We start from the raw sequence: 144,179 nt of genomic DNA on the forward strand, positions 1-144,179 counted from the left end.
CCAGAGCCCTCGCAATGCTTGTTTTTTATTAGACAGTCGGATTTACTCCCGCCGTTTACCCGCGCTTTTTTTAATTTCTTCACGTTGACGTTCAGAGCACTGGGCAGAAATCACATTGCGTCAGCACCGACCAGCGGCCCTCGAAATGCTTCGTTTTAATTAGACAGTCGGATTTACTCCCGCCGTTTACCCGCGCTTTTTTGAATTTCTTCACGTTGACATTCAAAGCACTGGGCAGAAATCACATTGCGTCAGCACTGACCAGTGGCCCTCGCAATGCTTGTTTTTTATTAGACAGTCGGATTTACTCCCGCCGTTTACCCGCGCATTTTTTTAATTTCTTCACGTTGACGTTCAGAGCACTGGGCAGAAATCACATTGTTTCAGCACCGACCAGAGGCCCTCGCAATGCTTTGTTTTAATTAGCAGTCGGATTTACTCCCGCCGTTGACCCGCGTTTTTTTTAGTTTCTTCACATTGACATTCAGAGCTCTGGGCAGAAATCACATTGCGTCAGCACCGACCAGCGGCCCTCGCAATGCATCGTTTTAGTTAGACAGTCGGATTTACTCCCGCCGTTTACCCGCGCTTTTTTGAATTTCTTCACGTTGACATTCAGAGCACTGGGCAGAAATCACATTGCGTCAGCACCGACCAGCGGCCCTCGCAATGCTTCGTTTCAATTAGACAGTCGGATTTACTCCCGCTGTTTACCCGAACTTTTTTGAATTTCTTCACGTTGACATTCAGAGCACTGGGCAGAAATCACAATGTTTCAGCACCGACCAGCGGCCCTCGCAATGCTTTGTTTTAATTAGACAGTCGGATTTACTCCCGCCGTTTACCCGCGTTTTTTTTTAGTTTCTTCACATTGACATTCAGAGCTGTGGGCAGAAATCACATTGCGTCAGCACCGACCAGCGGCCCTCGCAATGCTTCGTTTTAATTAGACAGTCGGATTTACTCCCGCCGTTTTCTCGCGCTTTTTTTAATTTCTTCACGTTGACATTCAGAGCACTGGGCAGAAATCACATTGCGTCAGCACCGACCAGTGGCCCTCGCAATGCTTGTTTTTTATTAGACAGTCGGATTTACTCCCGCCGTTTACCCGCGCTTTGTTTAATTTCTTCACGTTGACGTTCAGAGCACTGGGCAGAAATCACATTGCGTCAGCACCGACCAGCGGCCCTCGAAATGCTTCGTTTTAATTAGACAGTCGGATTTACTCCCGCCGTTTACCCACTCTTTTTTTAATTTCTTCACGTTGACATTCAGAGCACTGGGCAGAAATCACATTGCGTCAGCACCGACCAGCGGGCCTCGCAATGCTTCGTTTTAATAAGACAGTCGGATTTCCTCCCGCCATTCCCGTACTTTTTTGAATTTCTTCACGTTGACATTCAGAGCACTGGGCAGAAATCACATTGTTTCAGCACCGACCAGAGCCCTCGCAATGCTTCGTTTTAATTAGACAGTCGCATTTCCTCCCGCCGTTCCCGTACTTTTTTGAATTTCTTCACGTTGACATTCAGAGCACTAGGCAGAAATCACAATGTTTCAGCACCGACCAGCGGCCCTCGCAATGCTTTGTTTTAATTAGACAGTCGGATTTACTCCCGCCGTTTTCTCGCGCTTTTTTGAATTTCTTCACGTTGACATTCAGAGCACTGGGCAGAAATCACATTGCGTCAGCACCGACCAGTGGCCCTCGCAATGCTTGTTTTTTATTAGACAGTCGGATTTACTCCCGCCGTTTACCCGCGCTTTTTTTAATTTCTTCACGTTGACGTTCAGAGCACTGGGCAGAAATCACATTGCGTCAGCACCGACCAGCGGCCCTCGAAATGCTTCGTTTTAATTAGACAGTCGGATTTACTCCCGCCGTTTACCCACTCTTTTTTTAATTTCTTCACGTTGACATTCAGAGCACTGGCAAGAAATCACATTGCGTCAGCACCGACCAGCGGCCCTCGCAATGCTTCGTTTCAATTAGACAGTCGGATTTACTCCCGCTGTTTACCCGAACTTTTTTGAATTTCTTCACGTTGACATTCACAGCCCTGGGCAGAAATCACATTGCTTCAGCACCGACCAGAGCCCTCGCAATGCTTGTTTTTTATTAGACAGTCGGATTTACTCCCGCCGTTTACCCGCGCTTTTTTTAATTTCTTCACGTTGACGTTCAGAGCACTGGGCAGAAATCACATTGCGTCAGCACCGACCAGCGGCCCTCGAAATGCTTCGTTTTAATTAGACAGTCGGATTTACTCCCGCCGTTTACCCGCGCTTTTTTGAATTTCTTCACGTTGACATTCAAAGCACTGGGCAGAAATCACATTGCGTCAGCACTGACCAGTGGCCCTCGCAATGCTTGTTTTTTATTAGACAGTCGGGTTTACTCCCGCCGTTTACCCGCGCATTTTTTTAATTTCTTCACGTTGACGTTCAGAGCACTGGGCAGAAATCACATTGTTTCAGCACCGACCAGAGGCCCTCGCAATGCTTTGTTTTAATTAGCAGTCGGATTTACTCCCGCCGTTGACCCGCGTTTTTTTTAGTTTCTTCACATTGACATTCAGAGCTCTGGGCAGAAATCACATTGCGTCAGCACCGACCAGCGGCCCTCGCAATGCATCGTTTTAGTTAGACAGTCGGATTTACTCCCGCCGTTTACCCGCGCTTTTTTGAATTTCTTCACGTTGACATTCAGAGCACTGGGCAGAAATCACATTGCGTCAGCACCGACCAGCGGCCCTCGCAATGCTTCGTTTCAATTAGACAGTCGGATTTACTCCCGCTGTTTACCCGAACTTTTTTGAATTTCTTCACGTTGACATTCAGAGCACTGGGCAGAAATCACAATGTTTCAGCACCGACCAGCGGCCCTCGCAATGCTTTGTTTTAATTAGACAGTCGGATTTACTCCCGCCGTTTACCCGCGTTTTTTTTTAGTTTCTTCACATTGACATTCAGAGCTGTGGGCAGAAATCACATTGCGTCAGCACCGACCAGCAGCCCTCGCAATGCTTCGTTTTAATTAGACAGTCGGATTTACTCCCGCCGTTTTCTCGCGCTTTTTTTAATTTCTTCACGTTGACATTCAGAGCACTGGGCAGAAATCACATTGCGTCAGCACCGACCAGTGGCCCTCGCAATGCTTGTTTTTTATTAGACAGTCGGATTTACTCCCGCCGTTTACCCGCGCTTTGTTTAATTTCTTCACGTTGACGTTCAGAGCACTGGGCAGAAATCACATTGCGTCAGCACCGACCAGCGGCCCTCGAAATGCTTCGTTTTAATTAGACAGTCGGATTTACTCCCGCCGTTTACCCACTCTTTTTTTAATTTCTTCACGTTGACATTCAGAGCACTGGGCAGAAATCACATTGCGTCAGCACCGACCAGCGGGCCTCGCAATGCTTCGTTTTAATAAGACAGTCGGATTTCCTCCCGCCATTCCCGTACTTTTTTGAATTTCTTCACGTTGACATTCAGAGCACTGGGCAGAAATCACATTGTTTCAGCACCGACCAGAGCCCTCGCAATGCTTCGTTTTAATTAGACAGTCGCATTTCCTCCCGCCGTTCCCGTACTTTTTTGAATTTCTTCACGTTGACATTCAGAGCACTAGGCAGAAATCACAATGTTTCAGCACCGACCAGCGGCCCTCGCAATGCTTTGTTTTAATTAGACAGTCGGATTTACTCCCGCCGTTTTCTCGCGCTTTTTTGAATTTCTTCACGTTGACATTCAGAGCACTGGGCAGAAATCACATTGCGTCAGCACCGACCAGTGGCCCTCGCAATGCTTGTTTTTTATTAGACAGTCGGATTTACTCCCGCCGTTTACCCGCGCTTTTTTTAATTTCTTCACGTTGACGTTCAGAGCACTGGGCAGAAATCACATTGCGTCAGCACCGACCAGCGGCCCTCGAAATGCTTCGTTTTAATTAGACAGTCGGATTTACTCCCGCCGTTTACCCACTCTTTTTTTAATTTCTTCACGTTGACATTCAGAGCACTGGGCAGAAATCACATTGCGTCAGCACCGACCAGCGGGCCTCGCAATGCTTCGTTTTAATAAGACAGTCGGATTTCCTCCCGCCGTTCCCGTACTTTTTTGAATTTCTTCACGTTGACATTCAGAGCACTGGGCAGAAATCACATTGTTTCAGCACCGACCAGCGGCCCTCGCAATGCTTTGTTTTAATTAGACAGTCGGATTTACTCCCGCCGTTTACCCGCGTTTTTTTTAGTTTCTTCACATTGACATTCAGAGCTCTGGGCAGAAACCACATTGCGTCAGCACCGACCAGCGGCCCTCGCAATGCTTGTTTTTATTAGACAGTCGGATTTACTCCCGCCGTTTACCCGCGCTTTTTTTATTTCTTCACGTTGACGTTCAGAGCACTGGGCAGAAATCACAATGCGTCAGCACCGACCAGCGGCCCTCGAAATGCTTCGATTTAATTAGTCGGATTTCCTCCCGCCATTTACTCGCGCTTTTTTGAATATCTTGACATTGACATTCAGAGCACTAGATGAAATCTTAATGCGCCAGGACCGACCAGTGGCCTTCGCAATGCTTCGTTTCAATTAGACAGTAGGATTTACTCCCGCCGTTTACCCGCGCTTTTTTTAATTTCTTCACGTTGACATTCAGAGCACTGGGCAGAAATCACATTGCGTCAGCACCGATCAGCGGCCCTCGAAATGCTTCGTTTTAATTAGTCGGATTTCCTCCCGCCGTTTACTCGCGCTTTTTTGAATTTCTTGACATTGACATTCAGAGCACTGGATGAAATCTTAATGCGTCAGGACCGACCAGCGGCCCTCGCAATGCTTCGTTTTAATTAGACAGTCGGATTTACTCCCGCCGTTTACCCGCGCTTTTTTGAATTTCTTCACGTTGACATTCAGAGCACTGGGCAGAAATCACATTGTTTCAGCACCGACCAGCGGCCCTCGCAATGCTTTGTTTTAATTAGACAGTTGGATTTACTCCCGCCGTTTACCCGCGTTTTTTTTAGTTTCGCACATTGACATTCAGAGCTCTGGGCAGAAACCACATTGCGTCAGCACCGACCAGCGGCCCTCGCAATGCTTGTTTTTATTAGACAGTCGGATTTACTCCCGCCGTTTATCCGCGCTTTTTTTAATTTCTTCACGTTGACGTTCAGAGCACTGGGCAGAAATCACATTGTTTCAGCACCGACCAGCAGCCCTCGCAATGCTTTGTTTTAATTAGACAGTCGGATTTACTCCCGCCGTTTACGCGCGTTTTTTTTAGTTTCTTGACATTGACATTCAGAGCTCTGGGCAGAAATCACATTGCGTCAGCACCGACCAGCGGCCCTCGCAATGCTTCGTTTTACTTAGACAGTCGGATTTACTCCCGCCGTTTTCCCGCGCTTTTTTGAATTTCTTCACGTTGACATTCAGAGCACTGGGCAGAAATCACATTGCGTCAGCACCGACCAGTGGCCCTCGCAATGCTTGTTTGTTATTAGACAGTCGGATTTACTCCCGCCGTTTACCCGCTCTTTTTTTAATTTCTTCACATTGACATTCAGAGCACTGGGCAGAAATCACATTGCGTCAGCACCGACCAGCGGCCCTCGCAATGCTTCGTTTCAATTAGACAGTCGGATTTACTTCCGCCGTTTACCCGCGCTTTTTTTAATTTCTTCACGTTGACATTCAGAGCACTGGGCAGAAATCACATTGCGTCAGCACCGACCAGCGGCCCTCGAAATGCTTCGATTTAATTAGTCGGATTTCCTCCCGCCGTTTACTCGCGCTTTTTTGAATTTCTTGACATTGACATTCAGAGCACTGGATGAAATCTTAATGCGTCACGACCGACCAGTGGCCCTCGCAATGCTTCGTTTTAATTAGACAGTCGGATTTACTCCCGCCGTTTACCCGCGTTTTTTTTTAGTTTCTTCACATTGACATTCAGAGCGCTGGGCAGAATTCACATTGCGTCAGCACCGACCAGCGGCCCTCGCAATGCTTCGTTTTAATTACACAGTCGGATTTACTCCCGCCGTTTACCCGCACTTTTTTGAATTTCTTCACGTTGACATTCAAAGCACTGGGCAGAAATCACATTGCGTCAGCACTGACCAGAGGCCCTCGCAATGCTTTGTTTTAATTAGACAGTCGGATTTACTCCCGCCGTTTACCCGCGTTTTTTTTAGTTTCTTCACATTGATATTCAGAGCTCTGGGCAGAAATCACATTGCGTCAGCACCGACCAGCGGCCCTCGCAATGCATCGTTTTAGTTAGACAGTCGGATTTACTCCCGCCGTTTACCCGCGCTTTTTTGAATTTCTTCACGTTGACATTCAGAGCACTGGGCAGAAATCACATTGCGTCAGCACCGACCAGCGGCCCTCGCAATCCTTCGTTTCAATTAGACAGTCGGATTTACTCCTGCTGTTTACCCGAACTTTTTTGAATTTCTTCACGTTGACATTCAGAGCACTGGGCAGAAATCACATTGCTTCAGCACCGACCAGAGCCCTCGCAATGCTTCGTTTTAATTAGACAGTCGCATTTCCTCCCGCCGTTCCCGTACTTTTTTGAATTTCTTCACGTTGACATTCAGAGCACTGGGCAGAAATCACAATGTTTCAGCACCGACCAGCGGCCCTCGCAATGCTTTGTTTTAATTAGACAGTCGGATTTACTCCCGCCGTTTACCCGCGTTTTTTTTTAGTTTCTTCACATTGACATTCAGAGCTCTGGGCAGAAATCACATTGCGTCAGCACCGACCAGCGGCCCTCGCAATGCTTCGTTTTAATTAGACAGTCGGATTTACTCCCGCCGTTTTCTCGCGCTTTTTTGAATTTCTTCACGTTGACATTCAGAGCACTGGGCAGAAATCACATTGAGTCAGCACCGACCAGTGGCCCTCGCAATGCTTGTTTTTTATTAGACAGTCGGATTTACTCCCGCCGTTTACCCGCGCTTTTTTTAATTTCTTCACGTTGACGTTCAGAGCACTGGGCAAAAATCACATTGCATCAGCACCGACCAGCGGCCCTCGAAATGCTTCGTTTTAATTAGACAGTCGGATTTACTCCCGCCGTTTACCCACTCTTTTTTTAATTTCTTCACGTTGACATTCAGAGCACTGGGCAGAAATCACATTGCGTCAGCACCGACCAGCGGGCCTCGCAATGCTTCGTTTTAATAAGACAGTCGGATTTCCTCCCGCCGTTCCCGTACTTTTTTGAATTTCTTCACGTTGACATTCAGAGCACTGGGCAGAAATCACATTGTTTTAGCACCGACCAGCGGCCCTCGCAATGCTTTGTTTTAATTAGACAGTCGGATTTACTCCCGCCGTTTACCCGCGTTTTTTTTAGTTTCTTCACATTGACATTCAGAGCTCTGGGCAGAAACCACATTGCGTCAGCACTGACCAGCGGCCCTCGCAATGCTTCGTTTTAATTAGACAGTCGGATTTACTCCCGCCGTTTTCCCGCGCTTTTTTGAATTTCTTCACGTTGACATTCAGAGCACTGGGCAGAAATCACATTGCGTCAGGACCGACCAGTGGCCCTCGCAATGCTTGTTTTTTATTAGACAGTCGGATTTACTCCCGCCGTTTACCCGCGCTTTTTTTAATTTCTTCACGTTGACGTTCAGAGCACTGGGCAGAAATCACATTGCGTCAGCACCGACCAGCGGCCCTCTAAATGCTTCGTTTTAATTAGACAGTCGGATTTATTCCCGCCGTTTACCCACTCTTTTTTTAATTTCTTCACGTTGACATTCAGAGCACTGGGCAGAAATCACATTGCGTCAGCACCGACCAGCGGGCCTCGCAATGCTTCGTTTTAATTAGACAGTCGGATTTCCTCCCGCCGTTCCCGTACTTTTTGAATTTCTTCACGTTGACATTCAGAGCACTGGGCAGAAATCACATTGTTTCAGCACCGACCAGCGGCCCTCGCAATGCTTTGTTTTAATTAGACAGTCGGATTTACTCCCGCCGTTTACCCGCGTTTTTTTTAGTTTCTTCACATTGACATTCAGAGCTCTGGGCAGAAACCACATTGCGTCAGCACCGACCAGCGGCCCTCGCAATGCTTCGTTTTAATTAGACAGTCGGATTTACTCCCGCCGTTTACCCGCACTTTTTTGAATTGCTTCACGTTGACATTCAGAGCACTGGGCAGAAATCACATTGCGTCAGCACCGACCAGTGGCCCTCGCAATGCTTGTTTTTTATTAGACAGTCGGATTTACTCCCGCCGTTTACCCTCGCTTTTTTTAATTTCTTCACGTTGACGTTCAGAGCACTGGGCAGAAATCACATTGTTTCAGCACCGACCAGCAGCCCTCGCAATGCTTTGTTTTAATTAGACAGTCGGATTTACTCCCGCCGTTTACGCGCGTTTTTTTTAGTTTCTTGACATTGACATTCAGAGCTCTGGGCAGAAATCACATTGCGTCAGCACCGACCAGCGGCCCTCGCAATGCTTCGTTTTAGTTAGACAGTCGGATTTACTCCCGCCGTTTACCCGCGCTTTTTTGAATTTCTTCACGTTGACATTCAGAGCACTGGGCAGAAATCACATTGCGTCAGCACCGACCAGTGGCCCTCGCAATGCTTGTTTGTTATTAGACAGTCGGATTTACTCCCGCCGTTTACCCGCTCTTTTTTTAATTTCTTCACATTGACATTCAGAGCACTGGGCAGAAATCACATTGTGTCAGCACCGACCAGCGGCCCTCGCAATGCTTCGTTTCAATTAGACAGTCGGATTTACTCCCGCCGTTTACCCGCGCTTTTTTTAATTTCTTCACGTTGACATTCAGAGCACTGGGCAGAAATCACATTGCGTCAGCACCGACCAGCGGCCCTCGAAATGCTTCGATTTAATTAGTCGGATTTCCTCCCGCCATTTACTCGCGCTTTTTTGAATATCTTGACATTGACATTCAGAGCACTAGATGAAATCTAATGCGCCAGGACCGACCAGTGGCCCTCGCAATGCTTCGTTTCAATTAGACAGTAGGATTTACTCCCGCCGTTTACCCGCGCTTTTTTTAATTTCTTCACGTTGACATTCAGAGCACTGGGCAGAAATCACATTGCGTCAGCACCGACCAGCGGCCCTCGAAATGCTTCGTTTTAATTAGTCGGATTTCCTCCCGCCGTTTACTCGCGCTTTTTTGAATTTCTTGACATTGACATTCAGAGCACTGGATGAAATCTTAATGCGTCAGGACCGACCAGCGGCCCTCGCAATGCTTCGTTTAAATTAGACAGTCGGATTTACTCCCGCCGTTTACCCGCGCTTTTTTGAATTTCTTCACGTTGACATTCAGAGCACTGGGCAGAAATCACATTGCGTCAGAACTGAGCAGTGGCCCTCGCAATGCTTGTTTTTTATTAGACAGTCGGATTTACTCCCGCCGTTTACCCGCGCATTTTTTTAATTTCTTCACGTTGACGTTCAGAGCACTAGGCAGAAATCACATTGTTTCAGCACCGACCAGCGGCCCTCGCAATGCTTTGTTTTAATTAGACAGTCGGATTTACTCCCGCCGTTTACAAGCGTTTTTTTTAGTTTCTTCACATTGACATTCAGAGCTCTGTGCAGAAATCACATTGCGTCAGCACCGACCAGCGGCCCTCGCAATGCATCGTTTTAGTTAGACAGTCGGATTTACTCCCGCCGTTTACCCGCGCTTTTTTGAATTTCTTCACGTTGACATTCAGAGCACTGGGCAGAAATCACATTTCGTCAGCACCGACCAGCGGCCCTCGCAATGCTTCGTTTCAATTAGACAGTCGGATTTACTCCCGCTGTTTACTCGAATTTTTTGAATTTCTTCACGTTGACATTCAGAGCACTGGGCAGAAATCACATTGCTTCAGCACCGACCAGAGCCCTCGCAATGCTTCGTTTTAATTAGACAGTCGCATTTCCTCCCGCCGTTCCCGTACTTTTTTGAATTTCTTCACGTTGACATTCAGAGCACTGGGCAGAAATCACATTGTTTCAGCACCGACCAGCGGCCCTCGCAATGCTTTGTTTTAATTAGACAGTCGGATTTACTCCCGCCGTTTACCCGCGTTTTTTTGAGTTTCTTCACATTGACTTTCAGAGCTCTGGGCAGAAATCACATTGCGTCAGCACCGACCAGCGGGCCTCGCAATGCTTCGTTTTAATTAGACAGTCGGATTTCCTCCCGCCGTTCCCGTACTTTTTTGAATTTCTTCACGTTGACATTCAGAGCACTGGGCAGAAATCACATTGTTTCAGCACCGACCAGCGGCCCTCGCAATGCTTTGTTTTAATTAGACAGTCGGATTTACTCCCGCCGATTACCCGCGTTTTTTTTATTTTCTTCACATTGACATTCAGAGCTCTGGGCAGAAACCACATTGCGTCAGCACCGACCAGCGGCCCTCGCAATGCTTCGTTTTAATTAGACAGTCGGATTTACTCCCGCCGTTTACCCGCGCTTTTTTTAATTGCTTCACGTTGACATTCAGAGCACTGGGCAGAAATCACATTGCGTCAGCACCGACCAGTGGCCCTCGCAATGCTTGTTTTTTATTAGACAGTCGGATTTACTCCCGCCGTTTACCCTCGCTTTTTTTAATTTCTTCACGTTGACGTTCAGAGCACTGGGCAGAAATCACATTGTTTCAGCACCGACCAGCAGCCCTCGCAATGCTTTGTTTTAATTAGACAGTCGGATTTACTCCCGCCGTTTACGCGCGTTTTTTTTAGTTTCTTGACATTGACATTCAGAGCTCTGGGCAGAAATCACATTGCGTCAGCACCGACCAGCGGCCCTCGCAATGCTTCGTTTTAGTTAGACAGTCGGATTTACTCCCGCCGTTTACCCGCGCTTTTTTGAATTTCTTCACGTTGACATTCAGAGCACTGGGCAGAAATCACATTGCGTCAGCACCGACCAGTGGCCCTCGCAATGCTTGTTTGTTATTAGACAGTCGGATTTACTCCCGCCGTTTACCCGCTCTTTTTTTAATTTCTTCACATTGACATTCAGAGCACTGGGCAGAAATCACATTGTGTCAGCACCGACCAGCGGCCCTCGCAATGCTTCGTTTCAATTAGACAGTCGGATTTACTCCCGCCGTTTACCCGCGCTTTTTTTAATTTCTTCACGTTGACATTCAGAGCACTGGGCAGAAATCACATTGCGTCAGCACCGACCAGCGGCCCTCGAAATGCTTCGATTTAATTAGTCGGATTTCCTCCCGCCATTTACTCGCGCTTTTTTGAATATCTTGACATTGACATTCAGAGCACTAGATGAAATCTAATGCGCCAGGACCGACCAGTGGCCCTCGCAATGCTTCGTTTCAATTAGACAGTAGGATTTACTCCCGCCGTTTACCCGCGCTTTTTTTAATTTCTTCACGTTGACATTCAGAGCACTGGGCAGAAATCACATTGCGTCAGCACCGACCAGCGGCCCTCGAAATGCTTCGTTTTAATTAGTCGGATTTCCTCCCGCCGTTTACTCGCGCTTTTTTGAATTTCTTGACATTGACATTCAGAGCACTGGATGAAATCTTAATGCGTCAGGACCGACCAGCGGCCCTCGCAATGCTTCGTTTAAATTAGACAGTCGGATTTACTCCCGCCGTTTACCCGCGCTTTTTTGAATTTCTTCACGTTGACATTCAGAGCACTGGGCAGAAATCACATTGCGTCAGAACTGAGCAGTGGCCCTCGCAATGCTTGTTTTTTATTAGACAGTCGGATTTACTCCCGCCGTTTACCCGCGCATTTTTTTAATTTCTTCACGTTGACGTTCAGAGCACTAGGCAGAAATCACATTGTTTCAGCACCGACCAGCGGCCCTCGCAATGCTTTGTTTTAATTAGACAGTCGGATTTACTCCCGCCGTTTACAAGCGTTTTTTTTAGTTTCTTCACATTGACATTCAGAGCTCTGTGCAGAAATCACATTGCGTCAGCACCGACCAGCGGCCCTCGCAATGCATCGTTTTAGTTAGACAGTCGGATTTACTCCCGCCGTTTACCCGCGCTTTTTTGAATTTCTTCACGTTGACATTCAGAGCACTGGGCAGAAATCACATTTCGTCAGCACCGACCAGCGGCCCTCGCAATGCTTCGTTTCAATTAGACAGTCGGATTTACTCCCGCTGTTTACTCGAATTTTTTGAATTTCTTCACGTTGACATTCAGAGCACTGGGCAGAAATCACATTGCTTCAGCACCGACCAGAGCCCTCGCAATGCTTCGTTTTAATTAGACAGTCGCATTTCCTCCCGCCGTTCCCGTACTTTTTTGAATTTCTTCACGTTGACATTCAGAGCACTGGGCAGAAATCACATTGTTTCAGCACCGACCAGCGGCCCTCGCAATGCTTTGTTTTAATTAGACAGTCGGATTTACTCCCGCCGTTTACCCGCGTTTTTTTGAGTTTCTTCACATTGACTTTCAGAGCTCTGGGCAGAAATCACATTGCGTCAGCACCGACCAGCGGGCCTCGCAATGCTTCGTTTTAATTAGACAGTCGGATTTCCTCCCGCCGTTCCCGTACTTTTTTGAATTTCTTCACGTTGACATTCAGAGCACTGGGCAGAAATCACATTGTTTCAGCACCGACCAGCGGCCCTCGCAATGCTTTGTTTTAATTAGACAGTCGGATTTACTCCCGCCGATTACCCGCGTTTTTTTTATTTTCTTCACATTGACATTCAGAGCTCTGGGCAGAAACCACATTGCGTCAGCACCGACCAGCGGCCCTCGCAATGCTTCGTTTTAATTAGACAGTCGGATTTACTCCCGCCGTTTACCCGCGCTTTTTTTAATTGCTTCACGTTGACATTCAGAGCACTGGGCAGAAATCACATTGCGTCAGCACCGACCAGTGGCCCTCGCAATGCTTGTTTTTTATTAGACAGTCGGATTTACTCCCGCCGTTTACCCTCGCTTTTTTTAATTTCTTCACGTTGACGTTCAGAGCACTGGGCAGAAATCACATTGTTTCAGCACCGACCAGCAGCCCTCGCAATGCTTTGTTTTAATTAGACAGTCGGATTTACTCCCGCCGTCTACGCGCGTTTTTTTTAGTTTCTTGACATTGACATTCAGAGCTCTGGGCAGAAATCACATTGCGTCAGCACCGACCAGCGGCCCTCGCAATGCTTCGTTTTAGTTAGACAGTCGGATTTACTCCCGCCGTTTACCCGCGCTTTTTTGAATTTCTTCACGTTGACATTCAGAGCACTGGGCAGAAATCACATTGCGTCAGCACCGACCAGTGGCCCTCGCAATGCTTGTTTGTTATTAGACAGTCGGATTTACTCCCGCCGTTTACCCGCTCTTTTTTTAATTTCTTCACATTGACATTCAGAGCACTGGGCAGAAATCACATTGCGTCAGCACCGACCAGCAGCCCTCGCAATGCTTCGTTTCAATTAGACAGTCGGATTTACTCCCGCCGTTTACCCGCGCTTTTTTTAATTTCTTCACATTGACATTCAGAGCACTGGGCAGAAATCACATTGCGTCAGCACCGACCAGCGGCCCTCGAAATGCTTCGATTTAATTAGTCGGATTTCCTCCCGCCATTTACTCGCGCTTTTTTGAATATCTTGACATTGACATTCAGAGCACTAGATGAAATCTTAATGCGCCAGGACCGACCAGTGGCCCTCGCAATGCTTCGTTTCAATTAGACAGTAGGATTTACTCCCGCCGTTTACCCGCGCTTTTTTTAATTTCTTCACGTTGACATTCAGAGCACTGGGCAGAAATCACATTGCGTCAGCACCGACCAGCGGCCCTCGAAATGCTTCGTTTTAATTAGTCGGATTTCCTCCCGCCGTTTACTCGCGCTTTTTTGAATTTCTTGACATTGACATTCAGAGCACTGGATGAAATCTTAATGCGTCAGGACCGACCAGCGGCCCTCGCAATGCTTCGTTTTAATTAGACAGTCGGATTTACTCCCGCCGTTTACCCGCGCTTTTTTGAATTTCTTCAAGTTGACATTCAGAGCACTGGGCAGAAATCACATTGCGTCAGCACTGACCAGTGGCCCTCGCAATGCTTGTTTTTTATTAGACAGTCGGATTTACTCCCGCCGTTTACCCGCGCATTTTTTTTAATTTCTTCACGTTGACGTTCAGAGCACTGGGCAGAAATCACATTGTTTCAGCACCGACCAGCGGCCCTCGCAATGCTTTGTTTTAATTAGACAGTCGGATTTACTCCCGCCGTTTACAAGCGTTTTTTTTAGTTTCTTCACATTGACATTCAGAGCTCTGGGCAGAAATCACATTGCGTCAGCACCGACCAGCGGCCCTCGCAATGCATCGTTTTAGTTAGACAGTCGGATTTACTCCCGCCGTTTACCTGCGCTTTTTTGAATTTCTTCACGTTGACATTCAGAGCACTGAGCAGAAATCACATTTCGTCAGCACCGACCAGCGGCCCTCGCAATGCTTCGTTTCAATTACAGTCGGATTTACTCCCGCTGTTTACTCGAATTTTTTTATTTCTTCACGTTGACATTCAGAGCACTGGGCAGAAATCACATTGTTTCAGCACCGACCAGCGGCCCTCGCAATGCTTTGTTTTAATTAGACAGTCGGATTTACTCCCGCCGTTTACCCGCGTTTTTTTTAGTTTCTTCACATTGACTTTCAGAGCTCTGGGCAGAAATCACATTGCGTCAGCACCGACCAGCGGGCCTCGCAATGCTTCGTTTTAATTAGACAGTCGGATTTCCTCCCGCCGTTCCCGTACTTTTTTGAATTTCTTCACGTTGACATTCAGAGCACTGGGCAGAAATCACATTGTTTCAGCACCGACCAGCGGCCCTCGCAATGCTTTGTTTTAATTAGACAGTCGGATTTACTCCCGCCGTTTACCCGCGTTTTTTTTAGTTTCTTCACATCGACATTCCGAGCTCTGGGCAGAAACCACATTGCGTCAGCACCGACCAGCGGCCCTCGCAATGCTTCGTTTTAATTAGACAGTCGGATTTACTCCCGCCGTTTTCCCGCGCTTTTTTGAATTTCTTCACGTTGACATTCAGAGCACTGGGCAGAAATCACATTGCGTCAGCACCGACCAGTGGCCCTCGCAATGCTTGTTTTTTATTAGACAGTCGGATTTACTCCCGCCGTTTACCCTCGCTTTTTTTAATTTCTTCACGTTGACGTTCAGAGCCCTGGGCAGAAATCACATTGTTTCAGCACCGACCAGCAGCCCTCGCAATGCTTTGTTTTAATTAGACAGTCGGATTTACTCCCGCCCTTTACGCGCGTTTTTTTTAGTTTCTTCACATTGACATTCAGAGCTCTGGGCAGAAATCACATTGCGTCAGTACCGACCAGCGGCCCTCGCAATGCTTCGTTTTAGTTAGACAGTCGGATTTACTCCCGCCGTTTACCCGCGCTTTTTTGAATTTCTTCACGTTGACATTCAGAGCACTGGGCAGAAATCACATTGCGTCAGCACCGACCAGTGGCCCTCGCAATGCTTGTTTGTTATTAGACAGTCGGATTTACTCCCGCCGTTTACCCGCTCTTTTTTTAATTTCTTCACATTGACATTCAGAGCACTGGGCAGAAATCACATTGCGTCAGCACCGACCAGCGGCCCTCGCAATGCTTCGTTTCAATTAGACAGTCGGATTTACTCCCGCCGTTTACCCGCGCTTTTTTTAATTTCTTCACGTTGACATTCAGAGCACTGGGCAGAAATCACATTGCGTCAGCACCGACCAGCGGCCCTCGAAATGCTTCGATTTAATTAGTCGGATTTCCTCCCGGCATTTACTCGCGCTTTTTTGAATATCTTGACATTGACATTCAGAGCACTAGATGAAATCTTAATGCGCCAGGACCGACCAGTGGCCCTCAAAATGCTTCGTTTTAATTACACAGTCGGATTTACTCCCGCCGTTTACCCGCTCTTTTTTTAATTTCTTCACGTTGACATTCAGAGCACTGGGCAGAAATCACATTGCGTCAGCACAGACCAGCAGCCCTCGCAATGCTTCGTTTTAATTAGGCAGTCGGATTTCCTCCCGCTGTTCACCCGCCCTTTTTTGAATTTCTTCACGTTGACATTCAGAGCACTGGGCAGAAATCACATTGCTTCAGCACCGACCAGAGCCCTCGCAATGCTTCGTTTTAATTAGACAGTCGCATTTCCTCCCGCCGTTCCCGTACTTTTTTGAATTTCTTCACGTTGACATTCAGAGCACTGGGCAGAAATCACATTGTTTCAGCACCGACCAGCGGCCCTCGCAATGCTTTGTTTTAATTAGACAGTCGGATTTACTCCCGCCGTTTACCCGCGTTTTTTTTAGTTTCTTCACATTGACATTCAGAGCTCTGGGCAGAAATCACATTGCGTCAGAACCGACCAGCGGCCCTCGCAATGCTTCGTTTTAATTAGACAGTCGTGTTTACTCCCGCCGTTTACCCGCGCTTTTTTGAATTTCTTCACGTTGACAGTCAGAGCACTGGGCAGAAATCAAATTGCGTCAGCACCGACCAGTGGCTCTCGCAATTTTTTTTTTTTTTTTTAGACAGTCGGATTTACTCCCGCCGTTTACCCGCACTTTTTTTAATTTCTTCACGTTGACGTTCAGAGCACTGGGCAGAAATCACATTGCGTCAGCACCGACCAGCGGCCCTCGAAATGCTTCGTTTTAATTAGACAGTCGGATTTGCTCCCGCCGTTTACCCGCTCTTTTTTTAATTTCTTCACGTTCACATTCAGAGCACTGGGCAGAAATCACATTGCGTCAGCACCGACCAGTGGCCCTCGCAATGCTTCGTTTTACTTAGGCAGTCGGATTTCCTCCCGCCGTTTACCCGCACTTTTTTGAATTTCTTCACGTTGACATTCAGAGCACTGGGCAGAAATCACATTGCTTCAGCACCGACCAGGCCCTCGCAATGCTTCGTTTTAATTAGACAGTCGGATTTACTCCCGCCGTATACCCGCTTTTTTTTAGTTTCTTCACATTGACATTCAGAGCTCTGGGCAGAAATGACATTGCGTCAGCACCGACCAGCGGCCCTCGCAATGCTTCGTTTTAATTAGACAGTCGGATTTACTCCCGCCGTTTACCCGCGCTTTTTTGAATTTCTTCACGTTGACATTCAGAGCACTGGGCAGAAATCACATTGCGTCAGCACCGACCAGTGGCCCTCGAAATGCTTCGTTTTAATTAGACAGTCGGATTTGCTCCCGCCGTTTACCCGCTCTTTTTTTAATTTCTTCACGTTCACATTCAGAGCACTGGGCAGAAATCACATTGCGTCAGCACCGACCAGCGGCCCTCGAAATGCTTCGTTTTAATTAGTCGGATTTCCTCCCGCCGTTTACTCGCGCTTTTTTGAATTTCTTGACATTGACATTCAGAGCACTGGATGAAATCTTAATGCGTCAGGACCGACCAGCGGCCCTCGCAATGCTTCGTTTTAATTAGACAGTCGGATTTACTCCCGCCGTTTACCCGCGCTTTTTTGAATTTCTTCAAGTTGACATTCAGAGCACTGGGCAGAAATCACATTGCGTCAGCACTGACCAGTGGCCCTCGCAATGCTTGTTTTTTATTAGACAGTCGGATTTACTCCCGCCGTTTACCCGCGCATTTTTTTTAATTTCTTCACGTTGACGTTCAGAGCACTGGGCAGAAATCACATTGTTTCAGCACCGACCAGCGGCCCTCGCAATGCTTTGTTTTAATTAGACAGTCGGATTTACTCCCGCCGTTTACAAGCGTTTTTTTTAGTTTCTTCACATTGACATTCAGAGCTCTGGGCAGAAATCACATTGCGTCAGCACCGACCAGCGGCCCTCGCAATGCATCGTTTTAGTTAGACAGTCGGATTTACTCCCGCCGTTTACCTGCGCTTTTTTGAATTTCTTCACGTTGACATTCAGAGCACTGAGCAGAAATCACATTTCGTCAGCACCGACCAGCGGCCCTCGCAATGCTTCGTTTCAATTACAGTCGGATTTACTCCCGCTGTTTACTCGAATTTTTTTATTTCTTCACGTTGACATTCAGAGCACTGGGCAGAAATCACATTGTTTCAGCACCGACCAGCGGCCCTCGCAATGCTTTGTTTTAATTAGACAGTCGGATTTACTCCCGCCGTTTACCCGCGTTTTTTTTAGTTTCTTCACATTGACTTTCAGAGCTCTGGGCAGAAATCACATTGCGTCAGCACCGACCAGCGGGCCTCGCAATGCTTCGTTTTAATTAGACAGTCGGATTTCCTCCCGCCGTTCCCGTACTTTTTTGAATTTCTTCACGTTGACATTCAGAGCACTGGGCAGAAATCACATTGTTTCAGCACCGACCAGCGGCCCTCGCAATGCTTTGTTTTAATTAGACAGTCGGATTTACTCCCGCCGTTTACCCGCGTTTTTTTTAGTTTCTTCACATCGACATTCCGAGCTCTGGGCAGAAACCACATTGCGTCAGCACCGACCAGCGGCCCTCGCAATGCTTCGTTTTAATTAGACAGTCGGATTTACTCCCGCCGTTTTCCCGCGCTTTTTTGAATTTCTTCACGTTGACATTCAGAGCACTGGGCAGAAATCACATTGCGTCAGCACCGACCAGTGGCCCTCGCAATGCTTGTTTTTTATTAGACAGTCGGATTTACTCCCGCCGTTTACCCTCGCTTTTTTTAATTTCTTCACGTTGACGTTCAGAGCCCTGGGCAGAAATCACATTGTTTCAGCACCGACCAGCAGCCCTCGCAATGCTTTGTTTTAATTAGACAGTCGGATTTACTCCCGCCCTTTACGCGCGTTTTTTTTAGTTTCTTCACATTGACATTCAGAGCTCTGGGCAGAAATCACATTGCGTCAGTACCGACCAGCGGCCCTCGCAATGCTTCGTTTTAGTTAGACAGTCGGATTTACTCCCGCCGTTTACCCGCGCTTTTTTGAATTTCTTCACGTTGACATTCAGAGCACTGGGCAGAAATCACATTGCGTCAGCACCGACCAGTGGCCCTCGCAATGCTTGTTTGTTATTAGACAGTCGGATTTACTCCCGCCGTTTACCCGCTCTTTTTTTAATTTCTTCACATTGACATTCAGAGCACTGGGCAGAAATCACATTGCGTCAGCACCGACCAGCGGCCCTCGCAATGCTTCGTTTCAATTAGACAGTCGGATTTACTCCCGCCGTTTACCCGCGCTTTTTTTAATTTCTTCACGTTGACATTCAGAGCACTGGGCAGAAATCACATTGCGTCAGCACCGACCAGCGGCCCTCGAAATGCTTCGATTTAATTAGTCGGATTTCCTCCCGGCATTTACTCGCGCTTTTTTGAATATCTTGACATTGACATTCAGAGCACTAGATGAAATCTTAATGCGCCAGGACCGACCAGTGGCCCTCAAAATGCTTCGTTTTAATTACACAGTCGGATTTACTCCCGCCGTTTACCCGCTCTTTTTTTAATTTCTTCACGTTGACATTCAGAGCACTGGGCAGAAATCACATTGCGTCAGCACAGACCAGCAGCCCTCGCAATGCTTCGTTTTAATTAGGCAGTCGGATTTCCTCCCGCTGTTCACCCGCCCTTTTTTGAATTTCTTCACGTTGACATTCAGAGCACTGGGCAGAAATCACATTGCTTCAGCACCGACCAGAGCCCTCGCAATGCTTCGTTTTAATTAGACAGTCGCATTTCCTCCCGCCGTTCCCGTACTTTTTTGAATTTCTTCACGTTGACATTCAGAGCACTAGGCAGAAATCACATTGTTTCAGCACCGACCAGCGGCCCTCGCAATGCTTTGTTTTAATTAGACAGTCGGATTTACTCCCGCCGTTTACCCGCGTTTTTTTTAGTTTCTTCACATTGACATTCAGAGCTCTGGGCAGAAATCACATTGCGTCAGAACCGACCAGCGGCCCTCGCAATGCTTCGTTTTAATTAGACAGTCGTGTTTACTCCCGCCGTTTACCCGCGCTTTTTTGAATTTCTTCACGTTGACAGTCAGAGCACTGGGCAGAAATCAAATTGCGTCAGCACCGACCAGTGGCTCTCGCAATTTTTTTTTTTTTTTTAGGACAGTCGGATTTACTCCCGCCGTTTACCCGCACTTTTTTTAATTTCTTCACGTTGACGTTCAGAGCACTGGGCAGAAATCACATTGCGTCAGCACCGACCAGCGGCCCTCGAAATGCTTCGTTTTAATTAGACAGTCGGATTTGCTCCCGCCGTTTACCCGCTCTTTTTTTAATTTCTTCACGTTCACATTCAGAGCACTGGGCAGAAATCACATTGCGTCAGCACCGACCAGTGGCCCTCGCAATGCTTCGTTTTACTTAGGCAGTCGGATTTCCTCCCGCCGTTTACCCGCACTTTTTTGAATTTCTTCACGTTGACATTCAGAGCACTGGGCAGAAATCACATTGCGTCAGCACCGACCAGCGGCCCTCGAAATGCTTCGTTTTAATTAGTCGGATTTCCTCCCGCCGTTTACTCGCGCTTTTTTGAATTTCTTGACATTGACATTCAGAGCACTGGATGAAATCTTAATGCGTCAGGACCGACCAGCGGCCCTCGCAATGCTTCGTTTTAATTAGACAGTCGGATTTACTCCCGCCGTTTACCCGCGCTTTTTTGAATTTCTTCAAGTTGACATTCAGAGCACTGGGCAGAAATCACATTGCGTCAGCACTGACCAGTGGCCCTCGCAATGCTTGTTTTTTATTAGACAGTCGGATTTACTCCCGCCGTTTACCCGCGCATTTTTTTTAATTTCTTCACGTTGACGTTCAGAGCACTGGGCAGAAATCACATTGTTTCAGCACCGACCAGCGGCCCTCGCAATGCTTTGTTTTAATTAGACAGTCGGATTTACTCCCGCCGTTTACAAGCGTTTTTTTTAGTTTCTTCACATTGACATTCAGAGCTCTGGGCAGAAATCACATTGCGTCAGCACCGACCAGCGGCCCTCGCAATGCATCGTTTTAGTTAGACAGTCGGATTTACTCCCGCCGTTTACCTGCGCTTTTTTGAATTTCTTCACGTTGACATTCAGAGCACTGAGCAGAAATCACATTTCGTCAGCACCGACCAGCGGCCCTCGCAATGCTTCGTTTCAATTACAGTCGGATTTACTCCCGCTGTTTACTCGAATTTTTTTATTTCTTCACGTTGACATTCAGAGCACTGGGCAGAAATCACATTGTTTCAGCACCGACCAGCGGCCCTCGCAATGCTTTGTTTTAATTAGACAGTCGGATTTACTCCCGCCGTTTACCCGCGTTTTTTTTAGTTTCTTCACATTGACTTTCAGAGCTCTGGGCAGAAATCACATTGCGTCAGCACCGACCAGCGGGCCTCGCAATGCTTCGTTTTAATTAGACAGTCGGATTTCCTCCCGCCGTTCCCGTACTTTTTTGAATTTCTTCACGTTGACATTCAGAGCACTGGGCAGAAATCACATTGTTTCAGCACCGACCAGCGGCCCTCGCAATGCTTTGTTTTAATTAGACAGTCGGATTTACTCCCGCCGTTTACCCGCGTTTTTTTTAGTTTCTTCACATCGACATTCCGAGCTCTGGGCAGAAACCACATTGCGTCAGCACCGACCAGCGGCCCTCGCAATGCTTCGTTTTAATTAGACAGTCGGATTTACTCCCGCCGTTTTCCGGCGCTTTTTTGAATTTCTTCACGTTGACATTCAGAGCACTGGGCAGAAATCACATTGCGTCAGCACCGACCAGTGGCCCTCGCAATGCTTGTTTTTTATTAGACAGTCGGATTTACTCCCGCCGTTTACCCTCGCTTTTTTTAATTTCTTCACGTTGACGTTCAGAGCCCTGGGCAGAAATCACATTGTTTCAGCACCGACCAGCAGCCCTCGCAATGCTTTGTTTTAATTAGACAGTCGGATTTACTCCCGCCCTTTACGCGCGTTTTTTTTAGTTTCTTCACATTGACATTCAGAGCTCTGGGCAGAAATCACATTGCGTCAGTACCGACCAGCGGCCCTCGCAATGCTTCGTTTTAGTTAGACAGTCGGATTTACTCCCGCCGTTTACCCGCGCTTTTTTGAATTTCTTCACGTTGACATTCAGAGCACTGGGCAGAAATCACATTGCGTCAGCACCGACCAGTGGCCCTCGCAATGCTTGTTTGTTATTAGACAGTCGGATTTACTCCCGCCGTTTACCCGCTCTTTTTTTAATTTCTTCACATTGACATTCAGAGCACTGGGCAGAAATCACATTGCGTCAGCACCGACCAGCGGCCCTCGCAATGCTTCGTTTCAATTAGACAGTCGGATTTACTCCCGCCGTTTACCCGCGCTTTTTTTAATTTCTTCACGTTGACATTCAGAGCACTGGGCAGAAATCACATTGCGTCAGCACCGACCAGCGGCCCTCGAAATGCTTCGATTTAATTAGTCGGATTTCCTCCCGGCATTTACTCGCGCTTTTTTGAATATCTTGACATTGACATTCAGAGCACTAGATGAAATCTTAATGCGCCAGGACCGACCAGTGGCCCTCAAAATGCTTCGTTTTAATTACACAGTCGGATTTACTCCCGCCGTTTACCCGCTCTTTTTTTAATTTCTTCACGTTGACATTCAGAGCACTGGGCAGAAATCACATTGCGTCAGCACAGACCAGCAGCCCTCGCAATGCTTCGTTTTAATTAGGCAGTCGGATTTCCTCCCGCTGTTCACCCGCCCTTTTTTGAATTTCTTCACGTTGACATTCAGAGCACTGGGCAGAAATCACATTGCTTCAGCACCGACCAGAGCCCTCGCAATGCTTCGTTTTAATTAGACAGTCGCATTTCCTCCCGCCGTTCCCGTACTTTTTTGAATTTCTTCACGTTGACATTCAGAGCACTGGGCAGAAATCACATTGTTTCAGCACCGACCAGCGGCCCTCGCAATGCTTTGTTTTAATTAGACAGTCGGATTTACTCCCGCCGTTTACCCGCGTTTTTTTTAGTTTCTTCACATTGACATTCAGAGCTCTGGGCAGAAATCACATTGCGTCAGAACCGACCAGCGGCCCTCGCAATGCTTCGTTTTAATTAGACAGTCGTGTTTACTCCCGCCGTTTACCCGCGCTTTTTTGAATTTCTTCACGTTGACAGTCAGAGCACTGGGCAGAAATCAAATTGCGTCAGCACCGACCAGTGGCTCTCGCAATTTTTTTTTTTTTTTTAGACAGTCGGATTTACTCCCGCCGTTTACCCGCACTTTTTTTAATTTCTTCACGTTGACGTTCAGAGCACTGGGCAGAAATCACATTGCGTCAGCACCGACCAGCGGCCCTCGAAATGCTTCGTTTTAATTAGACAGTCGGATTTGCTCCCGCCGTTTACCCGCTCTTTTTTTAATTTCTTCACGTTCACATTCAGAGCACTGGGCAGAAATCACATTGCGTCAGCACCGACCAGTGGCCCTCGCAATGCTTCGTTTTACTTAGGCAGTCGGATTTCCTCCCGCCGTTTACCCGCACTTTTTTGAATTTCTTCACGTTGACATTCAGAGCACTGGGCAGAAATCACATTGCTTCAGCACCGACCAGGCCCTCGCAATGCTTCGTTTTAATTAGACAGTCGGATTTACTCCCGCCGTATACCCGCTTTTTTTTAGTTTCTTCACATTGACATTCAGAGCTCTGGGCAGAAATGACATTGCGTCAGCACCGACCAGCGGCCCTCGCAATGCTTCGTTTTAATTAGACAGTCGGATTTACTCCCGCCGTTTACCCGCGCTTTTTTGAATTTCTTCACGTTGACATTCAGAGCACTGGGCAGAAATCACATTGCGTCAGCACCGACCAGTGGCCCTCGAAATGCTTCGTTTTAATTAGACAGTCGGATTTGCTCCCGCCGTTTACCCGCTCTTTTTTTAATTTCTTCACGTTCACATTCAGAGCACTGGGCAGAAATCACATTGCGTCAGCACCGACCAGTGGCCCTCGCAATGCTTCGTTTTAATTAGGCAGTCGGATTTCCTCCCGCCGTTTACCCGCACTTTTTTGAATTTCTTCACGTTGACATTCAGAGCACTGGGCATAAATCACATTGCTTCAGCACCGACCAGGCCCTCGCAATGCTTCGTTTTAATTAGACAGTCGGATTTACTCCCGCCGTTTACCCGCGTTTTTTTTTAGTTTCTTCACGTTGACATTCAGAGCACTGGGCAGAAATCACATTGCGTCAGCACCGACCAGTGGCCCTCGCAATGCTTGTTTTTTATTAGACAGTCGGATTTACTCCCGCCGTTTACCCGCTCTTTTTTTAATTTCTTCACATTGACATTCAGAGCACTGGATGAAATCTTAATGCGTCAGGACCGACCAGCGGCCCTCGCAATGCTTCGTTTCAATTAGACAGTCGGATTTACTCCCTCCGTTTACCCGCGCTTTTTTTAATTTCTTCACGTTGACATTCAGAGCACTGGGCAGAAATCACATTGCGTCAGCACCGACCAGCGGCCCTCGAAATGCTTCGTCTAATTAGTCGGATTTCCTCCCGCCGTTTACTCGCGCTTTTTTGAATTTCTTGACATTGACATTCAGAGCACTGGGTGAAATCTTAATGCGTCAGGACCGACCAGTGGCCCTCGCAATGCTTCGTTTCAATTAGACAGTCGGATTTACTCCCGCCGTTTACCCGCGCTTTTTTTAATTTCTTCACGTTGACATTCAGAGCACTGGGCAGAAATCACATTGCGTCAGCACGGACAGCAATGCTTCGTTTCAATTAGACAGTCGGATTTACTACCGCCGTTTACCCGCGCTTTTTTTAATTTCTTCACGTTGACATTCAGAGCCCTGGGCAGAAATCACATTGCGTCAGCACCGACCAGCGGCCCTCGAAATGCTTCGTTTTAATTAGTCGGATTTCCTACCGCCGTTTACTCGCGCTTTTTTGAGTTTCTTGACATTGACATTCAGAGCACTGGATGAAATCTTAATGCGTCAGGACCGACCAGTGGCCCTCGCAATGCTTCGTTTCAATTAGACAGTAGGATTTACTCCCGCCGTTTACCCGCGCTTTTTTTAATTTGTTCACGTTGACATTCAGAGCACTGGGCAGAAATCACATTGCGTCAGCACCGACCAGCGGCCCTCGAAATGCTTCGTTTTCATTAGACAGTCGGATTTACTGCCGCCGTTTACCCGCTCTTTTTTTACTTTCTTCACGTTGACATTCAGAGCACTGGGCAGAAATCACATTGCGTAAGCACCGACCAGCGGCCCTCGCAATGCTTCGTCTCAATTAGACAGTCAAACTTACTCCCGCCGTTTACCCGCTCTTTTTTGAATTTCTTCGGGTTGACATTCAGAGCACTGGGCAGAAATCACATTGCGTCAGCACCGACCAGCGGCCCTCGCAATGCTTCGTTTGAATTAGACAGTCGGATTTACTCCCGCCGTTTACCTGCGCTTTTTTTAATTTCTTCACGTTGACATTCAGAGCACTGGGCAGAAATCACATTGCGTCAGCACCGACCAGCGGCCCTCAAAATGCTTCGTTTTAATTAGTCGGATTTCCTCCCGCCGTTTACTCGCGCTTTTTTAATTTCTTCACATTGACATTCAGAGCACTGGGCGGAAATCACATTGCGTCAGCACCGACCAGCGGCCCTCGCAATGCTTCGTTTGAATTAGACAGTCGGATTTACTCCCGCCATTTACCCGCGCTTTTTTTAATTTCTTCACGTTGACATTCAGAGCACTGGGCAGAAATCACATTGCGTCAGCACCGACCAGCGGCCCTCGAAATGCTTCGTTTTAATTACTCGGATTTCCTCCCGCCGTTTACTCGCGCTTTTTTGAATTTCTTGACATTGACATTCAGAGCACTGGATGAAATCTTAATGCGTCACGACCGACCAGTGGCCCTCGCAATGCTTCGTTTTAATTAGACAGTCGGATTTACTCCCGCCGTTTACCCGCGTTTTTTTTAGTTTCTTCACATTGACATTCAGAGCGCTGGGCAGAATTCACATTGCGTCAGCACCGACCAGCGGCCCTCGCAATGCTTCGTTTTAATTAGACAGTCGGATTTACTCCCGCCGTTTACCCGCGCTTTTTTGAATTTCTTCACGTTGACATTCAAAGCCCTGGGCAGAAATCACATTGCGTCAGCACTGACCAGTGGCCCTCGCAATGCTTGTTTTTTATTAGACAGTCGGATTTACTCCCGCCGTTTACCCGCCATTTTTTAATTTCTTCACGTTGACGTTCAGAGCACTGGGCAGAAATCACATTGTTTCAGCACCGACCAGAGGCCCTCGCAATGCTTTGTTTTAATTAGACAGTCGGATTTACTCCCGCCGTTTACCCGCGTTTTTTTTAGTTTCTTCACATTGACATTCAGAGCTCTGGGCAGAAATCACATTGCGTCAGCACCGACCAGCGGCCCTCGCAATGCATCGTTTTAGTTAGACAGTCGGAGTTACTCCCGCCGTTTACCCGCGCTTTTTTGAATTTCTTCACGTTGACATTCAGAGCACTGGGCAGAAATCACATTGCGTCAGCACCGACCAGCGGCCCTCGCAATGCTTCGTTTCAATTAGACAGTCGGATTTACTCCCGCTGTTTACCCGAACTTTTTTGAATTTCTTCACGTTGACATTCACAGCACTGGGCAGAAATCACATTGCTTCAGCACCGACCAGAGCCCTCGCAATGCTTGTTTTTTATTAGACAGTCGGATTTACTCCCGCCGTTTACCCGCATTTTTTTTAGTTTCTTCACATTGACATTCAGAGCTGTGGGCAGAAATCACATTGCGTCAGCACCGACCAGCGGCCCTCGCAATGCTTCGTTTTAATTAGACAGTCGGATTTACTCCCGCCGTTTTCTCGCGCTTTTTTTAATTTCTTCACGTTGACATTCAGAGCACTGGGCAGAAATCACATTGCGTCAGCACCGACCAGTGGCCCTCGCAATGCTTGTTTTTTATTAGACAGTCGGATTTACTCCCGCCGTTTACCCGCGCTTTGTTTAATTTCTTCACGTTGACGTTCAGAGCACTGGGCAGAAATCACATTGCGTCAGCACCGACCAGCGGCCCTCGAAATGCTTCGTTTTAATTAGACAGTCGGATTTACTCCCGCCGTTTACCCACTCTTTTTTTAATTTCTTCACGTTGACATTCAGAGCACTGGGCAGAAATCACATTGCGTCAGCACCGACCAGCGGGCCTCGCAATGCTTCGTTTTAATAAGACAGTCGGATTTCCTCCCGCCATTCCCGTACTTTTTTGAATTTCTTCACGTTGACATTCAGAGCACTGGGCAGAAATCACATTGTTTCAGCACCGACCAGAGCCCTCGCAATGCTTCGTTTTAATTAGACAGTCGCATTTCCTCCCGCCGTTCCCGTACTTTTTTGAATTTCTTCACGTTGACATTCAGAGCACTAGGCAGAAATCACAATGTTTCAGCACCGACCAGCGGCCCTCGCAATGCTTTGTTTTAATTAGACAGTCGGATTTACTCCCGCCGTTATCTCGCGCTTTTTTGAATTTCTTCACGTTGACATTCAGAGCACTGGGCAGAAATCACATTGCGTCAGCACCGACCAGTGGCCCTCGCAATGCTTGTTTTTTATTAGACAGTCGGATTTACTCCCGCCGTTTACCCGCGCTTTTTTTAATTTCTTCACGTTGACGTTCAGAGCACTGGGCAGAAATCACATTGCGTCAGCACCGACCAGCGGCCCTCGAAATGCTTCGTTTTAATTAGACAGTCGGATTTACTCCCGCCGTTTACCCACTCTTTTTTTAATTTCTTCACGTTGACATTCAGAGCACTGGGCAGAAATCACATTGCGTCAGCACCGACCAGCGGGCCTCGCAATGCTTCGTTTTAATAAGACAGTCGGATTTCCTCCCGCCGTTCCCGTACTTTTTTGAATTTCTTCACGTTGACATTCAGAGCACTGGGCAGAAATCACATTGTTTCAGCACCGACCAGCGGCCCTCGCAATGCTTTGTTTTAATTAGACAGTCGGATTTACTCCCGCCGTTTACCCGCGTTTTTTTTAGTTTCTTCACATTGACATTCAGAGCTCTGGGCAGAAACCACATTGCGTCAGCACCGACCAGCGGCCCTCGCAATGCTTGTTTTTATTAGACAGTCGGATTTACTCCCGCCGTTTACCCGCGCTTTTTTTAATTTCTTCACGTTGACGTTCAGAGCACTGGGCAGAAATCACATTGCGTCAGCACCGACCAGCGGCCCTCGAAATGCTTCGTTTCAATTAGACAGTCGGATTTACTCCCGCTGTTTACCCGAACTTTTTTGAATTTCTTCACGTTGACATTCAGAGCACTGGGCAGAAATCACAATGTTTCAGCACCGACCAGCGGCCCTCGCAATGCTTTGTTTTAATTAGACAGTCGGATTTACTCCCGCCGTTTACCCGCTTTTTTTTTAGTTTCTTCACATTGACATTCAGAGCTGTGGGCAGAAATCACATTGCGTCAGCACCGACCAGCGGCCCTCGCAATGCTTCGTTTTAATTAGACAGTCGGATTTACTCCCGCCGTTTTCTCGCGCTTTTTTTAATTTCTTCACGTTGACATTCAGAGCACTGGGCAGAAATCACATTGCGTCAGCACCGACCAGTGGCCCTCGCAATGCTTGGTTTTTATTAGACAGTCGGATTTACTCCCGCCGTTTACCCGCGCTTTGTTTAATTTCTTCACGTTGACGTTCAGAGCACTGGGCAGAAATCACATTGCGTCAGCACCGACCAGCGGCCCTCGAAATGCTTCGTTTTAATTAGACAGTCGGATTTACTCCCGCCGTTTACCCACTCTTTTTTTAATTTCTTCACGTTGACATTCAGAGCACTGGGCAGAAATCACATTGCGTCAGCACCGACCAGCGGGCCTCGCAATGCTTCGTTTTAATAAGACAGTCGGATTTCCTCCCGCCATTCCCGTACTTTTTTGAATTTCTTCACGTTGACATTCAGAGCACTGGGCAGAAATCACATTGTTTCAGCACCGACCAGAGCCCTCGCAATGCTTCGTTTTAATTAGACAGTCGCATTTCCTCCCGCCGTTCCCATACTTTTTTGAATTTCTTCACGTTGACATTCAGAGCACTAGGCAGAAATCACAATGTTTCAGCACCGACCAGCGGCCCTCGCAATGCTTTGTTTTAATTAGACAGTCGGATTTACTCCCGCCGTTTTCTCGCGCTTTTTTGAATTTCTTCACGTTGACATTCAGAGCACTGGGCAGAAATCACATTGCGTCAGCACCGACCAGTGGCCCTCGCAATGCTTGTTTTTTATTAGACAGTCGGATTTACTCCCGCCGTTTACCCGCGCTTTTTTTAATTTCTTCACGTTGACGTTCAGAGCACTGGGCAGAAATCACATTGCGTCAGCACCGACCAGCGGCCCTCGAAATGCTTCGTTTTAATTAGACAGTCGGATTTACTCCCGCCGTTTACCCACTCTTTTTTTAATTTCTTCACGTTGACATTCAGAGCACTGGGCAGAAATCACATTGCGTCAGCACCGACCAGCGGGCCTCGCAATGCTTCGTTTTAATAAGACAGTCGGATTTCCTCCCGCCGTTCCCGTACTTTTTTGAATTTCTTCACGTTGACATTCAGAGCACTGGGCAGAAATCACATTGTTTCAGCACCGACCAGCGGCCCTCGCAATGCTTTGTTTTAATTAGACAGTCGGATTTACTCCCGCCGTTTACCCGCGTTTTTTTTAGTTTCTTCACATTGACATTCAGAGCTCTGGGCAGAAACCACATTGCGTCAGCACCGACCAGCGGCCCTCGCAATGCTTGTTTTTATTAGACAGTCGGATTTACTCCCGCCGTTTACCCGCGCTTTTTTTAATTTCTTCACGTTGACGTTCAGAGCACTGGGCAGAAATCACATTGCGTCAGCACCGACCAGCGGCCCTCGAAATGCTTCGTTTCAATTAGACAGTCGGATTTACTCCCGCCGTTTACCCGCACTTTTTTTAATTTCTTCACGTTGACATTCAGAGCACTGGGCAGAAATCACAATGCGTCAGCACCGACCAGCGGCCCTCGAAATGCTTCGATTTAATTAGTCGGATTTCCTCCCGCCGTTTACTCGCGCTTTTTTGAATTTCTTGACATTGACATTCAGAGCACTGGATGAAATCTTAATGCGTCAGGACCGACCAGCGGCCCTCGCAATGCTTCGTTTTAATTAGACAGTCGGATTTACTCCCGCCGTTTACCCGCACTTTTTTGAATTTCTTCACGTTGACATTCAGAGCACTGGGCAGAAATCACATTGTTTCAGCACCGACCAGCGGCCCTCGCAATGCTTTGTTTTAATTAGACAGTTGGATTTACTCCCGCCGTTTACCCGCGTTTTTTTTAGTTTCTTCACATTGACATTCAGAGCTCTGGGCAGAAACCACATTGCGTCAGCACCGACCAGCGGCCCTCGCAATGCTTGTTTTTATTAGACAGTCGGATTTACTCCCGCCGTTTACCCGCACTTTTTTTAATTTCTTCACGTTGACGTTCAGAGCACTGGGCAGAAATCACATTGCGTCAACACCGACCAGCGGCCCTCGAAATGCTTCGTTTCAATTAGACAGTCGGATTTACTCCCGCCGTTTACCCGCGCTTTTTTTAATTTCTTCACGTTGACATTCAGAGCACTGGGCAGAAATCACATTGCGTCAGCACCGACCAGCGGCCCTCGAAATGCTTCGATTTAATTAGTCGGATTTCCTCCCGCCATTTACTCGCGCTTTTTTGAATATCTTGACATTGACATTCAGAGCACTAGATGAAATCTTAATGCGCCAGGACCGACCAGTGGCCTTCGGAATGCTTCGTTTCAATTAGACAGTAGGATTTACTCCCGCCGTTTACCCGCGCTTTTTTTAATTTCTTCACGTTGACATTCAGAGCACTGGGCAGAAATCACATTGCGTCAGCACCGACCAGCGGCCCTCGAAATGCTTCGTTTTAATTAGTCGGATTTCCTCCCGCCGTTTACTCGCGCTTTTTTGAATTTCTTGACATTGACATTCAGAGCACTGGATGAAATCTTAATGCGTCAGGACCGACCAGCGGCCCTCGCAATGCTTCGTTTTAATTAGACAGTCGGATTTACTCCCGCCGTTTACCCGCGCTTTTTTGAATTTCTTCACGTTGACATTCAGAGCACTGGGCAGAAATCACATTGCGTCAGCACTGACCAGTGGCCCTCGCAATGCTTGTTTTTTATTAGACAGTCGGATTTACTCCCGCCGTTTACCCGCGCATTTTTTTAATTTCTTCACGTTGACGTTCAGAGCACTGGGCAGAAATCACATTGTTTCAGCACCGACCAGCGGCCCTCGCAATGCTTTGTTTTAATTAGACAGTCTGATTTACTCCCGCCGTTTACCCGCGTTTTTTTTAGTTTCTTCACATTGACATTCAGAGCTCTGGGCAGAAATCACATTGCGTCAGCACCGACCAGCGGCCCTCGCAATGCATCGTTTTAGTTAGACAGTCGGATTTACTCCCGCCGTTTACCCGCGCTTTTTTGAATTTCTTCACGTTGACATTCAGAGCACTGGGCAGAAATCACATTTCGTCAGCACCGACCAGCGGCCCTCGCAATGCTTCGTTTCAATTAGACAGTCGGTTTTACTCCCGCTGTTTACCCGAATTTTTTGAATTTCTTCACGTTGACATTCAGAGCACTGGGCAGAAATCACATTGCTTCAGCACCGACCAGAGCCCTCGCAATGCTTCGTTTTAATTAGACAGTCGCATTTCCTCCCGCCGTTCCCGTACTTTTTTGAATTTCTTCACGTTGACATTCAGAGCACTGGGCAGAAATCACATTGTTTCAGCACCGACCAGCGGCCCTCGCAATGCTTTGTTTTAATTAGACAGTCGGATTTACTCCCGCCGTTTACCCGCGTTTTTTTTTAGTTTCTTCACATTGACATTCAGAGCTCTGGGCAGAAATCACATTGCGTCAGAACCGACCAGCGGCCCTCGCAATGCTTCGTTTTAATTAGACAGTCGTGTTTACTCCCGCCGTTTACCCGCGCTTTTTTTAATTTCTTCACGTTGACAGTCAGAGCACTGGGCAGAAATCAAATTGCGTCAGCACCGACCAGTGGCTCTCGCAATGCTTGTTTTTTATTAGACAGTCGGATTTACTCCCGCCGTTTACCCGCGCTTTTTTTAATTTCTTCACGTTGACGTTCAGAGCACTGGGCAGAAATCACATTGCGTCAGCACCGACCAGCGGCCCTCGAAATGCTTCGTTTTAATTAGACAGTCGGATTTGCTCCCGCCGTTTCCCCGCTCTTTTTTTAATTTCTTCACGTTCACATTCAGAGCACTGGGCAGAAATCACATTGCGTCAGCACCGACCAGTGGCCCTCGCAATGCTTCGTTTTAATTAGGCAGTCGGATTTCCTCCCGCCGTTTACCCGCACTTTTTTGAATTTCTTCACGTTGACATTCAGAGCACTGGGCAGAAATCACATTGCTTCAGCACCGACCAGGCCCTCGCAATGCTTCGTTTTAATTAGACAGTCGGATTTACTCCCGCCGTTTACCCGCACTGTTTTGAATTTCTTCACGTTGACATTCAGAGCACTGGGCAGAAATCACATTGCGTCAGCACCGACCAGTGGCCCTCGAAATGCTTCGTTTTAATTAGACAGTCGGATTTACTCCCGCCGTTTACCCGCGTTTTTTTTAGTTTCTTCACATTGACATTCAGAGCTCTGGGAAGAAATCACATTGCGTCAGCACCGACCAGCGGCCCTCGCAATGCTTCGTTTTAATTAGACAGTCGGATTTACTCCCGCCGTTTACCCGCGCTTTTTTGAATTTCTTCACGTTGACATTCAGAGCACTGGGCAGAAATCACATTGCGTCAGCACCGACCAGTGGCCCTCGCAATGCTTGTTTTTTATTAGACAGTCGGATTTACTCCCGCCGTTTACCCGCTCTTTTTTTAATTTCTTCACATTGACATTCAGAGCACTGGATGAAATCTTAATGCGTCAGGACCGACCAGCGGCCCTCGCAATGCTTCGTTTCAATTAGACAGTCGGATTTACTCCCTCCGTTTACCCGCACTTTTTTTAATTTCTTCACGTTGACATTCAGAGCACTGGGCAGAAATCACATTGCGTCAGCACCGACCAGCGGCCCTCGAAATGCTTCGTCTAATTAGTCGGATTTCCTCCCGCCGTTTACTCAAGCTTTTTTGAATTTCTTGACATTGACATTCAGAGCACTGGATGAAATCTTAATGCGTCAGGACCGACCAGTGGCCCTCGCAATGCTTCGTTTCAATTAGACAGTCGGATTTACTCCCGCCATTTACCCGCGCTTTTTTTAATTTCTTCACGTTGACATTCAGAGCACTGGGCAGAAATCACATTGCGTCAGCACGGACAGCAATGCTTCGTTTCAATTAGACAGTCGGATTTACTACCGCCGTTTACCCGCGCTTTTTTTAATTTCTTCACGTTGACATTCAGAGCCCTGGGCAGAAATCACATTGCGTCAGCACCGACCAGCGGCCCTCGAAATGCTTCGTTTTAATTAAGCGGATTTCCTCCCGCCGTTTACTCGCGCTTTTTTGAGTTTCTTGACATTGACAATCAGAGCACTGGATGAAATCTTAATGCGTCAGGACCGACCAGTGGCCCTCGCAATGCTTCGTTTCAATTAGACAGTAGGATTTACTCCCGCCGTTTACCCGCGCTTTTTTTAATTTGTTCACGTTGACATTCAGAGCACTGGGCAGAAATCACATTGCGTCAGCACCGACCAGCGGCCCTCGAAATGCTTCGTTTTCATTAGACAGTCGGATTTACTCCCGCCGTTTACCCGCTCTTTTTTTACTTTCTTCACGTTGACATTCAGAGCACTGGGCAGAAATCACATTGCGTAAGCACCGACCAGCGGCCCTCGCAATGCTTCGTCTCAATTAGACAGTCAAACTTACTCCCGCCGTTTACCCGCTCTTTTTTGAATTTCTTCGGGTTGACATTCAGAGCACTGGGCAGAAATCACATTGCGTCAGCACCGACCAGCGGCCCTCGCAATGCTTCGTTTGAATTAGACAGTCGGATTTACTCCCGCCGTTTACCTGCGCTTTTTTTAATTTCTTCACGTTGACATTCAGAGCACTGGGCAGAAATCACATTGCGTCAGCACCGACCAGCGGCCCTCAAAATGCTTCGTTTTAATTAGTCGGATTTCCTCCCGCCGTTTACTCGCGCTTTTTTAATTTCTTCACATTGACATTCAGAGCACTGGGCGGAAATCACATTGCGTCAGCACCGACCAGCGGCCCTCGCAATGCTTCGTTTGAATTAGACAGTCGGATTTACTCCCGCCGTTTACCCGCGCTTTTTTTAATTTCTTCACGTTGATATTCAGAGCACTGGGCAGAAATCACATTGCGTCAGCACCGACCAGCGGCCCTCGAAATGCTTCGTTTTAATTAGTCGGATTTCCTCCCGCCGTTTACTCGCGCTTTTTTGAATTTCTTGACATTGACATTCAGAGCACTGGATGAAATCTTAATGCGTCACGACCAACCAGTGGCCCTCGCAATGCTTCGTTTTAATTAGACAGTCGGATTTACTCCCGCCATTTACCCGCGTTTTTTTTAGTTTCTTCACATTGACATTCAGAGCGCTGGGCAGAATTCACATTGCGTCAGCACTGACCAGCGGCCCTCGCAATGCTTCGTTTTAATTAGACAGTCGGATTTACTCCCGCCGTTTACCTGCGCTTTTTTGAATTTCTTCACGTTGACATTCAAAGCACTGGGCAGAAATCACATTGCGTCAGCACTGACCAGTGGCCCTCGCAATGCTTGTTTTTTATTAGACAGTCGGATTTACTCCCGCCGTTTACCCGCGCATTTTTTTAATTTCTTCACGTTGACGTTCAGAGCACTGGGCAGAAATCACATTGTTTCAGCACCGACCAGAGCCCTCGCAATGCTTCGTTTTAATTAGACAGTCGCATTTCCTCCCGCCGTTCCCGTACTTTTTTGAATTTCTTCACGTTGACATTCAGAGCACTGGGCAGAAATCACAATGTTTCAGCACCGACCAGCGGCCCTCGCAATGCTTTGTTTTAATTAGACAGTCGGATTTACTCCCGCCGTTTACCCGCGTTTTTTTTTAGTTTCTTCACATTGACATTCAGAGCTCTGGGCAGAAATCACATTGCGTCAGCACCGACCAGCGGCCCTCGCAATGCTTCGTTTTAATTAGACAGTCGGATTTACTCCCGCCGTTTTCTCGCGCTTTTTTGAATTTCTTCACGTTGACATTCAGAGCACTGGGCAGAAATCACATTGAGTCAGCACCGACCAGTGACCCTCGCAATGCTTGTTTTTTATTAGACAGTCGGATTTACTCCCGCCGTTTACCCGCGCTTTTTTTAATTTCTTCACGTTGACGTTCAGAGCACTGGGCAGAAATCACATTGCGTCAGCACCGACCAGCGGCCCTCGAAATGCTTCGTTTTAATTAGACAGTCGGATTTACTCCCGCCGTTTACCCACTCTTTTTTTAATTTCTTCACGTTGACATTCAGAGCACTGGGCAGAAATCACATTGCGTCAGCACCGACCAGCGGGCCTCGCAATGCTTCGTTTTAATAAGACAGTCGGATTTCCTCCCGCTGTTCCCGTACTTTTTTGAATTTCTTCACGTTGACATTCAGAGCACTGGGCAGAAATCACATTGTTTCAGCACCGACCAGCGGCCCTCGCAATGCTTTGTTTTAATTAGACAGTCGGATTAATCCCGCCGTTTACCCGAGTTTTATTTAGTTTCTTCACATTGACATTCAGAGCTCTGGGCAGAAACCACATTGCGTCAGCACTGACCAGCGGCCCTCGCAATGCTTCGTTTTAATTAGACAGTCGGATTTACTCCCGCCGTTTTCCCGCGCTTTTTTGAATTTCTTCACGTTGACATTCAGAGCACTGGGCAGAAATCACATTGCGTCAGGACCGACCAGTGGCCCTCGCAATGCTTGTTTTTTATTAGACAGTCGGATTTACTCCCGCCGTTTACCCGCGCTTTTTTTAATTTCTTCACGTTGACGTTCAGAGCACTGGGCAGAAATCACATTGCGTCAGCACCGACCAGCGGCCCTCTAAATGCTTCGTTTTAATTAGACAGTCGGATTTACTCCCGCCGTTTACCCAATCTTTTTTTAATTTCTTCACGTTGACATTCAGAGCACTGGGCAGAAATCACATTGCGTCAGCACCGACCAGCGGGCCTCGCAATGCTTCGTTTTAATTAGACAGTCGGATTTCCTCCCGCCGTTCCCGTACTTTTTTGAATTTCTTCACGTTGACATTCAGAGCACTGGGCAGAAATCATATTGTTTCAGCACCGACCAGCGGCCCTCGCAATGCTTTGTTTTAATTAGACAGTCGGATTTACTCCCGCCGTTTACCCGCGTTTTTTTTAGTTTCTTCACATTGACATTCAGAGCTCTGGGCAGAAACCACATTGCGTCAGCACCGACCGGCGGCCCTCGCACTGCTTCGTTTTAATTAGACAGTCGAATTTACTCCCGCCGTTTACCCGCACTTTTTTGAATTGCTTCACGTTGACATTCAGAGCACTGGGCAGAAATCACATTGCGTCAGCACCGACCAGTGGCCCTCGCAATGCTTGTTTTTTATTAGACAGTCGGATTTACTCCCGCCGTTTACCCTCGCTTTTTTTAATTTCTTCACGTTGACGTTCAGAGCACTGGGCAGAAATCACATTGTTTCAGCACCGACCAGCAGCCCTCGCAATGCTTTGTTTTAATTAGACAGTCGGATTTACTCCCGCCGTTTATGCGCGTTTTTTTTAGTTTCTTGACATTGACATTCAGAGCTCTGGGCAGAAATCACATTGCGTCAGCACCGACCAGCGGCCCTCGCAATGCTTCGTTTTACTTAGACAGTCGGATTTACTCCCGCCGTTTACCCGCGCTTTTTTGAATTTCTTCACGTTGACATTCAGAGCACTGGGCAGAAATCACATTGCGTCAGCACCGACCAGTGGCCCTCGCAATGCTTGTTTGTTATTAGACAGTCGGATTTACTCCCGCCGTTTACCCGCTCTTTTTTTAATTTCTTCACATTGACATTCAGAGCACTGGGCAGAAATCACATTGCGTCAGCACCGACCAGCGGCCCTCGCAATGCTTCGTTTCAATTAGACAGTCGGATTTACTTCCGCCGTTTACCCGCGCTTTTTTTAATTTCTTCACGTTGACATTCAGAGCACTGGGCAGAAATCACATTGCGTCAGCACCGACCAGCGGCCCTCGAAATGCTTCGATTTAATTAGTCGGATTTCCTCCCGCCGTTTACTCGCGCTTTTTTGAATTTCTTGACATTGACATTCAGAGCACTGGATGAAATCTTAATGCGTCACGACCGACCAGTGGCCCTCGCAATGCTTCGTTTTAATTAGACAGTCGGATTTACTCCCGCCGTTTACCCGCGTTTTTTTTAGTTTCTTCACATTGACATTCAGAGCGCTGGGCAGAATTCACATTGCGTCAGCACCGACCAGCGGCCCTCGCAATGCTTCGTTTTAATTACACAGTCGGATTTACTCCCGCCGTTTACCCGCACTTTTTTGAATTTCTTCACGTTGACATTCAAAGCACTGGGCAGAAATCACATTGCGTCAGCACTGACCAGTGGCCCTCGCAATGCTTGTTTTTTATTAGACAGTCGGATTTACTCCCGCCGTTTACCCGCGCATTTTTTTAATTTCTTCAGGTTGACGTTCAGAGCACTGGGCAGAAATCACATTGTTTCAGCACCGACCAGAGGCCCTCGCAATGCTTTGTTTTAATTAGACAGTCGGATTTACTCCCGCCGTTTATCCGCGTTTTTTTTAGTTTCTTCACATTGATATTCAGAGCTCTGGGCAGAAATCACATTGCGTCAGCACCGACCAGCGGCCCTCGCAATGCATCGTTTTAGTTAGACAGTCGGATTTACTCCCGCCGTTTACCCGCGCTTTTTTGAATTTCTTCACGTTGACATTCAGAGCACTGGGCAGAAATCACATTGCGTCAGCACCGACCAGCGGCCCTCGCAATCCTTCGTTTCAATTAGACAGTCGGATTTACTCCTGCTGTTTACCCGAACTTTTTTGAATTTCTTCACGTTGACATTCAGAGCACTGGGCAGAAATCACATTGCTTCAGCACCGACCAGCGGCCCTCGAAATGCTTCGTTTTAATTAGTCGGATTTCCTCCCGCCGTTTACTCGCGCTTTTTTGAATTTCTTGACATTGACATTCAGAGCACTGGATGAAATCTTAATGCGTCAGGACCGACCAGCGGCCCTCGCAATGCTTCGTTTAAATTAGACAGTCGGATTTACTCCCGCCGTTTACCCGCGCTTTTTTGAATTTCTTCACGTTGACATTCAGAGCACTGGGCAGAAACACATTGCGTCAGAACTGACCAGTGGCCCTCGCGATGCTTGTTTTTTATTAGACAGTCGGATTTACTCCCGCCGTTTACCCGCGCATTTTTTTAATTTCTTCACGTTGACGTTCAGAGCACTAGGCAGAAATCACATTGTTTCAGCACCGACCAGCGGCCCTCGCAATGCTTTGTTTTAATTAGACAGTCGGATTTACTCCCGCCGTTTACAAGCGTTTTTTTTTAGTTTCTTCACATTGACATTCAGAGCTCTGGGCAGAAATCACATTGCGTCAGCACCGACCAGCGGCCCTCGCAATGCATCGTTTTAGTTAGACAGTCGGATTTACTCCCGCTGTTTACTCGAATTTTTTGAATTTCTTCACGTTGACATTCAGAGCACTGGGCAGAAATCACATTGCTTCAGCACCGACCAGAGCCCTCGCAATGCTTCGTTTTAATTAGACAGTCGCATTTCCTCCCGCCGTTCCCGTACTTTTTTGAATTTCTTCACGTTGACATTCAGAGCACTGGGCAGAAATCACATTGTTTCAGCACCGACCAGCGGCCCTCGCAATGCTTTGTTTTAATTAGACAGTCGGATTTACTCCCGCCGTTTACCCGCGTTTTTTTGAGTTTCTTCACATTGACTTTCAGAGCTCTGGGCAGAAATCACATTGCGTCAGCACCGACCAGCGGGCCTCGCAATGCTTCGTTTTAATTACACAGTCGGATTTACTCCCGCCGTTTACCCGCACTTTTTTGAATTTCTTCACGTTGACATTCAAAGCACTGGGCAGAAATCACATTGCGTCAGCACTGACCAGTGGCCCTCGCAATGCTTGTTTTTTATTAGACAGTCGGATTTACTCCCGCCGTTTACCCGCGCATTTTTTTAATTTCTTCAGGTTGACGTTCAGAGCACTGGGCAGAAATCACATTGTTTCAGCACCGACCAGAGGCCCTCGCAATGCTTTGTTTTAATTAGACAGTCGGATTTACTCCCGCCGTTTATCCGCGTTTTTTTTAGTTTCTTCACATTGATATTCAGAGCTCTGGGCAGAAATCACATTGCGTCAGCACCGACCAGCGGCCCTCGCAATGCATCGTTTTAGTTAGACAGTCGGATTTACTCCCGCCGTTTACCCGCGCTTTTTTGAATTTCTTCACGTTGACATTCAGAGCACTGGGCAGAAATCACATTGCGTCAGCACCGACCAGCGGCCCTCGCAATCCTTCGTTTCAATTAGACAGTCGGATTTACTCCTGCTGTTTACCCGAACTTTTTTGAATTTCTTCACGTTGACATTCAGAGCACTGGGCAGAAATCACATTGCTTCAGCACCGACCAGCGGCCCTCGAAATGCTTCGTTTTAATTAGTCGGATTTCCTCCCGCCGTTTACTCGCGCTTTTTTGAATTTCTTGACATTGACATTCAGAGCACTGGATGAAATCTTAATGCGTCAGGACCGACCAGCGGCCCTCGCAATGCTTCGTTTAAATTAGACAGTCGGATTTACTCCCGCCGTTTACCCGCGCTTTTTTGAATTTCTTCACGTTGACATTCAGAGCACTGGGCAGAAACACATTGCGTCAGAACTGACCAGTGGCCCTCGCAATGCTTGTTTTTTATTAGACAGTCGGATTTACTCCCGCCGTTTACCCGCGCATTTTTTTAATTTCTTCACGTTGACGTTCAGAGCACTAGGCAGAAATCACTTTGTTTCAGCACCGACCAGCGGCCCTCGCAATGCTTTGTTTTAATTAGACAGTCGGATTTACTCCCGCCGTTTACAAGCGTTTTTTTTTAGTTTCTTCACATTGACATTCAGAGCTCTGGGCAGAAATCACATTGCGTCAGCACCGACCAGCGGCCCTCGCAATGCATCGTTTTAGTTAGACAGTCGGATTTACTCCCGCTGTTTACTCGAATTTTTTGAATTTCTTCACGTTGACATTCAGAGCACTGGGCAGAAATCACATTGCTTCAGCACCGACCAGAGCCCTCGCAATGCTTCGTTTTAATTAGACAGTCGCATTTCCTCCCGCCGTTCCCGTACTTTTTTGAATTTCTTCACGTTGACATTCAGAGCACTGGGCAGAAATCACATTGTTTCAGCACCGACCAGCGGCCCTCGCAATGCTTTGTTTTAATTAGACAGTCGGATTTACTCCCGCCGTTTACCCGCATTTTTTTGAGTTTCTTCACATTGACTTTCAGAGCTCTGGGCAGAAATCACATTGCGTCAGCACCGACCAGCGGGCCTCGCAATGCTTCGTTTTAATTACACAGTCGGATTTACTCCCGCCGTTTACCCGCATTTTTTTGAATTTCTTCACGTTGACATTCAAAGCACTGGGCAGAAATCACATTGCGTCAGCACTGACCAGTGGCCCTCGCAATGCTTGTTTTTTATTAGACAGTCGGATTTACTCCCGCCGTTTACCCGCGCATTTTTTTAATTTCTTCAGGTTGACGTTCAGAGCACTGGGCAGAAATCACATTGTTTCAGCACCGACCAGAGGCCCTCGCAATGCTTTGTTTTAATTAGACAGTCGGATTTACTCCCGCCGTTTATCCGCGTTTTTTTTAGTTTCTTCACATTGATATTCAGAGCTCTGGGCAGAAATCACATTGCGTCAGCACCGACCAGCGGCCCTCGCAATGCATCGTTTTAGTTAGACAGTCGGATTTACTCCCGCCGTTTACCCGCGCTTTTTTGAATTTCTTCACGTTGACATTCAGAGCACTGGGCAGAAATCACATTGCGTCAGCACCGACCAGCGGCCCTCGCAATGCTTCGTTTCAATTAGACAGTCGGATTTACTCCCGCTGTTTACCCGAACTTTTTTGAATTTCTTCACGTTGACATTCAGAGCACTGGGCAGAAATCACAATGTTTCAGCACCGACCAGCGGCCCTCGCAATGCTTTGTTTTAATTAGACAGTCGGATTTACTCCCGCCGTTTACCCGCGTTTTTTTTTAGTTTCTTCACATTGACATTCAGAGCTGTGGGCAGAAATCACATTGCGTCAGCACCGACCAGCGGCCCTCGCAATGCTTCGTTTTAATTAGACAGTCGGATTTACTCCCGCCGTTTTCTCGCGCTTTTTTTAATTTCTTCACGTTGACATTCAGAGCACTGGGCAGAAATCACATTGCGTCAGCACCGACCAGTGGCCCTCGCAATGCTTGTTTTTTATTAGACAGTCGGATTTACTCCCGCCGTTTACCCGCGCTTTGTTTAATTTCTTCACGTTGACGTTCAGAGCACTGGGCAGAAATCACATTGCGTCAGCACCGACCAGCGGCCCTCGAAATGCTTCGTTTTAATTAGACAGTCGGATTTACTCCCGCCGTTTACCCACTCTTTTTTTAATTTCTTCACGTTGACATTCAGAGCACTGGGCAGAAATCACATTGCGTCAGCACCGACCAGCGGGCCTCGCAATGCTTCGTTTTAATAAGACAGTCGGATTTCCTCCCGCCATTCCCGTACTTTTTTGAATTTCTTCACGTTGACATTCAGAGCACTGGGCAGAAATCACATTGTTTCAGCACCGACCAGAGCCCTCGCAATGCTTCGTTTTAATTAGACAGTCGCATTTCCTCCCGCCGTTCCCGTACTTTTTTGAATTTCTTCACGTTGACATTCAGAGCACTAGGCAGAAATCACAATGTTTCAGCACCGACCAGCGGCCCTCGCAATGCTTTGTTTTAATTAGACAGTCGGATTTACTCCCGCCGTTTTCTCGCGCTTTTTTGAATTTCTTCACGTTGACATTCAGAGCACTGGGCAGAAATCACATTGCGTCAGCACCGACCAGTGGCCCTCGCAATGCTTGTTTTTTATTAGACAGTCGGATTTACTCCCGCCGTTTACCCGCGCTTTTTTTAATTTCTTCACGTTGACGTTCAGAGCACTGGGCAGAAATCACATTGCGTCAGCACCGACCAGCGGCCCTCGAAATGCTTCGTTTTAATTAGACAGTCGGATTTACTCCCGCCGTTTACCCACTCTTTTTTTAATTTCTTCACGTTGACATTCAGAGCACTGGGCAGAAATCACATTGCGTCAGCACCGACCAGCGGCCCTCGCAATGCTTCGTTTCAATTAGACAGTCGGATTTACTCCCGCTGTTTACCCGAACTTTTTTGAATTTCTTCACGTTGACATTCACAGCCCTGGGCAGAAATCACATTGCTTCAGCACCGACCAGAGCCCTCGCAATGCTTGTTTTTTATTAGACAGTCGGATTTACTCCCGCCGTTTACCCGCGCTTTTTTTAATTTCTTCACGTTGACGTTCAGAGCACTGGGCAGAAATCACATTGCGTCAGCACCGACCAGCGGCCCTCGAAATGCTTCGTTTTAATTAGACAGTCGGATTTACCCCCGCCGTTTACCCGCGCTTTTTTGAATTTCTTCACGTTGACATTCAAAGCACTGGGCAGAAATCACATTGCGTCAGCACTGACCAGTGGCCCTCGCAATGCTTGTTTTTTATTAGACAGTCGGATTTACTCCCGCCGTTTACCCGCGCATTTTTTTAATTTCTTCACGTTGACGTTCAGAGCACTGGGCAGAAATCACATTGTTTCAGCACCGACCAGAGGCCCTCGCAATGCTTTGTTTTAATTAGCAGTCGGATTTACTCCCGCCGTTGACCCGCGTTTTTTTTAGTTTCTTCACATTGACATTCAGAGCTCTGGGCAGAAATCACATTGCGTCAGCACCGACCAGCGGCCCTCGCAATGCATCGTTTTAGTTAGACAGTCGGATTTACTCCCGCCGTTTACCCGCGCTTTTTTGAATTTCTTCACGTTGACATTCAGAGCACTGGGCAGAAATCACATTGCGTCAGCACCGACCAGCGGCCCTCGCAATGCTTCGTTTCAATTAGACAGTCGGATTTACTCCCGCTGTTTACCCGAACTTTTTTGAATTTCTTCACGTTGACATTCAGAGCACTGGGCAGAAATCACAATGTTTCAGCACCGACCAGCGGCCCTCGCAATGCTTTGTTTTAATTAGACAGTCGGATTTACTCCCGCCGTTTACCCGCGTTTTTTTTTAGTTTCTTCACATTGACATTCAGAGCTGTGGGCAGAAATCACATTGCGTCAGCACCGACCAGCAGCCCTCGCAATGCTTCGTTTTAATTAGACAGTCGGATTTACTCCCGCCGTTTTCTCGCGCTTTTTTTAATTTCTTCACGTTGACATTCAGAGCACTGGGCAGAAATCACATTGCGTCAGCACCGACCAGTGGCCCTCGCAATGCTTGTTTTTTATTAGACAGTCGGATTTACTCCCGCCGTTTACCCGCGCTTTGTTTAATTTCTTCACGTTGACGTTCAGAGCACTGGGCAGAAATCACATTGCGTCAGCACCGACCAGCGGCCCTCGAAATGCTTCGTTTTAATTAGACAGTCAGATTTACTCCCGCCGTTTACCCACTCTTTTTTTAATTTCTTCACGTTGACATTCAGAGCACTGGGCAGAAATCACATTGCGTCAGCACCGACCAGCGGGCCTCGCAATGCTTCGTTTTAATAAGACAGTCGGATTTCCTCCCGCCATTCCCGTACTTTTTTGAATTTCTTCACGTTGACATTCAGAGCACTGGGCAGAAATCACATTGTTTCAGCACCGACCAGAGCCCTCGCAATGCTTCGTTTTAATTAGACAGTCGCATTTCCTCCCGCCGTTCCCGTACTTTTTTGAATTTCTTCACGTTGACATTCAGAGCACTAGGCAGAAATCACAATGTTTCAGCACCGACCAGCGGCCCTCGCAATGCTTTGTTTTAATTAGACAGTCGGATTTACTCCCGCCGTTTTCTCGCGCTTTTTTGAATTTCTTCACGTTGACATTCAGAGCACTGGGCAGAAATCACATTGCGTCAGCACCGACCAGTGGCCCTCGCAATGCTTGTTTTTTATTAGACAGTCGGATTTACTCCCGCCGTTTACCCGCGCTTTTTTTAATTTCTTCACGTTGACGTTCAGAGCACTGGGCAGAAATCACATTGCGTCAGCACCGACCAGCGGCCCTCGAAATGCTTCGTTTTAATTAGACAGTCGGATTTACTCCCGCCGTTTACCCACTCTTTTTTTAATTTCTTCACGTTGACATTCAGAGCACTGGGCAGAAATCACATTGCGTCAGCACCGACCAGCGGGCCTCGCAATGCTTCGTTTTAATAAGACAGTCGGATTTCCTCCCGCCGTTCCCGTACTTTTTTGAATTTCTTCACGTTGACATTCAGAGCACTGGGCAGAAATCACATTGTTTCAGCACCGACCAGCGGCCCTCGCAATGCTTTGTTTTAATTAGACAGTCGGATTTACTCCCGCCGTTTACCCGCGTTTTTTTTAGTTTCTTCACATTGACATTCAGAGCTCTGGGCAGAAACCACATTGCGTCAGCACCGACCAGCGGCCCTCGCAATGCTTGTTTTTATTAGACAGTCGGATTTACTCCCGCCGTTTACCCGCGCTTTTTTTATTTCTTCACGTTGACGTTCAGAGCACTGGGCAGAAATCACATTGCGTCAGCACCGACCAGCGGCCCTCGAAATGCTTCGTTTCAATTAAACAGTCGGATTTACTCCCGCCGTTTACCCGCGCTTTTTTTAATTTCTTCACGTTGACATTCAGAGCACTGGGCAGAAATCACAATGCGTCAGCACCGACCAGCGGCCCTCGAAATGCTTCGATTTAATTAGTCGGATTTCCTCCCGCCATTTACTCGCGCTTTTTTGAATATCTTGACATTGACATTCAGAGCACTAGATGAAATCTTAATGCGCCAGGACCGACCAGTGGCCTTCGCAATGCTTCGTTTCAATTAGACAGTAGGATTTACTCCCGCCGTTTACCCGCGCTTTTTTTAATTTCTTCACGTTGACATTCAGAGCACTGGGCAGAAATCACATTGCGTCAGCACCGATCAGCGGCCCTCGAAATGCTTCGTTTTAATTAGTCGGATTTCCTCCCGCCGTTTACTCGCGCTTTTTTGAATTTCTTGACATTGACATTCAGAGCACTGGATGAAATCTTAATGCGTCAGGACCGACCAGCGGCCCTCGCAATGCTTCGTTTTAATTAGACAGTCGGATTTACTCCCGCCGTTTACCCGCGCTTTTTTGAATTTCTTCACGTTGACATTCAGAGCACTGGGCAGAAATCACATTGTTTCAGCACCGACCAGCGGCCCTCGCAATGCTTTGTTTTAATTAGACAGTTGGATTTACTCCCGCCGTTTACCCGCGTTTTTTTTAGTTTCGCACATTGACATTCAGAGCTCTGGGCAGAAACCACATTGCGTCAGCACCGACCAGCGGCCCTCGCAATGCTTGTTTTTATTAGACAGTCGGATTTACTCCCGCCGTTTATCCGCGCTTTTTTTAATTTCTTCACGTTGACGTTCAGAGCACTGGGCAGAAATCACATTGTTTCAGCACCGACCAGCAGCCCTCGCAATGCTTTGTTTTAATTAGACAGTCGGATTTACTCCCGCCGTTTACGCGCGTTTTTTTTAGTTTCTTGACATTGACATTCAGAGCTCTGGGCAGAAATCACATTGCGTCAGCACCGACCAGCGGCCCTCGCAATGCTTCGTTTTACTTAGACAGTCGGATTTACTCCCGCCGTTTTCCCGCGCTTTTTTGAATTTCTTCACGTTGACATTCAGAGCACTGGGCAGAAATCACATTGCGTCAGCACCGACCAGTGGCCCTCGCAATGCTTGTTTGTTATTAGACAGTCGGATTTACTCCCGCCGTTTACCCGCTCTTTTTTTAATTTCTTCACATTGACATTCAGAGCACTGGGCAGAAATCACATTGCGTCAGCACCGACCAGCGGCCCTCGCAATGCTTCGTTTCAATTAGACAGTCGGATTTACTTCCGCCGTTTACCCGCGCTTTTTTTAATTTCTTCACGTTGACATTCAGAGCACTGGGCAGAAATCACATTGCGTCAGCACCGACCAGCGGCCCTCGAAATGCTTCGATTTAATTAGTCGGATTTCCTCCCGCCGTTTACTCGCGCTTTTTTGAATTTCTTGACATTGACATTCAGAGCACTGGATGAAATCTTAATGCGTCACGACCGACCAGTGGCCCTCGCAATGCTTCGTTTTAATTAGACAGTCGGATTTACTCCCGCCGTTTACCCGCGTTTTTTTTTAGTTTCTTCACATTGACATTCAGAGCGCTGGGCAGAATTCACATTGCGTCAGCACCGACCAGCGGCCCTCGCAATGCTTCGTTTTAATTACACAGTCGGATTTACTCCCGCCGTTTACCCGCACTTTTTTGAATTTCTTCACGTTGACATTCAAAGCACTGGGCAGAAATCACATTGCGTCAGCACTGACCAGAGGCCCTCGCAATGCTTTGTTTTAATTAGACAGTCGGATTTACTCCCGCCGTTTACCCGCGTTTTTTTTAGTTTCTTCACATTGATATTCAGAGCTCTGGGCAGAAATCACATTGCGTCAGCACCGACCAGCGGCCCTCGCAATGCATCGTTTTAGTTAGACAGTCGGATTTACTCCCGCCGTTTACCCGCGCTTTTTTGAATTTCTTCACGTTGACATTCAGAGCACTGGGCAGAAATCACATTGCGTCAGCACCGACCAGCGGCCCTCGCAATCCTTCGTTTCAATTAGACAGTCGGATTTACTCCTGCTGTTTACCCGAACTTTTTTGAATTTCTTCACGTTGACATTCAGAGCACTGGGCAGAAATCACATTGCTTCAGCACCGACCAGAGCCCTCGCAATGCTTCGTTTTAATTAGACAGTCGCATTTCCTCCCGCCGTTCCCGTACTTTTTTGAATTTCTTCACGTTGACATTCAGAGCACTGGGCAGAAATCACAATGTTTCAGCACCGACCAGCGGCCCTCGCAATGCTTTGTTTTAATTAGACAGTCGGATTTACTCCCGCCGTTTACCCGCGTTTTTTTTTAGTTTCTTCACATTGACATTCAGAGCTCTGGGCAGAAATCACATTGCGTCAGCACCGACCAGCGGCCCTCGCAATGCTTCGTTTTAATTAGACAGTCGGATTTACTCCCGCCGTTTTCTCGCGCTTTTTTGAATTTCTTCACGTTGACATTCAGAGCACTGGGCAGAAATCACATTGAGTCAGCACCGACCAGTGGCCCTCGCAATGCTTGTTTTTTATTAGACAGTCGGATTTACTCCCGCCGTTTACCCGCGCTTTTTTTAATTTCTTCACGTTGACGTTCAGAGCACTGGGCAAAAATCACATTGCATCAGCACCGACCAGCGGCCCTCGAAATGCTTCGTTTTAATTAGACAGTCGGATTTACTCCCGCCGTTTACCCACTCTTTTTTTAATTTCTTCACGTTGACATTCAGAGCACTGGGCAGAAATCACATTGCGTCAGCACCGACCAGCGGGCCTCGCAATGCTTCGTTTTAATAAGACAGTCAGATTTCCTCCCGCCGTTCCCGTACTTTTTTGAATTTCTTCACGTTGACATTCAGAGCACTGGGCAGAAATCACATTGTTTTAGCACCGACCAGCGGCCCTCGCAATGCTTTGTTTTAATTAGACAGTCGGATTTACTCCCGCCGTTTACCCGGTTTTTTTTAGTTTCTTCACATTGACATTCAGAGCTCTGGGCAGAAACCACATTGCGTCAGCACTGACCAGCGGCCCTCGCAATGCTTCGTTTTAATTAGACAGTCGGATTTACTCCCGCCGTTTTCCCGCGCTTTTTTGAATTTCTTCACGTTGACATTCAGAGCACTGGGCAGAAATCACATTGCGTCAGGACCGACCAGTGGCCCTCGCAATGCTTGTTTTTTATTAGACAGTCGGATTTACTCCCGCCGTTTACCCGCGCTTTTTTTAATTTCTTCACGTTGACGTTCAGAGCACTGGGCAGAAATCACATTGCGTCAGCACCGACCAGCGGCCCTCTAAATGCTTCGTTTTAATTAGACAGTCGGATTTATTCCCGCCGTTTACCCACTCTTTTTTTAATTTCTTCACGTTGACATTCAGAGCACTGGGCAGAAATCACATTGCGTCAGCACCGACCAGCGGGCCTCGCAATGCTTCGTTTTAATTAGACAGTCGGATTTCCTCCCGCCGTTCCCGTACTTTTTGAATTTCTTCACGTTGACATTCAGAGCACTGGGCAGAAATCACATTGTTTCAGCACCGACCAGCGGCCCTCGCAATGCTTTGTTTTAATTAGACAGTCGGATTTACTCCCGCCGTTTACCCGCGTTTTTTTTAGTTTCTTCACATTGACATTCAGAGCTCTGGGCAGAAACCACATTGCGTCAGCACCGACCAGCGGCCCTCGCAATGCTTCGTTTTAATTAGACAGTCGGATTTACTCCCGCCGTTTACCCGCGCTTTTTTGAATTGCTTCACGTTGACATTCAGAGCACTGGGCAGAAATCACATTGCGTCAGCACCGACCAGTGGCCCTCGCAATGCTTGTTTTTTATTAGACAGTCGGATTTACTCCCGCCGTTTACCCTCGCTTTTTTTAATTTCTTCACGTTGACGTTCAGAGCACTGGGCAGAAATCACATTGTTTCAGCACCGACCAGCAGCCCTCGCAATGCTTTGTTTTAATTAGACAGTCGGATTTACTCCCGCCGTTTACGCGCGTTTTTTTTAGTTTCTTGACATTGACATTCAGAGCTCTGGGCAGAAATCACATTGCGTCAGCACCGACCAGCGGCCCTCGCAATGCTTCGTTTTAGTTAGACAGTCGGATTTACTCCCGCCGTTTACCCGCGCTTTTTTGAATTTCTTCACGTTGACATTCAGAGCACTGGGCAGAAATCACATTGCGTCAGCACCGACCAGTGGCCCTCGCAATGCTTGTTTGTTATTAGACAGTCGGATTTACTCCCGCCGTTTACCCGCTCTTTTTTTAATTTCTTCACATTGACATTCAGAGCACTGGGCAGAAATCACATTGTGTCAGCACCGACCAGCGGCCCTCGCAATGCTTCGTTTCAATTAGACAGTCGGATTTACTCCCGCCGTTTACCCGCGCTTTTTTTAATTTCTTCACGTTGACATTCAGAGCACTGGGCAGAAATCACATTGCGTCAGCACCGACCAGCGGCCCTCGAAATGCTTCGATTTAATTAGTCGGATTTCCTCCCGCCATTTACTCGCGCTTTTTTGAATATCTTGACATTGACATTCAGAGCACTAGATGAAATCTAATGCGCCAGGACCGACCAGTGGCCCTCGCAATGCTTCGTTTCAATTAGACAGTAGGATTTACTCCCGCCGTTTACCCGCGCTTTTTTTAATTTCTTCACGTTGACATTCAGAGCACTGGGCAGAAATCACATTGCGTCAGCACCGACCAGCGGCCCTCGAAATGCTTCGTTTTAATTAGTCGGATTTCCTCCCGCCGTTTACTCGCGCTTTTTTGAATTTCTTGACATTGACATTCAGAGCACTGGATGAAATCTTAATGCGTCAGGACCGACCAGCGGCCCTCGCAATGCTTCGTTTAAATTAGACAGTCGGATTTACTCCCGCCGTTTACCCGCGCTTTTTTGAATTTCTTCACGTTGACATTCAGAGCACTGGGCAGAAATCACATTGCGTCAGAACTGAGCAGTGGCCCTCGCAATGCTTGTTTTTTATTAGACAGTCGGATTTACTCCCGCCGTTTACCCGCGCATTTTTTTAATTTCTTCACGTTGACGTTCAGAGCACTAGGCAGAAATCACATTGTTTCAGCACCGACCAGCGGCCCTCGCAATGCTTTGTTTTAATTAGACAGTCGGATTTACTCCCGCCGTTTACAAGCGTTTTTTTTAGTTTCTTCACATTGACATTCAGAGCTCTGTGCAGAAATCACATTGCGTCAGCACCGACCAGCGGCCCTCGCAATGCATCGTTTTAGTTAGACAGTCGGATTTACTCCCGCCGTTTACCCGCGCTTTTTTGAATTTCTTCACGTTGACATTCAGAGCACTGGGCAGAAATCACATTTCGTCAGCACCGACCAGCGGCCCTCGCAATGCTTCGTTTCAATTAGACAGTCGGATTTACTCCCGCTGTTTACTCGAATTTTTTGAATTTCTTCACGTTGACATTCAGAGCACTGGGCAGAAATCACATTGCTTCAGCACCGACCAGAGCCCTCGCAATGCTTCGTTTTAATTAGACAGTCGCATTTCCTCCCGCCGTTCCCGTACTTTTTTGAATTTCTTCACGTTGACATTCAGAGCACTGGGCAGAAATCACATTGTTTCAGCACCGACCAGCGGCCCTCGCAATGCTTTGTTTTAATTAGACAGTCGGATTTACTCCCGCCGTTTACCCGCGTTTTTTTGAGTTTCTTCACATTGACTTTCAGAGCTCTGGGCAGAAATCACATTGCGTCAGCACCGACCAGCGGGCCTCGCAATGCTTCGTTTTAATTAGACAGTCGGATTTCCTCCCGCCGTTCCCGTACTTTTTTGAATTTCTTCACGTTGACATTCAGAGCACTGGGCAGAAATCACATTGTTTCAGCACCGACCAGCGGCCCTCGCAATGCTTTGTTTTAATTAGACAGTCGGATTTACTCCCGCCGATTACCCGCGTTTTTTTTATTTTCTTCACATTGACATTCAGAGCTCTGGGCAGAAACCACATTGCGTCAGCACCGACCAGCGGCCCTCGCAATGCTTCGTTTTAATTAGACAGTCGGATTTACTCCCGCCGTTTACCCGCGCTTTTTTTAATTGCTTCACGTTGACATTCAGAGCACTGGGCAGAAATCACATTGCGTCAGCACCGACCAGTGGCCCTCGCAATGCTTGTTTTTTATTAGACAGTCGGATTTACTCCCGCCGTTTACCCTCGCTTTTTTTAATTTCTTCACGTTGACGTTCAGAGCACTGGGCAGAAATCACATTGTTTCAGCACCGACCAGCAGCCCTCGCAATGCTTTGTTTTAATTAGACAGTCGGATTTACTCCCGCCGTTTACGCGCGTTTTTTTTAGTTTCTTGACATTGACATTCAGAGCTCTGGGCAGAAATCACATTGCGTCAGCACCGACCAGCGGCCCTCGCAATGCTTCGTTTTAGTTAGACAGTCGGATTTACTCCCGCCGTTTACCCGCGCTTTTTTGAATTTCTTCACGTTGACATTCAGAGCACTGGGCAGAAATCACATTGCGTCAGCACCGACCAGTGGCCCTCGCAATGCTTGTTTGTTATTAGACAGTCGGATTTACTCCCGCCGTTTACCCGCTCTTTTTTTAATTTCTTCACATTGACATTCAGAGCACTGGGCAGAAATCACATTGTGTCAGCACCGACCAGCGGCCCTCGCAATGCTTCGTTTCAATTAGACAGTCGGATTTACTCCCGCCGTTTACCCGCGCTTTTTTTAATTTCTTCACGTTGACATTCAGAGCACTGGGCAGAAATCACATTGCGTCAGCACCGACCAGCGGCCCTCGAAATGCTTCGATTTAATTAGTCGGATTTCCTCCCGCCATTTACTCGCGCTTTTTTGAATATCTTGACATTGACATTCAGAGCACTAGATGAAATCTAATGCGCCAGGACCGACCAGTGGCCCTCGCAATGCTTCGTTTCAATTAGACAGTAGGATTTACTCCCGCCGTTTACCCGCGCTTTTTTTAATTTCTTCACGTTGACATTCAGAGCACTGGGCAGAAATCACATTGCGTCAGCACCGACCAGCGGCCCTCGAAATGCTTCGTTTTAATTAGTCGGATTTCCTCCCGCCGTTTACTCGCGCTTTTTTGAATTTCTTGACATTGACATTCAGAGCACTGGATGAAATCTTAATGCGTCAGGACCGACCAGCGGCCCTCGCAATGCTTCGTTTAAATTAGACAGTCGGATTTACTCCCGCCGTTTACCCGCGCTTTTTTGAATTTCTTCACGTTGACATTCAGAGCACTGGGCAGAAATCACATTGCGTCAGAACTGAGCAGTGGCCCTCGCAATGCTTGTTTTTTATTAGACAGTCGGATTTACTCCCGCCGTTTACCCGCGCATTTTTTTAATTTCTTCACGTTGACGTTCAGAGCACTAGGCAGAAATCACATTGTTTCAGCACCGACCAGCGGCCCTCGCAATGCTTTGTTTTAATTAGACAGTCGGATTTACTCCCGCCGTTTACAAGCGTTTTTTTTAGTTTCTTCACATTGACATTCAGAGCTCTGTGCAGAAATCACATTGCGTCAGCACCGACCAGCGGCCCTCGCAATGCATCGTTTTAGTTAGACAGTCGGATTTACTCCCGCCGTTTACCCGCGCTTTTTTGAATTTCTTCACGTTGACATTCAGAGCACTGGGCAGAAATCACATTTCGTCAGCACCGACCAGCGGCCCTCGCAATGCTTCGTTTCAATTAGACAGTCGGATTTACTCCCGCTGTTTACTCGAATTTTTTGAATTTCTTCACGTTGACATTCAGAGCACTGGGCAGAAATCACATTGCTTCAGCACCGACCAGAGCCCTCGCAATGCTTCGTTTTAATTAGACAGTCGCATTTCCTCCCGCCGTTCCCGTACTTTTTTGAATTTCTTCACGTTGACATTCACAGCACTGGGCAGAAATCACATTGTTTCAGCACCGACCAGCGGCCCTCGCAATGCTTTGTTTTAATTAGACAGTCGGATTTACTCCCGCCGTTTACCCGCGTTTTTTTGAGTTTCTTCACATTGACTTTCAGAGCTCTGGGCAGAAATCACATTGCGTCAGCACCGACCAGCGGGCCTCGCAATGCTTCGTTTTAATTAGACAGTCGGATTTCCTCCCGCCGTTCCCGTACTTTTTTGAATTTCTTCACGTTGACATTCAGAGCACTGGGCAGAAATCACATTGTTTCAGCACCGACCAGCGGCCCTCGCAATGCTTTGTTTTAATTAGACAGTCGGATTTACTCCCGCCGATTACCCGCGTTTTTTTTATTTTCTTCACATTGACATTCAGAGCTCTGGGCAGAAACCACATTGCGTCAGCACCGACCAGCGGCCCTCGCAATGCTTCGTTTTAATTAGACAGTCGGATTTACTCCCGCCGTTTACCCGCGCTTTTTTTAATTGCTTCACGTTGACATTCAGAGCACTGGGCAGAAATCACATTGCGTCAGCACCGACCAGTGGCCCTCGCAATGCTTGTTTTTTATTAGACAGTCGGATTTACTCCCGCCGTTTACCCTCGCTTTTTTTAATTTCTTCACGTTGACGTTCAGAGCACTGGGCAGAAATCACATTGTTTCAGCACCGACCAGCAGCCCTCGCAATGCTTTGTTTTAATTAGACAGTCGGATTTACTCCCGCCGTCTACGCGCGTTTTTTTTAGTTTCTTGACATTGACATTCAGAGCTCTGGGCAGAAATCACATTGCGTCAGCACCGACCAGCGGCCCTCGCAATGCTTCGTTTTAGTTAGACAGTCGGATTTACTCCCGCCGTTTACCCGCGCTTTTTTGAATTTCTTCACGTTGACATTCAGAGCACTGGGCAGAAATCACATTGCGTCAGCACCGACCAGTGGCCCTCGCAATGCTTGTTTGTTATTAGACAGTCGGATTTACTCCCGCCGTTTACCCGCTCTTTTTTTAATTTCTTCACATTGACATTCAGAGCACTGGGCAGAAATCACATTGCGTCAGCACCGACCAGCAGCCCTCGCAATGCTTCGTTTCAATTAGACAGTCGGATTTACTCCCGCCGTTTACCCGCGCTTTTTTTAATTTCTTCACATTGACATTCAGAGCACTGGGCAGAAATCACATTGCGTCAGCACCGACCAGCGGCCCTCGAAATGCTTCGATTTAATTAGTCGGATTTCCTCCCGCCATTTACTCGCGCTTTTTTGAATATCTTGACATTGACATTCAGAGCACTAGATGAAATCTTAATGCGCCAGGACCGACCAGTGGCCCTCGCAATGCTTCGTTTCAATTAGACAGTAGGATTTACTCCCGCCGTTTACCCGCGCTTTTTTTAATTTCTTCACGTTGACATTCAGAGCACTGGGCAGAAATCACATTGCGTCAGCACCGACCAGCGGCCCTCGAAATGCTTCGTTTTAATTAGTCGGATTTCCTCCCGCCGTTTACTCGCGCTTTTTTGAATTTCTTGACATTGACATTCAGAGCACTGGATGAAATCTTAATGCGTCAGGACCGACCAGCGGCCCTCGCAATGCTTCGTTTTAATTAGACAGTCGGATTTACTCCCGCCGTTTACCCGCGCTTTTTTGAATTTCTTCAAGTTGACATTCAGAGCACTGGGCAGAAATCACATTGCGTCAGCACTGACCAGTGGCCCTCGCAATGCTTGTTTTTTATTAGACAGTCGGATTTACTCCCGCCGTTTACCCGCGCATTTTTTTTAATTTCTTCACGTTGACGTTCAGAGCACTGGGCAGAAATCACATTGTTTCAGCACCGACCAGCGGCCCTCGCAATGCTTTGTTTTAATTAGACAGTCGGATTTACTCCCGCCGTTTACAAGCGTTTTTTTTAGTTTCTTCACATTGACATTCAGAGCTCTGGGCAGAAATCACATTGCGTCAGCACCGACCAGCGGCCCTCGCAATGCATCGTTTTAGTTAGACAGTCGGATTTACTCCCGCCGTTTACCTGCGCTTTTTTGAATTTCTTCACGTTGACATTCAGAGCACTGAGCAGAAATCACATTTCGTCAGCACCGACCAGCGGCCCTCGCAATGCTTCGTTTCAATTACAGTCGGATTTACTCCCGCTGTTTACTCGAATTTTTTTATTTCTTCACGTTGACATTCAGAGCACTGGGCAGAAATCACATTGTTTCAGCACCGACCAGCGGCCCTCGCAATGCTTTGTTTTAATTAGACAGTCGGATTTACTCCCGCCGTTTACCCGCGTTTTTTTTAGTTTCTTCACATTGACTTTCAGAGCTCTGGGCAGAAATCACATTGCGTCAGCACCGACCAGCGGGCCTCGCAATGCTTCGTTTTAATTAGACAGTCGGATTTCCTCCCGCCGTTCCCGTACTTTTTTGAATTTCTTCACGTTGACATTCAGAGCACTGGGCAGAAATCACATTGTTTCAGCACCGACCAGCGGCCCTCGCAATGCTTTGTTTTAATTAGACAGTCGGATTTACTCCCGCCGTTTACCCGCGTTTTTTTTAGTTTCTTCACATCGACATTCCGAGCTCTGGGCAGAAACCACATTGCGTCAGCACCGACCAGCGGCCCTCGCAATGCTTCGTTTTAATTAGACAGTCGGATTTACTCCCGCCGTTTTCCCGCGCTTTTTTGAATTTCTTCACGTTGACATTCAGAGCACTGGGCAGAAATCACATTGCGTCAGCACCGACCAGTGGCCCTCGCAATGCTTGTTTTTTATTAGACAGTCGGATTTACTCCCGCCGTTTACCCTCGCTTTTTTTAATTTCTTCACGTTGACGTTCAGAGCCCTGGGCAGAAATCACATTGTTTCAGCACCGACCAGCAGCCCTCGCAATGCTTTGTTTTAATTAGACAGTCGGATTTACTCCCGCCCTTTACGCGCGTTTTTTTTAGTTTCTTCACATTGACATTCAGAGCTCTGGGCAGAAATCACATTGCGTCAGTACCGACCAGCGGCCCTCGCAATGCTTCGTTTTAGTTAGACAGTCGGATTTACTCCCGCCGTTTACCCGCGCTTTTTTGAATTTCTTCACGTTGACATTCAGAGCACTGGGCAGAAATCACATTGCGTCAGCACCGACCAGTGGCCCTCGCAATGCTTGTTTGTTATTAGACAGTCGGATTTACTCCCGCCGTTTACCCGCTCTTTTTTTAATTTCTTCACATTGACATTCAGAGCACTGGGCAGAAATCACATTGCGTCAGCACCGACCAGCGGCCCTCGCAATGCTTCGTTTCAATTAGACAGTCGGATTTACTCCCGCCGTTTACCCGCGCTTTTTTTAATTTCTTCACGTTGACATTCAGAGCACTGGGCAGAAATCACATTGCGTCAGCACCGACCAGCGGCCCTCGAAATGCTTCGATTTAATTAGTCGGATTTCCTCCCGGCATTTACTCGCGCTTTTTTGAATATCTTGACATTGACATTCAGAGCACTAGATGAAATCTTAATGCGCCAGGACCGACCAGTGGCCCTCAAAATGCTTCGTTTTAATTACACAGTCGGATTTACTCCCGCCGTTTACCCGCTCTTTTTTTAATTTCTTCACGTTGACATTCAGAGCACTGGGCAGAAATCACATTGCGTCAGCACAGACCAGCAGCCCTCGCAATGCTTCGTTTTAATTAGGCAGTCGGATTTCCTCCCGCTGTTCACCCGCCCTTTTTTGAATTTCTTCACGTTGACATTCAGAGCACTGGGCAGAAATCACATTGCTTCAGCACCGACCAGAGCCCTCGCAATGCTTCGTTTTAATTAGACAGTCGCATTTCCTCCCGCCGTTCCCGTACTTTTTTGAATTTCTTCACGTTGACATTCAGAGCACTGGGCAGAAATCACATTGTTTCAGCACCGACCAGCGGCCCTCGCAATGCTTTGTTTTAATTAGACAGTCGGATTTACTCCCGCCGTTTACCCGCGTTTTTTTTAGTTTCTTCACATTGACATTCAGAGCTCTGGGCAGAAATCACATTGCGTCAGAACCGACCAGCGGCCCTCGCAATGCTTCGTTTTAATTAGACAGTCGTGTTTACTCCCGCCGTTTACCCGCGCTTTTTTGAATTTCTTCACGTTGACAGTCAGAGCACTGGGCAGAAATCAAATTGCGTCAGCACCGACCAGTGGCTCTCGCAATTTTTTTTTTTTTTTTTAGACAGTCGGATTTACTCCCGCCGTTTACCCGCACTTTTTTTAATTTCTTCACGTTGACGTTCAGAGCACTGGGCAGAAATCACATTGCGTCAGCACCGACCAGCGGCCCTCGAAATGCTTCGTTTTAATTAGACAGTCGGATTTGCTCCCGCCGTTTACCCGCTCTTTTTTTAATTTCTCCACGTTCACATTCAGAGCACTGGGCAGAAATCACATTGCGTCAGCACCGACCAGTGGCCCTCGCAATGCTTCGTTTTACTTAGGCAGTCGGATTTCCTCCCGCCGTTTACCCGCACTTTTTTGAATTTCTTCACGTTGACATTCAGAGCACTGGGCAGAAATCACATTGCTTCAGCACCGACCAGGCCCTCGCAATGCTTCGTTTTAATTAGACAGTCGGATTTACTCCCGCCGTATACCCGCTTTTTTTTAGTTTCTTCACATTGACATTCAGAGCTCTGGGCAGAAATGACATTGCGTCAGCACCGACCAGCGGCCCTCGCAATGCTTCGTTTTAATTAGACAGTCGGATTTACTCCCGCCGTTTACCCGCGCTTTTTTGAATTTCTTCACGTTGACATTCAGAGCACTGGGCAGAAATCACATTGCGTCAGCACCGACCAGTGGCCCTCGAAATGCTTCGTTTTAATTAGACAGTCGGATTTGCTCCCGCCGTTTACCCGCTCTTTTTTTAATTTCTTCACGTTCACATTCAGAGCACTGGGCAGAAATCACATTGCGTCAGCACCGACCAGTGGCCCTCGCAATGCTTCGTTTTAATTAGGCAGTCGGATTTCCTCCCGCCGTTTACCCGCACTTTTTTGAATTTCTTCACGTTGACATTCAGAGCACTGGGCATAAATCACATTGCTTCAGCACCGACCAGGCCCTCGCAATGCTTCGTTTTAATTAGACAGTCGGATTTACTCCCGCCGTTTACCCGCGTTTTTTTTTAGTTTCTTCACGTTGACATTCAGAGCACTGGGCAGAAATCACATTGCGTCAGCACCGACCAGTGGCCCTCGCAATGCTTGTTTTTTATTAGACAGTCGGATTTACTCCCGCCGTTTACCCGCTCTTTTTTTAATTTCTTCACATTGACATTCAGAGCACTGGATGAAATCTTAATGCGTCAGGACCGACCAGCGGCCCTCGCAATGCTTCGTTTCAATTAGACAGTCGGATTTACTCCCTCCGTTTACCCGCGCTTTTTTTAATTTCTTCACGTTGACATTCAGAGCACTGGGCAGAAATCACATTGCGTCAGCACCGACCAGCGGCCCTCGAAATGCTTCGTCTAATTAGTCGGATTTCCTCCCGCCGTTTACTCGCGCTTTTTTGAATTTCTTGACATTGACATTCAGAGCACTGGGTGAAATCTTAATGCGTCAGGACCGACCAGTGGCCCTCGCAATGCTTCGTTTCAATTAGACAGTCGGATTTACTCCCGCCGTTTACCCGCGCTTTTTTTAATTTCTTCACGTTGACATTCAGAGCACTGGGCAGAAATCACATTGCGTCAGCACGGACAGCAATGCTTCGTTTCAATTAGACAGTCGGATTTACTACCGCCGTTTACCCGCGCTTTTTTTAATTTCTTCACGTTGACATTCAGAGCCCTGGGCAGAAATCACATTGCGTCAGCACCGACCAGCGGCCCTCGAAATGCTTCGTTTTAATTAGTCGGATTTCCTACCGCCGTTTACTCGCGCTTTTTTGAGTTTCTTGACATTGACATTCAGAGCACTGGATGAAATCTTAATGCGTCAGGACCGACCAGTGGCCCTCGCAATGCTTCGTTTCAATTAGACAGTAGGATTTACTCCCGCCGTTTACCCGCGCTTTTTTTAATTTGTTCACGTTGACATTCAGAGCACTGGGCAGAAATCACATTGCGTCAGCACCGACCAGCGGCCCTCGAAATGCTTCGTTTTCATTAGACAGTCGGATTTACTGCCGCCGTTTACCCGCTCTTTTTTTACTTTCTTCACGTTGACATTCAGAGCACTGGGCAGAAATCACATTGCGTAAGCACCGACCAGCGGCCCTCGCAATGCTTCGTCTCAATTAGACAGTCAAACTTACTCCCGCCGTTTACCCGCTCTTTTTTGAATTTCTTCGGGTTGACATTCAGAGCACTGGGCAGAAATCACATTGCGTCAGCACCGACCAGCGGCCCTCGCAATGCTTCGTTTGAATTAGACAGTCGGATTTACTCCCGCCGTTTACCTGCGCTTTTTTTAATTTCTTCACGTTGACATTCAGAGCACTGGGCAGAAATCACATTGCGTCAGCACCGACCAGCGGCCCTCAAAATGCTTCGTTTTAATTAGTCGGATTTCCTCCCGCCGTTTACTCGCGCTTTTTTAATTTCTTCACATTGACATTCAGAGCACTGGGCGGAAATCACATTGCGTCAGCACCGACCAGCGGCCCTCGCAATGCTTCGTTTGAATTAGACAGTCGGATTTACTCCCGCCATTTACCCGCGCTTTTTTTAATTTCTTCACGTTGACATTCAGAGCACTGGGCATAAATCACATTGCGTCAGCACCGACCAGCGGCCCTCGAAATGCTTCGTTTTAATTACTCGGATTTCCTCCCGCCGTTTACTCGCGCTTTTTTGAATTTCTTGACATTGACATTCAGAGCACTGGATGAAATCTTAATGCGTCACGACCGACCAGTGGCCCTCGCAATGCTTCGTTTTAATTAGACAGTCGGATTTACTCCCGCCGTTTACCCGCGTTTTTTTTAGTTTCTTCACATTGACATTCAGAGCGTTGGGCAGAATTCACATTGCGTCAGCACCGACCAGCGGCCCTCGCAATGCTTCGTTTTAATTAGACAGTCGGATTTACTCCCGCCGTTTACCCGCGCTTTTTTGAATTTGTTCACGTTGACATTCAAAGCCCTGGGCAGAAATCACATTGCGTCAGCACTGACCAGTGGCCCTCGCAATGCTTGTTTTTTATTAGACAGTCGGATTTACTCCCGCCGTTTACCCGCCATTTTTTAATTTCTTCACGTTGACGTTCAGAGCACTGGGCAGAAATCACATTGTTTCAGCACCGACCAGAGGCCCTCGCAATGCTTTGTTTTAATTAGACAGTCGGATTTACTCCCGCCGTTTACCCGCGTTTTTTTTAGTTTCTTCACATTGACATTCAGAGCTCTGGGCAGAAATCACATTGCGTCAGCACCGACCAGCGGCCCTCGCAATGCATCGTTTTAGTTAGACAGTCGGAGTTACTCCCGCCGTTTACCCGCGCTTTTTTGAATTTCTTCACGTTGACATTCAGAGCACTGGGCAGAAATCACATTGCGTCAGCACCGACCAGCGGCCCTCGCAATGCTTCGTTTCAATTAGACAGTCGGATTTACTCCCGCTGTTTACCCGAACTTTTTTGAATTTCTTCACGTTGACATTCACAGCACTGGGCAGAAATCACATTGCTTCAGCACCGACCAGAGCCCTCGCAATGCTTGTTTTTTATTAGACAGTCGGATTTACTCCCGCCGTTTACCCGCATTTTTTTTAGTTTCTTCACATTGACATTCAGAGCTGTGGGCAGAAATCACATTGCGTCAGCACCGACCAGCGGCCCTCGCAATGCTTCGTTTTAATTAGACAGTCGGATTTACTCCCGCCGTTTTCTCGCGCTTTTTTTAATTTCTTCACGTTGACATTCAGAGCACTGGGCAGAAATCACATTGCGTCAGCACCGACCAGTGGCCCTCGCAATGCTTGTTTTTTATTAGACAGTCGGATTTACTCCCGCCGTTTACCCGCGCTTTGTTTAATTTCTTCACGTTGACGTTCAGAGCACTGGGCAGAAATCACATTGCGTCAGCACCGACCAGCGGCCCTCGAAATGCTTCGTTTTAATTAGACAGTCGGATTTACTCCCGCCGTTTACCCACTCTTTTTTTAATTTCTTCACGTTGACATTCAGAGCACTGGGCAGAAATCACATTGCGTCAGCACCGACCAGCGGGCCTCGCAATGCTTCGTTTTAATAAGACAGTCGGATTTCCTCCCGCCATTCCCGTACTTTTTTGAATTTCTTCACGTTGACATTCAGAGCACTGGGCAGAAATCACATTGTTTCAGCACCGACCAGAGCCCTCGCAATGCTTCGTTTTAATTAGACAGTCGCATTTCCTCCCGCCGTTCCCGTACTTTTTTGAATTTCTTCACGTTGACATTCAGAGCACTAGGCAGAAATCACAATGTTTCAGCACCGACCAGCGGCCCTCGCAATGCTTTGTTTTAATTAGACAGTCGGATTTACTCCCGCCGTTTTCTCGCGCTTTTTTGAATTTCTTCACGTTGACATTCAGAGCACTGGGCAGAAATCACATTGCGTCAGCACCGACCAGTGGCCCTCGCAATGCTTGTTTTTTATTAGACAGTCGGATTTACTCCCGCCGTTTACCCGCGCTTTTTTTAATTTCTTCACGTTGACGTTCAGAGCACTGGGCAGAAATCACATTGCGTCAGCACCGACCAGCGGCCCTCGAAATGCTTCGTTTTAATTAGACAGTCGGATTTACTCCCGCCGTTTACCCACTCTTTTTTTAATTTCTTCACGTTGACATTCAGAGCACTGGGCAGAAATCACATTGCGTCAGCACCGACCAGCGGGCCTCGCAATGCTTCGTTTTAATAAGACAGTCGGATTTCCTCCCGCCGTTCCCGTACTTTTTTGAATTTCTTCACGTTGACATTCAGAGCACTGGGCAGAAATCACATTGTTTCAGCACCGACCAGCGGCCCTCGCAATGCTTTGTTTTAATTAGACAGTCGGATTTACTCCCGCCGTTTACCCGCGTTTTTTTTAGTTTCTTCACATTGACATTCAGAGCTCTGGGCAGAAACCACATTGCGTCAGCACCGACCAGCGGCCCTCGCAATGCTTGTTTTTATTAGACAGTCGGATTTACTCCCGCCGTTTACCCGCGCTTTTTTTAATTTCTTCACGTTGACGTTCAGAGCACTGGGCAGAAATCACATTGCGTCAGCACCGACCAGCGGCCCTCGAAATGCTTCGTTTCAATTAGACAGTCGGATTTACTCCCGCTGTTTACCCGAACTTTTTTGAATTTCTTCACGTTGACATTCAGAGCACTGGGCAGAAATCACAATGTTTCAGCACCGACCAGCGGCCCTCGCAATGCTTTGTTTTAATTAGACAGTCGGATTTACTCCCGCCGTTTACCCGCTTTTTTTTTAGTTTCTTCACATTGACATTCAGAGCTGTGGGCAGAAATCACATTGCGTCAGCACCGACCAGCGGCCCTCGCAATGCTTCGTTTTAATTAGACAGTCGGATTTACTCCCGCCGTTTTCTCGCGCTTTTTTTAATTTCTTCACGTTGACATTCAGAGCACTGGGCAGAAATCACATTGCGTCAGCACCGACCAGTGGCCCTCGCAATGCTTGGTTTTTATTAGACAGTCGGATTTACTCCCGCCGTTTACCCGCGCTTTGTTTAATTTCTTCACGTTGACGTTCAGAGCACTGGGCAGAAATCACATTGCGTCAGCACCGACCAGCGGCCCTCGAAATGCTTCGTTTTAATTAGACAGTCGGATTTACTCCCGCCGTTTACCCACTCTTTTTTTAATTTCTTCACGTTGACATTCAGAGCACTGGGCAGAAATCACATTGCGTCAGCACCGACCAGCGGGCCTCGCAATGCTTCGTTTTAATAAGACAGTCGGATTTCCTCCCGCCATTCCCGTACTTTTTTGAATTTCTTCACGTTGACATTCAGAGCACTGGGCAGAAATCACATTGTTTCAGCACCGACCAGAGCCCTCGCAATGCTTCGTTTTAATTAGACAGTCGCATTTCCTCCCGCCGTTCCCATACTTTTTTGAATTTCTTCACGTTGACATTCAGAGCACTAGGCAGAAATCACAATGTTTCAGCACCGACCAGCGGCCCTCGCAATGCTTTGTTTTAATTAGACAGTCGGATTTACTCCCGCCGTTTTCTCGCGCTTTTTTGAATTTCTTCACGTTGACATTCAGAGCACTGGGCAGAAATCACATTGCGTCAGCACCGACCAGTGGCCCTCGCAATGCTTGTTTTTTATTAGACAGTCGGATTTACTCCCGCCGTTTACCCGCGCTTTTTTTAATTTCTTCACGTTGACGTTCAGAGCACTGGGCAGAAATCACATTGCGTCAGCACCGACCAGCGGCCCTCGAAATGCTTCGTTTTAATTAGACAGTCGGATTTACTCCCGCCGTTTACCCACTCTTTTTTTAATTTCTTCACGTTGACATTCAGAGCACTGGGCAGAAATCACATTGCGTCAGCACCGACCAGCGGGCCTCGCAATGCTTCGTTTTAATAAGACAGTCGGATTTCCTCCCGCCGTTCCCGTACTTTTTTGAATTTCTTCACGTTGACATTCAGAGCACTGGGCAGAAATCACATTGTTTCAGCACCGACCAGCGGCCCTCGCAATGCTTTGTTTTAATTAGACAGTCGGATTTACTCCCGCCGTTTACCCGCGTTTTTTTTAGTTTCTTCACATTGACATTCAGAGCTCTGGGCAGAAACCACATTGCGTCAGCACCGACCAGCGGCCCTCGCAATGCTTGTTTTTATTAGACAGTCGGATTTACTCCCGCCGTTTACCCGCGCTTTTTTTAATTTCTTCACGTTGACGTTCAGAGCACTGGGCAGAAATCACATTGCGTCAGCACCGACCAGCGGCCCTCGAAATGCTTCGTTTCAATTAGACAGTCGGATTTACTCCCGCCGTTTACCCGCGCTTTTTTTAATTTCTTCACGTTGACATTCAGAGCACTGGGCAGAAATCACAATGCGTCAGCACCGACCAGCGGCCCTCGAAATGCTTCGATTTAATTAGTCGGATTTCCTCCCGCCGTTTACTCGCGCTTTTTTGAATTTCTTGACATTGACATTCAGAGCACTGGATGAAATCTTAATGCGTCAGGACCGACCAGCGGCCCTCGCAATGCTTCGTTTTAATTAGACAGTCGGATTTACTCCCGCCGTTTACCCGCGCTTTTTTGAATTTCTTCACGTTGACATTCAGAGCACTGGGCAGAAATCACATTGTTTCAGCACCGACCAGCGGCCCTCGCAATGCTTTGTTTTAATTAGACAGTTGGATTTACTCCCGCCGTTTACCCGCGTTTTTTTTAGTTTCTTCACATTGACATTCAGAGCTCTGGGCAGAAACCACATTGCGTCAGCACCGACCAGCGGCCCTCGCAATGCTTGTTTTTATTAGACAGTCGGATTTACTCCCGCCGTTTACCCGCACTTTTTTTAATTTCTTCACGTTGACGTTCAGAGCACTGGGCAGAAATCACATTGCGTCAACACCGACCAGCGGCCCTCGAAATGCTTCGTTTCAATTAGACAGTCGGATTTACTCCCGCCGTTTACCCGCGCTTTTTTTAATTTCTTCACGTTGACATTCAGAGCACTGGGCAGAAATCACATTGCGTCAGCACCGACCAGCGGCCCTCGAAATGCTTCGATTTAATTAGTCGGATTTCCTCCCGCCATTTACTCGCGCTTTTTTGAATATCTTGACATTGACATTCAGAGCACTAGATGAAATCTTAATGCGCCAGGACCGACCAGTGGCCTTCGGAATGCTTCGTTTCAATTAGACAGTAGGATTTACTCCCGCCGTTTACCCGCGCTTTTTTTAATTTCTTCACGTTGACATTCAGAGCACTGGGCAGAAATCACATTGCGTCAGCACCGACCAGCGGCCCTCGAAATGCTTCGTTTTAATTAGTCGGATTTCCTCCCGCCGTTTACTCGCGCTTTTTTGAATTTCTTGACATTGACATTCAGAGCACTGGATGAAATCTTAATGCGTCAGGACCGACCAGCGGCCCTCGCAATGCTTCGTTTTAATTAGACAGTCGGATTTACTCCCGCCGTTTACCCGCGCTTTTTTGAATTTCTTCACGTTGACATTCAGAGCACTGGGCAGAAATCACATTGCGTCAGCACTGACCAGTGGCCCTCGCAATGCTTGTTTTTTATTAGACAGTCGGATTTACTCCCGCCGTTTACCCGCGCATTTTTTTAATTTCTTCACGTTGACGTTCAGAGCACTGGGCAGAAATCACATTGTTTCAGCACCGACCAGCGGCCCTCGCAATGCTTTGTTTTAATTAGACAGTCTGATTTACTCCCGCCGTTTACCCGCGTTTTTTTTAGTTTCTTCACATTGACATTCAGAGCTCTGGGCAGAAATCACATTGCGTCAGCACCGACCAGCGGCCCTCGCAATGCATCGTTTTAGTTAGACAGTCGGATTTACTCCCGCCGTTTACCCGCGCTTTTTTGAATTTCTTCACGTTGACATTCAGAGCACTGGGCAGAAATCACATTTCGTCAGCACCGACCAGCGGCCCTCGCAATGCTTCGTTTCAATTAGACAGTCGGTTTTACTCCCGCTGTTTACCCGAATTTTTTGAATTTCTTCACGTTGACATTCAGAGCACTGGGCAGAAATCACATTGCTTCAGCACCGACCAGAGCCCTCGCAATGCTTCGTTTTAATTAGACAGTCGCATTTCCTCCCGCCGTTCCCGTACTTTTTTGAATTTCTTCACGTTGACATTCAGAGCACTGGGCAGAAATCACATTGTTTCAGCACCGACCAGCGGCCCTCGCAATGCTTTGTTTTAATTAGACAGTCGGATTTACTCCCGCCGTTTACCCGCGTTTTTTTTTAGTTTCTTCACATTGACATTCAGAGCTCTGGGCAGAAATCACATTGCGTCAGAACCGACCAGCGGCCCTCGCAATGCTTCGTTTTAATTAGACAGTCGTGTTTACTCCCGCCGTTTACCCGCGCTTTTTTTAATTTCTTCACGTTGATAGTCAGAGCACTGGGCAGAAATCAAATTGCGTCAGCACCGACCAGTGGCTCTCGCAATGCTTGTTTTTTATTAGACAGTCGGATTTACTCCCGCCGTTTACCCGCGCTTTTTTTAATTTCTTCACGTTGACGTTCAGAGCACTGGGCAGAAATCACATTGCGTCAGCACCGACCAGCGGCCCTCGAAATGCTTCGTTTTAATTAGACAGTCGGATTTGCTCCCGCCGTTTCCCCGCTCTTTTTTTAATTTCTTCACGTTCACATTCAGAGCACTGGGCAGAAATCACATTGCGTCAGCACCGACCAGTGGCCCTCGCAATGCTTCGTTTTAATTAGGCAGTCGGATTTCCTCCCGCCGTTTACCCGCACTTTTTTGAATTTCTTCACGTTGACATTCAGAGCACTGGGCAGAAATCACATTGCTTCAGCACCGACCAGGCCCTCGCAATGCTTCGTTTTAATTAGACAGTCGGATTTACTCCCGCCGTTTACCCGCACTGTTTTGAATTTCTTCACGTTGACATTCAGAGCACTGGGCAGAAATCACATTGCGTCAGCACCGACCAGTGGCCCTCGAAATGCTTCGTTTTAATTAGACAGTCGGATTTACTCCCGCCGTTTACCCGCGTTTTTTTTAGTTTCTTCACATTGACATTCAGAGCTCTGGGAAGAAATCACATTGCGTCAGCACCGACCAGCGGCCCTCGCAATGCTTCGTTTTAATTAGACAGTCGGATTTACTCCCGCCGTTTACCCGCGCTTTTTTGAATTTCTTCACGTTGACATTCAGAGCACTGGGCAGAAATCACATTGCGTCAGCACCGACCAGTGGCCCTCGCAATGCTTGTTTTTTATTAGACAGTCGGATTTACTCCCGCCGTTTACCCGCTCTTTTTTTAATTTCTTCACATTGACATTCAGAGCACTGGATGAAATCTTAATGCGTCAGGACCGACCAGCGGCCCTCGCAATGCTTCGTTTCAATTAGACAGTCGGATTTACTCCCTCCGTTTACCCGCGCTTTTTTTAATTTCTTCACGTTGACATTCAGAGCACTGGGCAGAAATCACATTGCGTCAGCACCGACCAGCGGCCCTCGAAATGCTTCGTCTAATTAGTCGGATTTCCTCCCGCCGTTTACTCAAGCTTTTTTGAATTTCTTGACATTGACATTCAGAGCACTGGATGAAATCTTAATGCGTCAGGACCGACCAGTGGCCCTCGCAATGCTTCGTTTCAATTAGACAGTCGGATTTACTCCCGCCATTTACCCGCGCTTTTTTTAATTTCTTCACGTTGACATTCAGAGCACTGGGCAGAAATCACATTGCGTCAGCACGGACAGCAATGCTTCGTTTCAATTAGACAGTCGGATTTACTACCGCCGTTTACCCGCGCTTTTTTTAATTTCTTCACGTTGACATTCAGAGCCCTGGGCAGAAATCACATTGCGTCAGCACCGACCAGCGGCCCTCGAAATGCTTCGTTTTAATTAAGCGGATTTCCTCCCGCCGTTTACTCGCGCTTTTTTGAGTTTCTTGACATTGACAATCAGAGCACTGGATGAAATCTTAATGCGTCAGGACCGACCAGTGGCCCTCGCAATGCTTCGTTTCAATTAGACAGTAGGATTTACTCCCGCCGTTTACCCGCGCTTTTTTTAATTTGTTCACGTTGACATTCAGAGCACTGGGCAGAAATCACATTGCGTCAGCACCGACCAGCGGCCCTCGAAATGCTTCGTTTTCATTAGACAGTCGGATTTACTCCCGCCGTTTACCCGCTCTTTTTTTACTTTCTTCACGTTGACATTCAGAGCACTGGGCAGAAATCACATTGCGTAAGCACCGACCAGCGGCCCTCGCAATGCTTCGTCTCAATTAGACAGTCAAACTTACTCCCGCCGTTTACCCGCTCTTTTTTGAATTTCTTCGGGTTGACATTCAGAGCACTGGGCAGAAATCACATTGCGTCAGCACCGACCAGCGGCCCTCGCAATGCTTCGTTTGAATTAGACAGTCGGATTTACTCCCGCCGTTTACCTGCGCTTTTTTTAATTTCTTCACGTTGACATTCAGAGCACTGGGCAGAAATCACATTGCGTCAGCACCGACCAGCGGCCCTCAAAATGCTTCGTTTTAATTAGTCGGATTTCCTCCCGCCGTTTACTCGCGCTTTTTTAATTTCTTCACATTGACATTCAGAGCACTGGGCGGAAATCACATTGCGTCAGCACCGACCAGCGGCCCTCGCAATGCTTCGTTTGAATTAGACAGTCGGATTTACTCCCGCCGTTTACCCGCGCTTTTTTTAATTTCTTCACGTTGACATTCAGAGCACTGGGCAGAAATCACATTGCGTCAGCACCGACCAGCGGCCCTCGAAATGCTTCGTTTTAATTAGTCGGATTTCCTCCCGCCGTTTACTCGCGCTTTTTTGAATTTCTTGACATTGACATTCAGAGCACTGGATGAAATCTTAATGCGTCACGACCAACCAGTGGCCCTCGCAATGCTTCGTTTTAATTAGACAGTCGGATTTACTCCCGCCATTTACCCGCGTTTTTTTTAGTTTCTTCACATTGACATTCAGAGCGCTGGGCAGAATTCACATTGCGTCAGCACTGACCAGCGGCCCTCGCAATGCTTCGTTTTAATTAGACAGTCGGATTTACTCCCGCCGTTTACCTGCGCTTTTTTGAATTTCTTCACGTTGACATTCAAAGCACTGGGCAGAAATCACATTGCGTCAGCACTGACCAGTGGCCCTCGCAATGCTTGTTTTTTATTAGACAGTCGGATTTACTCCCGCCGTTTACCCGCGCATTTTTTTAATTTCTTCACGTTGACGTTCAGAGCACTGGGCAGAAATCACATTGTTTCAGCACCGACCAGAGCCCTCGCAATGCTTCGTTTTAATTAGACAGTCGCATTTCCTCCCGCCGTTCCCGTACTTTTTTGAATTTCTTCACGTTGACATTCAGAGCACTGGGCAGAAATCACAATGTTTCAGCACCGACCAGCGGCCCTCGCAATGCTTTGTTTTAATTAGACAGTCGGATTTACTCCCGCCGTTTACCCGCGTTTTTTTTTAGTTTCTTCACATTGACATTCAGAGCTCTGGGCAGAAATCACATTGCGTCAGCACCGACCAGCGGCCCTCGCAATGCTTCGTTTTAATTAGACAGTCGGATTTACTCCCGCCGTTTTCTCGCGCTTTTTTGAATTTCTTCACGTTGACATTCAGAGCACTGGGCAGAAATCACATTGAGTCAGCACCGACCAGTGACCCTCGCAATGCTTGTTTTTTATTAGACAGTCGGATTTACTCCCGCCGTTTACCCGCGCTTTTTTTAATTTCTTCACGTTGACGTTCAGAGCACTGGGCAGAAATCACATTGCGTCAGCACCGACCAGCGGCCCTCGAAATGCTTCGTTTTAATTAGACAGTCGGATTTACTCCCGCCGTTTACCCACTCTTTTTTTAATTTCTTCACGTTGACATTCAGAGCACTGGGCAGAAATCACATTGCGTCAGCACCGACCAGCGGGCCTCGCAATGCTTCGTTTTAATAAGACAGTCGGATTTCCTCCCGCTGTTCCCGTACTTTTTTGAATTTCTTCACGTTGACATTCAGAGCACTGGGCAGAAATCACATTGTTTCAGCACCGACCAGCGGCCCTCGCAATGCTTTGTTTTAATTAGACAGTCGGATTAATCCCGCCGTTTACCCGAGTTTTATTTAGTTTCTTCACATTGACATTCAGAGCTCTGGGCAGAAACCACATTGCGTCAGCACTGACCAGCGGCCCTCGCAATGCTTCGTTTTAATTAGACAGTCGGATTTACTCCCGCCGTTTTCCCGCGCTTTTTTGAATTTCTTCACGTTGACATTCAGAGCACTGGGCAGAAATCACATTGCGTCAGGACCGACCAGTGGCCCTCGCAATGCTTGTTTTTTATTAGACAGTCGGATTTACTCCCGCCGTTTACCCGCGCTTTTTTTAATTTCTTCACGTTGACGTTCAGAGCACTGGGCAGAAATCACATTGCGTCAGCACCGACCAGCGGCCCTCTAAATGCTTCGTTTTAATTAGACAGTCGGATTTACTCCCGCCGTTTACCCAATCTTTTTTTAATTTCTTCACGTTGACATTCAGAGCACTGGGCAGAAATCACATTGCGTCAGCACCGACCAGCGGGCCTCGCAATGCTTCGTTTTAATTAGACAGTCGGATTTCCTCCCGCCGTTCCCGTACTTTTTTGAATTTCTTCACGTTGACATTCAGAGCACTGGGCAGAAATCATATTGTTTCAGCACCGACCAGCGGCCCTCGCAATGCTTTGTTTTAATTAGACAGTCGGATTTACTCCCGCCGTTTACCCGCGTTTTTTTTAGTTTCTTCACATTGACATTCAGAGCTCTGGGCAGAAACCACATTGCGTCAGCACCGACCGGCGGCCCTCGCACTGCTTCGTTTTAATTAGACAGTCGAATTTACTCCCGCCGTTTACCCGCACTTTTTTGAATTGCTTCACGTTGACATTCAGAGCACTGGGCAGAAATCACATTGCGTCAGCACCGACCAGTGGCCCTCGCAATGCTTGTTTTTTATTAGACAGTCGGATTTACTCCCGCCGTTTACCCTCGCTTTTTTTAATTTCTTCACGTTGACGTTCAGAGCACTGGGCAGAAATCACATTGTTTCAGCACCGACCAGCAGCCCTCGCAATGCTTTGTTTTAATTAGACAGTCGGATTTACTCCCGCCGTTTATGCGCGTTTTTTTTAGTTTCTTGACATTGACATTCAGAGCTCTGGGCAGAAATCACATTGCGTCAGCACCGACCAGCGGCCCTCGCAATGCTTCGTTTTACTTAGACAGTCGGATTTACTCCCGCCGTTTACCCGCGCTTTTTTGAATTTCTTCACGTTGACATTCAGAGCACTGGGCAGAAATCACATTGCGTCAGCACCGACCAGTGGCCCTCGCAATGCTTGTTTGTTATTAGACAGTCGGATTTACTCCCGCCGTTTACCCGCTCTTTTTTTAATTTCTTCACATTGACATTCAGAGCACTGGGCAGAAATCACATTGCGTCAGCACCGACCAGCGGCCCTCGCAATGCTTCGTTTCAATTAGACAGTCGGATTTACTTCCGCCGTTTACCCGCGCTTTTTTTAATTTCTTCACGTTGACATTCAGAGCACTGGGCAGAAATCACATTGCGTCAGCACCGACCAGCGGCCCTCGAAATGCTTCGATTTAATTAGTCGGATTTCCTCCCGCCGTTTACTCGCGCTTTTTTGAATTTCTTGACATTGACATTCAGAGCACTGGATGAAATCTTAATGCGTCACGACCGACCAGTGGCCCTCGCAATGCTTCGTTTTAATTAGACAGTCGGATTTACTCCCGCCGTTTACCCGCGTTTTTTTTAGTTTCTTCACATTGACATTCAGAGCGCTGGGCAGAATTCACATTGCGTCAGCACCGACCAGCGGCCCTCGCAATGCTTCGTTTTAATTACACAGTCGGATTTACTCCCGCCGTTTACCCGCACTTTTTTGAATTTCTTCACGTTGACATTCAAAGCACTGGGCAGAAATCACATTGCGTCAGCACTGACCAGTGGCCCTCGCAATGCTTGTTTTTTATTAGACAGTCGGATTTACTCCCGCCGTTTACCCGCGCATTTTTTTAATTTCTTCAGGTTGACGTTCAGAGCACTGGGCAGAAATCACATTGTTTCAGCACCGACCAGAGGCCCTCGCAATGCTTTGTTTTAATTAGACAGTCGGATTTACTCCCGCCGTTTATCCGCGTTTTTTTTAGTTTCTTCACATTGATATTCAGAGCTCTGGGCAGAAATCACATTGCGTCAGCACCGACCAGCGGCCCTCGCAATGCATCGTTTTAGTTAGACAGTCGGATTTACTCCCGCCGTTTACCCGCGCTTTTTTGAATTTCTTCACGTTGACATTCAGAGCACTGGGCAGAAATCACATTGCGTCAGCACCGACCAGCGGCCCTCGCAATCCTTCGTTTCAATTAGACAGTCGGATTTACTCCTGCTGTTTACCCGAACTTTTTTGAATTTCTTCACGTTGACATTCAGAGCACTGGGCAGAAATCACATTGCTTCAGCACCGACCAGCGGCCCTCGAAATGCTTCGTTTTAATTAGTCGGATTTCCTCCCGCCGTTTACTCGCGCTTTTTTGAATTTCTTGACATTGACATTCAGAGCACTGGATGAAATCTTAATGCGTCAGGACCGACCAGCGGCCCTCGCAATGCTTCGTTTAAATTAGACAGTCGGATTTACTCCCGCCGTTTACCCGCGCTTTTTTGAATTTCTTCACGTTGACATTCAGAGCACTGGGCAGAAACACATTGCGTCAGAACTGACCAGTGGCCCTCGCGATGCTTGTTTTTTATTAGACAGTCGGATTTACTCCCGCCGTTTACCCGCGCATTTTTTTAATTTCTTCACGTTGACGTTCAGAGCACTAGGCAGAAATCACATTGTTTCAGCACCGACCAGCGGCCCTCGCAATGCTTTGTTTTAATTAGACAGTCGGATTTACTCCCGCCGTTTACAAGCGTTTTTTTTTAGTTTCTTCACATTGACATTCAGAGCTCTGGGCAGAAATCACATTGCGTCAGCACCGACCAGCGGCCCTCGCAATGCATCGTTTTAGTTAGACAGTCGGATTTACTCCCGCTGTTTACTCGAATTTTTTGAATTTCTTCACGTTGACATTCAGAGCACTGGGCAGAAATCACATTGCTTCAGCACCGACCAGAGCCCTCGCAATGCTTCGTTTTAATTAGACAGTCGCATTTCCTCCCGCCGTTCCCGTACTTTTTTGAATTTCTTCACGTTGACATTCAGAGCACTGGGCAGAAATCACATTGTTTCAGCACCGACCAGCGGCCCTCGCAATGCTTTGTTTTAATTAGACAGTCGGATTTACTCCCGCCGTTTACCCGCGTTTTTTTGAGTTTCTTCACATTGACTTTCAGAGCTCTGGGCAGAAATCACATTGCGTCAGCACCGACCAGCGGGCCTCGCAATGCTTCGTTTTAATTACACAGTCGGATTTACTCCCGCCGTTTACCCGCACTTTTTTGAATTTCTTCACGTTGACATTCAAAGCACTGGGCAGAAATCACATTGCGTCAGCACTGACCAGTGGCCCTCGCAATGCTTGTTTTTTATTAGACAGTCGGATTTACTCCCGCCGTTTACCCGCGCATTTTTTTAATTTCTTCAGGTTGACGTTCAGAGCACTGGGCAGAAATCACATTGTTTCAGCACCGACCAGAGGCCCTCGCAATGCTTTGTTTTAATTAGACAGTCGGATTTACTCCCGCCGTTTATCCGCGTTTTTTTTAGTTTCTTCACATTGATATTCAGAGCTCTGGGCAGAAATCACATTGCGTCAGCACCGACCAGCGGCCCTCGCAATGCATCGTTTTAGTTAGACAGTCGGATTTACTCCCGCCGTTTACCCGCGCTTTTTTGAATTTCTTCACGTTGACATTCAGAGCACTGGGCAGAAATCACATTGCGTCAGCACCGACCAGCGGCCCTCGCAATCCTTCGTTTCAATTAGACAGTCGGATTTACTCCTGCTGTTTACCCGAACTTTTTTGAATTTCTTCACGTTGACATTCAGAGCACTGGGCAGAAATCACATTGCTTCAGCACCGACCAGCGGCCCTCGAAATGCTTCGTTTTAATTAGTCGGATTTCCTCCCGCCGTTTACTCGCGCTTTTTTGAATTTCTTGACATTGACATTCAGAGCACTGGATGAAATCTTAATGCGTCAGGACCGACCAGCGGCCCTCGCAATGCTTCGTTTAAATTAGACAGTCGGATTTACTCCCGCCGTTTACCCGCGCTTTTTTGAATTTCTTCACGTTGACATTCAGAGCACTGGGCAGAAACACATTGCGTCAGAACTGACCAGTGGCCCTCGCAATGCTTGTTTTTTATTAGACAGTCGGATTTACTCCCGCCGTTTACCCGCGCATTTTTTTAATTTCTTCACGTTGACGTTCAGAGCACTAGGCAGAAATCACATTGTTTCAGCACCGACCAGCGGCCCTCGCAATGCTTTGTTTTAATTAGACAGTCGGATTTACTCCCGCCGTTTACAAGCGTTTTTTTTTAGTTTCTTCACATTGACATTCAGAGCTCTGGGCAGAAATCACATTGCGTCAGCACCGACCAGCGGCCCTCGCAATGCATCGTTTTAGTTAGACAGTCGGATTTACTCCCGCTGTTTACTCGAATTTTTTGAATTTCTTCACGTTGACATTCAGAGCACTGGGCAGAAATCACATTGCTTCAGCACCGACCAGAGCCCTCGCAATGCTTCGTTTTAATTAGACAGTCGCATTTCCTCCCGCCGTTCCCGTACTTTTTTGAATTTCTTCACGTTGACATTCAGAGCACTGGGCAGAAATCACATTGTTTCAGCACCGACCAGCGGCCCTCGCAATGCTTTGTTTTAATTAGACAGTCGGATTTACTCCCGCCGTTTACCCGCATTTTTTTGAGTTTCTTCACATTGACTTTCAGAGCTCTGGGCAGAAATCACATTGCATCAGCACCGACCAGCGGGCCTCGCAATGCTTCGTTTTAATTACACAGTCGGATTTACTCCCGCCGTTTACCCGCATTTTTTTGAATTTCTTCACGTTGACATTCAAAGCACTGGGCAGAAATCACATTGCGTCAGCACTGACCAGTGGCCCTCGCAATGCTTGTTTTTTATTAGACAGTCGGATTTACTCCCGCCGTTTACCCGCGCATTTTTTTAATTTCTTCAGGTTGACGTTCAGAGCACTGGGCAGAAATCACATTGTTTCAGCACCGACCAGAGGCCCTCGCAATGCTTTGTTTTAATTAGACAGTCGGATTTACTCCCGCCGTTTATCCGCGTTTTTTTTAGTTTCTTCACATTGATATTCAGAGCTCTGGGCAGAAATCACATTGCGTCAGCACCGACCAGCGGCCCTCGCAATGCATCGTTTTAGTTAGACAGTCGGATTTACTCCCGCCGTTTACCCGCGCTTTTTTGAATTTCTTCACGTTGACATTCAGAGCACTGGGCAGAAATCACATTGCGTCAGCACCGACCAGCGGCCCTCGCAATCCTTCGTTTCAATTAGACAGTCGGATTTACTCCTGCTGTTTACCCGAACTTTTTTGAATTTCTTCACGTTGACATTCAGAGCACTGGGCAGAAATCACATTGCTTCAGCACCGACCAGCGGCCCTCGAAATGCTTCGTTTTAATTAGTCGGATTTCCTCCCGCCGTTTACTCGCGCTTTTTTGAATTTCTTGACATTGACATTCAGAGCACTGGATGAAATCTTAATGCGTCAGGACCGACCAGCGGCCCTCGCAATGCTTCGTTTAAATTAGACAGTCGGATTTACTCCCGCCGTTTACCCGCGCTTTTTTGAATTTCTTCACGTTGACATTCAGAGCACTGGGCAGAAACACATTGCGTCAGAACTGACCAGTGGCCCTCGCAATGCTTGTTTTTTATTAGACAGTCGGATTTACTCCTGCCGTTTACCCGCGCATTTTTTTAATTTCTTCACGTTGACGTTCAGAGCACTAGGCAGAAATCACATTGTTTCAGCACCGACCAGCGGCCCTCGCAATGCTTTGTTTTAATTAGACAGTCGGATTTACTCCCGCCGTTTACAAGCGTTTTTTTTTAGTTTCTTCACATTGACATTCAGAGCTCTGGGCAGAAATCACATTGCGTCAGCACCGACCAGCGGCCCTCGCAATGCATCGTTTTAGTTAGACAGTCGGATTTACTCCCGCTGTTTACTCGAATTTTTTGAATTTCTGCACGTTGACATTCAGAGCACTGGGCAGAAATCACATTGCTTCAGCACCGACCAGAGCCCTCGCAATGCTTCGTTTTAATTAGACAGTCGCATTTCCTCCCGCCGTTCCCGTACTTTTTTGAATTTCTTCACGTTGACATTCAGAGCACTGGGCAGAAATCACATTGTTTCAGCACCGACCAGCGGCCCTCGCAATGCTTTGTTTTAATTAGACAGTCGGATTTACTCCCGCCGTTTACCCGCGTTTTTTTGAGTTTCTTCACATTGACTTTCAGAGCTCTGGGCAGAAATCACATTGCGTCAGCACCGACCAGCGGGCCTCGCAATGCTTCGTTTTAATTAGACAGTCGGATTTCCTCCCGCCGTTCCCGTACTTTTTTGAATTTCTTCACGTTGACATTCAGAGCACTGGGCAGAAATCACATTGTTTCAGCACCGACCAGCGGCCCTCGCAATGCTTTGTTTTAATTAGACAGTCGGATTTACTCCCGCCGATTACCCGCGTTTTTTTTATTTTCTTCACATTGACATTCAGAGCTCTGGGCAGAAACCACATTGCGTCAGCACCGACCAGCGGCCCTCGCAATGCTTCGTTTTAATTAGACAGTCGGATTTACTCCCGCCGTTTACCCGCGCTTTTTTTAATTGCTTCACGTTGACATTCAGAGCACTGGGCAGAAATCACATTGCGTCAGCACCGACCAGTGGCCCTCGCAATGCTTGTTTTTTATTAGACAGTCGGATTTACTCCCGCCGTTTACCCTCGCTTTTTTTAATTTCTTCACGTTGACGTTCAGAGCACTGGGCAGAAATCACATTGTTTCAGCACCGACCAGCAGCCCTCGCAATGCTTTGTTTTAATTAGACAGTCGGATTTACTCCCGCCGTCTACGCGCGTTTTTTTTAGTTTCTTGACATTGACATTCAGAGCTCTGGGCAGAAATCACATTGCGTCAGCACCGACCAGCGGCCCTCGAAATGCTTGTTTGTTATTAGACAGTCGGATTTACTCCCGCCGTTTACCCGCTCTTTTTTTAATTTCTTCACATTGACATTCAGAGCACTGGGCAGAAATCACATTGCGTCAGCACCGACCAGCGGCCCTCGCAATGCTTCGTTTCAATTAGACAGTCGGATTTACTCCCGCCGTTTACCCGCGCTTTTTTTAATTTCTTCACATTGACATTCAGAGCACTGGGCAGAAATCACATTGCGTCAGCACCGACCAGCGGCCCTCGAAATGCTTCGATTTAATTAGTCGGATTTTCTCCCGCCATTTACTCGCGCTTTTTTGAATATCTTGACATTGACATTCAGAGCACTAGATGAAATCTTAATGCGCCAGGACCGACCAGTGGCCCTCGCAATGCTTCGTTTCAATTAGACAGTAGGATTTACTCCCGCCGTTTACCCGCGCTTTTTTTAATTTCTTCACGTTGACATTCAGAGCACTGGGCAGAAATCACATTGCGTCAGCACCGACCAGCGGCCCTCGAAATGCTTCGTTTTAATTAGTCGGATTTCCTCCCGCCGTTTACTCGCGCTTTTTTGAATTTCTTGACATTGACATTCAGAGCACTGGATGAAATCTTAATGCGTCAGGACCGACCAGCGGCCCTCGCAATGCTTCGTTTTAATTAGACAGTCGGATTTACTCCCGCCGTTTACCCGCACTTTTTTGAATTTCTTCACGTTGACATTCAGAGCACTGGGCAGAAATCACATTGCGTCAGCACTGACCAGTGGCCCTCGCAATGCTTGTTTTTTATTAGACAGTCGGATTTACTCCCGCCGTTTACCAGCGCATTTTTTTTAATTTCTTCACGTTGACGTTCAGAGCACTGGGCAGAAATCACATTGTTTCAGCACCGACCAGCGGCCCTCGCAATGCTTTGTTTTAATTAGACAGTCGGATTTACTCCCGCCGTTTACAAGCGTTTTTGTTAGTTTCTTCACATTGACATTCAGAGCTCTGGGCAGAAATCACATTGCGTCAGCACCGACCAGCGGCCCTCGCAATGCATCGTTTTAGTTAGACAGTCGGATTTACTCCCGCCGTTTACCCGCGCTTTTTTGAATTTCTTCACGTTGACATTCAGAGCACTGGGCAGAAATCACATTTCGTCAGCACCGACCAGCGGCCCTCGCAATGCTTCGTTTCAATTAGACAGTCGGATTTACTCCCGCTGTTTACTCGAATTTTTTGAATTTCTTCACGTTGACATTCAGAGCACTGGGCAGAAATCACATTGCTTCAGCACCGACCAGAGCCCTCGCAATGCTTCGTTTTAATTAGACAGTCGCATTTCCTCCCGCCGTTCCCGTACTTTTTTGAATTTCTTCACGTTGACATTCAGAGCACTGGGCAGAAATCACATTGTTTCAGCACCGACCAGCGGCCCTCGCAATGCTTTGTTTTAATTAGACAGTCGGATTTACTCCCGCCGTTTACCCGCGTTTTTTTGAGTTTCTTCTCATTGACTTTCAGAGCTCTGGGCAGAAATCACATTGCGTCAGCACCGACCAGCGGGCCTCGCAATGCTTCGTTTTAATTAGACAGTCGGATTTCCTCCCGCCGTTCCCGTACTTTTTTGAATTTCTTCACGTTGACATTCAGAGCACTGGGCAGAAATCACATTGTTTCAGCACCGACCAGCGGCCCTCGCAATGCTTTGTTTTAATTAGACAGTCGGATTTACTCCCGCCGATTACCCGCGTTTTTTTTATTTTCTTCACATTGACATTCAGAGCTCTGGGCAGAAACCACATTGCGTCAGCACCGACCAGCGGCCCTCGCAATGCTTCGTTTTAATTAGACAGTCGGATTTACTCCCGCCGTTTACCCGCGCTTTTTTTAATTGCTTCACGTTGACATTCAGAGCACTGGGCAGAAATCACATTGCGTCAGCACCGACCAGTGGCCCTCGCAATGCTTGTTTTTTATTAGACAGTCGGATTTACTCCCGCCGTTTACCCTCGCTTTTTTTAATTTCTTCACGTTGACGTTCAGAGCACTGGGCAGAAATCACATTGTTTCAGCACCGACCAGCAGCCCTCGCAATGCTTTGTTTTAATTAGACAGTCGGATTTACTCCCGCCGTCTACGCGCGTTTTTTTTAGTTTCTTGACATTGACATTCAGAGCTCTGGGCAGAAATCACATTGCGTCAGCACCGACCAGCGGCCCTCGCAATGCTTCGTTTTAGTTAGACAGTCGGATTTACTCCCGCCGTTTACCCGCGCTTTTTTGAATTTCTTCACGTTGACATTCAGAGCACTGGGCAGAAATCACATTGCGTCAGCACCGACCAGTGGCCCTCGCAGTGCTTGTTTGTTATTAGACAGTCGGATTTACTCCCGCCGTTTACCCGCTCTTTTTTTAATTTCTTCACATTGACATTCAGAGCACTGGGCAGAAATCACATTGCGTCAGCACCGACCAGCGGCCCTCGCAATGCTTCGTTTCAATTAGACAGTCGGATTTACTCCCGCCGTTTACCCGCGCTTTTTTTAATTTCTTCACATTGACATTCAGAGCACTGGGCAGAAATCACATTGCGTCAGCACCGACCAGCGGCCCTCGAAATGCTTCGATTTAATTAGTCGGATTTTCTCCCGCCATTTACTCGCGCTTTTTTGAATATCTTGACATTGACATTCAGAGCACTAGATGAAATCTTAATGCGCCAGGACCGACCAGTGGCCCTCGCAATGCTTCGTTTCAATTAGACAGTAGGATTTACTCCCGCCGTTTACCCGCGCTTTTTTTAATTTCTTCACGTTGACATTCAGAGCACTGGGCAGAAATCACATTGCGTCAGCACCGACCAGCGGCCCTCGAAATGCTTCGTTTTAATTAGTCGGATTTCCTCCCGCCGTTTACTCGCGCTTTTTTGAATTTCTTGACATTGACATTCAGAGCACTGGATGAAATCTTAATGCGTCAGGACCGACCAGCGGCCCTCGCAATGCTTCGTTTTAATTAGACAGTCGGATTTACTCCCGCCGTTTACCCGCACTTTTTTGAATTTCTTCACGTTGACATTCAGAGCACTGGGCAGAAATCACATTGCGTCAGCACTGACCAGTGGCCCTCGCAATGCTTGTTTTTTATTAGACAGTCGGATTTACTCCCGCCGTTTACCCGCGCATTTTTTTTAATTTCTTCACGTTGACGTTCAGAGCACTGGGCAGAAATCACATTGTTTCAGCACCGACCAGCGGCCCTCGCAATGCTTTGTTTTAATTAGACAGTCGGATTTACTCCCGCCGTTTACAAGCGTTTTTGTTAGTTTCTTCACATTGACATTCAGAGCTCTGGGCAGAAATCACATTGCGTCAGCACCGACCAGCGGCCCTCGCAATGCATCGTTTTAGTTAGACAGTCGGATTTACTCCCGCCGTTTACCTGCGCTTTTTTGAATTTCTTCACGTTGACATTCAGAGCACTGAGCAGAAATCACATTTCGTCAGCACCGACCAGCGGCCCTCGCAATGCTTTGTTTTAATTAGACAGTCGGATTTACTCCCGCCGTTTACCCGCGTTTTTTTTAGTTTCTTCACATTGACTTTCAGAGCTCTGGGCAGAAATCACATTGCATCAGCACCGACCAGCGGGCCTCGCAATGCTTCGTTTTAATTAGACAGTCGGATTTCCTCCCGCCGTTCCCGTACTTTTTTGAATTTCTTCACGTTGACATTCAGAGCACTGGGCAGAAATCACATTGTTTCAGCACCGACCAGCGGCCCTCGCAATGCTTTGTTTTAATTAGACAGTCGGATTTACTCCCGCCGTTTACCCGCGTTTTTTTTAGTTTCTTCACATCGACATTCAGAGCTCTGGGCAGAAACCACATTGCGTCAGCACCGACCAGCGGCCCTCGCAATGCTTCGTTTTAATTAGACAGTCGGATTTACTCCCGCCGTTTTCCCGCGCTTTTTTGAATTTCTTCACGTTGACATTCAGAGCACTGGGCAGAAATCACATTGCGTCAGCACCGACCAGTGGCCCTCGCAATGCTTGTTTTTTATTAGACAGTCGGATTTACTCCCGCCGTTTACCCTCGCTTTTTTTAATTTCTTCACGTTGACGTTCAGAGCACTGGGCAGAAATCACATTGTTTCAGCACCGACCAGCAGCCCTCGCAATGCTTTCTTTTAATTAGACAGTCGGATTTACTCCCGCCCTTTACGCGCGTTTTTTTTAGTTTCTTCACATTGACATTCAGAGCTCTCGGCAGAAATCACATTGCGTCAGTACCGACCAGCGGCCCTCGCAATGCTTCGTTTTAGTTAGACAGTCGGATTTACTCCCGCCGTTTACCCGCGCTTTTTTTAATTTCTTCACGTTGACATTCAGAGCACTGGGCAGAAATCACATTGCGTCAGCACCGACCAGTGGCCCTCGCAATGCTTGTTTGTTATTAGACAGTCGGATTTACTCCCGCCGTTTACCCGCTCTTTTTTTAATTTCTTCACATTGACATTCAGAGCACTGGGCAGAAATCACATTGCGTCAGCACCGACCAGCGGCCCTCGCAATGCTTCGTTTCAATTAGACAGTCGGATTTACTCCCGCCGTTTACCCGCACTTTTTTTAATTTCTTCACGTTGACATTCAGAGCACTGGGCAGAAATCACATTGCGTCAGCACCGACCAGCGGCCCTCGAAATGCTTCGATTTAATTAGTCCGATTTCCTCCCGCCATTTACTCGCGCTTTTTTGAATATCTTGACATTGACATTCAGAGCACTAGATGAAATCTTAATGCGCCAGGACCGACCAGTGGCCCTCGCAATGCTTCGTTTCAATTAGACAGTAGGATTTACTCCCGCCGTTTACCCGCGCTTTTTTTAATTTCTTCACGTTGACATTCAGAGCACTGGGCAGAAATCACATTGCGTCAGCACCGACCAGCGGCCCTCAAAATGCTTCGTTTTAATTACACAGTCGGATTTACTCCCGCCGTTTACCCGCTCTTTTTTTAATTTCTTCACGTTGACATTCAGAGCACTGGGCAGAAATCACATTGCGTTAGCACAGACCAGCGGCCCTCGCAATGCTTCGTTTTAATTAGGCAGTCGGATTTCCTCCTGCTGTTCACCCGCCCTTTTTTGAATTTCTTCACGTTGACATTCAGAGCACTGGGCAGAAATCACATTGCTTCAGCACCGACCAGAGCCCTCGCAATGCTTCGTTTTAATTAGACAGTCGCATTTCCTCCCGCCGTTCCCGTACTTTTTTGAATTTCTTCACGTTGACATTCAGAGCACTGGGCAGAAATCACATTGTTTCAGCACCGACCAGCGGCCCTCGCAATGCTTTGTTTTAATTAGACAGTCGGATTTACTCCCGCCGTTTACCCGCGTTTTTTTTTAGTTTCTTCACATTGACATTCAGAGCTCTGGGCAGAAATCACATTGCGTCAGAACCGACCAGCGGCCCTCGCAATGCTTCGTTTTAATTAGACAGTCGGATTTGCTCCCGCCGTTTACCCGCTCTTTTTTTAATTTCTTCACGTTCACATTCAGAGCACTGGGCAGAAATCACATTGCGTCAGCACCGACCAGTGGCCCTCGCAATGCTTCGTTTTACTTAGGCAGTCGGATTTCCTCCCGCCGTTCCCGTACTTTTTTGAATTTCTTCACGTTGACATTCAGAGCACTGGGCAGAAATCACATTGTTTCAGCACCGACCAGCGGCCCTCGCAATGCTTTGTTTTAATTAGACAGTCGGATTTACTCCCGCCGTTTACCCGCGTTTTTTTTAGTTTCTTCACATTGACTTTCAGAGCTCTGGGCAGAAATCACATTGCATCAGCACCGACCAGCGGGCCTCGCAATGCTTCGTTTTAATTAGACAGTCGTGTTTACTCCCGCCGTTTACCCGCGCTTTTTTGAATTTCTTCACGTTGACAGTCAGAGCACTGGGCAGAAATCAAATTGCGTCAGCACCGACCAGTGGCTCTCGCAATTTTTTTTTTTTTTTTAGACAGTCGGATTTACTCCCGCCGTTTACCCGCGCTTTTTTTAATTTCTTCACGTTGACGTTCAGAGCACTGGGCAGAAATCACATTGCGTCAGCACCGACCAGCGGCCCTCGAAATGCTTCGTTTTAATTAGACAGTCGGATTTGCTCCCGCCGTTTACCCGCTCTTTTTTTAATTTCTTCACGTTCACATTCAGAGCACTGGGCAGAAATCACATTGCGTCAGCACCGACCAGTGGCCCTCGCAATGCTTCGTTTTACTTAGGCAGTCGGATTTCCTCCCGCCGTTTACCCGCACTTTTTTGAATTTCTTCACGTTGACATTCAGAGCACTGGGCAGAAATCACATTGCTTCAGCACCGACCAGGCCCTCGCAATGCTTCGTTTTAATTAGACAGTCGGATTTACTCCCGCCGTATACCCGCTTTTTTTTAGTTTCTTCACATTGACATTCAGAGCTCTGGGCAGAAATGACATTGCGTCAGCACCGACCAGCGGCCCTCGCAATGCTTCGTTTTAATTAGACAGTCGGATTTACTCCCGCCGTTTACCCGCGCTTTTTTGAATTTCTTCACGTTGACATTCAGAGCACTGGGCAGAAATCACATTGCGTCAGCACCGACCAGTGGCCCTCGAAATGCTTCGTTTTAATTAGACAGTCTGATTTACTCCCGCCGTTTACCCGCGTTTTTTTTTAGTTTCTTCACATTGACATTCAGAGCTCTGGGAAGAAATCACATTGCGTCAGCACCGACCAGCGGCCCTCGCAATGCTTCGTTTTAATTAGACAGTCGGATTTACTCCCGCCGTTTACCCGCGCTTTTTTGAATTTCTTCACGTTGACATTCAGAGCACTGGGCAGAAATCACATTGCGTCAGCACCGACCAGTGGCCCTCGCAATGCTTGTTTTTTATTAGACAGTCGGATTTACTCCCGCCGTTTACCCGCTCTTTTTTTAATTTCTTCACATTGACATTCAGAGCACTGGATGAAATCTTAATGCGTCAGGACCGACCAGCGGCCCTCGCAATGCTTCGTTTCAATTAGACAGTCGGATTTACTCCCTCCGTTTACCCGCGCTTTTTTTAATTTCTTCACGTTGACATTCAGAGCACTGGGCAGAAATCACATTGCGTCAGCACCGACCAGCGGCCCTCGAAATGCTTCGTTTTAATTAGTCGGATTTCCTCCCGCCGTTTACTCGCGCTTTTTTTAATTTCTTGACATTGACATTCAGAGCACTGGATGAAATCTTAATGGATCAAGACCGACCAGTGGCCCTCGCAATGCTTCGTTTCAATTAGACAGTCGGATTTACTCCCGCCGTTTACCCGCGCTTTTTTTAATTTCTTCACGTTGACATTCAGAGCACTGGGCAGAAATCACATTGCGTCAGCACGGACAGCAATGCTTCGTTTCAATTAGACAGTCGGATTTACTACCGCCGTTTACCCGCGCTTTTTTTAATTTCTTCACGTTGACATTCAGAGCCCTGGGCAGAAATCACATTGCGTCAGCACCGACCAGCGGCCCTCGAAATGCTTCGTTTTAATTAGTCGGATTTCCTCCCGCCGTTTACTCGCGCTTTTTTGAATTTCTTGACATTGACATTCAGAGCACTGGATGAAATCTTAATGCGTCAGGACCGACCAGTGGCCCTCGCAATGCTTCGTTTCAATTAGACAGTAGGATTTACTCCCGCTGTTTACCCGCGCTTTTTTTAATTTGTTCACGTTGACATTCAGAGCACTGGGCAGAAATCACATTGCGTCAGCACCGACCAGCGGCCCTCGAAATGCTTCGTTTTCATTAGACAGTCGGATTTACTCCCGCCGTTTACCCGCTCTTTTTTTACTTTCTTCACGTTGACATTCAGAGCACTGGGCAGAAATCACATTGCGTAAGCACCGACCAGCGGCCCTCGCAATGCTTCGTTTTAATTAGACAGTCGGATTTACTCCCGCCGTTTACCCGCGCTTTTTTGAATTTCTTCACGTCGACATTCAGAGCACTGGGCAGAAATCACATTGCGTCAGCACCGACCAGTGGCCCTCGAAATGCTTCGTTTGAATTAGACAGTCGGATTTACTCCCGCCGTTTACCTGCGCTTTTTTTAATTTCTTCACGTTGACATTCAGAGCACTGGGCAGAAATCACATTGCGTCAGCACCGACCAGCGGCCCTCAAAATGCTTCGTTTTAATTAGTCGGACTTCCTCCCGCCGTTTACTCGCGCTTTTTTAATTTCTTCACATTGACATTCAGAGCACTGGGCGGAAATCACATTGCGTCAGCACCGACCAGCGGCCCTCGCAATGCTTCGTTTGAATTAGACAGTCGGATTTACTCCCGCCGTTTACCCGCGCTTTTTTTAATTTCTTCACGTTGACATTCAGAGCACTGGGCAGAAATCACATTGCGTCAGCACCGACCAGCGGCCCTCGAAATGCTTCGTTTTAATTAGTCGGATTTCCTCCCACCATTTACTCGCGCTTTTTTGAATTTCTTGACATTGACATTCAGAGCACTGGATGAAATCTTAATGCGTCACGACCGACCAGTGGCCCTCGCAATGCTTCGTTTTAATTAGACAGTCGGATTTACTCCCGCCGTTTACCCGCGTTTTTTTTAGTTTCTTCACATTGACATTCAGAGCGCTGGGCAGAATTCACATTGCGTCAGCACCGACCAGCGGCCCTCGCAATGCTTCGTTTTAATTAGACAGTCGGATTTACTCCCGCCGTTTACCCGCTCTTTTTTGAATTTCTTCACGTTGACATTCAGAGCACTGGGCAGAAATCACATTGCGTCAGCACTGACCAGTGGCCCTCGCAATGCTTGTTTTTTATTAGACAGTCGGATTTACTCCCGCCGTTTACCCGCGCATTTTTTTAATTTCTTCACGTTGACGTTCAGAGCACTGGGCAGAAATCACATTGTTTCAGCACCGACCAGAGGCCTTCGCAATGCTTTGTTTTAATTAGACAGTCGGATTTACTCCCGCCGTTTACCCGCGTTTTTTTTTAGTTTCTTCACATTGACATTCAGAGCTCTGGGCAGAAATCACATTGCGTCAGCACCGACCAGCGGCCCTCGCAATGCATCGTTTTAGTTAGACAGTCGGATTTACTCCCGCCGTTTACCCGCGCTTTTTTGAATTTCTTCACGTTGACATTCAGAGCACTGGGCAGAAATCACATTGCGTCAGCACCGAACAGCGGCCCTCGCAATGCTTCGTTTCAATTAGACAGTCGGATTTACTCCCGCTGTTTACCCGAACTTTTTTGAATTTCTTCACGTTGACATTCAGAGCACTGGGCAGAAATCACATTGCTTCAGCACCGACCAGAGCCCTCGCAATGCTTCGTTTTAATTAGACAGTCGCATTTCCTCCCGCCGTTCCCGTACTTTTTTGAATTTCTTCACGTTGACATTCAGAGCACTGGGCAGAAATCACAATGTTTCAGCACCGACCGGCGGCCCTCGCAATGCTTTGTTTTAATTAGACAGTCGGATTTACTCCCGCCGTTTACCCACGTTTTTTTAAGTTTCTTCACATTGACATTCAGAGCTCTGGGCAGAAATCACATTGCGTCAGCACCGACCAGCGGCCCTCGCAATGCTTCGTTTTAATTAGACAGTCGGATTTACTCCCGCCGTTTTCCCGCGCTTTTTTGAATTTCTTCACGTTGACATTCAGAGCACTGGGCAGAAATCACATTGCGTCAGCACCGGCCAGTGGCCCTCGCAATGCTTGTTTTTTATTAGACAGTCGGATTTACTCCCGCCGTTTACCCGCACTTTTTTTAATTTCTTCACGTTGACGTTCAGAGCACTGGGCAGAAATCACATTGCGTCAGCACCGACCAGCGGCCCACGAAATGCTTCGTTTTAATTAGACAGTCGGATTTACTCCCGCCGTTTACCCGCGTTTTTTTGAGTTTCTTCACATTGACTTTCAGAGCTCTGGGCAGAAATCACATTGCGTCAGCACCGACCAGCGGGCCTCGCAATGCTTCGTTTTAATTAGACAGTCGGATTTCCTCCCGCCGTTCCCGTACTTTTTTGAATTCCTTCACGTTGACATTCAGAGCACTGGGCAGAAATCACATTGTTTCAGCACCGACCAGCGGCCCTCGCAATGCTTTGTTTTAATTAGACAGTCGGATTTACTCCCGCCGATTACCCGCGTTTTTTTTATTTTCTTCACATTGACATTCAGAGCTCTGGGCAGAAACCACATTGCGTCAGCACCGACCAGCGGCCCTCGCAATGCTTCGTTTTAATTAGACAGTCGGATTTACTCCCGCCGTTTACCCGCGCTTTTTTTAATTGCTTCACGTTGACATTCAGAGCACTGGGCAGAAATCACATTGCGTCAGCACCGACCAGTGGCCCTCGCAATGCTTGTTTTTTATTAGACACTCGGATTTACTCCCGCCGTTTACCCTCGCTTTTTTTAATTTCTTCACGTTGACGTTCAGAGCACTGGGCAGAAATCACATTGTTTCAGCACCGACCAGCAGCCCTCGCAATGCTTTGTTTTAATTAGACAGTCGGATTTACTCCCGCCGTCTACGCGCGTTTTTTTTAGTTTCTTGACATTGACATTCAGAGCTCTGGGCAGAAATCACATTGCGTCAGCACCGACCAGCGGCCCTCGCAATGCTTCGTTTTAGTTAGACAGTCGGATTTACTCCCGCCGTTTACCCGCGCTTTTTTGAATTTCTTCACGTTGACATTCAGAGCACTGGGCAGAAATCACATTGCGTCAGCACCGACCAGTGGCCCTCGCAATGCTTGTTTGTTATTAGACAGTCGGATTTACTCCCGCCGTTTACCCGCGCTTTTTTTAATTTCTTCACATTGACATTCAGAGCACTGGGCAGAAATCACATTGCGTCAGCACCGACCAGCGGCCCTCGAAATGCTTCGATTTAATTAGTCGGATTTCCTCCCGCCATTTACTCGCGCTTTTTTGAATATCTTGACATTGACATTCAGAGCACTAGATGAAATCTTAATGCGCCAGGACCGACCAGTGGCCCTCGCAATGCTTCGTTTCAATTAGACAGTAGGATTTACTCCCGCCGTTTACCCGCGCTTTTTTTAATTTCTTCACGTTGACATTCAGAGCACTGGGCAGAAATCACATTGCGTCAGCACCGACCAGCGGCCCTCGAAATGCTTCGTTTTAATTAGTCGGATTTCCTCCCGCCGTTTACTCGCGCTTTTTTGAATTTCTTGACATTGACATTCAGAGCACTGGATGAAATCTTAATGCGTCAGGACCGACCAGCGGCCCTCGCAATGCTTCGTTTTAATTAGACAGTCGGATTTACTCCCGCCGTTTACCCGCGCTTTTTTGAATTTCTTCACGTTGACATTCAGAGCACTGGGCAGAAATCACATTGCGTCAGCACTGACCAGTGGCCCTCGCAATGCTTGTTTTTTATTAGACAGTCGGATTTACTCCCGCCGTTTACCCGCGCATTTTTTTTAATTTCTTCACGTTGACGTTCAGAGCACTGGGCAGAAATCACATTGTTTCAGCACCGACCAGCGGCCCTCGCAATGCTTTGTTTTAATTAGACAGTCGGATTTACTCCCGCCGTTTACAAGCGTTTTTTTTAGTTTCTTCACATTGACATTCAGAGCTCTGGGCAGAAATCACATTGCGTCAGCACCGACCAGCGGCCCTCGCAATGCATCGTTTTAGTTAGACAGTCGGATTTACTCCCGCCGTTTACCTGCGCTTTTTTGAATTTCTTCACGTTGACATTCAGAGCACTGAGCAGAAATCACATTTCGTCAGCACCGACCAGCGGCCCTCGCAATGCTTCGTTTCAATTAGACAGTCGGATTTACTCCCGCTGTTTACTCGAATTTTTTTTATTTCTTCACGTTGACATTCAGAGCACTGGGCAGAAATCACATTGCTTCAGCACCGACCAGAGCCCTCGCAATGCTTCGTTTTAATTAGACAGTCGCATTTCCTCCCGCCGTTCCCGTACTTTTTTGAATTTCTTCACGTTGACATTCAGAGCACTGGGCAGAAATCACATTGTTTCAGCACCGACCAGCGGCCCTCGCAATGCTTTGTTTTAATTAGACAGTCGGATTTACTCCCGCCGTTTACCCGCGTTTTTTTTAGTTTCTTCACATTGACTTTCAGAGCTCTGGGCAGAAATCACATTGCGTCAGCACCGACCAGCGGGCCTCGCAATGCTTCGTTTTAATTAGACAGTCGGATTTCCTCCCGCCGTTCCCGTACTTTTTTGAATTTCTTCACGTTGACATTCAGAGCACTGGGCAGAAATCACATTGTTTCAGCACCGACCAGCGGCCCTCGCAATGCTTTGTTTTAATTAGACAGTCGGATTTACTCCCGCCGTTTACCCGCGTTTTTTTTAGTTTCTTCACATCGACATTCAGAGCTCTGGGCAGAAACCACATTGCGTCAGCACCGACCAGCGGCCCTCGCAATGCTTCGTTTTAATTAGACAGTCGGATTTACTCCCGCCGTTTTCCCGCGCTTTTTTGAATTTCTTCACGTTGACATTCAGAGCACTGGGCAGAAATCACATTGCGTCAGCACCGACCAGTGGCCCTCGCAATGCTTGTTTTTTATTAGACAGTCGGATTTACTCCCGCCGTTTACCCTCGCTTTTTTTAATTTCTTCACGTTGACGTTCAGAGCACTGGGCAGAAATCACATTGTTTCAGCACCGACCAGCAGCCCTCGCAATGCTTTGTTTTAATTAGACAGTCGGATTTACTCCCGCCGTTTACGCGCGTTTTTTTTAGTTTCTTCACATTGACATTCAGAGCTCTGGGCAGAAATCACATTGCGTCAGCACCGACCAGCGGCCCTCGCAATGCTTCGTTTTAGTTAGACAGTCGGATTTACTCCCGCCGTTTACCCGCGCTTTTTTGAATTTCTTCACGTTGACATTCAGAGCACTGGGCAGAAATCACATTGCGTCAGCACCGACCAGTGGCCCTCGCAATGCTTGTTTGTTATTAGACAGTCGGATTTACTCCCGCCGTTTACCCACTCTTTTTTTAATTTCTTCACATTGACATTCAGAGCACTGGGCAGAAATCACATTGCGTCAGCACCGACCAGCGGCCCTCGCAATGCTTCGTTTCAATTAGACAGTCGGATTTACTCCCGCCGTTTACCCGCGCTTTTTTTAATTTCTTCACGTTGACATTCAGAGCACTGGGCAGAAATCACATTGCGTCAGCACCGACCAGCGGCCCTCGAAATGCTTCGATTTAATTAGTCGGATTTCCTCCCGCCATTTACTCGCGCTTTTTTGAATATCTTGACATTGACATTCAGAGCACTAGATGAAATCTTAATGCGCCAGGACCGACCAGTGGCCCTCGCAATGCTTCGTTTCAATTAGACAGTAGGATTTACTCCCGCCGTTTACCCGCGCTTTTTTTAATTTCTTCACGTTGATATTCAGAGCACTGGGCAGAAATCACATTGCGTCAGCCCGACCAGCAGCCCTCAAAATGCTTCGTTTTAATTACACAGTCGGATTTACTCCCGCCGTTTACCCGCTCTTTTTTTAATTTCTTCACGTTGACATTCAGAGCACTGGGCAGAAATCACATTGCGTCAGCACAGACCAGCGGCCCTCGCAATGCTTCGTTTTAATTAGGCAGTCGGATTTCCTCCCGCTGTTCACCCGCCCTTTTTTGAATTTCTTCACGTTGACATTCAGAGCACTGGGCAGAAATCACATTGCTTCAGCACCGACCAGAGCCCTCGCAATGCTTCGTTTTAATTAGACAGTCGCATTTCCTCCCGCCGTTCCCGTACTTTTTTGAATTTCTTCACGTTGACATTCAGAGCACTGGGCAGAAATCACATTGTTTCAGCACCGACCAGCGGCCCTCGCAATGCTTTGTTTTAATTAGACAGTCGGATTTACTCCCGCCGTTTACCCGCGTTTTTTTTAGTTTCTTCACATTGACATTCAGAGCTCTGGGCAGAAATCACATTGCGTCAGAACCGACCAGCGGCCCTCGCAATGCTTCGTTTTAATTAGACAGTCGTGTTTACTCCCGCCGTTTACCCGCGCTTTTTTGAATTTCTTCACGTTGACAGTCAGAGCACTGGGCAGAAATCAAATTGCGTCAGCACCGACCAGTGGCTCTCGCAATTTTTTTTTTTTTTTAGACAGTCGGATTTACTCCCGCCGTTTACCCGCGCTTTTTTTAATTTCTTCACTTTGACGTTCAGAGCACTGGGCAGAAATCACATTGCGTCAGCACCGACCAGCGGCCCTCGAAATGCTTCGTTTTAATTAGACAGTCGGATTTGCTGCCGCCGTTTACCCGCTCTTTTTTTAATTTCTTCACGTTCACATTCAGAGCACTGGGCAGAAATCACATTGCGTCAGCACCGACCAGTGGCCCTCGCAATGCTTCGTTTTACTTAGGCAGTCGGATTTCCTCCCGCCGTTTACCCGCACTTTTTTGAATTTCTTCACGTTGACATTCAGAGCACTGGGCAGAAATCACATTGCTTCAGCACCGACCAGGCCCTCGCAATGCTTCGTTTTAATTAGACAGTCGGATTTACTCCCGCCGTATACCCGCTTTTTTTTAGTTTCTTCACATTGACATTCAGAGCTCTGGGCAGAAATGACATTGCGTCAGCACCGACCAGCGGCCCTCGCAATGCTTCGTTTTAATTAGACAGTCGGATTTACTCCCGCCGTTTACCCGCGCTTTTTTGAATTTCTTCACGTTGACATTCAGAGCACTGGGCAGAAATCACATTGCGTCAGCACCGACCAGTGGCCCTCGAAATGCTTCGTTTTAATTAGACAGTCGGATTTACTCCCGCCGTTTACCCGCGTTTTTTTTTAGTTTCTTCACATTGACATTCAGAGCTCTGGGAAGAAATCACATTGCGTCAGCACCGACCAGCGGCCCTCGCAATGCTTCGTTTTAATTAGACAGTCGGATTTACTCCCGCCGTTTACCCGCACTTTTTTGAATTTCTTCACGTTGACATTCAGAGCACTGGGCAGAAATCACATTGCGTCAGCACCGACCAGTGGCCCTCGCAATGCTTGTTTTTTATTAGACAGTCGGATTTACTCCCGCCGTTTACCCGCTCTTTTTTTAATTTCTTCACATTGACATTCAGAGCACTGGATGAAATCTTAATGCGTCAGGACCGACCAGCGGCCCTCGCATTGCTTCGTTTCAATTAGACAGTCGGATTTACTCCCTCCGTTTACCCGCGCTTTTTTTAATTTCTTCACGTTGACATTCAGAGCACTGGGCAGAAATCACATTGCGTCAGCACCGACCAGCGGCCCTCGAAATGCTTCGTTTTAATTAGTCGGATTTCCTCCCGCCGTTTACTCGCGCTTTTTTGAATTTCTTGACATTGACATTCAGAGCACTGGATGAAATCTTAATGGATCAAGACCGACCAGTGGCCCTCGCAATGCTTCGTTTCAATTAGACAGTCGGATTTACTCCCGCCGTTTACCCGCGCTTTTTTTAATTTCTTCACGTTGACATTCAGAGCACTGGGCAGAAATCACATTGCGTCAGCACGGACAGCAATGCTTCGTTTCAATTAGACAGTCGGATTTACTACCGCCGTTTACCCGCGCTTTTTTTAATTTCTTCACGTTGACATTCAGAGCCCTGGGCAGAAATCACATTGCGTCAGCACCGACCAGCGGCCCTCGAAATGCTTCGTTTTAATTAGTCGGATTTCCTCCCGCCGTTTACTCGCGCTTTTTTGAATTTCTTGACATTGACATTCAGAGCACTGGATGAAATCTTAATGCGTCAGGACCGACCAGTGGCCCTCGCAATGCTTCGTTTCAATTAGACAGTAGGATTTACTCCCGCTGTTTACCCGCGCTTTTTTTAATTTGTTCACGTTGACATTCAGAGCACTGGGCAGAAATCACATTGCGTCAGCACCGACCAGCGGCCCTCGAAATGCTTCGTTTTCATTAGACAGTCGGATTTACTCCCGCCGTTTACCCGCTCTTTTTTTACTTTCTTCACGTTGACATTCAGAGCACTGGGCAGAAATCACATTGCGTAAGCACCGACCAGCGGCCCTCGCAATGCTTCGTTTTAATTAGACAGTCGGATTTACTCCCGCCGTTTACCCGCACTTTTTTGAATTTCTTCACGTTGACATTCAGAGCACTGGGCAGAAATCACATTGCGTAAGCACCGACCAGTGGCCCTCGAAATGCTTCGTTTTAATTAGACAGTCGGATTTACTCCCGCCGTTTACCCGCGTTTTTTTTTTAGTTTCTTCACATTGACATTCAGAGCTCTGGGAAGAAATCACATTGCGTCAGCACCGACCAGCAGCCCTCGCAATGATTCGTTTTAATTAGACAGTCGGATTTACTCCCGCCGTTTACCCGCGCTTTTTTGAATTTCTTCACGTTGACATTCAGAGCACTGGGCAGAAATCACATGGCGTCAGCACCGACCAGTGGCCCTCGCAATGCTTGTTTTTTATTAGACAGTCGGATTTACTCCCGCCGTTTACCCGCTCTTTTTTTAATTTCTTCACATTGACATTCAGAGCACTGGATGAAATCTTAATGCGTCAGGACCGACCAGCGGCCCTCGCAATGCTTCGTTTCAATTAGACAGTCGGATTTACTCCCTCCGTTTACCCGCACTTTTTTTAATTTCTTCACGTTGACATTCAGAGCACTGGGCAGAAATCACATTGCGTCAGCACCGACCAGCGGCCCTCGAAATGCTTCGTTTTAATTAGTCGGATTTCCTCCCGCCGTTTACTCGCGCTTTTTTGAATTTCTTGACATTGACATTCAGAGCACTGGATGAAATCTTAATGGATCAGGACCGACCAGTGGCCCTCGCAATGCTTCGTTTCAATTAGACAGTCGGATTTACTCCCGCCGTTTACCCGCGCTTTTTTTAATTTCTAAACGTTGACATTCAGAGCACTGGGCAGAAATCACATTGCGTCAGCACGGACAGCAATGCTTCGTTTCAATTAGACAGTCGGATTTACTACCGCCGTTTACCCGCGCTTTTTTTTAATTTCTTCACGTTGACATTCAGAGCCCTGGGCAGAAATCACATTGCGTCAGCACCGACCAGCGGCCCTCGAAATGCTTCGTTTTAATTAGTCGGATTTCCTCCCGCCGTTTACTCGCGCTTTTTTGAATTTCTTGACATTGACATTCAGAGCACTGGATGAAATCTTAATGCGTCAGGACCGACCAGTGGCCCTCGCAATGCTTCGTTTCAATTAGACAGTAGGATTTACTCCCGCCGTTTACCCGCGCTTTTTTTAATTTGTTCACGTTGACATTCAGAGCACTGGGCAGAAATCACATTGCGTCAGCACCGACCAGCGGCCCTCGAAATGCTTCGTTTTCATTAGACAGTCGGATTTACTCCCGCCGTTTCCCCGCTCTTTTTTTTACTTTCTTCACGTTGACATTCAGAGCACTGGGCAGAAATCACATTGCGTAAGCACCGACCAGCGGCCCTCGCAATGCTTCGTCTCAATTAGACAGTCAAACTTACTCCCGCCGTTTACCCGCACTTTTTTGAATTTCTTCGGGTTGACATTCAGAGCACTGGGCAGAAATCACATTGCGTCAGCACCGACCAGCGGCCCTCGCAATGCTTCGTTTGAATTAGACAGTCGGATTTACTCCCGCCGTTTACCTGCGCTTTTTTTAATTTCTTCACGTTGACATTCAGAGCACTGGGCAGAAATCACATTGCGTCAGCACCGACCAGCGGCCCTCAAAATGCTTCGTTTTAATTAGTCGGATTTCCTCCCGCCATTTACTCGCGCTTTTTTGAATATCTTGACATTGACATTCAGAGCACTAGATGAAATCTTAATGCGCCAGGACCGACCAGTGGCCCTCGCAATGCTTCGTTTCAATTAGACAGTAGGATTTACTCCCGCCGTTTACCCGCGCTTTTTTTAATTTCTTCACGTTGACATTCAGAGCACTGGGCAGAAATCACATTGCGTCAGCACCGACCAGCGGCCCTCGAAATGCTTCGTTTTAATTAGTCGGATTTCCTCCCGCCGTTTACTCGCGCTTTTTTGAATTTCTTGACATTGACATTCAGAGCACTGGATGAAATCTTAATGCGTCAGGACCGACCAGCGGCCCTCGCAATGCTTCGTTTTAATTAGACAGTCGGATTTACTCCCGCCGTTTACCCGCGCTTTTTTGAATTTCTTCACGTTGACATTCAGAGCACTGGGCAGAAATCACATTGCGTCAGCACTGACCAGTGGCCCTCGCAATGCTTGTTTTTTATTAGACAGTCGGATTTACTCCCGGCGTTTACCCGCGCATTTTTTTTAATTTCTTCACGTTGACGTTCAGAGCACTGGGCAGAAATCACATTGTTTCAGCCCCGACCAGCGGCCCTCGCAATGCTTTGTTTTAATTAGACAGTCGGATTTACTCCCGCCGTTTACAAGCGTTTTTTTTAGTTTCTTCACATTGACATTCAGAGCTCTGGGCAGAAATCACATTGCGTCAGCACCGACCAGCGGCCCTCGCAATGCATCGTTTTAGTTAGACAGTCGGATTTACTCCCGCCGTTTACCTGCGCTTTTTTGAATTTCTTCACGTTGACATTCAGAGCACTGAGCAGAAATCACATTTCGTCAGCACCGACCAGCGGCCCTCGCAATGCTTCGTTTCAATTAGACAGTCGGATTTACTCCAGCTGTTTACTCGAATTTTTTTTATTTCTTCACGTTGACATTCAGAGCACTGGGCAGAAATCACATTGCTTCAGCACCGACCAGAGCCCTCGCAATGCTTCGTTTTAATTAGACAGTCGCATTTCCTCCCGCCGTTCCCGTACTTTTTTGAATTTCTTCACGTTGACATTCAGAGCACTGGGCAGAAATCACATTGTTTCAGCACCGACCAGCGGCCCTCGCAATGCTTTGTTTTAATTAGACAGTCGGATTTACTCCCGCCGTTTACCCGCGTTTTTTTTAGTTTCTTCACATTGACTTTCAGAGCTCTGGGCAGAAATCACATTGCGTCAGCACCGACCAGCGGGCCTCGCAATGCTTCGTTTTAATTAGACAGTCGGATTTCCTCCCGCCGTTCCCGTACTTTTTTGAATTTCTTCACGTTGACATTCAGAGCACTGGGCAGAAATCACATTGTTTCAGCACCGACCAGCGGCCCTCGCAATGCTTCGTTTTAATTAGACAGTCGGATTTCCTCCCGCCGTTCCCGTACTTTTTTGAATTCCTTCACGTTGACATTCAGAGCACTGGGCAGAAATCACATTGTTTCAGCACCGACCAGCGGCCCTCGCAATGCTTTGTTTTAATTAGACAGTCGGATTTACTCCCGCCGATTACCCGCGTTTTTTTTATTTTCTTCACATTGACATTCAGAGCTCTGGGCAGAAACCACATTGCGTCAGCACCGACCAGCGGCCCTCGCAATGCTTCGTTTTAATTAGACAGTCGGATTTACTCCCGCCGTTTACCCGCGCTTTTTTTAATTGCTTCACGTTGACATTCAGAGCACTGGGCAGAAATCACATTGCGTCAGCACCGACCAGTGGCCCTCGCAATGCTTGTTTTTTATTAGACAGTCGGATTTACTCCCGCCGTTTACCCTCGCTTTTTTTAATTTCTTCACGTTGACGTTCAGAGCACTGGGCAGAAATCACATTGTTTCAGCACCGACCAGCAGCCCTCGCAATGCTTTGTTTTAATTAGTCGGATTTCCTCCCGCCATTTACTCGCGCTTTTTTGAATATCTTGACATTGACATTCAGAGCACTAGATGAAATCTTAATGCGCCAGGACCGACCAGTGGCCCTCGCAATGCTTCGTTTCAATTAGACAGTAGGATTTACTCCCGCCGTTTACCCGCGCTTTTTTTAATTTCTTCACGTTGACATTCAGAGCACTGGGCAGAAATCACATTGCGTCAGCACCGACCAGCGGCCCTCGAAATGCTTCGTTTTAATTAGTCGGATTTCCTCCCGCCGTTTACTCGCGCTTTTTTGAATTTCTTGACATTGACATTCAGAGCACTGGATGAAATCTTAATGCGTCAGGACCGACCAGCGGCCCTCGCAATGCTTCGTTTTAATTAGACAGTCGGATTTACTCCCGCCGTTTACCCGCGCTTTTTTGAATTTCTTCACGTTGACATTCAGAGCGCTGGGCAGAAATCACATTGCGTCAGCACTGACCAGTGGCCCTCGCAATGCTTGTTTTTTATTAGACAGTCGGATTTACTCCCGCCGTTTACCCGCGCATTTTTTTTAATTTCTTCACGTTGACGTTCAGAGCACTGGGCAGAAATCACATTGTTTCAGCACCGACCAGCGGCCCTCGCAATGCTTTGTTTTAATTAGACAGTCGGATTTACTCCCGCCGTTTACAAGCGTTTTTTTTAGTTTCTTCACATTGACATTCAGAGCTCTGGGCAGAAATCACATTGCGTCAGCACCGACCAGCGGCCCTCGCAATGCATCGTTTTAGTTAGACAGTCGGATTTACTCCCGCCGTTTACCTGCGCTTTTTTGAATTTCTTCACGTTGACATTCAGAGCACTGAGCAGAAATCACATTTCGTCAGCACCGACCAGCGGTCCTCGAAATGCTTCGATTTAATTAGTCGGATTTCCTCCCGCCATTTACTCGCGCTTTTTTGAATATCTTGACATTGACATTCAGAGCACTAGATGAAATCTTAATGCGCCAGGACCGACCAGTGGCCCTCGCAATGCTTCGTTTCAATTAGACAGTAGGATTTACTCCCGCCGTTTACCCGCGCTTTTTTTAATTTCTTCACGTTGACATTCAGAGCACTGGGCAGAAATCACATTGCGTCAGCACCGACCAGCGGCCCTCGAAATGCTTCGTTTTAATTAGTCGGATTTCCTCCCGCCGTTTACTCGCGCTTTTTTGAATTTCTTGACATTGACATTCAGAGCACTGGATGAAATCTTAATGCGTCAGGACCGACCAGCGGCCCTCGCAATGCTTCGTTTTAATTAGACAGTCGGATTTACTCCCGCCGTTTACCCGCGCTTTTTTGAATTTCTTCACGTTGACATTCAGAGCGCAGGGCAGAAATCACATTGCGTCAGCACTGACCAGTGGCCCTCGCAATGCTTGTTTTTTATTAGACAGTCGGATTTACTCCCGCCGTTTACCCGCGCATTTTTTTTAATTTCTTCACGTTGACGTTCAGAGCACTGGGCAGAAATCACATTGTTTCAGCACCGACCAGCGGCCCTCGCAATGCTTTGTTTTAATTAGACAGTCGGATTTACTCCCGCCGTTTACAAGCGTTTTTTTTAGTTTCTTCACATTGACATTCAGAGCTCTGGGCAGAAATCACATTGCGTCAGCACCGACCAGCGGCCCTCGCAATGCATCGTTTTAGTTAGACAGTCGGATTTACTCCCGCCGTTTACCTGCGCTTTTTTGAATTTCTTCACGTTGACATTCAGAGCACTGAGCAGAAATCACATTTCGTCAGCACCGACCAGCGGCCCTCGCAATGCTTCGTTTCAATTAGACAGTCGGATTTACTCCCGCTGTTTACTCGAATTTTTTTTATTTCTTCACGTTGACATTCAGAGCACTGGGCAGAAATCACATTGCTTCAGCACCGACCAGAGCCCTCGCAATGCTTCGTTTTAATTAGACAGTCGCATTTCCTCCCGCCGTTCCCGTACTTTTTTGAATTTCTTCACGTTGACATTCAGAGCACTGGGCAGAAATCACATTGTTTCAGCACCGACCAGCGGCGCTCGCAATGCTTTGTTTTAATTAGACAGTCGGATTTACTCCCGCCGTTTACCCGCGTTTTTTTTAGTTTCTTCACATTGACTTTCAGAGCTCTGGGCAGAAATCACATTGCGTCAGCACCGACCAGCGGGCCTCGCAATGCTTCGTTTTAATTAGACAGTCGGATTTCCTCCCGCCGTTCCCGTACTTTTTTGAATTTCTTCAAGTTGACATTCAGAGCACTGGGCAGAAATCACATTGTTTCAGCACCGACCAGCGGCCCTCGCAATGCTTTGTTTTAATTAGACAGTCGGATTTACTCCCGCCGTTTACCCGCGTTTTTTTTAGTTTCTTCACATCGACATTCAGAGCTCTGGGCAGAAACCACATTGCGTCAGCACCGACCAGCGGCCCTCGCAATGCTTCGTTTTAATTAGACAGTCGGATTTACTCCCGCCGTTTTCCCGCGCTTTTTTGAATTTCTTCACGTTGACATTCAGAGCACTGGGCAGAAATCACATTGCGTCAGCACCGACCAGTGGCCCTCGCAATGCTTGTTTTTTATTAGACAGTCGGATTTACTCCCGCCGTTTACCCTCGCTTTTTTTAATTTCTTCACGTTGACGTTCAGAGCACTGGGCAGAAATCACATTGTTTCAGCACCGACCAGCAGCCCTCGCAATGCTTTGTTTTAATTAGACAGTCGGATTTACTCCCGCCGTTTACGCGCGTTTTTTTTAGTTTCTTCACATTGACATTCAGAGCTCTGGGCAGAAATCACATTGCGTCAGCACCGACCAGCGGCCCTCGCAATGCTTCGTTTTAGTTAGACAGTCGGATTTACTCCCGCCGTTTACCCGGCTTTTTTGAATTTCTTCACGTTGACATTCAGAGCACTGGGCAGAAATCACATTGCGTCAGCACCGACCAGTGGCCCTCGCAATGCTTGTTTGTTATTAGACAGTCGGATTTACTCCCGCCGTTTACCCGCTCTTTTTTTAATTTCTTCACATTGACATTCAGAGCACTGGGCAGAAATCACATTGCGTCAGCACCGACCAGCGGCCCTCGCAATGCTTCGTTTCAATTAGACAGTCGGATTTACTCCCGCCGTTTACCCGCGCTTTTTTTAATTTCTTCACGTTGACATTCAGAGCACTGGGCAGAAATCACATTGCGTCAGCACCGACCAGCGGCCCTCGAAATGCTTCGATTTAATTAGTCGGATTTCCTCCCGCCATTTACTCGCGCTTTTTTGAATATCTTGACATTGACATTCAGAGCACTAGATGAAATCTTAATGCGCCAGGACCGACCAGTGGCCCTCGCAATGCTTCGTTTCAATTAGACAGTAGGATTTACTCCCGCCGTTTACCCGCGCTTTTTTTAATTTCTTCACGTTGATATTCAGAGCACTGGGCAGAAATCACATTGCGTCAGCCCGACCAGCAGCCCTCAAAATGCTTCGTTTTAATTACACAGTCGGATTTACTCCCGCCGTTTACCCGCTCTTTTTTTAATTTCTTCACGTTGACATTCAGAGCACTGGGCAGAAATCACATTGCGTCAGCACAGACCAGCGGCCCTCGCAATGCTTCGTTTTAATTAGGCAGTCGGATTTCCTCCCGCTGTTCACCCACCCTTTTTTGAATTTCTTCACGTTGACATTCAGAGCACTGGGCAGAAATCACATTGCTTCAGCACCGACCAGAGCCCTCGCAATGCTTCGTTTTAATTAGACAGTCGCATTTCCTCCCGCCGTTCCCGTACTTTTTTGAATTTCTTCACGTTGACATTCAGAGCACTGGGCAGAAATCACATTGTTTCAGCACCGACCAGCGGCCCTCGCAATGCTTTGTTTTAATTAGACAGTCGGATTTACTCCCGCCGTTTACCCGCGTTTTTTTTTAGTTTCTTCACATTGACATTCAGAGCTCTGGGCAGAAATCACATTGCGTCAGAACCGACCAGCGGCCCTCGCAATGCTTCGTTTTAATTAGACAGTCGTGTTTACTCCCGCCGTTTACCCGCGCTTTTTTGAATTTCTTCACGTTGACAGTCAGAGCACTGGGCAGAAATCAAATTGCGTCAGCACCGACCAGTGGCTCTCGCAATTTTTTTTTTTTTTTAGACAGTCGGATTTACTCCCGCCGTTTACCCGCGCTTTTTTTAATTTCTTCACTTTGACGTTCAGAGCACTGGGCAGAAATCACATTGCGTCAGCACCGACCAGCGGCCCTCGAAATGCTTCGTTTTAATTAGACAGTCGGATTTGCTGCCGCCGTTTACCCGCTCTTTTTTTAATTTCTTCACGTTCACATTCAGAGCACTGGGCAGAAATCACATTGCGTCAGCACCGACCAGTGGCCCTCGCAATGCTTCGTTTTACTTAGGCAGTCGGATTTCCTCCCGCCGTTTACCCGCACTTTTTTGAATTTCTTCACGTTGACATTCAGAGCACTGGGCAGAAATCACATTGCTTCAGCACCGACCAGGCCCTCGCAATGCTTCGTTTTAATTAGACAGTCGGATTTACTCCCGCCGTATACCCGCTTTTTTTTAGTTTCTTCACATTGACATTCAGAGCTCTGGGCAGAAATGACATTGCGTCAGCACCGACCAGCGGCCCTCGCAATGCTTCGTTTTAATTAGACAGTCGGATTTACTCCCGCCGTTTACCCGCGCTTTTTTGAATTTCTTCACGTTGACATTCAGAGCACTGGGCAGAAATCACATTGCGTCAGCACCGACCAGTGGCCCTCGAAATGCTTCGTTTTAATTAGACAGTCGGATTTACTCCCGCCGTTTACCCGCGTTTTTTTTTAGTTTCTTCACATTGACATTCAGAGCTCTGGGAAGAAATCACATTGCGTCAGCACCGACCAGCGGCCCTCGCAATGCTTCGTTTTAATTAGACAGTCGGATTTACTCCCGCCGTTTACCCGCGCTTTTTTGAATTTCTTCACGTTGACATTCAGAGCACTGGGCAGAAATCACATTGCGTCAGCACCGACCAGTGGCCCTCGCAATGCTTGTTTTTTATTAGACAGTCGGATTTACTCCCGCCGTTTACCCGCTCTTTTTTTAATTTCTTCACATTGACATTCAGAGCACTGGATGAAATCTTAATGCGTCAGGACCGACCAGCGGCCCTCGCATTGCTTCGTTTCAATTAGACAGTCGGATTTACTCCCTCCGTTTACCCGCGCTTTTTTTAATTTCTTCACGTTGACATTCAGAGCACTGGGCAGAAATCACATTGCGTCAGCACCGACCAGCGGCCCTCGAAATGCTTCGTTTTAATTAGTCGGATTTCCTCCCGCCGTTTACTCGCGCTTTTTTGAATTTCTTGACATTGACATTCAGAGCACTGGATGAAATCTTAATGGATCAAGACCGACCAGTGGCCCTCGCAATGCTTCGTTTCAATTAGACAGTCGGATTTACTCCCGCCGTTTACCCGCGCTTTTTTTAATTTCTTCACGTTGACATTCAGAGCACTGGGCAGAAATCACATTGCGTCAGCACGGACAGCAATGCTTCGTTTCAATTAGACAGTCGGATTTACTACCGCCGTTTACCCGCGCTTTTTTTAATTTCTTCACGTTGACATTCAGAGCCCTGGGCAGAAATCACATTGCGTCAGCACCGACCAGCGGCCCTCGAAATGCTTCGTTTTAATTAGTCGGATTTCCTCCCGCCGTTTACTCGCGCTTTTTTGAATTTCTTGACATTGACATTCAGAGCACTGGATGAAATCTTAATGCGTCAGGACCGACCAGTGGCCCTCGCAATGCTTCGTTTCAATTAGACAGTAGGATTTACTCCCGCTGTTTACCCGCGCTTTTTTTAATTTGTTCACGTTGACATTCAGAGCACTGGGCGGAAATCACATTGCGTAAGCACCGACCAGCGGCCCTCGCAATGCTTCGTTTTAATTAGACAGTCGGATTTACTCCCGCCGTTTACCCGCGCGTTTTTGAATTTCTTCACGTTGACATTCAGAGCACTGGGCAGAAATCACATTGCGTCAGCACCGACCAGTGGCCCTCGAAATGCTTCGTTTTAATTAGACAGTCGGATTTACTCCCGCCGTTTACCCGCGTTTTTTTTTAGTTTCTTCACATTGACATTCAGAGCTCTGGGAAGAAATCACATTGCGTCAGCACCGACCAGCAGCCCTCGCAATGATTCGTTTTAATTAAACAGTCGGATTTACTCCCGCCGTTTACCCGCACTTTTTTGAATTTCTTCACGTTGACATTCAGAGCACTGGGCAGAAATCACATGGCGTCAGCACCGACCAGTGGCCCTCGCAATGCTTGTTTTTTATTAGACAGTCGGATTTACTCCCGCCGTTTACCCGCTCTTTTTTTAATTTCTTCACATTGACATTCAGAGCACTGGATGAAATCTTAATGCGTCAGGACCGACCAGCGGCCCTCGCAATGCTTCGTTTCAATTAGACAGTCGGATTTACTCCCTCCGTTTACCCGCACTTTTTTTAATTTCTTCACGTTGACATTCAGAGCACTGGGCAGAAATCACATTGCGTCAGCACCGACCAGCGGCCCTCGAAATGCTTCGTTTTAATTAGTCGGATTTCCTCCCGCCGTTTACTCGCGCTTTTTTGAATTTCTTGACATTGACATTCAGAGCACTGGATGAAATCTTAATGGATCAGGACCGACCAGTGGCCGTCGCAATGCTTCGTTTCAATTAGACAGTCGGATTTACTCCCGCCGTTTACCCGCGCTTTTTTTAATTTCTAAACGTTGACATTCAGAGCACTGGGCAGAAATCACATTGCGTCAGCACGGACAGCAATGCTTCGTTTCAATTAGACAGTCGGATTTACTACCGCCGTTTACCCGCGCTTTTTTTAATTTCTTCACGTTGACATTCAGAGCCCTGGGCAGAAATCACATTGCGTCAGCACCGACCAGCGGCCCTCGAAATGCTTCGTTTTAATTAGTCGGATTTCCTCCCGCCGTTTACTCGCGCTTTTTTGAATTTCTTGACATTGACATTCAGAGCACTGGATGAAATCTTAATGCGTCAGGACCGACCAGTGGCCCTCGCAATGCTTCGTTTCAATTAGACAGTAGGATTTACTCCCGCCGTTTACCCGCGCTTTTTTTAATTTGTTCACGTTGACATTCAGAGCACTGGGCAGAAATCACATTGCGTCAGCACCGACCAGCGGCCCTCGAAATGCTTCGTTTTCATTAGACAGTCGGATTTACTCCCGCCGTTTCCCCGCTCTTTTTTTTACTTTCTTCACGTTGACATTCAGAGCACTGGGCAGAAATCACATTGCGTAAGCACCGACCAGCGGCCCTCGCAATGCTTCGTCTCAATTAGACAGTCAAACTTACTCCCGCCGTTTACCCGCACTTTTTTGAATTTCTTCGGGTTGACATTCAGAGCACTGGGCAGAAATCACATTGCGTCAGCACCGACCAGCGGCCCTCGCAATGCTTCGTTTGAATTAGACAGTCGGATTTACTCCCGCCGTTTACCTGCGCTTTTTTTAATTTCTTCACGTTGACATTCAGAGCACTGGGCAGAAATCACATTGCGTCAGCACCGACCAGCGGCCCTCAAAATGCTTCGTTTTAATTAGTCGGATTTCCTCCCGCCATTTACTCGCGCTTTTTTGAATATCTTGACATTGACATTCAGAGCACTAGATGAAATCTTAATGCGCCAGGACCGACCAGTGGCCCTCGCAATGCTTCGTTTCAATTAGACAGTAGGATTTACTCCCGCCGTTTACCCGCGCTTTTTTTAATTTCTTCACGTTGACATTCAGAGCACTGGGCAGAAATCACATTGCGTCAGCACCGACCAGCGGCCCTCGAAATGCTTCGTTTTAATTAGTCGGATTTCCTCCCGCCGTTTACTCGCGCTTTTTTGAATTTCTTGACATTGACATTCAGAGCACTGGATGAAATCTTAATGCGTCAGGACCGACCAGCGGCCCTCGCAATGCTTCGTTTTAATTAGACAGTCGGATTTACTCCCGCCGTTTACCCGCGCTTTTTTGAATTTCTTCACGTTGACATTCAGAGCACTGGGCAGAAATCACATTGCGTCAGCACTGACCAGTGGCCCTCGCAATGCTTGTTTTTTATTAGACAGTCGGATTTACTCCCGCCGTTTACCCGCGCATTTTTTTTAATTTCTTCACGTTGACGTTCAGAGCACTGGGCAGAAATCACATTGTTTCAGCACCGACCAGCGGCCCTCGCAATGCTTTGTTTTAATTAGACAGTCGGATTTACTCCCGCCGTTTACAAGCGTTTTTTTTTAGTTTCTTCACATTGACATTCAGAGCTCTGGGCAGAAATCACATTGCGTCAGCACCGACCAGCGGCCCTCGCAATGCATCGTTTTAGTTAGACAGTCGGATTTACTCCCGCCGTTTACCTGCGCTTTTTTGAATTTCTTCACGTTGACATTCAGAGCACTGAGCAGAAATCACATTTCGTCAGCACCGACCAGCGGCCCTCGCAATGCTTCGTTTCAATTAGACAGTCGGATTTACTCCAGCTGTTTACTCGAATTTTTTTTATTTCTTCACGTTGACATTCAGAGCACTGGGCAGAAATCACATTGCTTCAGCACCGACCAGAGCCCTCGCAATGCTTCGTTTTAATTAGACAGTCGCATTTCCTCCCGCCGTTCCCGTACTTTTTTGAATTTCTTCACGTTGACATTCAGAGCACTGGGCAGAAATCACATTGTTTCAGCACCGACCAGCGGCCCTCGCAATGCTTTGTTTTAATTAGACAGTCGGATTTACTCCCGCCGTTTACCCGCGTTTTTTTAGTTTCTTCACATTGACTTTCAGAGCTCTGGGCAGAAATCACATTGCGTCAGCACCGACCAGCGGGCCTCGCAATGCTTCGTTTTAATTAGACAGTCGGATTTCCTCCCGCCGTTCCCGTACTTTTTTGAATTTCTTCACGTTGACATTCAGAGCACTGGGCAGAAACCACATTGCGTCAGCACCGACCAGCGGCCCTCGCAATGCTTCGTTTTAATTAGACAGTCGGATTTACTCCCGCCGTTTTCCCGCGCTTTTTTGAATTTCTTCACGTTGACATTCAGAGCACTGGGCAGAAATCACATTGCGTCAGCACCGACCAGTGGCCCTCGCAATGCTTGTTTTTTATTAGACAGTCGGATTTACTCCCGCCGTTTACCCTCGCTTTTTTTAATTTCTTCACGTTGACGTTCAGAGCACTGGGCAGAAATCACATTGTTTCAGCACCGACCAGCAGCCCTCGCAATGCTTTGTTTTAATTAGACAGTCGGATTTACTCCCGCCGTTTACGCGCGTTTTTTTTAGTTTCTCCACATTGACATTCAGAGCTCTGGGCAGAAATCACATTGCGTCAGCACCGACCAGCGGCCCTCGCAATGCTTCGTTTTAGTTAGACAGTCGGATTTACTCCCGCCGTTTACCCGCGCTTTTTTGAATTTCTTCACATTGACATTCAGAGCACTGGGCAGAAATCACATTGCGTCAGCACCGACCAGTGGCCCTCGCAATGCTTGTTTGTTATTAGACAGTCGGATTTACTCCCGCCGTTTACCCGCTCTTTTTTTAATTTCTTCACATTGACATTCAGAGCACTGGGCAGAAATCACATTGCGTCAGCACCGACCAGCGGCCCTCGCAATGCTTCGTTTCAATTAGACAGTCGGATTTACTCCCGCCGTTTACCCGCCTTTTTTTAATTTCTTCACGTTGACATTCAGAGCACTGGGCAGAAATCACATTGCGTCAGCACCGACCAGCGGCCCTCGAAATGCTTCGATTTAATTAGTCGGATTTCCTCCCGCCATTTACTCGCGCTTTTTTGAATATCTTGACATTGACATTCAGAGCACTAGATGAAATCTTAATGCGCCAGGACCGACCAGTGGCCCTCGCAATGCTTCGTTTCAATTAGACAGTAGGATTTACTCCCGCCGTTTACCCGCGCTTTTTTTAATTTCTTCACGTTGACATTCAGAGCACTGGGCAGAAATCACATTGCGTCAGCACCGACCAGCGGCCCTCAAAATGCTTCGTTTTAATTACACAGTCGGATTTACTCCCGCCGTTTACCCGCTCTTTTTTTAATTTCTTCACGTTGACATTCAGAGCACTGGGCAGAAATCACATTGCGTCAGCACAGACCAGCGGCCCTCGCAATGCTTCGTTTTAATTAGGCAGTCGGATTTCCTCCCGCTGTTCACCCGCCCTTTTTTGAATTTCTTCACGTTGACATTCAGAGCACTGGGCAGAAATCACATTGCTTCAGCACCGACCAGAGCCCTCGCAATGCTTCGTTTTAATTAGACAGTCGCATTTCCTCCCGCCGTTCCCGTACTTTTTTGAATTTCTTCACGTTGACATTCAGAGCACTGGGCAGAAATCACATTGTTTCAGCACCGACCAGCGGCCCTCGCAATGCTTTGTTTTAATTAGACAGTCGGATTTACTCCCGCCGTTTACCCGCGCTTTTTTTAATTTCTTCACTTTGACGTTCAGAGCACTGGGCAGAAATCACATTGCGTCAGCACCGACCAGCGGCCCTCGAAATGCTTCGTTTTAATTAGACAGTCGGATTTGCTCCCGCCGTTTACCCGCTCTTTTTTTAATTTCTTCACGTTCACATTCAGAGCACTGGGCAGAAATCACATTGCGTCAGCACCGACCAGTGGCCCTCGCAATGCTTCGTTTTACTTAGGCAGTCGGATTTCCTCCCGCCGTTTACCCGCACTTTTTTGAATTTCTTCACGTTGACATTCAGAGCACTGGGCAGAAATCACATTGCTTCAGCACCGACCAGGCCCTCGCAATGCTTCGTTTTAATTAGACAGTCGGATTTACTCCCGCCGTATACCCGCTTTTTTTTAGTTTCTTCACATTGACATTCAGAGCTCTGGGCAGAAATGACATTGCGTCAGCACCGACCAGCGGCCCTCGCAATGCTTCGTTTTAATTAGACAGTCGGATTTACTCCCGCCGTTTACCCGCGCTTTTTTGAATTTCTTCACGTTGACATTCAGAGCACTGGGCAGAAATCACATTGCGTCAGCACCGACCAGTGGCCCTCGAAATGCTTCGTTTTAATTAGACAGTCGGATTTACTCCCGCCGTTTACCCGCTTTTTTTTTAGTTTCTTCACATTGACATTCAGAGCTCTGGGAAGAAATCACATTGCGTCAGCACCGACCAGCGGCCCTCGCAATGCTTCGTTTTAATTAGACAGTCGGATTTACTCCCGCCGTTTACCCGCACTTTTTTGAATTTCTTCACGTTGACATTCAGAGCACTGGGCAGAAATCACATTGCGTCAGCACCGACCAGTGGCCCTCGCAATGCTTGTTTTTTATTAGACAGTCGGATTTACTCCCGCCGTTTACCCGCTCTTTTTTTAATTTCTTCACATTGACATTCAGAGCACTGGATGAAATCTTAATGCGTCAGGACCGACCAGCGGCCCTCGCATTGCTTCGTTTCAATTAGACAGTCGGATTTACTCCCTCCGTTTACCCGCGCTTTTTTTAATTTCTTCACGTTGACATTCAGAGCACTGGGCAGAAATCACATTGCGTCAGCACCGACCAGCGGCCCTCGAAATGCTTCGTTTTAATTAGTCGGATTTCCTCCCGCCGTTTACTCGCGCTTTTTTGAATTTCTTGACATTGACATTCAGAGCACTGGATGAAATCTTAATGGATCAAGACCGACCAGTGGCCCTCGCAATGCTTCGTTTCAATTAGACAGTCGGATTTACTCCCGCCGTTTACCCGCGCTTTTTTTAATTTCTTCACGTTGACATTCAGAGCACTGGGCAGAAATCACATTGCGTCAGCACGGACAGCAATGCTTCGTTTCAATTAGACAGTCGGATTTACTACCGCCGTTTACCCGCGCTTTTTTTAATTTCTTCACGTTGACATTCAGAGCCCTGGGCAGAAATCACATTGCGTCAGCACCGACCAGCGGCCCTCGAAATGCTTCGTTTTAATTAGTCGGATTTCCTCCCGCCGTTTACTCGCGCTTTTTTGAATTTCTTGACATTGACATTCAGAGCACTGGATGAAATCTTAATGCGTCAGGACCGACCAGTGGCCCTCGCAATGCTTCGTTTCAATTAGACAGTAGGATTTACTCCCGCTGTTTACCCGCGCTTTTTTTAATTTGTTCACGTTGACATTCAGAGCACTGGGCAGAAATCACATTGCGTCAGCACCGACCAGCGGCCCTCGAAATGCTTCGTTTTCATTAGACAGTCGGATTTACTCCCGCCGTTTACCCGCTCTTTTTTTACTTTCTTCACGTTGACATTCAGAGCACTGGGCAGAAATCACATTGCGTAAGCACCGACCAGCGGCCCTCGCAATGCTTCGTTTTAATTAGACAGTCGGATTTACTCCCGCCGTTTACCCGCGCGTTTTTGAATTTCTTCACGTTGACATTCAGAGCACTGGGCAGAAATCACATTGCGTCAGCACCGACCAGTGGCCCTCGAAATGCTTCGTTTTAATTAGACAGTCGGATTTACTCCCGCCGTTTACCCGCGTTTTTTTTTTAGTTTCTTCACATTGACATTCAGAGCTCTGGGAAGAAATCACATTGCGTCAGCACCGACCAGCAGCCCTCGCAATGATTCGTTTTAATTAGACAGTCGGATTTACTCCCGCCGTTTACCCGCGCTTTTTTGAATTTCTTCACGTTGACATTCAGAGCACTGGGCAGAAATCACATGGCGTCAGCACCGACCAGTGGCCCTCGCAATGCTTGTTTTTTATTAGACAGTCGGATTTACTCCCGCCGTTTACCCGCTCTTTTTTTAATTTCTTCACATTGACATTCAGAGCACTGGATGAAATCTTAATGCGTCAGGACCGACCAGCGGCCCTCGCAATGCTTCGTTTCAATTAGACAGTCGGATTTACTCCCTCCGTTTACCCGCACTTTTTTTAATTTCTTCACGTTGACATTCAGAGCACTGGGCAGAAATCACATTGCGTCAGCACCGACCAGCGGCCCTCGAAATGCTTCGTTTTAATTAGTCGGATTTCCTCCCGCCGTTTACTCGCGCTTTTTTGAATTTCTTGACATTGACATTCAGAGCACTGGATGAAATCTTAATGGATCAGGACCGACCAGTGGCCCTCGCAATGCTTCGTTTCAATTAGACAGTCGGATTTACTCCCGCCGTTTACCCGCGCTTTTTTTAATTTCTAAACGTTGACATTCAGAGCACTGGGCAGAAATCACATTGCGTCAGCACGGACAGCAATGCTTCGTTTCAATTAGACAGTCGGATTTACTACCGCCGTTTACCCGCGCTTTTTTTAATTTCTTCACGTTGACATTCAGAGCCCTGGGCAGAAATCACATTGCGTCAGCACCGACCAGCGGCCCTCGAAATGCTTCGTTTTAATTAGTCGGATTTCCTCCCGCCGTTTACTCGCGCTTTTTTGAATTTCTTGACATTGACATTCAGAGCACTGGATGAAATCTTAATGCGTCAGGACCGACCAGTGGCCCTCGCAATGCTTCGTTTCAATTAGACAGTAGGATTTACTCCCGCCGTTTACCCGCGCTTTTTTTAATTTGTTCACGTTGACATTCAGAGCACTGGGCAGAAATCACATTGCGTCAGCACCGACCAGCGGCCCTCGAAATGCTTCGTTTTCATTAGACAGTCGGATTTACTCCCGCCGTTTCCCCGCTCTTTTTTTTACTTTCTTCACGTTGACATTCAGAGCACTGGGCAGAAATCACATTGCGTAAGCACCGACCAGCGGCCCTCGCAATGCTTCGTCTCAATTAGACAGTCAAACTTACTCCCGCCGTTTACCCGCACTTTTTTGAATTTCTTCGGGTTGACATTCAGAGCACTGGGCAGAAATCACATTGCGTCAGCACCGACCAGCGGCCCTCGCAATGCTTCGTTTGAATTAGACAGTCGGATTTACTCCCGCCGTTTACCTGCGCTTTTTTTAATTTCTTCACGTTGACATTCAGAGCACTGGGCAGAAATCACATTGCGTCAGCACCGACCAGCGGCCCTCAAAATGCTTCGTTTTAATTAGTCGGATTTCCTCCCGCCATTTACTCGCGCTTTTTTGAATATCTTGACATTGACATTCAGAGCACTAGATGAAATCTTAATGCGCCAGGACCGACCAGTGGCCCTCGCAATGCTTCGTTTCAATTAGACAGTAGGATTTACTCCCGCCGTTTACCCGCGCTTTTTTTAATTTCTTCACGTTGACATTCAGAGCACTGGGCAGAAATCACATTGCGTCAGCACCGACCAGCGGCCCTCGAAATGCTTCGTTTTAATTAGTCGGATTTCCTCCCGCCGTTTACTCGCGCTTTTTTGAATTTCTTGACATTGACATTCAGAGCACTGGATGAAATCTTAATGCGTCAGGACCGACCAGCGGCCCTCGCAATGCTTCGTTTTAATTAGACAGTCGGATTTACTCCCGCCGTTTACCCGCGCTTTTTTGAATTTCTTCACGTTGACATTCAGAGCACTGGGCAGAAATCACATTGCGTCAGCACTGACCAGTGGCCCTCGCAATGCTTGTTTTTTATTAGACAGTCGGATTTACTCCCGCCGTTTACCCGCGCATTTTTTTTAATTTCTTCACGTTGACGTTCAGAGCACTGGGCAGAAATCACATTGTTTCAGCACCGACCAGCGGCCCTCGCAATGCTTTGTTTTAATTAGACAGTCGGATTTACTCCCGCCGTTTACAAGCGTTTTTTTTAGTTTCTTCACATTGACATTCAGAGCTCTGGGCAGAAATCACATTGCGTCAGCACCGACCAGCGGCCCTCGCAATGCATCGTTTTAGTTAGACAGTCGGATTTACTCCCGCCGTTTACCTGCGCTTTTTTGAATTTCTTCACGTTGACATTCAGAGCACTGAGCAGAAATCACATTTCGTCAGCACCGACCAGCGGCCCTCGCAATGCTTCGTTTCAATTAGACAGTCGGATTTACTCCAGCTGTTTACTCGAATTTTTTTTATTTCTTCACGTTGACATTCAGAGCACTGGGCAGAAATCACATTGCTTCAGCACCGACCAGAGCCCTCGCAATGCTACGTTTTAATTAGACAGTCGCATTTCCTCCCGCCGTTCCCGTACTTTTTTGAATTTCTTCACGTTGACATTCAGAGCACTGGGCAGAAATCACATTGTTTCAGCACCGACCAGCGGCCCTCGCAATGCTTTGTTTTAATTAGACAGTCGGATTTACTCCCGCCGTTTACCCGCGTTTTTTTTAGTTTCTTCACATTGACTTTCAGAGCTCTGGGCAGAAATCACATTGCGTCAGCACCGACCAGCGGGCCTCGCAATGCTTCGTTTTAATTAGACAGTCGGATTTCCTCCCGCCGTTCCCGTACTTTTTTGAATTTCTTCACGTTGACATTCAGAGCACTGGGCAGAAACCACATTGCGTCAGCACCGACCAGCGGCCCTCGCAATGCTTCGTTTTAATTAGAAAGTCGGATTTACTCCCGCCGTTTTCCCGCGCTTTTTTGAATTTCTTCACGTTGACATTCAGAGCACTGGGCAGAAATCACATTGCGTCAGCACCGACCAGTGGCCCTCGCAATGCTTGTTTTTTATTAGACAGTCGGATTTACTCCCGCCGTTTACCCTCGCTTTTTTTAATTTCTTCACGTTGACGTTCAGAGCACTGGGCAGAAATCACATTGTTTCAGCACCGACCAGCAGCCCTCGCAATGCTTTGTTTTAATTAGACAGTCGGATTTACTCCCGCCGTTTACGCGCGTTTTTTTTAGTTTCTCCACATTGACATTCAGAGCTCTGGGCAGAAATCACATTGCGTCAGCACCGACCAGCGGCCCTCGCAATGCTTCGTTTTAGTTAGACAGTCGGATTTACTCCCGCCGTTTACCCGCACTTTTTTGAATTTCTTCACGTTGACACTCAGAGCACTGGGCAGAAATCACATTGCGTCAGCACCGACCAGTGGCCCTCGCAATGCTTGTTTGTTATTAGACAGTCGGATTTACTCCCGCCGTTTACCCGCTCTTTTTTTAATTTCTTCACATTGACATTCAGAGCACTGGGCAGAAATCACATTGCGTCAGCACCGACCAGCGGCCCTCGCAATGCTTCGTTTCAATTAGACAGTCGGATTTACTCCCGCCGTTTACCCGCGCTTTTTTTAATTTCTTCACGTTGACATTCAGAGCACTGGGCAGAAATCACATTGCGTCAGCACCGCCCAGCGGCCCTCGAAATGCTTCGATTTAATTAGTCGGATTTCCTCCCGCCATTTACTCGCGCTTTTTTGAATATCTTGACATTGACATTCAGAGCACTAGATGAAATCTTAATGCGCCAGGACCGACCAGTGGCCCTCGCAATGCTTCGTTTCAATTAGACAGTAGGATTTACTCCCGCCGTTTACCCGCGCTTTTTTTAATTTCTTCACGTTGACATTCAGATCACTGGGCAGAAATCACATTGCGTCAGCACCGACCAGCGGCCCTCAAAATGCTTCGTTTTAATTACACAGTCGGATTTACTCCCGCCGTTTACCCGCTCTTTTTTTAATTTCTTCACGTTGACATTCAGAGCACTGGGCAGAAATCACATTGCGTCAGCACAGACCAGCGGCCCTCGCAATGCTTCGTTTTAATTAGGCAGTCGGATTTCCTCCCGCTGTTCACCCGCCCTTTTTTGAATTTCTTCACGTTGACATTCAGAGCACTGGGCAGAAATCACATTGCTTCAGCACCGACCAGAGCCCTCGCAATGCTTCGTTTTAATTAGACAGTCGCATTTCCTCCCGCCGTTCCCGTACTTTTTTGAATTTCTTCACGTTGACATTCAGAGCACTGGGCAGAAATCACATTGTTTCAGCACCGACCAGCGGCCCTCGCAATGCTTTGTCTTAATTAGACAGTCGGATTTACTCCCGCCGTTTACCCGCGCTTTTTTTAATTTCTTCACTTTGACGTTCAGAGCACTGGGCAGAAATCACATTGCGTCAGCACCGACCAGCGGCCCTCGCAATGCTTTGTTTTAATTAGACAGTCGGATTTACTCCCGCCGTTTACCCGCGTTTTTTTTTAGTTTCTTCACATTGACATTCAGAGCTCTGGGCAGAAATCACATTGTGTCAGAACCGACCAGCGGCCCTCGCAATGCTTCGTTTTAATTAGACAGTCGTGTTTACTCCCGCCGTTTACCCGCGCTTTTTTGAATTTCTTCACGTTGACAGTCAGAGCACTGGGCAGAAATCAAATTGCGTCAGCACCGACCAGTGGCTCTCGCAATTTTTTTTTTTTTTTAGACAGTCGGATTTACTCCCGCCGTTTACCCGCACTTTTTTTAATTTCTTCACTTTGACGTTCAGAGCACTGGGCAGAAATCACATTGCGTCAGCACCGACCAGCGGCCCTCGAAATGCTTCGTTTTAATTAGACAGTCGGATTTGCTGCCGCCGTTTACCCGCTCTTTTTTTAATTTCTTCACGTTCACATTCAGAGCACTGGGCAGAAATCACATTGCGTCAGCACCGACCAGTGGCCCTCGCAATGCTTCGTTTTACTTAGGCAGTCGGATTTCCTCCCGCCGTTTACCCGCACTTTTTTGAATTTCTTCACGTTGACATTCAGAGCACTGGGCAGAAATCACATTGCTTCAGCACCGACCAGGCCCTCGCAATGCTTCGTTTTAATTAGACAGTCGGATTTACTCCCGCCGAATACCCGCTTTTTTTTAGTTTCTTCACATTGACATTCAGAGCTCTGGGCAGAAATGACATTGCGTCAGCACCGACCAGCGGCCCTCGCAATGCTTCGTTTTAATTAGACAGTCGGATTTACTCCCGCCGTTTACCCGCGCTTTTTTGAATTTCTTCACGTTGACATTCAGAGCACTGGGCAGAAATCACATTGCGTCAGCACCGACCAGTGGCCCTCGAAATGCTTCGTTTTAATTAGACAGTCGGATTTACTCCCGCCGTTTACCCGCGTTTTTTTTTAGTTTCTTCACATTGACATTCAGAGCTCTGGGAAGAAATCACATTGCGTCAGCACCGACCAGCGGCCCTCGCAATGCTTCGTTTTAATTAGACAGTCGGATTTACTCCCGCCGTTTACCCGCGCTTTTTTGAATTTCTTCACGTTGACATTCAGAGCACTGGGCAGAAATCACATTGCGTCAGCACCGACCAGTGGCCCTCGCAATGCTTGTTTTTTATTAGACAGTCGGATTTACTCCCGCCGTTTACCCGCTCTTTTTTTAATTTCTTCACATTGACATTCAGAGCACTGGATGAAATCTTAATGCGTCAGGACCGACCAGCGGCCCTCGCATTGCTTCGTTTCAATTAGACAGTCGGATTTACTCCCTCCGTTTACCCGCGCTTTTTTTAATTTCTTCACGTTGACATTCAGAGCACTGGGCAGAAATCACATTGCGTCAGCACCGACCAGCGGCCCTCGAAATGCTTCGTTTTAATTAGTCGGATTTCCTCCCGCCGTTTACTCGCGCTTTTTTGAATTTCTTGACATTGACATTCAGAGCACTGGATGAAATCTTAATGGATCAAGACCGACCAGTGGCCCTCGCAATGCTTCGTTTCAATTAGACAGTCGGATTTACTCCCGCCGTTTACCCGCGCTTTTTTTAATTTCTTCACGTTGACATTCAGAGCACTGGGCAGAAATCACATTGCGTCAGCACGGACAGCAATGCTTCGTTTCAATTAGACAGTCGGATTTACTACCGCCGTTTACCCGCGCTTTTTTTAATTTCTTCACGTTGACATTCAGAGCCCTGGGCAGAAATCACATTGCGTCAGCACCGACCAGCGGCCCTCGAAATGCTTCGTTTTAATTAGTCGGATTTCCTCCCGCCGTTTACTCGCGCTTTTTTGAATTTCTTGACATTGACATTCAGAGCACTGGATGAAATCTTAATGCGTCAGGACCGACCAGTGGCCCTCGCAATGCTTCGTTTCAATTAGACAGTAGGATTTACTCCCGCTGTTTACCCGCGCTTTTTTTAATTTGTTCACGTTGACATTCAGAGCACTGGGCAGAAATCACATTGCGTCAGCACCGACCAGCGGCCCTCGAAATGCTTCGTTTTCATTAGACAGTCGGATTTACTCCCGCCGTTTACCCGCTCTTTTTTTACTTTCTTCACGTTGACATTCAGAGCACTGGGCAGAAATCACATTGCGTAAGCACCGACCAGCGGCCCTCGCAATGCTTCGTTTTAATTAGACAGTCGGATTTACTCCCGCCGTTTACCCGCACTTTTTTGAATTTCTTCACGTTGACATTCAGAGCACTGGGCAGAAATCACATTGCGTCAGCACCGACCAGTGGCCCTCGAAATGCTTCGTTTTAATTAGACAGTCGGATTTACTCCCGCCGTTTACCCGCGTTTTTTTTTTAGTTTCTTCACATTGACATTCAGAGCTCTGGGAAGAAATCACATTGCGTCAGCACCGACCAGCAGCCCTCGCAATGATTCGTTTTAATTAGACAGTCGGATTTACTCCCGCCGTTTACCCGCGCTTTTTTGAATTTCTTCACGTTGACATTCAGAGCACTGGGCAGAAATCACATGGCGTCAGCACCGACCAGTGGCCCTCGCAATGCTTGTTTTTTATTAGACAGTCGGATTTACTCCCGCCGTTTACCCGCTCTTTTTTTAATTTCTTCACATTGACATTCAGAGCACTGGATGAAATCTTAATGCGTCAGGACCGACCAGCGGCCCTCGCAATGCTTCGTTTCAATTAGACAGTCGGATTTACTCCCTCCGTTTACCCGCACTTTTTTTAATTTCTTCACGTTGACATTCAGAGCACTGGGCAGAAATCACATTGCGTCAGCACCGACCAGCGGCCCTCGAAATGCTTCGTTTTAATTAGTCGGATTTCCTCCCGCCGTTTACTCGCGCTTTTTTGAATTTCTTGACATTGACATTCAGAGCACTGGATGAAATCTTAATGGATCAGGACCGACCAGTGGCCCTCGCAATGCTTCGTTTCAATTAGACAGTCGGATTTACTCCCGCCGTTTACCCGCGCTTTTTTTAATTTCTAAACGTTGACATTCAGAGCACTGGGCAGAAATCACATTGCGTCAGCACGGACAGCAATGCTTCGTTTCAATTAGACAGTCGGATTTACTACCGCCGTTTACCCGCGCTTTTTTTTAATTTCTTCACGTTGACATTCAGAGCCCTGGGCAGAAATCACATTGCGTCAGCACCGACCAGCGGCCCTCGAAATGCTTCGTTTTAATTAGTCGGATTTCCTCCCGCCGTTTACTCGCGCTTTTTTGAATTTCTTGACATTGACATTCAGAGCACTGGATGAAATCTTAATGCGTCAGGACCGACCAGTGGCCCTCGCAATGCTTCGTTTCAATTAGACAGTAGGATTTACTCCCGCCGTTTACCCGCGCTTTTTTTAATTTGTTCACGTTGACATTCAGAGCACTGGGCAGAAATCACATTGCGTCAGCACCGACCAGCGGCCCTCGAAATGCTTCGTTTTCATTAGACAGTCGGATTTACTCCCGCCGTTTCCCCGCTCTTTTTTTTACTTTCTTCACGTTGACATTCAGAGCACTGGGCAGAAATCACATTGCGTAAGCACCGACCAGCGGCCCTCGCAATGCTTCGTCTCAATTAGACAGTCAAACTTACTCCCGCCGTTTACCCGCACTTTTTTGAATTTCTTCGGGTTGACATTCAGAGCACTGGGCAGAAATCACATTGCGTCAGCACCGACCAGCGGCCCTCGCAATGCTTCGTTTGAATTAGACAGTCGGATTTACTCCCGCCGTTTACCTGCGCTTTTTTTAATTTCTTCACGTTGACATTCAGAGCACTGGGCAGAAATCACATTGCGTCAGCACCGACCAGCGGCCCTCAAAATGCTTCGTTTTAATTAGTCGGATTTCCTCCCGCCATTTACTCGCGCTTTTTTGAATATCTTGACATTGACATTCAGAGCACTAGATGAAATCTTAATGCGCCAGGACCGACCAGTGGCCCTCGCAATGCTTCGTTTCAATTAGACAGTAGGATTTACTCCCGCCGTTTACCCGCGCTTTTTTTAATTTCTTCACGTTGACATTCAGAGCACTGGGCAGAAATCACATTGCGTCAGCACCGACCAGCGGCCCTCGAAATGCTTCGTTTTAATTAGTCGGATTTCCTCCCGCCGTTTACTCGCGCTTTTTTGAATTTCTTGACATTGACATTCAGAGCACTGGATGAAATCTTAATGCGTCAGGACCGACCAGCGGCCCTCGCAATGCTTCGTTTTAATTAGACAGTCGGATTTACTCCCGCCGTTTACCCGCGCTTTTTTGAATTTCTTCACGTTGACATTCAGAGCACTGGGCAGAAATCACATTGCGTCAGCACTGACCAGTGGCCCTCGCAATGCTTGTTTTTTATTAGACAGTCGGATTTACTCCCGCCGTTTACCCGCGCATTTTTTTTAATTTCTTCACGTTGACGTTCAGAGCACTGGGCAGAAATCACATTGTTTCAGCACCGACCAGCGGCCCTCGCAATGCTTTGTTTTAATTAGACAGTCGGATTTACTCCCGCCGTTTACAAGCGTTTTTTTTTAGTTTCTTCACATTGACATTCAGAGCTCTGGGCAGAAATCACATTGCGTCAGCACCGACCAGCGGCCCTCGCAATGCATCGTTTTAGTTAGACAGTCGGATTTACTCCCGCCGTTTACCTGCGCTTTTTTGAATTTCTTCACGTTGACATTCAGAGCACTGAGCAGAAATCACATTTCGTCAGCACCGACCAGCGGCCCTCGCAATGCTTCGTTTCAATTAGACAGTCGGATTTACTCCAGCTGTTTACTCGAATTTTTTTTATTTCTTCACGTTGACATTCAGAGCACTGGGCAGAAATCACATTGCTTCAGCACCGACCAGAGCCCTCGCAATGCTTCGTTTTAATTAGACAGTCGCATTTCCTCCCGCCGTTCCCGTACTTTTTTGAATTTCTTCACGTTGACATTCAGAGCACTGGGCAGAAATCACATTGTTTCAGCACCGACCAGCGGCCCTCGCAATGCTTTGTTTTAATTAGACAGTCGGATTTACTCCCGCCGTTTACCCGCGTTTTTTTAGTTTCTTCACATTGACTTTCAGAGCTCTGGGCAGAAATCACATTGCGTCAGCACCGACCAGCGGGCCTCGCAATGCTTCGTTTTAATTAGACAGTCGGATTTCCTCCCGCCGTTCCCGTACTTTTTTGAATTTCTTCACGTTGACATTCAGAGCACTGGGCAGAAACCACATTGCGTCAGCACCGACCAGCGGCCCTCGCAATGCTTCGTTTTAATTAGACAGTCGGATTTACTCCCGCCGTTTTCCCGCGCTTTTTTGAATTTCTTCACGTTGACATTCAGAGCACTGGGCAGAAATCACATTGCGTCAGCACCGACCAGTGGCCCTCGCAATGCTTGTTTTTTATTAGACAGTCGGATTTACTCCCGCCGTTTACCCTCGCTTTTTTTAATTTCTTCACGTTGACGTTCAGAGCACTGGGCAGAAATCACATTGTTTCAGCACCGACCAGCAGCCCTCGCAATGCTTTGTTTTAATTAGACAGTCGGATTTACTCCCGCCGTTTACGCGCGTTTTTTTTAGTTTCTCCACATTGACATTCAGAGCTCTGGGCAGAAATCACATTGCGTCAGCACCGACCAGCGGCCCTCGCAATGCTTCGTTTTAGTTAGACAGTCGGATTTACTCCCGCCGTTTACCCGCGCTTTTTTGAATTTCTTCACATTGACATTCAGAGCACTGGGCAGAAATCACATTGCGTCAGCACCGACCAGTGGCCCTCGCAATGCTTGTTTGTTATTAGACAGTCGGATTTACTCCCGCCGTTTACCCGCTCTTTTTTTAATTTCTTCACATTGACATTCAGAGCACTGGGCAGAAATCACATTGCGTCAGCACCGACCAGCGGCCCTCGCAATGCTTCGTTTCAATTAGACAGTCGGATTTACTCCCGCCGTTTACCCGCGCTTTTTTTAATTTCTTCACGTTGACATTCAGAGCACTGGGCAGAAATCACATTGCGTCAGCACCGACCAGCGGCCCTCGAAATGCTTCGATTTAATTAGTCGGATTTCCTCCCGCCATTTACTCGCGCTTTTTTGAATATCTTGACATTGACATTCAGAGCACTAGATGAAATCTTAATGCGCCAGGACCGACCAGTGGCCCTCGCAATGCTTCGTTTCAATTAGACAGTAGGATTTACTCCCGCCGTTTACCCGCGCTTTTTTTAATTTCTTCACGTTGACATTCAGAGCACTGGGCAGAAATCACATTGCGTCAGCACCGACCAGCGGCCCTCAAAATGCTTCGTTTTAATTACACAGTCGGATTTACTCCCGCCGTTTACCCGCTCTTTTTTTAATTTCTTCACGTTGACATTCAGAGCACTGGGCAGAAATCACATTGCGTCAGCACAGACCAGCGGCCCTCGCAATGCTTCGTTTTAATTAGGCAGTCGGATTTCCTCCCGCTGTTCACCCGCCCTTTTTTGAATTTCTTCACGTTGACATTCAGAGCACTGGGCAGAAATCACATTGCTTCAGCACCGACCAGAGCCCTCGCAATGCTTCGTTTTAATTAGACAGTCGCATTTCCTCCCGCCGTTCCCGTACTTTTTTGAATTTCTTCACGTTGACATTCAGAGCACTGGGCAGAAATCACATTGTTTCAGCACCGACCAGCGGCCCTCGCAATGCTTTGTTTTAATTAGACAGTCGGATTTACTCCCGCCGTTTACCCGCGCTTTTTTTAATTTCTTCACTTTGACGTTCAGAGCACTGGGCAGAAATCACATTGCGTCAGCACCGACCAGCGGCCCTCGAAATGCTTCGTTTTAATTAGACAGTCGGATTTGCTCCCGCCGTTTACCCGCTCTTTTTTTAATTTCTTCACGTTCACATTCAGAGCACTGGGCAGAAATCACATTGCGTCAGCACCGACCAGTGGCCCTCGCAATGCTTCGTTTTACTTAGGCAGTCGGATTTCCTCCCGCCGTTTACCCGCACTTTTTTGAATTTCTTCACGTTGACATTCAGAGCACTGGGCAGAAATCACATTGCTTCAGCACCGACCAGGCCCTCGCAATGCTTCGTTTTAATTAGACAGTCGGATTTACTCCCGCCGTATACCCGCTTTTTTTTAGTTTCTTCACATTGACATTCAGAGCTCTGGGCAGAAATGACATTGCGTCAGCACCGACCAGCGGCCCTCGCAATGCTTCGTTTTAATTAGACAGTCGGATTTACTCCCGCCGTTTACCCGCGCTTTTTTGAATTTCTTCACGTTGACATTCAGAGCACTGGGCAGAAATCACATTGCGTCAGCACCGACCAGTGGCCCTCGAAATGCTTCGTTTTAATTAGACAGTCGGATTTACTCCCGCCGTTTACCCGCTTTTTTTTTAGTTTCTTCACATTGACATTCAGAGCTCTGGGAAGAAATCACATTGCGTCAGCACCGACCAGCGGCCCTCGCAATGCTTCGTTTTAATTAGACAGTCGGATTTACTCCCGCCGTTTACCCGCACTTTTTTGAATTTCTTCACGTTGACATTCAGAGCACTGGGCAGAAATCACATTGCGTCAGCACCGACCAGTGGCCCTCGCAATGCTTGTTTTTTATTAGACAGTCGGATTTACTCCCGCCGTTTACCCGCTCTTTTTTTAATTTCTTCACATTGACATTCAGAGCACTGGATGAAATCTTAATGCGTCAGGACCGACCAGCGGCCCTCGCATTGCTTCGTTTCAATTAGACAGTCGGATTTACTCCCTCCGTTTACCCGCGCTTTTTTTAATTTCTTCACGTTGACATTCAGAGCACTGGGCAGAAATCACATTGCGTCAGCACCGACCAGCGGCCCTCGAAATGCTTCGTTTTAATTAGTCGGATTTCCTCCCGCCGTTTACTCGCGCTTTTTTGAATTTCTTGACATTGACATTCAGAGCACTGGATGAAATCTTAATGGATCAAGACCGACCAGTGGCCCTCGCAATGCTTCGTTTCAATTAGACAGTCGGATTTACTCCCGCCGTTTACCCGCGCTTTTTTTAATTTCTTCACGTTGACATTCAGAGCACTGGGCAGAAATCACATTGCGTCAGCACGGACAGCAATGCTTCGTTTCAATTAGACAGTCGGATTTACTACCGCCGTTTACCCGCGCTTTTTTTAATTTCTTCACGTTGACATTCAGAGCCCTGGGCAGAAATCACATTGCGTCAGCACCGACCAGCGGCCCTCGAAATGCTTCGTTTTAATTAGTCGGATTTCCTCCCGCCGTTTACTCGCGCTTTTTTGAATTTCTTGACATTGACATTCAGAGCACTGGATGAAATCTTAATGCGTCAGGACCGACCAGTGGCCCTCGCAATGCTTCGTTTCAATTAGACAGTAGGATTTACTCCCGCTGTGTACCCGCCTTTTTTTAATTTGTTCACGTTGACATTCAGAGCACTGGGCAGAAATCACATTGCGTCAGCACCGACCAGCGGCCTTCGAAATGCTTCGTTTTCATTAGACAGTCGGATTTACTCCCGCCGTTTACCCGCTCTTTTTTTACTTTCTTCACGTTGACATTCAGAGCACTGGGCAGAAATCACATTGCGTAAGCACCGACCAGCGGCCCTCGCAATGCTTCGTTTTAATTAGACAGTCGGATTTACTCCCGCCGTTTACCCGCGCGTTTTTGAATTTCTTCACGTTGACATTCAGAGCACTGGGCAGAAATCACATTGCGTCAGCACCGACCAGTGGCCCTCGAAATGCTTCGTTTTAATTAGACAGTCGGATTTACTCCCGCCGTTTACCCGCGTTTTTTTTTTAGTTTCTTCACATTGACATTCAGAGCTCTGGGAAGAAATCACATTGCGTCAGCACCGACCAGCAGCCCTCGCAATGATTCGTTTTAATTAGACAGTCGGATTTACTCCCGCCGTTTACCCGCGCTTTTTTGAATTTCTTCACGTTGACATTCAGAGCACTGGGCAGAAATCACATGGCGTCAGCACCGACCAGTGGCCCTCGCAATGCTTGTTTTTTATTAGACAGTCGGATTTACTCCCGCCGTTTACCCGCTCTTTTTTTAATTTCTTCACATTGACATTCAGAGCACTGGATGAAATCTTAATGCGTCAGGACCGACCAGCGGCCCTCGCAATGCTTCGTTTCAATTAGACAGTCGGATTTACTCCCTCCGTTTACCCGCACTTTTTTTAATTTCTTCACGTTGACATTCAGAGCACTGGGCAGAAATCACATTGCGTCAGCACCGACCAGCGGCCCTCGAAATGCTTCGTTTTAATTAGTCGGATTTCCTCCCGCCGTTTACTCGCGCTTTTTTGAATTTCTTGACATTGACATTCAGAGCACTGGATGAAATCTTAATGGATCAGGACCGACCAGTGGCCCTCGCAATGCTTCGTTTCAATTAGACAGTCGGATTTACTCCCGCCGTTTACCCGCGCTTTTTTTAATTTCTAAACGTTGACATTCAGAGCACTGGGCAGAAATCACATTGCGTCAGCACGGACAGCAATGCTTCGTTTCAATTAGACAGTCGGATTTACTACCGCCGTTTACCCGCGCTTTTTTTAATTTCTTCACGTTGACATTCAGAGCCCTGGGCAGAAATCACATTGCGTCAGCACCGACCAGCGGCCCTCGAAATGCTTCGTTTTAATTAGTCGGATTTCCTCCCGCCGTTTACTCGCGCTTTTTTGAATTTCTTGACATTGACATTCAGAGCACTGGATGAAATCTTAATGCGTCAGGACCGACCAGTGGCCCTCGCAATGCTTCGTTTCAATTAGACAGTAGGATTTACTCCCGCCGTTTACCCGCGCTTTTTTTAATTTGTTCACGTTGACATTCAGAGCACTGGGCAGAAATCACATTGCGTCAGCACCGACCAGCGGCCCTCGAAATGCTTCGTTTTCATTAGACAGTCGGATTTACTCCCGCCGTTTCCCCGCTCTTTTTTTTACTTTCTTCACGTTGACATTCAGAGCACTGGGCAGAAATCACATTGCGTAAGCACCGACCAGCGGCCCTCGCAATGCTTCGTCTCAATTAGACAGTCAAACTTACTCCCGCCGTTTACCCGCACTTTTTTGAATTTCTTCGGGTTGACATTCAGAGCACTGGGCAGAAATCACATTGCGTCAGCACCGACCAGCGGCCCTCGCAATGCTTCGTTTGAATTAGACAGTCGGATTTACTCCCGCCGTTTACCTGCGCTTTTTTTAATTTCTTCACGTTGACATTCAGAGCACTGGGCAGAAATCACATTGCGTCAGCACCGACCAGCGGCCCTCAAAATGCTTCGTTTTAATTAGTCGGATTTCCTCCCGCCATTTACTCGCGCTTTTTTGAATATCTTGACATTGACATTCAGAGCACTAGATGAAATCTTAATGCGCCAGGACCGACCAGTGGCCCTCGCAATGCTTCGTTTCAATTAGACAGTAGGATTTACTCCCGCCGTTTACCCGCGCTTTTTTTAATTTCTTCACGTTGACATTCAGAGCACTGGGCAGAAATCACATTGCGTCAGCACCGACCAGCGGCCCTCGAAATGCTTCGTTTTAATTAGTCGGATTTCCTCCCGCCGTTTACTCGCGCTTTTTTGAATTTCTTGACATTGACATTCAGAGCACTGGATGAAATCTTAATGCGTCAGGACCGACCAGCGGCCCTCGCAATGCTTCGTTTTAATTAGACAGTCGGATTTACTCCCGCCGTTTACCCGCGCTTTTTTGAATTTCTTCACGTTGACATTCAGAGCACTGGGCAGAAATCACATTGCGTCAGCACTGACCAGTGGCCCTCGCAATGCTTGTTTTTTATTAGACAGTCGGATTTACTCCCGCCGTTTACCCGCGCATTTTTTTTAATTTCTTCACGTTGACGTTCAGAGCACTGGGCAGAAATCACATTGTTTCAGCACCGACCAGCGGCCCTCGCAATGCTTTGTTTTAATTAGACAGTCGGATTTACTCCCGCCGTTTACAAGCGTTTTTTTTTAGTTTCTTCACATTGACATTCAGAGCTCTGGGCAGAAATCACATTGCGTCAGCACCGACCAGCGGCCCTCGCAATGCATCGTTTTAGTTAGACAGTCGGATTTACTCCCGCCGTTTACCTGCGCTTTTTTGAATTTCTTCACGTTGACATTCAGAGCACTGAGCAGAAATCACATTTCGTCAGCACCGACCAGCGGCCCTCGCAATGCTTCGTTTCAATTAGACAGTCGGATTTACTCCAGCTGTTTACTCGAATTTTTTTTATTTCTTCACGTTGACATTCAGAGCACTGGGCAGAAATCACATTGCTTCAGCACCGACCAGAGCCCTCGCAATGCTTCGTTTTAATTAGACAGTCGCATTTCCTCCCGCCGTTCCCGTACTTTTTTGAATTTCTTCACGTTGACATTCAGAGCACTGGGCAGAAATCACATTGTTTCAGCACCGACCAGCGGCCCTCGCAATGCTTTGTTTTAATTAGACAGTCGGATTTACTCCCGCCGTTTACCCGCGTTTTTTTAGTTTCTTCACATTGACTTTCAGAGCTCTGGGCAGAAATCACATTGCGTCAGCACCGACCAGCGGGCCTCGCAATGCTTCGTTTTAATTAGACAGTCGGATTTCCTCCCGCCGTTCCCGTACTTTTTTGAATTTCTTCACGTTGACATTCAGAGCACTGGGCAGAAACCACATTGCGTCAGCACCGACCAGCGGCCCTCGCAATGCTTCGTTTTAATTAGACAGTCGGATTTACTCCCGCCGTTTTCCCGCGCTTTTTTGAATTTCTTCACGTTGACATTCAGAGCACTGGGCAGAAATCACATTGCGTCAGCACCGACCAGTGGCCCTCGCAATGCTTGTTTTTTATTAGACAGTCGGATTTACTCCCGCCGTTTACCCTCGCTTTTTTTAATTTCTTCACGTTGACGTTCAGAGCACTGGGCAGAAATCACATTGTTTCAGCACCGACCAGCAGCCCTCGCAATGCTTTGTTTTAATTAGACAGTCGGATTTACTCCCGCCGTTTACGCGCGTTTTTTTTAGTTTCTCCACATTGACATTCAGAGCTCTGGGCAGAAATCACATTGCGTCAGCACCGACCAGCGGCCCTCGCAATGCTTCGTTTTAGTTAGACAGTCGGATTTACTCCCGCCGTTTACCCGCGCTTTTTTGAATTTCTTCACATTGACATTCAGAGCACTGGGCAGAAATCACATTGCGTCAGCACCGACCAGTGGCCCTCGCAATGCTTGTTTGTTATTAGACAGTCGGATTTACTCCCGCCGTTTACCCGCTCTTTTTTTAATTTCTTCACATTGACATTCAGAGCACTGGGCAGAAATCACATTGCGTCAGCACCGACCAGCGGCCCTCGCAATGCTTCGTTTCAATTAGACAGTCGGATTTACTCCCGCCGTTTACCCGCGCTTTTTTTAATTTCTTCACGTTGACATTCAGAGCACTGGGCAGAAATCACATTGCGTCAGCACCGACCAGCGGCCCTCGAAATGCTTCGATTTAATTAGTCGGATTTCCTCCCGCCATTTACTCGCGCTTTTTTGAATATCTTGACATTGACATTCAGAGCACTAGATGAAATCTTAATGCGCCAGGACCGACCAGTGGCCCTCGCAATGCTTCGTTTCAATTAGACAGTAGGATTTACTCCCGCCGTTTACCCGCGCTTTTTTTAATTTCTTCACGTTGACATTCAGAGCACTGGGCAGAAATCACATTGCGTCAGCACCGACCAGCGGCCCTCAAAATGCTTCGTTTTAATTACACAGTCGGATTTACTCCCGCCGTTTACCCGCTCTTTTTTTAATTTCTTCACGTTGACATTCAGAGCACTGGGCAGAAATCACATTGCGTCAGCACAGACCAGCGGCCCTCGCAATGCTTCGTTTTAATTAGGCAGTCGGATTTCCTCCCGCTGTTCACCCGCCCTTTTTTGAATTTCTTCACGTTGACATTCAGAGCACTGGGCAGAAATCACATTGCTTCAGCACCGACCAGAGCCCTCGCAATGCTTCGTTTTAATTAGACAGTCGCATTTCCTCCCGCCGTTCCCGTACTTTTTTGAATTTCTTCACGTTGACATTCAGAGCACTGGGCAGAAATCACATTGTTTCAGCACCGACCAGCGGCCCTCGCAATGCTTTGTTTTAATTAGACAGTCGGATTTACTCCCGCCGTTTACCCGCGCTTTTTTTAATTTCTTCACTTTGACGTTCAGAGCACTGGGCAGAAATCACATTGCGTCAGCACCGACCAGCGGCCCTCGAAATGCTTCGTTTTAATTAGACAGTCGGATTTGCTCCCGCCGTTTACCCGCTCTTTTTTTAATTTCTTCACGTTCACATTCAGAGCACTGGGCAGAAATCACATTGCGTCAGCACCGACCAGTGGCCCTCGCAATGCTTCGTTTTACTTAGGCAGTCGGATTTCCTCCCGCCGTTTACCCGCACTTTTTTGAATTTCTTCACGTTGACATTCAGAGCACTGGGCAGAAATCACATTGCTTCAGCACCGACCAGGCCCTCGCAATGCTTCGTTTTAATTAGACAGTCGGATTTACTCCCGCCGTATACCCGCTTTTTTTTAGTTTCTTCACATTGACATTCAGAGCTCTGGGCAGAAATGACATTGCGTCAGCACCGACCAGCGGCCCTCGCAATGCTTCGTTTTAATTAGACAGTCGGATTTACTCCCGCCGTTTACCCGCGCTTTTTTGAATTTCTTCACGTTGACATTCAGAGCACTGGGCAGAAATCACATTGCGTCAGCACCGACCAGTGGCCCTCGAAATGCTTCGTTTTAATTAGACAGTCGGATTTACTCCCGCCGTTTACCCGCTTTTTTTTTAGTTTCTTCACATTGACATTCAGAGCTCTGGGAAGAAATCACATTGCGTCAGCACCGACCAGCGGCCCTCGCAATGCTTCGTTTTAATTAGACAGTCGGATTTACTCCCGCCGTTTACCCGCACTTTTTTGAATTTCTTCACGTTGACATTCAGAGCACTGGGCAGAAATCACATTGCGTCAGCACCGACCAGTGGCCCTCGCAATGCTTGTTTTTTATTAGACAGTCGGATTTACTCCCGCCGTTTACCCGCTCTTTTTTTAATTTCTTCACATTGACATTCAGAGCACTGGATGAAATCTTAATGCGTCAGGACCGACCAGCGGCCCTCGCATTGCTTCGTTTCAATTAGACAGTCGGATTTACTCCCTCCGTTTACCCGCGCTTTTTTTAATTTCTTCACGTTGACATTCAGAGCACTGGGCAGAAATCACATTGCGTCAGCACCGACCAGCGGCCCTCGAAATGCTTCGTTTTAATTAGTCGGATTTCCTCCCGCCGTTTACTCGCGCTTTTTTGAATTTCTTGACATTGACATTCAGAGCACTGGATGAAATCTTAATGGATCAAGACCGACCAGTGGCCCTCGCAATGCTTCGTTTCAATTAGACAGTCGGATTTACTCCCGCCGTTTACCCGCGCTTTTTTTAATTTCTTCACGTTGACATTCAGAGCACTGGGCAGAAATCACATTGCGTCAGCACGGACAGCAATGCTTCGTTTCAATTAGACAGTCGGATTTACTACCGCCGTTTACCCGCGCTTTTTTTAATTTCTTCACGTTGACATTCAGAGCCCTGGGCAGAAATCACATTGCGTCAGCACCGACCAGCGGCCCTCGAAATGCTTCGTTTTAATTAGTCGGATTTCCTCCCGCCGTTTACTCGCGCTTTTTTGAATTTCTTGACATTGACATTCAGAGCACTGGATGAAATCTTAATGCGTCAGGACCGACCAGTGGCCCTCGCAATGCTTCGTTTCAATTAGACAGTAGGATTTACTCCCGCTGTGTACCCGCGCTTTTTTTAATTTGTTCACGTTGACATTCAGAGCACTGGGCAGAAATCACATTGCGTCAGCACCGACCAGCGGCCTTCGAAATGCTTCGTTTTCATTAGACAGTCGGATTTACTCCCGCCGTTTACCCGCTCTTTTTTTACTTTCTTCACGTTGACATTCAGAGCACTGGGCAGAAATCACATTGCGTAAGCACCGACCAGCGGCCCTCGCAATGCTTCGTTTTAATTAGACAGTCGGATTTACTCCCGCCGTTTACCCGCGCGTTTTTGAATTTCTTCACGTTGACATTCAGAGCACTGGGCAGAAATCACATTGCGTCAGCACCGACCAGTGGCCCTCGAAATGCTTCGTTTTAATTAGACAGTCGGATTTACTCCCGCCGTTTACCCGCGTTTTTTTTTTAGTTTCTTCACATTGACATTCAGAGCTCTGGGAAGAAATCACATTGCGTCAGCACCGACCAGCAGCCCTCGCAATGATTCGTTTTAATTAGACAGTCGGATTTACTCCCGCCGTTTACCCGCGCTTTTTTGAATTTCTTCACGTTGACATTCAGAGCACTGGGCAGAAATCACATGGCGTCAGCACCGACCAGTGGCCCTCGCAATGCTTGTTTTTTATTAGACAGTCGGATTTACTCCCGCCGTTTACCCGCTCTTTTTTTAATTTCTTCACATTGACATTCAGAGCACTGGATGAAATCTTAATGCGTCAGGACCGACCAGCGGCCCTCGCAATGCTTCGTTTCAATTAGACAGTCGGATTTACTCCCTCCGTTTACCCGCACTTTTTTTAATTTCTTCACGTTGACATTCAGAGCACTGGGCAGAAATCACATTGCGTCAGCACCGACCAGCGGCCCTCGAAATGCTTCGTTTTAATTAGTCGGATTTCCTCCCGCCGTTTACTCGCGCTTTTTTGAATTTCTTGACATTGACATTCAGAGCACTGGATGAAATCTTAATGGATCAGGACCGACCAGTGGCCCTCGCAATGCTTCGTTTCAATTAGACAGTCGGATTTACTCCCGCCGTTTACCCGCGCTTTTTTTAATTTCTAAACGTTGACATTCAGAGCACTGGGCAGAAATCACATTGCGTCAGCACGGACAGCAATGCTTCGTTTCAATTAGACAGTCGGATTTACTACCGCCGTTTACCCGCGCTTTTTTTAATTTCTTCACGTTGACATTCAGAGCCCTGGGCAGAAATCACATTGCGTCAGCACCGACCAGCGGCCCTCGAAATGCTTCGTTTTAATTAGTCGGATTTCCTCCCGCCGTTTACTCGCGCTTTTTTGAATTTCTTGACATTGACATTCAGAGCACTGGATGAAATCTTAATGCGTCAGGACCGACCAGTGGCCCTCGCAATGCTTCGTTTCAATTAGACAGTAGGATTTACTCCCGCCGTTTACCCGCGCTTTTTTTAATTTGTTCACGTTGACATTCAGAGCACTGGGCAGAAATCACATTGCGTCAGCACCGACCAGCGGCCCTCGAAATGCTTCGTTTTCATTAGACAGTCGGATTTACTCCCGCCGTTTCCCCGCTCTTTTTTTTACTTTCTTCACGTTGACATTCAGAGCACTGGGCAGAAATCACATTGCGTAAGCACCGACCAGCGGCCCTCGCAATGCTTCGTCTCAATTAGACAGTCAAACTTACTCCCGCCGTTTACCCGCACTTTTTTGAATTTCTTCGGGTTGACATTCAGAGCACTGGGCAGAAATCACATTGCGTCAGCACCGACCAGCGGCCCTCGCAATGCTTCGTTTGAATTAGACAGTCGGATTTACTCCCGCCGTTTACCTGCGCTTTTTTTAATTTCTTCACGTTGACATTCAGAGCACTGGGCAGAAATCACATTGCGTCAGCACCGACCAGCGGCCCTCAAAATGCTTCGTTTTAATTAGTCGGATTTCCTCCCGCCATTTACTCGCGCTTTTTTGAATATCTTGACATTGACATTCAGAGCACTAGATGAAATCTTAATGCGCCAGGACCGACCAGTGGCCCTCGCAATGCTTCGTTTCAATTAGACAGTAGGATTTACTCCCGCCGTTTACCCGCGCTTTTTTTAATTTCTTCACGTTGACATTCAGAGCACTGGGCAGAAATCACATTGCGTCAGCACCGACCAGCGGCCCTCGAAATGCTTCGTTTTAATTAGTCGGATTTCCTCCCGCCGTTTACTCGCGCTTTTTTGAATTTCTTGACATTGACATTCAGAGCACTGGATGAAATCTTAATGCGTCAGGACCGACCAGCGGCCCTCGCAATGCTTCGTTTTAATTAGACAGTCGGATTTACTCCCGCCGTTTACCCGCGCTTTTTTGAATTTCTTCACGTTGACATTCAGAGCACTGGGCAGAAATCACATTGCGTCAGCACTGACCAGTGGCCCTCGCAATGCTTGTTTTTTATTAGACAGTCGGATTTACTCCCGCCGTTTACCCGCGCATTTTTTTTAATTTCTTCACGTTGACGTTCAGAGCACTGGGCAGAAATCACATTGTTTCAGCACCGACCAGCGGCCCTCGCAATGCTTTGTTTTAATTAGACAGTCGGATTTACTCCCGCCGTTTACAAGCGTTTTTTTTAGTTTCTTCACATTGACATTCAGAGCTCTGGGCAGAAATCACATTGCGTCAGCACCGACCAGCGGCCCTCGCAATGCATCGTTTTAGTTAGACAGTCGGATTTACTCCCGCCGTTTACCTGCGCTTTTTTTAATTTCTTCACGTTGACATTCAGAGCACTGAGCAGAAATCACATTTCGTCAGCACCGACCAGCGGCCCTCGCAATGCTTCGTTTCAATTAGACAGTCGGATTTACTCCAGCTGTTTACTCGAATTTTTTTTATTTCTTCACGTTGACATTCAGAGCACTGGGCAGAAATCACATTGCTTCAGCACCGACCAGAGCCCTCGCAATGCTTCGTTTTAATTAGACAGTCGCATTTCCTCCCGCCGTTCCCGTACTTTTTTGAATTTCTTCACGTTGACATTCAGAGCACTGGGCAGAAATCACATTGTTTCAGCACCGACCAGCGGCCCTCGCAATGCTTTGTTTTAATTAGACAGTCGGATTTACTCCCGCCGTTTACCCGCGTTTTTTTTAGTTTCTTCACATTGACTTTCAGAGCTCTGGGCAGAAATCACATTGCGTCAGCACCGACCAGCGGGCCTCGCAATGCTTCGTTTTAATTAGACAGTCGGATTTCCTCCCGCCGTTCCCGTACTTTTTTGAATTTCTTCACGTTGACATTCAGAGCACTGGGCAGAAACCACATTGCGTCAGCACCGACCAGCGGCCCTCGCAATGCTTCGTTTTAATTAGAAAGTCGGATTTACTCCCGCCGTTTTCCCGCGCTTTTTTGAATTTCTTCACGTTGACATTCAGAGCACTGGGCAGAAATCACATTGCGTCAGCACCGACCAGTGGCCCTCGCAATGCTTGTTTTTTATTAGACAGTCGGATTTACTCCCGCCGTTTACCCTCGCTTTTTTTAATTTCTTCACGTTGACGTTCAGAGCACTGGGCAGAAATCACATTGTTTCAGCACCGACCAGCAGCCCTCGCAATGCTTTGTTTTAATTAGACAGTCGGATTTACTCCCGCCGTTTACGCGCGTTTTTTTTAGTTTCTCCACATTGACATTCAGAGCTCTGGGCAGAAATCACATTGCGTCAGCACCGACCAGCGGCCCTCGCAATGCTTCGTTTTAGTTAGACAGTCGGATTTACTCCCGCCGTTTACCCGCGCTTTTTTGAATTTCTTCACGTTGACACTCAGAGCACTGGGCAGAAATCACATTGCGTCAGCACCGACCAGTGGCCCTCGCAATGCTTGTTTGTTATTAGACAGTCGGATTTACTCCCGCCGTTTACCCGCTCTTTTTTTAATTTCTTCACATTGACATTCAGAGCACTGGGCAGAAATCACATTGCGTCAGCACCGACCAGCGGCCCTCGCAATGCTTCGTTTCAATTAGACAGTCGGATTTACTCCCGCCGTTTACCCGCGCTTTTTTTAATTTCTTCACGTTGACATTCAGAGCACTGGGCAGAAATCACATTGCGTCAGCACCGCCCAGCGGCCCTCGAAATGCTTCGATTTAATTAGTCGGATTTCCTCCCGCCATTTACTCGCGCTTTTTTGAATATCTTGACATTGACATTCAGAGCACTAGATGAAATCTTAATGCGCCAGGACCGACCAGTGGCCCTCGCAATGCTTCGTTTCAATTAGACAGTAGGATTTACTCCCGCCGTTTACCCGCGCTTTTTTTAATTTCTTCACGTTGACATTCAGAGCACTGGGCAGAAATCACATTGCGTCAGCACCGACCAGCGGCCCTCAAAATGCTTCGTTTTAATTACACAGTCGGATTTACTCCCGCCGTTTACCCGCTCTTTTTTTAATTTCTTCACGTTGACATTCAGAGCACTGGGCAGAATTCACATTGCGTCAGCACAGACCAGCGGCCCTCGCAATGCTTCGTTTTAATTAGGCAGTCGGATTTCCTCCCGCTGTTCACCCGCCCTTTTTTGAATTTCTTCACGTTGACATTCAGAGCACTGGGCAGAAATCACATTGCTTCAGCACCGACCAGAGCCCTCGCAATGCTTCGTTTTAATTAGACAGTCGCATTTCCTCCCGCCGTTCCCGTACTTTTTTGAATTTCTTCACGTTGACATTCAGAGCACTGGGCAGAAATCACATTGTTTCAGCACCGACCAGCGGCCCTCGCAATGCTTTGTTTTAATTAGACAGTCGGATTTACTCCCGCCGTTTACCCGCGCTTTTTTTAATTTCTTCACTTTGACGTTCAGAGCACTGGGCAGAAATCACATTGCGTCAGCACCGACCAGCGGCCCTCGCAATGCTTTGTTTTAATTAGACAGTCGGATTTACTCCCGCCGTTTACCCGCGTTTTTTTTTAGTTTCTTCACATTGACATTCAGAGCTCTGGGCAGAAATCACATTGTGTCAGAACCGACCAGCGGCCCTCGCAATGCTTCGTTTTAATTAGACAGTCGTGTTTACTCCCGCCGTTTACCCGCGCTTTTTTGAATTTCTTCACGTTGACAGTCAGAGCACTGGGCAGAAATCAAATTGCGTCAGCACCGACCAGTGGCTCTCGCAATTTTTTTTTTTTTTTAGACAGTCGGATTTACTCCCGCCGTTTACCCGCACTTTTTTTAATTTCTTCACTTTGACGTTCAGAGCACTGGGCAGAAATCACATTGCGTCAGCACCGACCAGCGGCCCTCGAAATGCTTCGTTTTAATTAGACAGTCGGATTTGCTGCCGCCGTTTACCCGCTCTTTTTTTAATTTCTTCACGTTCACATTCAGAGCACTGGGCAGAAATCACATTGCGTCAGCACCGACCAGTGGCCCTCGCAATGCTTCGTTTTACTTAGGCAGTCGGATTTCCTCCCGCCGTTTACCCGCACTTTTTTGAATTTCTTCACGTTGACATTCAGAGCACTGGGCAGAAATCACATTGCTTCAGCACCGACCAGGCCCTCGCAATGCTTCGTTTTAATTAGACAGTCGGATTTACTCCCGCCGTATACCCGCTTTTTTTTAGTTTCTTCACATTGACATTCAGAGCTCTGGGCAGAAATGACATTGCGTCAGCACCGACCAGCGGCCCTCGCAATGCTTCGTTTTAATTAGACAGTCGGATTTACTCCCGCCGTTTACCCGCGCTTTTTTGAATTTCTTCACGTTGACATTCAGAGCACTGGGCAGAAATCACATTGCGTCAGCACCGACCAGTGGCCCTCGAAATGCTTCGTTTTAATTAGACAGTCGGATTTACTCCCGCCGTTTACCCGCGTTTTTTTTTAGTTTCTTCACATTGACATTCAGAGCTCTGGGAAGAAATCACATTGCGTCAGCACCGACCAGCGGCCCTCGCAATGCTTCGTTTTAATTAGACAGTCGGATTTACTCCCGCCGTTTACCCGCGCTTTTTTGAATTTCTTCACGTTGACATTCAGAGCACTGGGCAGAAATCACATTGCGTCAGCACCGACCAGTGGCCCTCGCAATGCTTGTTTTTTATTAGACAGTCGGATTTACTCCCGCCGTTTACCCGCTCTTTTTTTAATTTCTTCACATTGACATTCAGAGCACTGGATGAAATCTTAATGCGTCAGGACCGACCAGCGGCCCTCGCATTGCTTCGTTTCAATTAGACAGTCGGATTTACTCCCTCCGTTTACCCGCGCTTTTTTTAATTTCTTCACGTTGACATTCAGAGCACTGGGCAGAAATCACATTGCGTCAGCACCGACCAGCGGCCCTCGAAATGCTTCGTTTTAATTAGTCGGATTTCCTCCCGCCGTTTACTCGCGCTTTTTTGAATTTCTTGACATTGACATTCAGAGCACTGGATGAAATCTTAATGGATCAAGACCGACCAGTGGCCCTCGCAATGCTTCGTTTCAATTAGACAGTCGGATTTACTCCCGCCGTTTACCCGCGCTTTTTTTAATTTCTTCACGTTGACATTCAGAGCACTGGGCAGAAATCACATTGCGTCAGCACGGACAGCAATGCTTCGTTTCAATTAGACAGTCGGATTTACTACCGCCGTTTACCCGCGCTTTTTTTAATTTCTTCACGTTGACATTCAGAGCCCTGGGCAGAAATCACATTGCGTCAGCACCGACCAGCGGCCCTCGAAATGCTTCGTTTTAATTAGTCGGATTTCCTCCCGCCGTTTACTCGCGCTTTTTTGAATTTCTTGACATTGACATTCAGAGCACTGGATGAAATCTTAATGCGTCAGGACCGACCAGTGGCCCTCGCAATGCTTCGTTTCAATTAGACAGTAGGATTTACTCCCGCTGTTTACCCGCGCTTTTTTTAATTTGTTCACGTTGACATTCAGAGCACTGGGCAGAAATCACATTGCGTCAGCACCGACCAGCGGCCCTCGAAATGCTTCGTTTTCATTAGACAGTCGGATTTACTCCCGCCGTTTACCCGCTCTTTTTTTACTTTCTTCACGTTGACATTCAGAGCACTGGGCAGAAATCACATTGCGTAAGCACCGACCAGCGGCCCTCGCAATGCTTCGTTTTAATTAGACAGTCGGATTTACTCCCGCCGTTTACCCGCACTTTTTTGAATTTCTTCACGTTGACATTCAGAGCACTGGGCAGAAATCACATTGCGTCAGCACCGACCAGTGGCCCTCGAAATGCTTCGTTTTAATTAGACAGTCGGATTTACTCCCGCCGTTTACCCGCGTTTTTTTTTTAGTTTCTTCACATTGACATTCAGAGCTCTGGGAAGAAATCACATTGCGTCAGCACCGACCAGCAGCCCTCGCAATGATTCGTTTTAATTAGACAGTCGGATTTACTCCCGCCGTTTACCCGCACTTTTTTGAATTTCTTCACGTTGACATTCAGAGCACTGGGCAGAAATCACATGGCGTCAGCACCGACCAGTGGCCCTCGCAATGCTTGTTTTTTATTAGACAGTCGGATTTACTCCCGCCGTTTACCCGCTCTTTTTTTAATTTCTTCACATTGACATTCAGAGCACTGGATGAAATCTTAATGCGTCAGGACCGACCAGCGGCCCTCGCAATGCTTCGTTTCAATTAGACAGTCGGATTTACTCCCTCCGTTTACCCGCACTTTTTTTAATTTCTTCACGTTGACATTCAGAGCACTGGGCAGAAATCACATTGCGTCAGCACCGACCAGCGGCCCTCGAAATGCTTCGTTTTAATTAGTCGGATTTCCTCCCGCCGTTTACTCGCGCTTTTTTGAATTTCTTGACATTGACATTCAGAGCACTGGATGAAATCTTAATGGATCAGGACCGACCAGTGGCCCTCGCAATGCTTCGTTTCAATTAGACAGTCGGATTTACTCCCGCCGTTTACCCGCGCTTTTTTTAATTTCTAAACGTTGACATTCAGAGCACTGGGCAGAAATCACATTGCGTCAGCACCGACCAGCGGCCCTCGAAATGCTTCGTTTTAATTAGTCGGATTTCCTCCCGCCGTTTACTCGCGCTTTTTTGAATTTCTTGACATTGACATTCAGAGCACTGGATGAAATCTTAATGCGTCAGGACCGACCAGTGGCCCTCGCAATGCTTCGTTTCAATTAGACAGTAGGATTTACTCCCGCCGTTTACCCGCGCTTTTTTTAATTTGTTCACGTTGACATTCAGAGCACTGGGCAGAAATCACATTGCGTCAGCACCGACCAGCGGCCCTCGAAATGCTTCGTTTTCATTAGACAGTCGGATTTACTCCCGCCGTTTCCCCGCTCTTTTTTTTACTTTCTTCACGTTGACATTCAGAGCACTGGGCAGAAATCACATTGCGTAAGCACCGACCAGCGGCCCTCGCAATGCTTCGTCTCAATTAGACAGTCAAACTTACTCCCGCCGTTTACCCGCACTTTTTTGAATTTCTTCGGGTTGACATTCAGAGCACTGGGCAGAAATCACATTGCGTCAGCACCGACCAGCGGCCCTCGCAATGCTTCGTTTGAATTAGACAGTCGGATTTACTCCCGCCGTTTACCTGCGCTTTTTTTAATTTCTTCACGTTGACATTCAGAGCACTGGGCAGAAATCACATTGCGTCAGCACCGACCAGCGGCCCTCAAAATGCTTCGTTTTAATTAGTCGGATTTCCTCCCGCCATTTACTCGCGCTTTTTTGAATATCTTGACATTGACATTCAGAGCACTAGATGAAATCTTAATGCGCCAGGACCGACCAGTGGCCCTCGCAATGCTTCGTTTCAATTAGACAGTAGGATTTACTCCCGCCGTTTACCCGCGCTTTTTTTAATTTCTTCACGTTGACATTCAGAGCACTGGGCAGAAATCACATTGCGTCAGCACCGACCAGCGGCCCTCGAAATGCTTCGTTTTAATTAGTCGGATTTCCTCCCGCCGTTTACTCGCGCTTTTTTGAATTTCTTGACATTGACATTCAGAGCACTGGATGAAATCTTAATGCGTCAGGACCGACCAGCGGCCCTCGCAATGCTTCGTTTTAATTAGACAGTCGGATTTACTCCCGCCGTTTACCCGCGCTTTTTTGAATTTCTTCACGTTGACATTCAGAGCACTGGGCAGAAATCACATTGCGTCAGCACTGACCAGTGGCCCTCGCAATGCTTGTTTTTTATTAGACAGTCGGATTTACTCCCGCCGTTTACCCGCGCATTTTTTTTAATTTCTTCACGTTGACGTTCAGAGCACTGGGCAGAAATCACATTGTTTCAGCACCGACCAGCGGCCCTCGCAATGCTTTGTTTTAATTAGACAGTCGGATTTACTCCCGCCGTTTACAAGCGTTTTTTTTAGTTTCTTCACATTGACATTCAGAGCTCTGGGCAGAAATCACATTGCGTCAGCACCGACCAGCGGCCCTCGCAATGCATCGTTTTAGTTAGACAGTCGGATTTACTCCCGCCGTTTACCTGCGCTTTTTTGAATTTCTTCACGTTGACATTCAGAGCACTGAGCAGAAATCACATTTCGTCAGCACCGACCAGCGGCCCTCGCAATGCTTCGTTTCAATTAGACAGTCGGATTTACTCCAGCTGTTTACTCGAATTTTTTTTATTTCTTCACGTTGACATTCAGAGCACTGGGCAGAAATCACATTGCTTCAGCACCGACCAGAGCCCTCGCAATGCTTCGTTTTAATTAGACAGTCGCATTTCCTCCCGCCGTTCCCGTACTTTTTTGAATTTCTTCACGTTGACATTCAGAGCACTGGGCAGAAATCACATTGTTTCAGCACCGACCAGCGGCCCTCGCAATGCTTTGTTTTAATTAGACAGTCGGATTTACTCCCGCCGTTTACCCGCGTTTTTTTTAGTTTCTTCACATTGACTTTCAGAGCTCTGGGCAGAAATCACATTGCGTCAGCACCGACCAGCGGGCCTCGCAATGCTTCGTTTTAATTAGACAGTCGGATTTCCTCCCGCCGTTCCCGTACTTTTTTGAATTTCTTCACGTTGACATTCAGAGCACTGGGCAGAAATCACATTGTTTCAGCACCGACCAGCGGCCCTCGCAATGCTTCGTTTTAATTAGACAGTCGGATTTCCTCCCGCCGTTCCCGTACTTTTTTGAATTCCTTCACGTTGACATTCAGAGCACTGGGCAGAAATCACATTGTTTCAGCACCGACCAGCGGCCCTCGCAATGCTTTGTTTTAATTAGACAGTCGGATTTACTCCCGCCGATTACCCGCGTTTTTTTTATTTTCTTCACATTGACATTCAGAGCTCTGGGCAGAAACCACATTGCGTCAGCACCGACCAGCGGCCCTCGCAATGCTTCGTTTTAATTAGACAGTCGGATTTACTCCCGCCGTTTACCCGCGCTTTTTTTAATTGCTTCACGTTGACATTCAGAGCACTGGGCAGAAATCACATTGCGTCAGCACCGACCAGTGGCCCTCGCAATGCTTGTTTTTTATTAGACAGTCGGATTTACTCCCGCCGTTTACCCTCGCTTTTTTTAATTTCTTCACGTTGACGTTCAGAGCACTGGGCAGAAATCACATTGTTTCAGCACCGACCAGCAGCCCTCGCAATGCTTTGTTTTAATTAGACAGTCGGATTTACTCCCGCCGTCTACGCGCGTTTTTTTTAGTTTCTTGACATTGACATTCAGAGCTCTGGGCAGAAATCACATTGCGTCAGCACCGACCAGCGGCCCTCGCAATGCTTCGTTTTAGTTAGACAGTCGGATTTACTCCCGCCGTTTACCCGCGCTTTTTTGAATTTCTTCACGTTGACATTCAGAGCACTGGGCAGAAATCACATTGCGTCAGCACCGACCAGTGGCCCTCGCAATGCTTGTTTGTTATTAGACAGTCGGATTTACTCCCGCCGTTTACCCGCGCTTTTTTTAATTTCTTCACATTGACATTCAGAGCACTGGGCAGAAATCACATTGCGTCAGCACCGACCAGCGGCCCTCGAAATGCTTCGATTTAATTAGTCGGATTTCCTCCCGCCATTTACTCGCGCTTTTTTGAATATCTTGACATTGACATTCAGAGCACTAGATGAAATCTTAATGCGCCAGGACCGACCAGTGGCCCTCGCAATGCTTCGTTTCAATTAGACAGTAGGATTTACTCCCGCCGTTTACCCGCGCTTTTTTTAATTTCTTCACGTTGACATTCAGAGCACTGGGCAGAAATCACATTGCGTCAGCACCGACCAGCGGCCCTCGAAATGCTTCGTTTTAATTAGTCGGATTTCCTCCCGCCGTTTACTCGCGCTTTTTTGAATTTCTTGACATTGACATTCAGAGCACTGGATGAAATCTTAATGCGTCAGGACCGACCAGCGGCCCTCGCAATGCTTCGTTTTAATTAGACAGTCGGATTTACTCCCGCCGTTTACCCGCGCTTTTTTGAATTTCTTCACGTTGACATTCAGAGCACTGGGCAGAAATCACATTGCGTCAGCACTGACCAGTGGCCCTCGCAATGCTTGTTTTTTATTAGACAGTCGGATTTACTCCCGCCGTTTACCCGCGCATTTTTTTTAATTTCTTCACGTTGACGTTCAGAGCACTGGGCAGAAATCACATTGTTTCAGCACCGACCAGCGGCCCTCGCAATGCATCGTTTTAGTTAGACAGTCGGATTTACTCCCGCCGTTTACCTGCGCTTTTTTGAATTTCTTCACGTTGACATTCAGAGCACTGAGCAGAAATCACATTTCGTCAGCACCGACCAGCGGCCCTCGCAATGCTTCGTTTCAATTAGACAGTCGGATTTACTCCCGCTGTTTACTCGAATTTTTTTTATTTCTTCACGTTGACATTCAGAGCACTGGGCAGAAATCACATTGCTTCAGCACCGACCAGAGCCCTCGCAATGCGTCGTTTTAATTAGACAGTCGTATTTCCTCCCGCCGTTCCCGAACTTTTTTGAATTTCTTCACGTTGACATTCAGAGCACTGGGCAGAAATCACATTGTTTCAGCACCGACCAGCGGCCCTCGCAATGCTTTGTTTTAATTAGACAGTCGGATTTACTCCCGCCGTTTACCCGCGTTTTTTTTAGTTTCTTCACATTGACTTTCAGAGCTCTGGGCAGAAATCACATTGCGTCAGCACCGACCAGCGGGCCTCGCAATGCTTCGTTTTAATTAGACAGTCGGATTTCCTCCCGCCGTTCCCGTACTTTTTTGAATTTCTTCACGTTGACATTCAGAGCACTGGGCAGAAATCACATTGTTTCAGCACCGACCAGCGGCCCTCGCAATGCTTTGTTTTAATTAGACAGTCGGATTTACTCCCGCCGTTTACCCGCGTTTTTTTTAGTTTCTTCACATCGACATTCAGAGCTCTGGGCAGAAACCACATTGCGTCAGCACCGACCAGCGGCCCTCGCAATGCTTCGTTTTAATTAGACAGTCGGATTTACTCCCGCCGTTTTCCCGCGCTTTTTTGAATTTCTTCACGTTGACATTCAGAGCACTGGGCAGAAATCACATTGCGTCAGCACCGACCAGTGGCCCTCGCAATGCTTGTTTTTTATTAGACAGTCGGATTTACTCCCGCCGTTTACCCTCGCTTTTTTTAATTTCTTCACGTTGACGTTCAGAGCACTGGGCAGAAATCACATTGTTTCAGCACCGACCAGCAGCCCTCGCAATGCTTTGTTTTAATTAGACAGTCGGATTTACTCCCGCCGTTTACGCGCGTTTTTTTTAGTTTCCTCACATTGACATTCAGAGCTCTGGGCAGAAATCACATTGCGTCAGCACCGACCAGCGGCCCTCGCAATGCTTCGTTTTAGTTAGACAGTCGGATTTACTCCCGCCGTTTACCCGGCTTTTTTGAATTTCTTCACGTTGACATTCAGAGCACTGGGCAGAAATCACATTGCGTCAGCACCGACCAGTGGCCCTCGCAATGCTTGTTTGTTATTAGACAGTCGGATTTACTCCCGCCGTTTACCCGCTCTTTTTTTAATTTCTTCACATTGACATTCAGAGCACTGGGCAGAAATCACATTGCGTCAGCACCGACCAGCGGCCCTCGCAATGCTTCGTTTCAATTAGACAGTCGGATTTACTCCCGCCGTTTACCCGCGCTTTTTTTAATTTCTTCACGTTGACATTCAGAGCACTGGGCAGAAATCACATTGCGTCAGCACCGACCAGCGGCCCTCGAAATGCTTCGATTTAATTAGTCGGATTTCCTCCCGCCATTTACTCGCGCTTTTTTGAATATCTTGACATTGACATTCAGAGCACTAGATGAAATCTTAATGCGCCAGGACCGACCAGTGGCCCTCGCAATGCTTCGTTTCAATTAGACAGTAGGATTTACTCCCGCCGTTTACCCGCGCTTTTTTTAATTTCTTCACGTTGATATTCAGAGCACTGGGCAGAAATCACATTGCGTCAGCCCGACCAGCAGCCCTCAAAATGCTTCGTTTTAATTACACAGTCGGATTTACTCCCACCGTTTACCCGCTCTTTTTTTAATTTCTTCACGTTGACATTCAGAGCACTGGGCAGAAATCACATTGCGTCAGCACAGACCAGCGGCCCTCGCAATGCTTCGTTTTAATTAGGCAGTCGGATTTCCTCCCGCTGTTCACCCACCCTTTTTTGAATTTCTTCACGTTGACATTCAGAGCACTGGGCAGAAATCACATTGCTTCAGCACCGACCAGAGCCCTCGCAATGCTTCGTTTTAATTAGACAGTCGCATTTCCTCCCGCCGTTCCCGTACTTTTTTGAATTTCTTCACGTTGACATTCAGAGCACTGGGCAGAAATCACATTGTTTCAGCACCGACCAGCGGCCCTCGCAATGCTTTGTTTTAATTAGACAGTCGGATTTACTCCCGCCGTTTACCCGCGTTTTTTTTTAGTTTCTTCACATTGACATTCAGAGCTCTGGGCAGAAATCACATTGCGTCAGAACCGACCAGCGGCCCTCGCAATGCTTCGTTTTAATTAGACAGTCGTGTTTACTCCCGCCGTTTACCCGCGCTTTTTTGAATTTCTTCACGTTGACAGTCAGAGCACTGGGCAGAAATCAAATTGCGTCAGCACCGACCAGTGGCTCTCGCAATTTTTTTTTTTTTTTAGACAGTCGGATTTACTCCCGCCGTTTACCCGCGCTTTTTTTAATTTCTTCACTTTGACGTTCAGAGCACTGGGCAGAAATCACATTGCGTCAGCACCGACCAGCGGCCCTCGAAATGCTTCGTTTTAATTAGACAGTCGGATTTGCTGCCGCCGTTTACCCGCTCTTTTTTTAATTTCTTCACGTTCACATTCAGAGCACTGGGCAGAAATCACATTGCGTCAGCACCGACCAGTGGCCCTCGCAATGCTTCGTTTTACTTAGGCAGTCGGATTTCCTCCCGCCGTTTACCCGCACTTTTTTGAATTTCTTCACGTTGACATTCAGAGCACTGGGCAGAAATCACATTGCTTCAGCACCGACCAGGCCCTCGCAATGCTTCGTTTTAATTAGACAGTCGGATTTACTCCCGCCGTTTACCCGCGCTTTTTTGAATTTCTTCACGTTGACATTCAGAGCACTGGGCAGAAATCACATTGCGTCAGCACCGACCAGTGGCCCTCGCAATGCTTGTTTTTTATTAGACAGTCGGATTTACTCCCGCCGTTTACCCGCTCTTTTTTTAATTTCTTCACATTGACATTCAGAGCACTGGATGAAATCTTAATGCGTCAGGACCGACCAGCGGCCCTCGCATTGCTTCGTTTCAATTAGACAGTCGGATTTACTCCCTCCGTTTACCCGCGCTTTTTTTAATTTCTTCACGTTGACATTCAGAGCACTGGGCAGAAATCACATTGCGTCAGCACCGACCAGCGGCCCTCGAAATGCTTCGTTTTAATTAGTCGGATTTCCTCCCGCCGTTTACTCGCGCTTTTTTGAATTTCTTGACATTGACATTCAGAGCACTGGATGAAATCTTAATGGATCAAGACCGACCAGTGGCCCTCGCAATGCTTCGTTTCAATTAGACAGTCGGATTTACTCCCGCCGTTTACCCGCGCTTTTTTTAATTTCTTCACGTTGACATTCAGAGCACTGGGCAGAAATCACATTGCGTCAGCACGGACAGCAATGCTTCGTTTCAATTAGACAGTCGGATTTACTACCGCCGTTTACCCGCGCTTTTTTTAATTTCTTCACGTTGACATTCAGA

This window comes from Haemaphysalis longicornis, unplaced genomic scaffold (genome assembly GCF_048455015.1).
Source record: "Haemaphysalis longicornis isolate Haplotype H1 unplaced genomic scaffold, Haemaphysalis longicornis Haplotype H1 scaffold_3, whole genome shotgun sequence".
Taxonomy (NCBI): Eukaryota; Metazoa; Arthropoda; class Arachnida; order Ixodida; family Ixodidae; genus Haemaphysalis; species Haemaphysalis longicornis.